This window comes from Pyrus communis, chromosome 6 (genome assembly GCF_041283825.1).
Source record: "Pyrus communis isolate YQ-2024b chromosome 6, ASM4128382v1, whole genome shotgun sequence".
NCBI lineage: Eukaryota > Viridiplantae > Streptophyta > Magnoliopsida > Rosales > Rosaceae > Pyrus > Pyrus communis.
Genome location: NC_142570.1, coordinates 23,764,714 through 23,900,177, shown reverse-complemented (window position 1 = coordinate 23,900,177; position 135,464 = coordinate 23,764,714). Strand labels below are relative to the sequence as shown.

At 37.0% G+C, this 135,464-nt stretch overlaps 11 protein-coding genes, 1 long non-coding RNA gene and 1 pseudogene across 18 annotated transcripts; 6 read left to right on the top strand and 7 right to left on the bottom strand.

The window, feature by feature from the left end:
• Nucleotides 1-28,886: 28,886 nt before the first annotated feature.
• Nucleotides 28,887-29,903, top strand: LOC148696479 (two-component response regulator ARR5 pseudogene; annotated as a pseudogene). Its single transcript, XR_015963752.1, has one exon. The product of XR_015963752.1 is annotated as a two-component response regulator ARR5 pseudogene (transcript).
• Nucleotides 29,904-35,758: 5,855 nt separating this feature from the next.
• Nucleotides 35,759-37,169, top strand: LOC148696478 (uncharacterized). The gene is made up of 2 exons (XM_088695153.1): nt 35,759-36,358; nt 36,441-37,169. Exons 1-2 carry the CDS (start codon nt 36,068-36,070, stop codon nt 37,038-37,040), a joined length of 891 nt encoding a protein of 296 aa, XP_088551279.1. The 5' UTR covers nt 35,759-36,067; the 3' UTR covers nt 37,041-37,169.
• A 5,314-nt stretch (nt 37,170-42,483) lies between these two features.
• Nucleotides 42,484-46,872, bottom strand: LOC137711304 (uncharacterized). The gene is made up of 5 exons (XM_068450532.2): nt 46,443-46,872; nt 46,271-46,348; nt 45,001-45,082; nt 43,937-44,079; nt 42,484-42,794 (listed from the first exon to the last, which is right to left on the bottom strand). The coding sequence occupies exons 1-5, from the start codon at nt 46,746-46,748 to the stop codon at nt 42,591-42,593; spliced, it is 813 nt and encodes a 270-aa protein (XP_068306633.2). The 5' UTR covers nt 46,749-46,872; the 3' UTR covers nt 42,484-42,590.
• A 2,883-nt stretch (nt 46,873-49,755) lies between these two features.
• Nucleotides 49,756-51,415, top strand: LOC137711349 (uncharacterized). The gene has a single exon (XM_068450576.2). It carries the CDS (start codon nt 49,838-49,840, stop codon nt 51,284-51,286), a length of 1,449 nt encoding a protein of 482 aa, XP_068306677.2. The 5' UTR covers nt 49,756-49,837; the 3' UTR covers nt 51,287-51,415.
• A 4,943-nt stretch (nt 51,416-56,358) lies between these two features.
• Nucleotides 56,359-66,970, top strand: EDA7 (embryo sac development arrest 7). The gene is made up of 18 exons (XM_068450293.2): nt 56,359-56,596; nt 56,928-57,309; nt 57,547-57,700; nt 58,504-58,602; nt 58,749-58,840; nt 59,419-59,519; nt 60,209-60,299; nt 60,378-60,436; nt 60,582-60,702; nt 61,989-62,057; nt 63,250-63,302; nt 63,425-63,533; nt 63,661-63,831; nt 63,924-64,082; nt 64,500-64,595; nt 64,952-65,131; nt 65,807-66,012; nt 66,431-66,970. The coding sequence occupies exons 3-18, from the start codon at nt 57,568-57,570 to the stop codon at nt 66,801-66,803; spliced, it is 2,112 nt and encodes a 703-aa protein (XP_068306394.2). The 5' UTR covers nt 56,359-56,596; nt 56,928-57,309; nt 57,547-57,567; the 3' UTR covers nt 66,804-66,970.
• Nucleotides 66,971-74,704: 7,734 nt separating this feature from the next.
• On the bottom strand, nt 74,705-75,856 carry LOC148696477 (uncharacterized). The gene is made up of 2 exons (XR_015963750.1): nt 75,363-75,856; nt 74,705-74,931 (listed from the first exon to the last, which is right to left on the bottom strand). It is a non-coding gene; the product is annotated as an uncharacterized LOC148696477 (long non-coding RNA).
• Nucleotides 75,857-83,100: 7,244 nt separating this feature from the next.
• On the bottom strand, nt 83,101-87,564 carry LOC137711619 (coiled-coil protein). 3 transcript variants are annotated; one of them, XM_068450875.2, is made up of 4 exons: nt 87,165-87,564; nt 85,955-86,287; nt 84,684-84,863; nt 83,101-83,889 (listed from the first exon to the last, which is right to left on the bottom strand). In XM_068450875.2, exons 2-4 carry the CDS (start codon nt 86,195-86,197, stop codon nt 83,239-83,241), a joined length of 1,074 nt encoding a protein of 357 aa, XP_068306976.2. In that variant the 5' UTR covers nt 86,198-86,287; nt 87,165-87,564; the 3' UTR covers nt 83,101-83,238. The 3 variants fall into 3 exon arrangements, with proteins under 3 accessions (XP_068306976.2, XP_088552215.1, XP_088552214.1); XM_088696089.1 differs by having other exon boundaries at nt 85,955-86,128; nt 87,165-87,411; XM_088696088.1 differs by having other exon boundaries at nt 86,898-87,167.
• A 1,306-nt stretch (nt 87,565-88,870) lies between these two features.
• LOC148696476 (extracellular ribonuclease LE-like) lies at nt 88,871-91,423 on the top strand. The gene is made up of 3 exons (XM_088695227.1): nt 88,871-89,180; nt 89,285-89,443; nt 91,151-91,423. Exons 1-3 carry the CDS (start codon nt 89,067-89,069, stop codon nt 91,421-91,423), a joined length of 546 nt encoding a protein of 181 aa, XP_088551353.1. The 5' UTR covers nt 88,871-89,066.
• A 3,961-nt stretch (nt 91,424-95,384) lies between these two features.
• LOC137711743 (late embryogenesis abundant protein) lies at nt 95,385-96,385 on the bottom strand. Its single transcript, XM_068450998.2, has one exon. The coding sequence runs from the start codon at nt 96,155-96,157 to the stop codon at nt 95,543-95,545; it is 615 nt and encodes a 204-aa protein (XP_068307099.1). The 5' UTR covers nt 96,158-96,385; the 3' UTR covers nt 95,385-95,542.
• Nucleotides 96,386-97,143: 758 nt separating this feature from the next.
• On the bottom strand, nt 97,144-101,881 carry TRM9 (RNA-binding (RRM/RBD/RNP motifs) family protein). 3 transcript variants are annotated; one of them, XM_068450566.2, is made up of 8 exons: nt 101,412-101,881; nt 100,732-100,833; nt 100,541-100,627; nt 99,724-99,849; nt 99,216-99,506; nt 98,895-98,960; nt 97,636-97,712; nt 97,144-97,525 (listed from the first exon to the last, which is right to left on the bottom strand). In XM_068450566.2, exons 1-7 carry the CDS (start codon nt 101,712-101,714, stop codon nt 97,638-97,640), a joined length of 1,050 nt encoding a protein of 349 aa, XP_068306667.2. In that variant the 5' UTR covers nt 101,715-101,881; the 3' UTR covers nt 97,144-97,525; nt 97,636-97,637. The 3 variants fall into 3 exon arrangements, with proteins under 3 accessions (XP_068306667.2, XP_068306668.2, XP_088552213.1); XM_068450567.2 differs by having other exon boundaries at nt 97,651-97,712; XM_088696087.1 differs by lacking the exon at nt 97,144-97,525 and adding an exon at nt 98,762-98,796 and having other exon boundaries at nt 97,655-97,712.
• A 5,822-nt stretch (nt 101,882-107,703) lies between these two features.
• On the top strand, nt 107,704-110,304 carry LOC137710770 (glutathione S-transferase F13). The gene is made up of 3 exons (XM_068449894.2): nt 107,704-107,900; nt 108,047-108,095; nt 109,602-110,304. The coding sequence occupies exons 1-3, from the start codon at nt 107,754-107,756 to the stop codon at nt 110,057-110,059; spliced, it is 654 nt and encodes a 217-aa protein (XP_068305995.2). The 5' UTR covers nt 107,704-107,753; the 3' UTR covers nt 110,060-110,304.
• A 111-nt stretch (nt 110,305-110,415) lies between these two features.
• Nucleotides 110,416-117,414, bottom strand: ROPGEF14 (RHO guanyl-nucleotide exchange factor 14). 2 transcript variants are annotated; one of them, XM_068449893.2, is made up of 8 exons: nt 116,789-117,414; nt 115,486-115,617; nt 112,500-112,889; nt 112,139-112,293; nt 111,979-112,053; nt 111,598-111,867; nt 111,090-111,437; nt 110,416-110,857 (listed from the first exon to the last, which is right to left on the bottom strand). In XM_068449893.2, exons 2-8 carry the CDS (start codon nt 115,550-115,552, stop codon nt 110,501-110,503), a joined length of 1,662 nt encoding a protein of 553 aa, XP_068305994.2. In that variant the 5' UTR covers nt 115,553-115,617; nt 116,789-117,414; the 3' UTR covers nt 110,416-110,500. The 2 variants fall into 2 exon arrangements, with proteins under 2 accessions (XP_068305994.2, XP_088552212.1); XM_088696086.1 differs by having other exon boundaries at nt 111,081-111,437; nt 116,789-117,073.
• Nucleotides 117,415-120,866: 3,452 nt separating this feature from the next.
• Nucleotides 120,867-129,961, bottom strand: LOC137710844 (lysine-specific demethylase JMJ29). The gene is made up of 13 exons (XM_068449986.2): nt 128,707-129,961; nt 128,506-128,621; nt 127,932-128,034; nt 127,688-127,826; nt 127,148-127,211; nt 126,326-127,049; nt 125,008-125,337; nt 124,365-124,799; nt 123,986-124,058; nt 123,629-123,714; nt 122,891-123,010; nt 122,185-122,237; nt 120,867-121,336 (listed from the first exon to the last, which is right to left on the bottom strand). The coding sequence occupies exons 1-13, from the start codon at nt 129,478-129,480 to the stop codon at nt 121,222-121,224; spliced, it is 3,132 nt and encodes a 1,043-aa protein (XP_068306087.2). The 5' UTR covers nt 129,481-129,961; the 3' UTR covers nt 120,867-121,221.
• Between the last annotated feature and the right edge of the window lie 5,503 nt (nt 129,962-135,464).

The window sequence follows — 135,464 nt, the reverse complement described above, 5'->3', positions numbered from 1 at the left end:
TGAATAAACTGTGAAGCTCATATGAGTGACCATAATACAACATATGTGATAATCAATAAAAACAGAACATCGATCACGCTTTATAAACCTCAAATATAAAATCATATTTTATGAAATCATAGTCAAGTCATTGAAAACTCCAAAGGAGTCACCCAGATATCCAACGACCCTTCTAATTCAAACCACAAAGATTCTCAAAAACTATTGTTCATAAATACACTAAAAACTAGCGCTAGAGTGACGCAGTTCGGCCGAAGCCTAGCGCTAGAGTGACACAGTTCGGCCGAAGCCTACACTAAGATATAAGGATCACCCATTGCGGATTAACCGAGCATGATCCATAAATAGTATGGTCCCCTATTGCGGATTAACCAAGCAGGACCATCCATGTACCACTGCTACATGGTGCAGATTCAGTGTCACCTAACCTCGTGACACTAGGTTAACGGTCCTCTATTAGCCTTCACGTTTCTCAAACATTTCAAATATATATTCTAAAACACAATTCATAAACATTTCAAATAGGCAAGTCACATAACATTTCATAAAGTAGATCGATGGAAAACTTTATAAAAATAATTTTTTAGCATAAAACATAATTTAGAAATATATGTTGTATCCACAAAGTATACTAGCACGGGAGGTTTTCATGGTAATAACTATATCACATATATTAAAGTCACTCGCTTGGAGTTCACGATAACGCACCCTAGAACGATAATCAAGATGTCATGTACTATTGTCGCCTAAGACAAAGTACAAGTCCACATTTAGAATTCTTTCGACAAATCATATAATCAAAAATTCTCATACATTCCCCCTACAACAAACGAAGAGAAATCGAGAAATGTTGACAAAAAGTCAACGGTCAATGGAAAGGTCCACAACCCTACGTAACTTAATCCGCAAGATCCAGCCATTGGATTTCCAATTCATAAGTTCTCAAAATCCTCAAATATTACATACAATGACATATTAAAGTTTGGTGGCTATCCAACGGTCGGATTGTCGATTGCTATATGTTCAAGTGGCGGACCTCAACGAATATATGCTTAAACGATGGAATTTCGTCAATCGGATGTCAAATATGAAATCGGGGCATCCAATTGAGCCTAGGGAGGTCAAGTGGTGTCTCGGCCCACGCGCCGCTACACGCAACAGCCGGCCACCCCGATTCACTGGAAAAATCACCTAATTCCAAAAATTATCAAATTACACCAAAATGAACATCATGAGGAAAGGAGTAATTTTTATACTTGGGCCAAGGTCCAATTCGGCCGGGAAGTGGTCTGAAAATTCTTCGAACTGTCAGAAACCCTAAAAATGGGTGAACTTTAATTCGTCCACTTCGATGATCCACTGCCCCCAAACTTGTTTGGGGTTTGTTCCTGGGCTCAAGAGGTGTCTAATGGTGGTGGTAATTGAAGGAGAACATTTCAGAAATGGTGGATTGCCAGCAAGGGTTTCACGGCACCGATATAGGTGTTCTTCGTGGAATCATGACGAAATCTTGTCGATTTTGGCTATAATTGGATGATGGGATGTCGTGGTGATGTTGGTCATGATGGGAGGTTGAAGAAGGCCAGAAAAATCGACGGAAAACCTTTGGAACAGTTGCATGAAATAGGTCAGGAGATCGGGTCACCAGGTCTGAAATGGGTCGAAGGTTTAGGACCCGGTTGGCTGCTCTTCTCCTTTCTCTTTTCTCTCCCTTCTCTTCTTTCTGATTGGGCAATCTCCCCCTCCTTTCTCTTCTTTTCTTTCCATCACAGCCACACACGTGGCTTCATCACAGCCACACACGTGGCTTCATCACAGCCACACATGTGTCTTTATGACAGCCTTTCCTGCTCCAACAAAGCTGGAGCCTTCTGGAATTGAAGGTCAAAATGACAAAAATGTCCTTGACTTTATTCGTTTATACCTCATTCGTTAAAACTCCGGTTTCTGAACGGTTTTCGCCTACACACTAGTGAGATCAAGCTCTATTCAAAAGCAATAATTGTGAACTCGATAGGTCTACGAATTTTAAAAGATTAATTACTAAAATTCATACCTTGTAATAATACGATTCAAATTCGTAAATTATCAGAGTTAAAATAAGAATAATGTAAACATGAAACACGAAATTTAATAACGAAATACGTAATTAATAGTGAAATTCTAGGGACGAGATTTCACACCACGTGTGAAGCCTAAAGGTTACATATGCTCTTCGTCACTGCATGCTTGTGTCTTCCAACGATGATGTTGTCCAAATCTTCGGATTGAAAAACGAAGGAATCAATTTGCCGAATACTGACAAATCAACCAAATTTGGTGACGATGACCGCCTCATCAAAAGTGGATGCACCGTTCTTGTTTTGGTAAGTAACCAAAAATAGTTAATAAAAATAACATGAATTGTTTCTTTCAAAATTTTGCACAAACTAACATCACTTCCTTAATTCATATAGTACTGGATAATGGATATGTCTTCACACAAATCTAGTTGAGACAATAGACGGATGAGAAAACATGATTTCAGGTATCATATATTCACAAGATGAGACACAAGCATGATCCACAAAGCAATCAAGGAAATCCTAGTGGAAAAAAATCAAAGTAATCATCAATAATCAACACATTTTGCTTTGAAAAGGTGTTTTCCAACACAAAAATAATGACTTATCATATAGAATGACACCTATCTAATGTGACTGTTTGCAGATTAAGGATGTCATTCCTTCTGAATAACCACATGAAGAACCTACAAAGAAACAACGACAAAAATACGACAAAAATAAAGAAGGCGAATAAAAGAAAGCAACCTGATACTCAAGGGGATGAATCAAACAATGAAGATGAGTTAAACGGAGAAGACGTACCACATGAGGTACAGAATAATCTCCAAACAAAAAACTATCATATATGACCAATAACATCTATAAACAATTAACTGAATCTACAAAAATATGGTTCATTAAATGTGTGTTTTGTACTCTTCCATAAAAAACTATGGCTTATATTGTCTTTGCATAAATAGTTTGAGTAATTATGTTGAAGTTCCATAAATAGAGTGTCCATTTCATAAACAGTATCGGTTAATTTCATACAGAGAGTGTCTATAGGTCGGGGCAAGACTTTATGTCTGATATAATAGTGTCAGACATTTGTCATACTTAAGCAGTGGGATAGACTCCTTTAAATGGAAAGATAGGAGATGTTAGTGTTAGTTAATTTCATAAATATTGTGTATATTTCTTAAACAGTGTTGGTTAATTTCAGAAATAGTGTGTATATTTCATAAATAATGTGCTCAATTTCCAGAAAAAATGTTGGACATTTTGTGAAAATTAACAAAATATATAATGTTATTGTGTGCATGCTGATTCTGAAGTTCATTCTACTCAACTAGAAGAACAATCTTCAAAGGAAAAAAGGCATAAAAAGATAGCAAAGAAATGCAAGACAACTGATGCCGAAATTGCTTAGGCATATTCTAAAAATGAAGAAGGACAAAACATGGAAAACATAATTGGGCTTGATCGTAATGTGATCAACAACGATGAAGGAAATGATCAGAATGTGAACAAAAACACAGGGCAAACTGATGAACCAGAGAATATCCGCATCAATGAAGCCCAAACAAAATTTGACAAACTGTTTGGTGAGGAAATGATCAAGCTTGATGCCACAGTCCAAAAACACATCATTGGCATGGATACAGTTATGAGTGAAAAGTTATTCAATGAGTTCAAGAAAGCTAGAAGCATTGCTGAGAAAAGGTATATAACCTTTAGGGAAATGATGGCATATGCAGTGGATGCATCAAATAGAGAATGCTTGGTACTCAGCCATACGAACAAAATGCTAAACGGTGAAGTTGAAAAGGTTCTCCATAAAGTAGAGATTCATCAAAAGATTACAAATGCACATAACGCCGAAATGTTAAAGATTCAAACAAAGACCAGTGCAAATACTTTGAAGATCAATGACTATCTGAAACATATTGGGAGCTTGAAAAAGAAGTTAAAAGAAGCTCAATCAAATGCAGTTGAAATGGAACCCTCACAAAATTCCAGATTTGAATGCTACTGCACAAGGACTTCCAGACACCTTGAAAGATAAGAAAGAACCACCACCAATACCACATGCGGCTAAAATACAAGTTTAGAAGAAGACACCAATAATGGAACCAATGTCAATATGACTGAAATGGAAGTTGAAAAACACTGACAGCGGAACCAATTATACCAATAGCGGAAGATGTTCAAAAGAATGTCAATGAAGGAAAACAATATGCCACTGAGGGGAAGGAACAGACAAGAACATTGGTCCAGAATGTACGTGTCAGGGATGATAGCAAAAAGAATCTTGATCTAGGAATAGACTATGGTCACACCAAAAAAAAAAACAAATGAAGATTAAATACAAGTTTGCAATGAGTGACAGTGAGAGTCCATCGGTCATGCAATCACAAGAAGAAACTTTGGAACCCGTTAATGAAAAAGAGAATGAGAAGGAGAACCCTAAGGGTGAATGACCTTTGAAGACAAAAGTTGAAGCAACACAAATGCAAGTCACAAAAGTTGAAGAAACAAAAGGTGAATTACCTCCCAAGACTTATGTGAAATTCAATTTGAAGGCTATCATTTAAGAACTAGAGAAGAAACCTAAAAAAAGGCAGTTAAGAAGATAACAAAAGGAGAGAAAAAGTAAACACCCTTCGAGTACAAGGGTTTACAAGCTGCTGAATCAAAAGACAAAAGAAAAAATCAAGTAATACTACATACAATATCAATTATAAGTTTACATTATTGACAAATTCTTTTGTATACAACATTTAAAATTATGTACTACAAAAATATGTGTGTGTGTGTGTGTGTGTGTGTGTGTGTAATGTTTTTTGTTTTATTTTTTTACACAGGGACTATTTTTAGTTGATGTCGAAGACATGAAGGATGACCACTGAGCTTGTTGTGTTGAGAAGTGATTTGACGTCATTGTTTGTTGATGGATCAATTGACGCAAAATTAATTGATGTTTTTTTCTACATCATGTCAGAAAATGAAACTAAAGTTCTCTATATACAGTTGTATGAACATATAAAGTATGTGATTATGATGTTTTATGAATATCAAACTAGACATTAGTTTCATGAATCATTCTTTACTAAAATTGATTTCATTAAACCAGCACAACATCAATGAACAAAGCATTGAAGCACTATGCAAAACAAGGAAAGGTTCTACAGACAATTGATTGACCAATATGGAAAAGTATCATAGATTTTGTTCCCATTATTTCATTACAACCACTTCTCCTTGGTAGTTTTGGACACCAATACTATAGAAACAACACATTACAATTATCTTTGACAAATTTCAAAAGATGAGGATCTCAAATTTGATTGCTACTAGGAAAATGCAGCAATAGTGGTAAGCAAAACAACAAACAATCCCTAAAAAACTCTATCATATTTACTTAAAAACAAGTATATTATTGATCTCTACAATTTTATGCAGGGAAACTTTGTCCACTACTAGCTTGACAAGGTAAGAGAATCAACTAGTGATTCAAATTTATGAATTCAGCTAAAAAGACAATGAAGAAAATCAATTCCATCAAAAGTGAATTTGAATTCCAAGTCAATGAAGACAGAACATGTGCACAACAGAAATCAACTCGTAAGTAAAAATGTTTTTTACAACAATTCTACTTATACATACACTTTGTGCCCTTTACAATTTAAGAAACAATGTAAAATTTTCATACAATTCCAAAAAAAGTGTGTTCTGATTTTTTATTTTTTTATTTTATTTTTTGCAGCAACTATCTATAACAAACTTCATTTTTCTTCAATCCTCATATTCATTCACAACTTGAATATATTTGTAAATTTAGGTCAGATTGCGGGTTATACATGATGAGCTTTATTGATCAACTCTCAAACAACCAGAAAGTTCGAGGACATATCAAAGATTACCAAGTTAAAAAGGCACACAAAGATATCACCAATTTGATGAACCATGAATTCAGCTAGACAAAGGAACAAGAAGCATTTATCGAAATCTCATAGAGACTCACAAGTATTGGACATTAGAATCAAATTTCATAATATGGATTATATGTAATCCTTATGTGCATTTACTTCTTAAAAGTACAACTTAGCTTTAATGTGGTTTCACATATATTACAAATTCTACAAGTTTAGTTTTAATGTGGTTTTACATATGGGAATTGTTATTAGCACTCCAAAAATCTCATTCTAGACTCCAAACTTTCTATATTAGGAAAGAAAACTACACTTGTGAGGAGTGTAGAATGAGATTTTTGGAATGCCAATAACACTTCCCTTTACATATACTACATATTGTTCAAGTTTAGTTTTAATGTGGTTTCACATATACTACGTATTGTTCAAGTTTAGAGTTAATGTGGTTTAACATACATTTCATAATCTAAAGTTTCATGCAGTTCGCTATGTATAAATGTATGTTGAACAACAAAATGGCCAAAATTATATAGCAAATTAACATTAATAAGATGTTGAAACATAAGAAGCCATAAACAGGGCTTTTTCTAAAAATAAGTATCATTATTTCTGCATTCATAAACAATTATTTCTAAAACTGTCGACACTATTTCTTTAAAAATAACAATTGTTTATCAGTAATTAAGTTTGTCCTCCAAAAGCAATAAACATGTCACATAATTTACAGTTAACATGATGGTAATTCGATAAGATGCCAATATTAATATTAATCTCTTCTTTTTTTTAGTAAGGTCTTCATTTTATTAGTAATTAAGTTTGTCGTATGGTCTTGTACATACAATATTACACTCCATAATAATATATCTTGAATTTTCCATTAAAAATGACAATCAAACTAAAAATTTGAATGACTAAGTCTTAAAATCATATTTCTTATAGATGTACTATTTGGAAATAAATGAGTAATAATCATTAGTTAGTATCAATTATGCCTTTTTTTCTTTCAATTTTCTCTCAACTAGATCAACATTGAGAACCAAACATAGTTGCCTACTACAAAGGCCTTGTATTCACTTTAAAACTTTAAATGTAACTCACATTAACTTAAACAAACTAGAAAACAGATGTTGAAACCAACAAATCATAAACTTAGCTATTTATGGATGGATCTATATATTAACTGTTTATTAAACAGAAAACACTGTTTCATAAAACTGAAAATACTAAAACATTGCATTCATATATAATAGTCGAAAAAAACTCTAAATCTAGAATTACATAATCCAAAACATTATTTGGAAACAAAATAAACATCTCCAAACTGAAAATCTATTACATATCACCAATAACTCCTGTCTCTAAAAATAAAAAAATAAAAAAATCAATCGTCTTGTATAACAACTTTACATGAAACCTTGTTATGTCCCGGACATCCACACCTGCTACAAGTGATAGTCTTCTTAGTCCCGGTGATTTCACCCGCATATTTAATCCTACTTTTCCTTGGTCTTCCAGAAGGAATCTTCGTAATTGGAAGCCTCACACCATTTATGATAGTATCAACATTCGACTTATATCCAAATCTGAAAATAGATGCATGACAAACTGATATGTTTCCTGGTAAAAGCTTGCTTTCCGGTAATCATTAACATACTCAAATACATCACGATTATCATGTTGCAACACCTGCAATGCATGAGAATATTGGAAACTTGTACATAATTAAAAAAACTATTTATAGTAATACTTGCAAGACAAAACTTGTTTTTATGTTTTGAAGTAATATTTATGTGACAATGTGGTATTTTGATACTAATTTAGTATTATGTTTTTCAATTAATTATTTATTGATTTAAAATATATTTTCTTTAACGGGTAACGGGTCAGGTGACCCGTTAATATTAACGGGTAGATTTCTGGTTGGGTCATACTACCTGTTTATTTTAATAGATGTTACACGGCACGACTTGTTAAGATATTGGGTATGTAAAAAAAATGACACGAACACCGGAAACACGACAGAAATGCCAGGCCTATACGTATAAATAGGATTTTTTTTTTTTTTTTTTTTTTTTTTTTTTTTTTTTACTTTTGGGAAAACCTCGACGGTATGAGGAAAATTTTATTGATAATGAAAAAAGAAGTTACACCTAGTCAGGAAATATATAAATCTTATCCTCATAAAATAGAGACATTAAAAAATAATACACGAAAAAGAAGGGGACGTAAGCCTTACCATTCTAGAAATAAAAACAAGAATGATACAAAGAAAAAGGTTTTGTTCTTAGGTATAATCATTTCAATACTATGTTTTTCATACAAAATTTATAGCTCCACCTTTCTTGTTTGATTAAAATTTTCCATGCCAATACAAAAAACAAAACCTTTAATTTCTCTCCCATTAAATATATTGCAATTATTTTGTCTATTTTTTTGTATGGTTTAAAGGCCCCTCTTAGTTTGGTTTTCTGGCTCTGCCATTGTGTTTTTTAGTTATTATGTCAGAAGCATTTTGAGTCACCAATTAGAAACATAACAACAACTTTATTAAAAATCAAAATGCTTCCTAGAAATGCACTTGGAAACACTTTCTAAGCAAACACGTGATAAGTACTATACTTCAAAGTATATCTAAAAATTCTTACATAACTCATAAGCACTTCCAAGCTCTTTCTGTCACACTTCCCTCAACTACAAAGTGATTAAAATAATTTTCTCAAAGCAAGAACCCCAATGCATGATAAACAAACTCAATACACGTATAGCTGGGTAACATAATACCATATATATGGCATGCACGTCACTACCTTCACATGAAAAACCCTAACTCATAGATTCCACAAGACTGGAGAGAACCGATACATGGAGTCACCGCATTAGCATACATAAGTTGAAGGATAAAACTGTTTTGATTTGTAGTCTATGTTTTATATATTATCCTTCAACCAACATGCAGATCAGAGTAGTGTACTAGGTGCCTGATGATTGCCAACGCCAGGACTATGACCGGGAGAAGTTGGCCGGAAGGCATCACCGCCTCCCGATGACTCAGTCCTCTTGTAACGCTTTATAGTAAACGTCGCAGTGGAAGGAGGTTTTGGCTTGCTCAAGGATTCCTTGTGGAAGACGACCGGGGGTTGTATTTGTAGTGGCCTTGACGCTGCTATCAAATCAAAGTTTTGGCCTAGAAGGAGGGCAACCATAAGAATGGTTATCACGAAGATACTGGTCGCCATTTCTATGAAGGGAAAGGGGATTGAGAACAAGCAAAATATAGCTTGGAGCAATCACAAGCTATGCTAATTAGAAGTGTTAATTAGGTAGTGATGCTTAATTTGTGACTAGAAACTGCGGCTATTTAACAAGTTTTGTAACGGTGGCAGGTACTGCTGAATATAAAATAAGGGCTAGTTCCACATGGTGATGTTTGTTAGATATTATTGTAATAATGAAGATAAAGAAGGAGTGAGCATAGGAATAATTTCATACCAAAAACGGAAAAAGAATAGGTTCCGAAATTGGCTAGTTTAGAACTTCTTGATCGATCATCTCTGTTCAAATTAAAGAAGTCTATCATGGCCATTCATTGCAAATTTGCAATGTGTATAAAATATTATCAAGGAGAGAGCATGGATTTTGATTAGACAACACCACCACAACTTTGCTTTAACATTGACGAGTCTGTTTTTAATTTGTTAGTTTAATTAGTGTGTGTTATATAAGCTTGCAAGTTAATGCTTCTTCCACTAAGTTGTTTAGGCATCAGTGTTTTTCTACAAGAGAGAAGACCTCCATATTTGTAGCTTATTGATGTTCTTGGTTATTCATCTATCCTTGTGCATCACCCTTATGCTTTTCTTTACACTCGGAGCAAGCTAATTAGGCACGAAAGACGGCTTGATCACATAACTATACTTTTTAAGAAAATGTTCTCGCACTAAGAGAATATGAACTCGAATAAGTGATAATCATGTTATCATTTTATTTGATCGAGTGTTTTTTATATACAATTTAACAATAGGACACACTTATATTATAATGCAACTTTGACAAGAAAATAATACTTATAGGAAAAACAAATTCCTTGTCATTAAACGTATGCATTTGCATGATAAGCGAGATACCCATAAGACAAATATTACATATTACATATTACATTACATATGTCGACTGTGAATATATATATATATATATATATATATAGACAGATACATACATACATACATACATACATACATATATATATATATATATCTCTCTATTAATTAATGAAACATTATTTGTCAACCAAAAGAAGGTAAAAAGACAATTTAGTCTTCTATCACACAAAAAAGGGCAATAATATAATTTCATAGGTCTAAATTTTTTTTTTTTATTAAAACCTCACCTATAGGTGATGTTAAAATATCTCTAATATTTAAAATTATAAATAATAAAAACAAAAAAAACAAAAACAAAAGCCTTCCGCTTCCCCCACGTTCTCCCTCTCTCTCTCTCCCCCTCTCCTTCTCATTTTCTAAAAAAATGTATTCATACACATAAAATGTATAAGCAAATGCTAGTATATATATAATTAAGGAGTGATGTGTTGATTAGTTATTAAATTCGTAACTATCGAATCGAAGTGATTAAGTACATAATTAGTAATTAAACCAACTCAAAATTCAATTGAAACTAAAAGTATATTAATATATGTAAAGAAGCATGCTCAACATGATTCACGTGATCATAGTAATTTAGTAAAGGCACCATAGGTAGCTAGCTAAGCTAAGCTAGGCGGTTGTACGTACGTGGTCATTACGGATCTACATGTTGACTGCTATGCATATCCCTGGACTTGAACGAACACAAAGGCTAAGTTAGGATTTTCTGAATCTAAAAGATCTGAGGCATAGGATGTTGAGGGCAATGATGGAAAGGAATAACATTATATATTTTGAAGCAGGTTCAATTCTTGTCGATTTCCTTTTCTCTTAACTTTCAATTATATAACTCATTATCGCTATCGTTTGGAAAAAAAAAATATTTTAAAAATATTGAGACTAAGTTATTAAGAGATAGACTATGCAATGTAGATAGTAAGGACTAAAGACTAAAATGTTCTTTAGGAGCATACGAAAACATGTAAGATGAATTTGTAAAATCATTCCAAATAAGAATTTACAAGTCCTTCTCATAATTTGCTTTTGTAATGCTTGTGTAAAAAATTCCTAGTGCTCTCGATCTAGCATTTTTTTAAAAACTCTCGACTTTATGGGACTTGGAAAACTACCCAAACATAACTTAGTAAACCAATAGTGCATGTCTAGCTCGCTCCACTACTCGACATGTTATAAGAAATCATTAGCATCTAAGATTTTGTCGGCCTTAAATATAATTAAACACTAATAAAGAATTGGCAATAGTCAAGTTGTAGAGTTGAGGTGAAAAAAAAAAAAACCGAAAAATGCTAAATGTTAAGGAGGCTCTCAAAAATAGGATTCTTCATCTTCATAGATTCTCTGTCACTTTATTTTTTTGCTAATGTTTTATATTATTGACATGAGAATTAACATTAAACTATAAAATGCCAGAGAATCTATGAAAAATTAGATAGTTTCATTGGCATCTGTGTGTTCTTCTGATATGATGGTCTTACTACCCGCTCACAGAAACTTGTAACCATTGATGGTTTGGGGTTGGCAGGTGGGAGAGGAGGTGGGGTGGGGGTTCGGGGTTCACAATGCTGCTACTAGGGCTCACGTGTGCAATAAAAAAAATATTTGGGCGTAGTCATTTCTCATTCCTGACAAATTGCATTTTAACATGTGTGCTCAGTGGTTGATAATGGCATATTACCCCTTTAGCCTCTCAAGACTTTTCTCTATTCACTCTCTGCATTTATACCTAATATTAGGCCTTGCAAACTAAGAAGAGTGTTTGATGCTCATATATAAAGTGAAAATTAGAATCTCTCACAGTTTTTTTATATCATTTAGATTAAATATTTATGTTTTTTTTAAATTTGATTAAAGTACTTTGATCAATAGTCACCTTTATTTTTAAAATTAAAATAATTTTTGAATTTATTATTTTATCTGCATGATGCACTTTTTCTTATTTAATAGAGATATTGTTAATTAAACTATATTTTCTTTTTTTTCAAATATGTTTTTTTTATCACTTTTTTTTTTTTGTTATGCAAACATTTGATATTATTTCTTTTTTCCACATGGTTTTTTTCTTTTTCAAATAGTTGGTGATCAATATAAAAGCTTCGTGTAATTTTTTCAATTTTTTTGTGAAATTACTTTCTTTATTTTTTTTTTTTTTTTTGCTGTTTTGTTTTTATGTATGGTTATTTACGAATTATTATTAGGTACAATACATTACGTATATAATATCTGCGGGTACGTTTGAATTTACAAAAATCATTAATTTGTACGTTTATTTGCAATTTTGGTACGTTTGATTTGATACATATTGTTAATATTGGTACATTATTTTTATTTTGGTATGTTTTATTTTGTACACATTGTGTATTGGTACGTTTATATTATTCTCGATCCTATTTTCTTTTAACGTACTAAAAGAAAAACTTATTTTGGTACGTTTGATTTTGGGGGATTTAAAAATATTTTAAACTATTTTGGAAAGAAAATATCTTAAATCGTAGATAATTATTGCTAAATTGTAGCATTATTGTGAAAATAATTTTGAATATGTTGCAGTCTTATTGGAATAGGAATGTAATTGTGTAAATCCTAGTAGATATGGGAATGTATCTTATATTCCTATTAGGAGTAGATTACCTATTAAATGTTGTAATCCTAAAGGGTAAAGAATTAACCTTCCCTACTACTATAAATAAAGGCACAATGGGGTAAGGAATTATTTTTTTAAAATGAATTAAAAAAAAATAATGGAGTGTAATATTAATATATTGATTCATGAGTCTAATGTAAGTGTAATATTAATATATTGAACTCACAATAGTGTAACAATAGCGTTATAAGTATCAAACTCTAATTTTTTTTTTATATAGGCGCCTCAGTTTTGAATTTTCTAGATCAAATATCCATGCCTCTTAGTGATTTGATTAAACTTTTTTTTTGTCATAATTTTGGTGCTATATGCACCAAAATGCGGATTAATCCAACCAAAATGCAGACCATATAAATACTTATGATTTTGGTTGATGAATCGACAAACTGGTCACATTTTTGTCCACACACATTACTGCTAAACCTCATGGCCGATTAAGGGTTCACCACCCTACTTATCCCTTAAGGTCCGGGAGACTAGATAATGCCGAAGAGTTTATATTGACGGTTTTCGATAAAGTATTGCATGTTCACCCCAAATAGGATCGCCTAGCAATCATAAAGCGCAAATTTAAATGATCGCCCCAATTTTGGTAAAAGTACCAAGTTTTCAATTTCTGCCTAGGGCTATGCAATCCTTTTATGCAGTTATGTTGGTCCGCCTTGAGGCCCATTGTCACCCAACCTATATGACGTTATAGTTGGTTACTGGGTACGAACCTGACAATTTTCATATTTATGCATTTAGGTATGCATTCCATGTGCCAAGTTACGACGCCGCAACGTACCAACATAGGTCCTCAAAGAAGGATGTGTATCTTTTGTCGATCATGATTCTCCTTCACATTAGCTCTCTTAGAGCCCTTGCACCCGATCTCTTTATCGCTCATTTACGGGTTGTCACTTTAATGAGACAGTCTTCCCGCCGTTACGGAGAGATAAGAACGTCAACGTTCCTGGAGAACAGCGCGAATTTGCATGGACGTTGCCCACTATGTCTCATCTCAATCCCCATACCGCACAAGTGTGATAAGCAAGTGTGATGAATTCTAGTTTTCAGAATGTTGCTCTAGACGCATTTCTCTAATCTAGCTAAAGTGACGAGATCATATACCAGCTGCAAACATGTCTGCAAAGATAGGCGTACTTAACGGACGCTGAGTCAACATCCCTGGAGGATATGCCGCTTCTATTGGATGGTTTAGATGCCCATGTTGGATGGTTTGGTACACCGGCGGATAGCCAATCAATTTGTCTTGGCCTGGAGCATAATAGATCATTCGGTTCATAGGATTCACTTCCCTAGAAGAGGAAGACACAGCACAACAATGAATCTAAACTCGATCGCTATCTCAAATCATTTCCATCTCATGAGATTAATCCGGATTACTCCCGAGACTTGAAGTTCTTAGTCCAGTATACTAGTTTGGATGAGCTAAATGGAATTGAAATGAGATTATTATCGATGATATTTTCACTTATATGGTAGCTATCGACATAAATGAAAAGCGACGATATCGAACCGTGTTCCATTAATTAAGTGGCAACGTATAATTGATTAGACAACTGAAATTACAATCCAGGTTAAATTCCTTACCAAAGTGTGTTTGGACTTGTCGTTCCTACACTGCCCAAGGTAACCCTATTATGTTACAAGTGGGAAAGGGCACGTTATAAGATGAATGAAATAGTGCGATATGATGCACGCCTTACGGCGCAAGGTTTCTCTCAAAACGTCATGTGATTGATAATAGCATTATGAAATGTGATTAGTGTTATATGGAGATTTACATGTAAGTTCCCGAAGAATTACATGGACTGGTTCAAATAGTTTCAAAACCACGGAACACCTTGTTAACTCGTTTTGAGGCATTCACTTACAATCTGATGGATGTGGTATACCCGTTTAAGTGATTATTTAATCAGTCAGGGGTATGAATTATTTGCATGTTAAATTATGAAGTCTTATTCCAAATTGCTAGAGTTACAGTTTATGTTGTTGACATGAATCTCACTAAGACTCCGAAAGAGCTTGAGAAAACTGTCTCGCACCTGAAGATGGAATTTGAGATGAAAGATCTTAGGAAAACTCGTTTATGCCTTAACCTGAAGTTAAAGCATTGTTCTGACGGTATTTGGGTCTACCATTCGAACGACACCCTGAATATGTCACTTTTGAGTATACCTTTGATTATCCATACATTATGTTAGATCCCACATCGCCCAGGGGAGTGATCCTTATATGTATATTCACATCCCTACCTAGCACGAGGCCTTTTAGGAGCTCACTGGCTTCAAGTTCCATTGGAACTCTAAAGTTAAGCGAGTAGCGCACGAGAGCAATCCCATGATGGGTGACCCACTGGGAAGTTCTCGTGTGAGTTCCCAGAAAAAAAAATCGTGAGAGCGTGGTTGGGGCCCAAAGTGGAAAATATCGTGTTACGGTGGAGTCGAGCCCGGGATGTGGTGGGGGCCCGGGCCGGGATGTGACAATTTGGTATCAGAGCCTAACCCTGGTCGTGTGTGTCCCGACGAAGGTTGGGGCCCAAAGTGGACAATATCGTGCTACGGTGGAGTCGAGCCCGGGATGTGGTGGGGGCCCGGGCCGGGATGTGGGCCGGGATGTGACAATTTGGTATCAGAGCCTAACCCTGGTCGCTTGTGTCCCGACGAAGACATCGGGCCCCTAAGGGGGGTGTATTGTTAGATCCCACATCGCATATGGGAGTGATCTTTATATGTATATTCTCATCCCTACTTAGCACGAGGCTTTTTGGGAGCTCACTGGCTTCGGGTTCCATCGGAACTCTGAAATTAAGCGAGTAGCGCACGAGAGTAATATCATGATGGGTGACCCACTAGGAAGTTCTCGTGTGAGTTCCCAAAAACAAAAACCGCGAAGGCGTGGTGGGGACCCAAAGCAGACAATATCGTGTTACGGTGGAGTCAAGCTCGGGATGTGGTGGGGGCCGGGCCGGGATATGACAATTTGGTATCAGAGCCTAACCCTGGTCGCATGTGTGCCGACGAAGACGTCGGGCCCCTAAGGGGGTGGATTGTTAGATCCCACATCGCCCAGAGGAGTGATCCTTATATGTATATTCTTATCCCTACCTAGCACGAGACCTTTTGGGAGCTCATTGGCTTCGGGTTCTATTGGACCTCCGAAGTTAAGCAAGTAGCGCATGAGAGCAATCCCATGATGGGTGACCCACTGGGAAGTTCTCATGTGAGTTCCCAGAAGAAAAAAAACTATGAGGGCGTGGTCGAGGCCCAAAGCGGACAATATCGTGCTACGGTGGAGTCAAGCCTGGTATGTTGTGGGAGCCCAGGCCGAGATGTGACACGTTATATGCAAATGAGATACTTGAAGAGGTTATGGAATCCAATATTCTATATCTAAAGTTCAACTTTGCGCTTCATTGTACTTAGCTCATTGTATTTAGACAGGACATCTCATTCATTGTTGATCTTGGTAAAGATGTAGCACCGTGCCTACATGCAACCATTGAATTGGTATTAAAGACGTACCCTGAAGGTACTACAAGGGCAAATCCCAACGCATCTCGAGCAGATCCAACCCCCTGATCCTCGAAATGATGCTTGCCTTGTTGTCATGCTGACGTAAGTTACTTATCGAACCCGCACAAGGCAAAATCCCAAAATGGTTATGTCTTTACCGTTAGGGATATCGCAATATCTTGGAGGTCCATGATATGACCTTAGTTATGAAATCTTCGAATCGTTCCAAGACTCACCTCACTTCACTACACCACAAGTGAGACATGGTTAAGAGTTCTTGTTGAGCATATTCTAAGTACTTGATGTGTTTTCATCTATCGTTGAGTCCCGACAACGATCCATGAAGACTATGCCGCATGTATCCACCCGACCAAGACATGACACATCAACAAAGTCAATGCCAAGACATATTGCGTCTACATCTACATCAGCAGAGCATCAGAAGATTGAAGTCATGCAAGCTCATCCTCCGAGGAATTGGTATGCCTAACTATCATATGCAATGCTTGTAGTTCTCATTTGGAAGTTATGTCAAACTCAGTAGAAGTATCCAGAAGTATACTCACTTGATCTTAATGTACTCTTTTTCCCTACGATTAGGAGCATTTTTCCCACTGGGTTTTTGCTACCTAACTAGGTTTTAATGAGGCACCCATCCTGGGTTGATCATATCCTTGAGCGCTTTTCTACTTGCGTCCAAAAGACGTATAGTTTTGACTTAATGCAACTTCTCACTTTTGTCCTTAGTCTATGGGTTTTTCTCCCACCTTGGGTTTTACCATAGCAAGGGTTTTGTGAGTTTTACCTTTTATGCATTCTTCCGTTGATTTAAGACTCGCATTCGCTCATTGTGCTGACAACTTCATCAACTGTACTTGCTTCATCATTGAAGACCTGATGCGCCATTTACTTGAGCATTTACACACTCAAGGGGAAGCGGTGCAGTCCTATTGGAATAGGAATGTGATTGTGTAAATCCTAGTAGATATGGGAATGTATCTTATATTCCTATTAGGAGTAGATTACCTATTAAATGTTGTAATCCTAAAGGGTAAGGAATTAACCTTCCCTACTACTATAAATAAAGGCACAATAAGGTGAAATAACATACACCCACAATTACATATCTCTCTCTTTCTCTCTACAAATGTCGCACCTCTCTCTCTCTCTCTATGGCCTCCATAATTGTTCAGTAAATTATGCCTACAATAGAACCTAACCAATTTTTTTTTTTTTTTGACAAATATCTGTAACGGATGAGACTGTAATCAAAAGGCTAGATTATAGGGAATTTCTTACAACACAATGTGCATATAGCACCAAAATTATGACAAAAAAAAGTTTAATCAAATCACTAAGAGGCATGGATATTTGATCTAGAAAATTCAAAACTGAGACGCCTATGTCAAAAAAATCGGAGTTTGATACTTATAACGCTATTGTTATACTATTGTGAGTTCAATATATTAATATTACACTTGTATTAGACTCATGAATCAATATATTAATATTACACTCCATTATTTTTTTTTAAATAATTCTTTTATGAGTTCAATATGTTAGTAACTTATCTTGTACAATCAAAATCAAGGAATGCTAAATTAAACTCATATGTGAGAGAGAGAGAGAGAGATCCATGCGTGCCACTGCAAAGGGTCGTGTCCCACCCTTATTTTGATACGCTTTTGTATTTTATGAGCTGCGTTGGTGGTTTGGTCATTTGAAAACTGCAGTTGAAGGAAAAAGAGGTATTAAGAATTTGAGACGCACTTAGAAAACACTTGGGTCGCCATCAACCGGATCCTCCTTTTGTTAAAGGAAACATAGTATTAACCCTAATATCTGTGTACGCTGATACCCTAGGGCCTAGGCCAGCCCTCACGGGAGGAGAAATATCTCTTTTTATTTTATGGCCTATTTTTGGTATGCCTTTAAAACTTTACTTCAATCTTACTTTGTTTTTTGAAAATTAAGAATTCGTTTGGAGATATTTTTAAAATTAACTTAAAAACTTTTGATAAAAACATTTTCAAAACCAATCATCAATAAAATTGCAAGTGCTTTAGAATCCAAAATATTTTTAATTATTTTGAAAACACTTCCAATCAAGGCTAATTTGCGCCACTGAAACACAATTTTTACATCACTTTGTTATATACCATTAATTCTATTAAAAAATTGGTCAAGTTCTCTTGTGTTACATGATTGAGTCTCACTGATGCCATGTCATTGCTATTGTTACAAAATAATATTAAAAAAATAGCTCCACCACTCAACATTTTACAAGACAGATGATTAGCACCTGATATTTTGTCGGCCTTAAGTATAACTACACACTAATAAAGAATTGGCAATAGTCAAGTTGTAGAGTCGAGGCAAAAGAGAGACTTCTTGCCCTTTTCTCTGTGTGCTCTTCTAGCATCGTGGTCTTACCACCCGCACAAGGAAAACTTGATACCATGATCGTTTGGGGGGTGGGGAGGGAGGTGTTTTCCACAAAGCTGCTACTAGGGCTCACATTTGTTTTCCACAAAGCTGATACCATGATCATTTCTTATTCGTGACAAATTGCATTTTAATATGTGTGCTCAGTGGTTTATAATGGCACGTTACCCCTTTATCTTGTCAAGACTTTCCTCTATTCACTCTGCATATATACCTAATGTTATGTTAGGCCTTTTACAGTAAATTGAATGAGTGTGGTACATTTTTTTATATATAGAAGAATGTGTGATGCTTATATATAAATCAGATAATTTGAGTTTGATACTTCTAACACTACTGCTACACTAGTGTGAGTTCAATATATTAGTACAACACTCATATTAAATTCATGAATTCAATACATTGATATCATACTCAAATTATCTAATTCATTAGTGATCTATCATTTAGTACAATCAAAATCAAGAAATGCTAAATTAAGCTCATTTGAGAGAGAAGGAGACATTTCATGCGTGCTATTGCAAAGGGTCGTGTCCTACCCTTACTTTAATATGCTTTTGTTTGAGGACATTGTATGAATGGCCCCTCAATTTTTACTCAATTGGAGTAATGATTCCTCAACTAAAAATATGTGACCATTAGTCCCTTAATTAATTCATTAAAACGTGCAACTATAGTCTTTTTTGTCAACTCCGTTAGAACTTATGTCAAAATGAGTTACGTGCCACACACGTAAGGCTAAATCAAGGGGCAAATATGGAAAATCAAATGAGAAAAATTGTAGCAATGGTCTCTCAACTTTAACTCAATTAGAATAATGGTCTCTCAATTAAAAATATATAATCATTGATCACTTAAGTCATCAAAATGTACAGTTATGAAATTTTTTTTTTTACTCTATTGAAATTCTATCAAAATGAGGAACTACCTTAACGTCGAAAAGAGTATGCATCTCATAAAAAACAAAAGCATATATCAAAGGGTAGGACTCGACCCCTTGTAGTAGCACGCATGGAATCTCTCTCTCATATTGAATTCATAAAAAAAATTCATTTCTATAATGGATTAGTAATTTAGGTGTGATATCAATATATTGAACTCTGAGTTTAATATGGATGTAATACTAATATGTGGAACTCACACTAGTGTAGTAATAGTATTATGAGTTTAATATGAGTGTAATACCAATATATTGAACTCCTTCCAACATAATTCAACTTTAAACCAATTATGTAACAATCGAAATAATACAAATAGCTAAATAATACAATTAATTCCAATAATACAATATTTTGAACTCCTTCCAACATAATTCAACTTTAATCCAATTATGTAACAATCGAAATAATACAAATAGCTAAAAACATGGAACAACTAATTCCATGATCAACAGTATCCAAAATAAACAAGATACTCCTAATTTGTAGGCAATCCAAACTGGTTCCTAAGAGCAAGTCCACCCCTATAAAAATGAGCCAGCATCCAGCCTATTTAATCCACTTAGTGAACAGTGATAGACCCCAATGAACAGTAATAGACCAAATATCACATCCCGGCCCAGGCCCCCACCACATCCTTGACTCGACTCCACCGTAGCACGATATTGTCCGTTTTGGGCCCCAACCACGCCCTTACGGTTTTGTTTCTAGGAACTCACACGAGAACTTTCTAATGGGTCACCCATCCTGGGAATGCTCTCACCCAAACTCGCTTAACTTCGAAGTTCCGATGGAACCCCAAGCCAGTGAGTTCCCAAAATGCCTCGTGCTAGGTAGAGATGGGAATATACATATAAGGTTTACAGGATCCTCACCCCTGGGCAATGTGGGATCTTACACCAAATGCATCTCCACCCCTAAAACTAAATAGCCTAGTCAATTTTATTAAAATTATTATTAATTTTTATTATAAAATAATAAAAATTAATCCCTATCTACCTCACAATCTTCAACCTTACCTCAATCCTTCTCCGACTCACCCGATTCCCACAATCCAATCCACACCCACATCTTTCTGCATCTCATTTCACAGCTATACTCTGCAACCGCAGTCGTAGTGGGACGAAATATCGACGTCTCTGCATCTCCACATCTTCCTCGCTTTGCCCCTCCCATTTGCTTCATCTTCCTCGCTTCACCCATCCCACTAAGCTCGTCTTGAGTTTTTCGCCGTTCAGAGAAAACCCAAATACCACAGCCCAATTGAAAATCAGCTGGCGAGATCAATAGAAAAGCAAAGAGGGTCGATCGTCCTCAACGTTGAAGATCAACGGTAGCAACGGAAGCAGCAGCGACTTAGTGGACTTTGACGTCAAGCTGACACAAGCCTGACGTCAGATGGATCGGCTCTTGGGTTTGTCAATTCTGGGCCGGCCTGTGGCCTGGCTTGGGCTGGGGTGGGGCAAATTGAAGGGAAGCCAGTCCATTTTTTGGCTTGGGTGCCAGCCAAAGAGCTGTGGTGGAATTGCTCTAAAGAATAAGACTACCACTATTTATTTGCAGATAATTAAACATCAATTATTAAAAAATTAAAAATTAATACAATTAATTCCACTCATACAACTACTTTTCAGAATAGTGCTCTATGCAGTTTAGCAGTAGATTGGTGAAGAGGGGAGAAAAACTGTGTGGCTCGTTTTGTCATTAGATTTACTGAGTGACACTTCAATTCACTCAAAAATCATAAGTTTTAAATATAATATTTTATCATTCTTCTATTTTGAATTTTTTATAATTATCTTTTCTACTAATTTCATATCTATCTAACAGTTTATATTTTTTCTTCTCATTCCTCTCAGTTTTCTTCCCTCTCTTCCATTGCAGTTTTCTTCCCCACTTTTTATTTCTTTTCTTCATAAGATAAGATATTATATTTAAAACGTATAACATAGCAAGTTTTGAACAGATTGTAGTACTACTCAACAAAATCTAGTGCCAACCTAAGTTCCACACAATATTAAATAGTTCTTAATATTAAATATTAAATAGTTTTTAATATTATCTTGTACGCATGGCAATTATAACAAGAATTAAAAAATACAATCATGAGTGAATTTAACTATTTTAACTGAACTAACGGAATTTAGTAAAATGATGTAAAAATTGAGTTTCAAAGTGCAAAATAAGATTGAATTATAGTTGGAAGAACATACCATAAGATAAGCCTTTTTCTCCTTTCGTTTTCTTTGCTTGACCAACCCTAGTTCAAAACCATCGCACCATCAACTGCTGGCCTAGACATCAAGGATAATATATTACATATTGCAATTTATAACAGATCAACTAGACATGAAGAATATTGCAACAGAAGTCCCGGTAGGCCGTAGTGGACCAGTAGCCACCCAAATCTGTGATACTTGAGCTCTCTTGAACTGCACTTTACACCAACGCAAAGGCATAAGATTCTTTGGAGGCCACAAAAGCGATTTTAATGATCATCCTCGTATATAGTACAAATTTGGTATAGTCCGAACGACTGGTTTGTTAAGTGCCGATTATTGTACAAATTTAGCATATACTATAATTCTGAGTTATATTATATATTCAAGTGCCGAATAACACTTTTTGTGGGTTCAATTCAAATAGTATTTTAATATGTCAAGCTGTTCAAGTAGTAATTAAAAATGAGTGAATTGTCAATTTAGTTTCTAAATTATCACCTGAATGAAAATTAGGTCTTTAAATTATTTTTTTCAGAAAAATCAGTCCCTCATTATAAAAATCTGCCAATTACATCCCCAATATTAGATTCGAAGCCACCATATTCAATTTTTCGTCAATTTAAGTCATGTTACTTGTATGTGAGACACATTGGAGGGTAGATTTGTAATTTTTCATAAATAAATAGTGTATGGAGTTAACTTTGGAGGGTAAATTAGACGTTAGATTCGCAACCTATATGAAATGCAAAGGACTTAAAGTGACTTAAGTTGACAAAAAATATGATAAAATAGCTTTGAATACAATAGTAAGGATGAAATTAACAATTTTAAATAAGTTTAGGGACTTATTTTACCGAAAAAATAATTCAATGACCTAATTTTTATTGAAATGATAATTAAGGGACTAAATCAGCACTTATCCATTAAAAATAGACAAACACGATCTTTTAACAAAACACAAAAGTGACAATCATATAGTTGAGTGGTTAAATAAATTCATTTACAATAGTGTCTTAATCTCCAGATATATTCTTCTAAACTTTTTTATTCCAAAGCATATGAATTTTAGGCTAAATCGCCAAAATGGTCCATGAGATTTGCATAACACATCACTTTGGTTCCTCAAATTTCAAATCAATGGAAGTGGTCCCTAAGATTGTCCACCATCCATCATTTTGGTCATTCCATTAAAAACTCTGTTAAGTGTCCCGAAACTCTTGGCCGAAAGTTTGGGCAATTTTCAAAGCTTCATAACTCAATCGTTTCTTAATCAAATTTGACCCATAATATATGAAAATGAAGATAGGAAAGTGTAGAATAAGATTATACCTATTTGGAAGCCCAATGGTTGCCAAAGATGGTCGGAAAATAGCCTCAAAGTTGACTGGTCCGAGGAAAAACTGGAAAACTCGCCGGAAACTGGGTAAATTTTAAACGTTCATAACTTCTTCAATACTCAACGAAATCAAGTGATTCAAAAATGAAAATCATACTTATTGATGAGATGAAGAGAACGGTACCTTTTTTTTTTTTTTACTGCTAACTCGTTTTGGCTGAAAACAGCTCAAAAGTGGCTAACTCGAGACCAAGATAGCCACTTTCGATCCATTTTCTGGCCAAACCACAGCGAGTTAGCCGTCTAAAATGATACCATTCTCTTTGTCTCATCGAGAAGTATGATATTTGTTTTTGAATCACTTGATTTCGTTAAGTATTGAAGAAGTTATGAACATTTAAAGTTTACCTAGCTTCCGACGAGTTTTCCAGTTTTCCCTCGGACCAATCAACTTTGAGGCTATTTTCCGGCCATCTCCGGCAAGCATTGGGTTTCCAAATTGGTATAATATTATTCTAAACTTTCCTATCTTCATTTTGATATATTATGGGTCGAATTTGGTTAAGAAATGATTGAGTTATGAAGTTTTGAAAATTACCCAAACTTCCGGCAAAGAGCTCTGGGACACTTAACGGAGTTTTTAACGGAATGACCAAAATGATGGATGGTGGACAATCTTAGGGACCACTTCTATTGATTTGAAATCTCAGGGATTAAAGTGATGTGTTATGCAAATCTCAAGGATCATTTTGGCGATTTAGCCTGAATTTTATTAGGTTCTAACTATCACTTTTATCTCCAAACCGAAAGAAATATTAAAGAGCCAAATTGACTCAAAATTGTCTCATCTAAGATTTATTTTTATGCATTTTATTCAAAATGGTCGATGATGTCCATGAAATATGACATCAATATAAATGATTCATGAGATTTGACATCAATAGAAATGGTGTTCGAGTTTGTCTATCATCAATCATGTTAGTCCTTCCATGGAAAGCTCTGTTAAATAATGACTAAAATAACAAAAATACTCTTAATTTAATAAATAATGGGCCAAAATGATTTGACAAAATTAAGAGAGTTGTGTCATTTTTTTCCTCATTTAATAGAGATTTTTCACTGAATGACCAAAATAATTGATGATGAACAAACTCAGAGACCAATTTTATTGATTTTAAATCTCAAGGACAAAAGTGAGGAGTTACGCCAATCTCAGAGACCATTTTGACTAAAAAAAAAACCTTATTTTTATAATATTTATTTACTTACACTAAGGGACCATTTGATAACAATTCCTTTCAATTTGCACTCCAAATTTTCTAGAACTAGTAAGAAAATTACACTTGTGAGCGATGTACAATAAGATTTTTGGAATGCTAATAACAATTTTCTTCAATCTTAATAAATTTTTTTTTTTTACTGTAGACATCAAAATTTCGGTGAAATGAATGTTGACCAATAATTAAAATTTCAACGCTCACGTGTCACATAAATTTTACATGTAGCGTGTGACTCAACGAAAAATCGAAATAAATTGGAAAAGTCATCAAATAGGACACGTGTCAATACCTGGCAGAAATGATTTAGTTCATCTGATTATTTAAATCCAAAAATCAAGTTTTGGAATTCTATAAATAGGAAGCCAAGGCATTCATTTTGGGGAGGGAAAGGAAGAAGAAAAAAAGAAGGAAATTTACATTACACCAAAACTTTGAAGCTTTGAAACTCTAAAGCTCTCAAGCAAATCTCGAAGGACCAAGAAAGCTATCTTCGTTCTTCGTCAAATCTGAAGAGAAGTGTTCATCATTCATCATCCGTTCATCTTAAGATCAAGCCCCAACGGCCCTTTGGATCAACAACCTCAACAAATCCACACATCCAATCATTCTTCAAGATTAAGCCCAAAAGCCCTTGAAGATCCGCTCATCCATCAACCTTCAAGATCAAGCCCAAAAGCCCTTGAAGAAATCCATACACCCAGTCTTCAAGATCAAGCTCAAAAGCCCTCGAAGATCCGTTCATCAACTGTTCATCCCTAGATCAACCCCCGACGACCCTTTGGATCAACAGCTCATCCACAAACCCATACACCCATTCTTCAAGATCAAGCCCAACGCCCCTTGAAGATTCGTTCATCAACTGTTCATCCCTAGATCAAGCCCCGACGACCCTTTGGATCAACAGCTCATCCACAAACCTACACCCTACGAAGATAGAATCAGAGGATCAAATTACAAAGAGATTGTAACCCCAAAATCATTAAACACAAAAAATATATTTTGTACACGGTTTCTTGTTTCTTGTTTCAGGAACTTTTCGTGTTTACAAATTTGGCACGCCCAGTGGGACCATCTCTACCTCTCATCTCTGTCTCCGTTCAAGATATTCAAGCACAGTCCATGGCTTCAAATAAAGAACAAGTCATGACTATCGGCACTACCTCCATTGAAAAACAGCTGGTTCAGATGAAGGAAACAATTGCAAGGCTGATAAAGACTGCAGAGGAGAAAAACTTGCAAACCGCCGGACTCATCAACCGTCTGGAGGCGCAACATGGTGTCATAGTGAAACCAAGCTCTCTTCCAACTAAGAGGACCGAAGAAGGCTTCAACCCAAATGCCTACGAACTCATGTCAAAGGCTAGGCATGACTTTGCTTCCTCTTCAAATCTTGGAAAGAAGGTTTCAAACACCGTCAACGACAAAGATCGCGACCTCACCGAGACTCAAAAGAAGTTGAAGGAGCATGATTATGGAGTTGACAACAACAAGGCTGGACTTGGCTTCACACCAAATGCACCCGTGAAGATTTCAAGCAAAGTGAAGAAAGCTAGCGCTCAACACACCAGCGTGAGCATTGAACAAGACCAAGAAGAGCCTAAACCCTCCCCTCGGACGTCGGTCTTCGATAGGATGAGCCATTCAAGCTCCAGAACTTCAGTGCTTAATCGCATTGGTGGTCAAGACCGAACCTCTGTCTTCAAGAGGCTTAACGCGCCGACATCCCAAAGCTCTGTTTTTGAAAGGTTGTTAAAGCCTAAGAAACAAAGCAACACAGCTATCTCTCCTCTACGACGATCAGCTTCAGAAAGATTTGAAGATAATGGTAAGCCTTTTGGAAAGAGGAAGACAACACCAAAGGAAGAAAAGCTCGATGGGTTAGGAGAAAAAGACGACGCTCGAAGCTTGATTCCTTCAAGGATGGAGCGCCAAGCAATCCTAGAGGTCGACACAAAAGGACCACTGAAGGTAAGGAGGCGCATCATCGTCTACACTGGCAAATCTTCATGCCAACAAACCCAAGAGAACGGCACTGAAGAGGAGATCCAAGATGTTTTCTACATCACGGTTCAAGAAGGTAAAGAAGACGAAAGCCCGAGGAAATACTCAGAGTCCCTACTCTCCGACCCTGATCCAAGCGGCAGTACAACCATGCAAGTCATGACCACTGGAGCAACTTCAATCGAGGAGCAGCTAGCTCAGATGAATGAAGCAATCGCAAAGCTCACACGGACTGTGGAAGAGAAGGACTTGCAGATTGCCGCACTTGTCAACCAAGTAGATGCGCTGCCCGACGTGAAAGTCGACCCAAATATTGGCCTATTAAAGAAAGAAGATGACGAAGAAGAGGAGCCATCAGCGGAGAAAGTTGAAGAGAAGCCGAAGCTAGACCAAGCAACGGCATCCATGAGATCTCTCTCTATCCAGCAGCTACAGGAGATGATCGCAAGCACTATCAAGACACAGTACGAAGGAAGCTCGCATGACTCCGTACTGTACTCAAAGCCTTACTCCAAGAAGATTGATGCTTTGAAGATGCCAAGGGGTTATCAGCCCCCAAAATTCATGCAGTTCGATGGAAAAGGCAACCCGAAGCAACATGTCGCCCATTTCATTGAAACTTGCAACAATGCTGGGACAAAGGAAGACTACCTCGTCAAACAGTTCGTGCGTTCGCTGAAAAGTAACGCTTTTGACTGGTACACTGACCTCGAACCTGAGTCTATCAACAGTTGGGACCAGCTAGAAAGGGAATTCCTCAACCGTTTCTACAGCACTCGTCGTACTATAAGCATGCTAGAGCTGACCAGTACGAAACAGTGGAGAGATGAACCTGTCGTCGACTACATAAATAGATGGCGTTCTTTAAGTCTGGATTGCAAAGATCGGCTTTCTGAAACCTCCGCCATTGAGATGTGCGTTCAAGGCATGCAGTGAGGACTACACTACATCCTTCAAGGCATCAAACCACGAACATTTGAGAAGTTAGCCACTCGCGCCCATGATATGGAGTTAAGCATCACCCGTCATGGGAAGAAAGAACAGATCGCCGACTACAAGAATGACAAAGTTTTGGGGCCAAAGGTGGATAAGGCTGCGTGGAAACCCACCAAGGAAGCAATGACGGTCAACACAACTCCAGTCAAAATCCACACACGAGGCAAGGCGATTCAAACCGAAGCTTTTCGTGATCAAGAGATACGTAGACGCACTTTGAAGGAGCTTGAGGAGAAGACTTATCCATTCCCCGACTCTGACGTGGTTGCCATGTTGAAAGACTTGCTTGACAAAAAAGTGATCGACCTACCTGAGTGCAAACGACCGGAAGATATGAACCGTACTGACAGTCCAAGGTACTGTAAATTCCACCGCTTCATTGGTCATCCGACGGAAAAGTGCTTTGTGCTAAAAGATCTCATCATGAAGTTGGCTCAGAAAGGGATCATCGAGCTAGATCTTAATGATGTGGTGAAATCAAACTATACCTCCGTCACTTCTGCCTCTTTGAACTCAAAATCTTCACCTCAACCGCTGGGGGCATGCTCCAAAACCATGTCAGTCAAGTCAAGTGAAGTTGAAGGATGGACTTATGTCACTCCAAAGAAAATGCACAAGAAACATAGGTCTCCTCCACAAGTTCACCAATCGGAAAGGGGGCAAAGCAGCTACCGTCAACCTTCAAAGCTACATGAAAATGTTGAGGATGATGAAATTATGACACAAAGATCGCCCGTTGCCATCACGATGCGCGATTTCTTCCCCAAAAACTTCTTCAATCACTCAGTCAAGACTCCTTGCTATGTAGATTGCAAGGAATGCCTCTCTAAGATCGTTTGACAAAATCATAAAAAAAAAAAACGCTCCTCGTTCGCACGAGCCTAAAAGGCGACAACCAAAGCTCCTTGTCCGCACGAGCATAAAAGGCGACAACAAACGCTCCTTGCTTGCATGAGCTGAAAATGCAAACGGCACCAAGATGCTCCTTGCTTGCATGAGCTGAAACTGCAAATGGCACCAAAAGCTCACTGTCCGCACGAGCGTAAAAGGTGACAACAAAATGCTCCTAGCCCGCAAGAGCATAAACTGTGTACGGCACCAACAAAAAAAAATATATGTATTTGAACTACATTATGACTTGATCTTTTCTTTGGAGGGGTACGTAGGCAACTCAAACATTCAATTTTCGAGTCCAGTCATATCAAAATAAAAATTAAAGGTTTCATTAAATGCTTGACTAATAAAAGTCAATTTTATTACAGGGGAAGATATTACTTTTTATAAAATTGTTACAGTTTTTTTTAAAAAAAAATAAAATAAAATAAAATAAAATGTTAAAGTGGGTTTGCCTACACTTAAGACCCATACCAAAAGCCCTTCAAAAAATCCCCAAAATTCTCAGGTTTTCGATCGTCTCGATCCACCCAATTCCATGGCCACCACCAATGGCGCCTTTCTGAGAGCTGCGGACGCAGACAGACAACTTTCACCTCGCCATTTCTCTCCACCATTTGTCCACTGTATAAAACTTCAGCCACAGAAAGCAGAGCAACCCTTGTTTTTAACTTCTCCGATTCCAATCCGGAAGATGGCGAGGAACGGTGTCGCTTCGTGGCGGAGGAAGTCGGAGAAGCTGGATCTCTCGCCGCCGTTGGTTTCGGAGGAAGCTCACGTTCTCGCCGTCGACGACAGCCTCGTTGATCGCAAGGTCATCGAGCGATTGCTCAAAATTTCCTCCTACAAAGTGACGACTGTTGACAGCGGAAGAAGAGCTCTGCAGTTCCTCGGCCTGGACGAGGAAAAGAGCTCCACCGCCGGATTCGACGGCTTGAAGGTGGACCTGATCATCACGGATTACTGTATGCCTGGGATGACCGGCTACGAATTGCTCAAGAAAATCAAAGAATCTTCCACATTCAAAGCAACTCCCGTCGTGATTATGTCATCCGAGAACGTTTTGGCGCGCATAGACCGGTGTTTGGAAGAAGGTGCGGAGGACTTCATAGTTAAACCGGTGAAGTTAGCTGACGTCAAGAGGCTGAAGGATTACATGACGACGGCGAGGGATATCGGAGTGGAAGAGAGCGGTGGAGGAATGAACAAGAGAAAGCTACGCGAGCCGTGTGATACGACGATGCCTTCATCACCGCCGTCCATTTTTCCGTCGTCGCCGTCGTCGTCCTCATCGTCTCCGTCTAAATCCCCGTCACCTTTCGCTTCTCAAGTCACCTTCTCCTCTCGCACTCCAGCTCGTCTTCCCCCTCCTCCTCTTCTCCGCCGTCGTACCCGTTTATATCCCTCCGATTCCGATCGCTGCAGCTGCTGCTCTTCCCGGATGGCGATATGACCACGTCGTCGTTTCTCCCCGCGTCGTGAAGGCCGCTGAAGCTGGTGTTTTGCTGGCGGAAAGCTGCGTTGTTGAGCCACGTCAGAGCTCCGAAGAGCGGCGGCTGGTCCTCCGCGAAGGAGTGGAACGCCATTTCGTGAGGGGTCTGCTGCTGGTGGGAGAGGAACCGGATCAGGTGCTCCATGCTCTGCAATCCTTGCGATGCGGCTTCCTGGATGGCCTTCTGATCCTCCATCTTCGGGAAGTTCATCAGCTCCACCGACGAAGTTGCTCAGTCAGCGACGTGAGCTTGGAGGACCCCAACTCAGGGTTTGGGTGGAAACCCTGCTTGTATTTCGCCAGAGGCTACTGCAAGAACGGAGCCAGCTGCAGATTCTTGCACAGTGGCGGGCTCGGAGACGCCGTCGTCGACGGCGGTGGACAGGTGGTTGTTAGGTCGCCCAGCAAGCTTGAGATGACGGGACACGACAAGGCACTTCTTCCTCTCCATCCATGCAACTCCTCGCCTGCAAGTCCCTCAGCTTTGCTTTGGCCACCATGATCGAAGTCGGCAAAGAACTTCAGCACCGCACTTCAGCTGCAACTCCGTCTCTTACCTCCTACTACTCCAAGCTCCTCTGCATTTCCTCCCTGCACCATGTGGGGAATATATATATATATATATATATAAATATTATTAAAAAAAAAGGATCTATCTTGGTGGATCAGCACCACCGAAAGCAAAGAAAAGAAAAAAAAAAGGATCTTGGTGCACCGGCACCATGTGGAAAAAACAAAAAAAAAAAAATATATATATATATATATATATATATGCGCTCTATTTAGCACATTACGCTAAATAAAATAAAGTTTATTTATTGATATCTCTGATAAATTACATATATGTGCTTACATATGGAAAAAAAAAAAAAAAAAAAAAGAAATAGAAGATTGGAGCTTTCACAAAGGTTGTTCACGTAAAGCCCCACTACTTGGCAAAACTCCAGAAGCGAGAGGCATCGAAGATAGATCATTCGAGGCCTCAATACTTGGTGGAACGCTGGATGACCCAGGAAAAAGGTGCCTCTGGAGATAAGCCGCAAACCTTTGACGGTCACTTTGAATCCGACCTTCAGATTCTTGCAGCTCATCAAGCTTCCTCTTCATGCCCGTCGAATAGTTATTTGCAAGCACGTGCAAACTTCTATTCTCGTACTTAAGCTGTTTGATCTCTTGCTTGAGATTTTCCACCTCTGCCATCAACGATTCAACTTGACGGGAGCGAGCAAGTAGGCGTTGGCCCATGTTGGACACAGAGCCCGCACACTGAACGCTGAGAGCTAGGGACTCTTGAACGGCCAACTCATCGGACCGTCCTGAAAGCAGCCTACTATCTTTAGGAGTGAGGAGGTTCCTAGCTACTATTGTAGCTGTTGTTGCATCCGTCATCATGGAGTCTTCACCTGTAAGAGGACCATTAGAAGATAAGAAAGGCGGGCACCATACCTTAGCCTGACGCGGCGTAACCGGATCACTGCTGAGACTCAAATCTAAGCAAATGTTCGATGGGTTAGCCATTTTCAAAGGCGTTAAAAGAAAAGGATGGATGGAGTTAAATCTCAAAGGGCCGGAGACGATTTTCACAAATGGGCAATCTTCAGAGTGTGCATGTTGGAAGTGATCGATACCTCTATAAAAAGCCAAGGCGATACGACCACCGATTCAAAAAGCCGGAATTTCCTGCGTAAATTTCGGCGACGCTCTCTCAGCTTTTCAAAAAATGCGTTCAACTTTGTCAAAAGATATCTGACAAAGTTGAAAACACGTGGAGGCCGTCATCGCAACTACACATCTTTTGCCGACAAGCGCAAAGTTCGGCAACGCTTTCTCTGCTTCTCAGAAAACGCGTGCAACTTTGCCAAAAGTGGCGCTCGTTCAGAAATCGAAGAGGCGTCGTTCAGAAATCGAAGAGGCGTCGTTCAGAAATCAAAGAGGCGTCGTTCAGATATCGAAGAGACGTTTGTCGACAAGGGTAAAAGAACAGTACCACCACTTGCTATTGAGAAATCCCTATATATGTCGACCTTCATCTTTTATGGCAAGACAGACCTGAAGAAAATGCCCAACTCTTTCTCACCTCTGAGGGTGCACTCCCAGCAAAGCCTCTCGAAATACTCAATTTTTTCTTCTTCCCCAAAGAAGATACCAGATACCTGGAGTACAGATGAGCCAAGAGGAAACGGTAGATCGAAGCATGTGGAGACAAGCACAACAAATACATGTGCTGATTCATTCGCTGCTTCTTCCAAAGCAAAAGTATCTCATATCATCAAGGTCAAAAGCAAAGGTATCTCATATCATGCTTTTTCCCTGTCTTTTTCTTTGTCCTTGTTCTTACTCGCATGGCAAAGTGAAAGAAGCAATCAGCCGGCACTTGGAGTCAGTCTTCTGATCTGGAACCGACTGCCTGGAATCTATTCCCTGGTTGCTTACCTCGCGTTGCTCTCGAGTAGTCATCTTCAACGGTTAATACACTTCCAGAGAAGGGACCACTTCTGCAAAGGGGAGCAAGTAAGGCAAGTGAAAATGATACATTGAAGCATGTGGAGACAAGCAACAACTGCATATGCTGAGCTATCCTCTAACCCTCTTCAATACGAATTGGAGAGATTGAACAAAGAAACAGATAAAAGGAGTAAACTCAGACCTTCGGGGGAGACCAAAAGAATCATGCTGCCCAGTTCAAGAGTAGCACAAAGGAAAATCAACGATTGGAGGAAACCAGAAAATCTTCCCGTCGAACTCAAGATCAAGCCTCGATGGCCCTTGAAGAAATCTCCAGCCCAGTTCAAGATTAAGCCTGTGGAAAATCAACGATTGGAGGAAACCAGAAAATCTTCCAGTCGAACTCAAGATCAAGCCTCGATGGCCCTTGAAGAAATTTCCAGCCCAATTCAAGATCAAGCCTCGACGGCCCTTGGGTTGACATCTACATTAAGGGACTTCAAAACGCATCTTCTACACGTGACAAGCACATGTCTACGACGCGCCTTGAAGTGGGGGCATTTGTAGACATCAAAATTTCGGTGAAATGAATGTTGACCAATAATTAAAATTTCAACGCTCACGTGTCACATAAATTTTACATGTAGCGTGTGACTCAACGAAAAATCGAAATAAATTGGAAAAGTCATCAAATAGGACATGTGTCAATACCTGGCAGAAATGATTTATTTCATCTGATTATTTAAATCCAAAAAAACAAGTTTTGGAATTCTATAAATAGGAAGCTAAGGCATTCATTTTGGGGAGGGAAAGGAAGAAGAAAAAAAGAAGGAAATTTACATTACACCAAAACTTTGAAGCTTTGAAACTCTAAAGCTCTCAAGCAAATCTCGAAGGACCGAGAAAGCTATCTTCGTTCTTCGTCAAATCTGAAGAGAAGTGTTCATCATTCATCATCCGTTCATCCTAAGATCAAGCCCCAACGGCCCTTTGGATCAACAACCTCAACAAATCCACACATCCAATCATTCTTCAAGATTAAGCCCAAAAGCCCTTGAAGATCCGCTCATCCATCAACCTTCAAGATCAAGCCTAAAAGCCCTTGAAGAAATCCATACACCCAGTCTTCAAGATCAAGCCCAAAAGCCCTCGAAGATCCGTTCATCAACTGTTCATCCCTAGATCAAGCCCCGACGGCCCTTTGGATCAACAGCTCATCCACAAACCCATACACCCATTCTTCAAGATCAAGCCCAACGCCCCTTGAAGATCCGTTCATCAAATGTTCATCCCTAGATCAAGCCCCGACGGCCCTTTGGATCAACAGCTCATCCACAAACCTACACCCTACGAAGATAGAATCAGAGGATCAAATTACAAAGAGATTGTAACCCCAAAATCATTAAACACAAAAAATATATTTTGTACACGGTTTCTTGTTTCTTGTTTCAGGAACTTTTCGTGTTTACATTTACATTTTTGAAAATTGAAAACTAAAATCTTATTTGGTAACTACTTTCAATTTTCAGAAAAATGATAAATTAAAACTAGAAACAATTTTCTTGAGTTTTAAAATTTTGGCCTTGAGAAAATGAAAGCTGAAACTGAAAGTAGTTACCAAACAAGATTTTAGTTTTCATTTAAAAAAAAAAAGTGAAAACTTAAAAACCAATAACTAAAAACCAAAAACGAAATGATTATCCAACGACCCCCTTAAGTCGATCATAATCGTGAATATATATTCTTTCTAAAATATGGGTTTGACGGACCCATATATATTGTAATCATTGTACACTAAATAATACAATGAGTCATATTTATACATCGTTCAACGTTATATTGATTTCATGTTTTCCCCCTTCTTTTCTTTGTATCTCTCTTGTTTTCGTTTCTAGCAGAGTAATGTTTATATGCCCCTCCCCTTCTTTTCTGTGTATTGTTTGTGTAATCTATGATTTATGAGGGGAAAGTTTATGTCCCTCTTGATAAGATGTAACTTCTTTTTTTTGTTATCAATAAAATTTTTCTTGTACCATTGAGGTTTTCCAAAAAAAAAATAAATAAATGTTTATCAATCCTAGTGTTTTCAAGTTTGTTTTGGTCTTTAGGTTTCTAGGGTTCTTTCCTTGTGCCATGTCTTCCTTCTCTATACCTTCCATATTTCCAGTCCTAACATTACTTACTTTTTCAAATTCATTGGTTATAAGGAAAACTAATTAAAAGAACTTGAAAATTTTGAGTTTTAATAATAAAGACAAAATAAAATGTAAAGTGAATAGTACCAGAATTGACCTTTTAATGTAAAATTGTGATTTTTAATTAAAGTGAACAGTATTAGAAATTTTTCGTAAATTTATTACCTTGTCTGGTTTCGTCAAATCAAACCATTTCTTATAGGTCATGATCTTTGGAAGTTGTTGACGGTTCACATCCTATTCGATCTCCTGCCATACCAGTTCCCAAGAACAAACATAAGGATGGAGATCCTCCCGCCAAAGATCCTAACCTATCTTATCCCCTTTAGATTCAACAAGATCAACTTGCTATCTACATCAGAAGTGACACCGCATTGATGTTTGGAATTTTCGTCAACAACATTTTGCCCAAAGTTTCTTTACTAGTGAGGCCAACCTTCGATTCCAACTCCCCGAAATGTCCAAAGGCTCTCAGAGTGTAGATGCAAGTATCCAACATGCCAAATCTATCAAATAATATAAGCTGTCATTTCTACTATTTCGTTTTTGAGTATTTTTTGCATAGATTATCTTTGAACGGGGAAGATCTAAAATTTTGACGATTAAAAATATTAATACAAAAGTGTGTAAAAAGTAAAAATAAGTATAAATATCACACTTTTTAACACAATGCAAAGTAGCTTTACACCCACATTCTCTTTCTTACCGTATATTGAAAAATGACTTGTATGAACTAGAGACACGGCTACCTTGGGGTTGAAGCCTATCTGAACGCCAGGCAATTAATGTTGAAGTACATAAATTAAAATGAAAAGTTTTGGATGCCAAAATGGCGGTGTACAAGCATGAGCGGTTCTATAAAAGGACCAATGTGATCCTTAGACCATCTCTAACAATGGCTTATAACCTAAAATTTCTCTTTTTTTTCTCCTCAAAACCCACTCCAACCCATGTGCTAAATAAAACCTAAAACCCAAAACTTAAAAGAAGGCCAAATACCAGCCCGTTTTTAGGCCAAAAGTCATTGTGGGCCCTACCTGTTGTGAGTGAAACACGGGCTATGAAGCCCACTTTCCTTTCAGCCACTCTCCCACGTGCCGCACGTGCCAGATTTGATCCCCACCCGACAGCCCCACGTGGGTTGTTCCCTGAGCAATCATTCTAATAAGTAGTCGTTGGGCTGCTTTATAGATCTAACGGTGACATTTAACTGGGCCGTTGGTTAATCCAACGGTCTAGGTTCAATTTTTTATTTTTTTTTAGTTTTATATTTATGTATTTATTGAATCCAACGGCTTAGATCAAATATAATTAAATATAACGGTAAAAAAAAAGATCTAACGGTCCAAATTTAAATCCAACGGCTAGAATAATTTTAAAAAATTATTTAACTTAAAATTCAACCAAAAACTCTATAAATACCTATGTATTTGTTCAAACATCCACACAAAACTCACTTTTCTCCTACAATTCTTCCAATTTTTCTTTATACCATTTATTCTCATTTCTAGAATTTTCAAGATGGCAAAAGAGCATATTAGAGGTCGTAATTGGACCTTTGACGAAGATATTGCTTTATGTTTGGCATGGATTTCGATTAGCAAAGATGGTGCCGTCGGCACCAATCAAAATAGAAAGGTTTTATGGGGTAAAATCGTTGATAAGTTCTATGAAAACTCCAACGCCGGTCGAAGGGAAGTTGGTGGTGTTTATGATCGGTGGAAGATTATCAATAAAGCGTGCACTTTATGGAAAAGAATCTTGGAGAGAGCCATGGTTAACATGCCTAGTGGAAGGGGCGCCTCAGAAATTGTGAGTTTATTTGTTGATATTTTAGTTGTCATGTACATAATAGTATTTTGCAACTAATTGTTTTTATGTATTTGTTGCATAGGGTGACAAAGCAATGACAATTTACAAGACAAGAACTACACCAAAAAATCAAGCTTTTAAGTTGCATCATGCTTGGAACATCCTCAAGGATTGTCCGAGGTGGGGAACCGATGCGAACCAACAATGTGGAAAATTATTTCATAATGAAGCCCCACCCCCAAATGATGTCAATGAAGGTGTGAATTTTGCTGACAATGAAGGTGTCGAACAAATGACCTCAACTTCTTCTTTTGCAAGGCCCCCGGGTAGAGGTAAGCAAAAGGAAGCAAAGAGAAAAGGGAAGTCCCAAGATCCGACACGTGCACAATTTGCTAGCGAAATGGCAATAATGAACGAAATCCAGTGCCGTCGGCAAGAAGAATCGGCCCAAATGCTTTTGGCCATGAAGGAACAAGGGGATAGGGAGCAAGAAAGGTACGAAACAAATTTGATAATGGAGGACCTCGACAAATACACTCCAGAGAGGAAGAGATACTTACGTGGTAAGCAAAAGGAAATTTTACGAAGGAATGCCACAAGGAGTATATTTCAAGATGATGATTCATCTCAAGACTATCACCCAAGTCCATCACCAAGTCAAGATGGTGAATATCATTATTAAGTTTATGTAGTCTATGAGTTTTCGATTGTATTAAGTTTATGTAGTTTATTAATTGTTTTTTTTATTTTTTAAGTTTATGTGGTTTATTAATTGTCTTTTTTATTTTTTAAGTTTATGTGGTTTATTAAATGTCGTTGGTATTAAGTTTATGTGGTTTATCTTGATTTTCATGTATTGATTTAGTGATTTTTCAAAATTTATCGGAATTTAAATATTTTTAGGTTAAAATGTTCATAAAATTAATTTAGGATAGTCTACATAATTTTTTTTTTATTTTTAAAAAAGTTAATTTAAAAAAAAAATAGCCTTAATTCATTCTTTGATAATCTGAGGCTCAAATTTTAAGCCAGAAGGGTTGGAGTAGAAAAGCTGTTTCTGGGCTAAAACCTAAATTTTATGGGCTAAATATTTTTAGGTTTTAGGTCACCATTGGAGATGGTCTTAGGACTCGTTTACTTATCAGCAATAAGGAAATAAAGAATCAGTTAACTTTAGAATGAGAAATGGTAAGGAACTAGGATGAGAAGAACTCATTCCTATTAAGCTTTTTACCATCCACATCAGAATAAAAATGAAATTGATGCTCATGGTTATTGTTTACTAATCCTAATGAATTGGAATGAGAACAACTTGATTACTAATATACCCTTGCATAAAATTATTCAAATCACTTTAACAATAAGTAGACAAGCTAATCGAAATTTGAAAGCATCTAATGAGAGTACAGCAAAATCGTTCGACATTCTAGGAGTGATGAGTCCATCTTCAATTGTTCAGATACCTTTTGTTTTTGCTTGAACTGCTATGAACAACAAAATCTTTTATACTTTTTGTTTGTATTTCACGAATGAGGATCAGGATCCTCTTCGTGAGGATTTCGGAAATCCTCCAATCACATCCGTTCATCGTATATTGGTCAGAAATCTTTGTAAATCTTTTTATTTAAAATTAAATATAAACAATCCCTGACGAAAACTGACCGCACAAAATATAATGAACGAATATGATTAGAAAATTTCTGGAGTCCTCACAAAGAGGATCCTCATTCGCAGTTCACCTCACCTCATGGCATGCTTTACTTGCATGTTTCTCATATCGTACATTTTGAAACTAGCAGTAAAAAGCTTCATAATCCAAGAGGGTATTTTCTTAGGTTTTGCTAGGGTATTTTGGATTATTATAGAATAATTAATGAGGATATAATCGGAAGACAACATGATAGAAAAGGAATGAGAATCAGATTAACTACTCCCTCCGAGTCATTCCTGAAAAGGAATGAGAATCACATTACAAATTTTAATTTCTTACATGCAAGTAAACACGGAAGAAGTCATAAAGAAAACTCATTCCCTTTCTTTTAATTCCCATTACTGATGTTTTTCAAGAATCCCAGATAAGAATCTATGATGGAAACCCACCCCCCCCCCCCGGTCCTCTTTTTTCCTCCACCCTTCACCCCTACCGGTACTGGCAAGTGGTGCTGGAGAGGTAGGTCACTTTACGACCTAAAACTTAAAATTCGCTTCACATTGACTTGTTTCCATCTCTTTCACAAAAAAATTGTCAAATATGTTGACGTGGATTAAAAAAATATTAATACTTTTTTGTTGGATAAAAAGTAATGTTTAAATGAATTGGAAAAACGTAAAACATATAAGAAAATAAATAGAGTTCAAGAACCAAGGGGAATTATCCATATATAAGGGGTAAAGGCTTCTTATTAACCCTTCTCTTATTAAAAATGCAAAAAATAAATAAATACATAAACATTCACACCCAAAAATAAATAAATAAATAAAAGAAAAACCCTCACAAATGGGAATATAGGTTATTTGTAAGTTCATTATTTTTTATGATATATTTTAAAAAATAAATAAATAAAGAACTAATTGCCAGGCTAGTCTATGTTATTTATGATTACTTCATCTTCAATACGCTTTAATAAAGGATGTTCTATCCACACACCCTTTTTACTTTTCATACATTATTTTTACTTCTCACACACCCCTTATTAATTTATGTCATTTGATCTTATTCAATTCATCTGATCCGACAGTCGAAAATTAGAAGAATGTGTGAGAAGTAAAAAGGGGTGTGTGGATATCACACCCTTTAATAAACAGCAACACCCTCCACCCCATCTCCCCCCCCCCCTTCCCTCACACTCGTCTTCCTCATCTCTCTCTCTCTCCCTTTCTGTTTCTCTCTTCTTCTTTCTCTCTCTCCTCCTCTCTTACGTCGGAAAAAGACTTATGGGACAGTAAACCTCACCAACCCTTAGATAAGAGTGGAATTGGCATATACGAAAATTGGAGTTTCCACCTTGTGGCAAAGTCAAGAATTGTCAAGTAGAGGGCAAAATTTAAAAGGATAAATGATCCCAGAAAAATATAGATAACAATTCAATGTCTAAATCCATGGTCTGCCGGAAGATTAGACAATACTTCATTCAACTAAGTGACCTTACTTTATTGAGAATTATCCAAAATATTCGAATGAGGATTTAGACTACCCGAAATATTCGAAGAAGGATTTGGACTAACAGGAATATTTGAAGGAGGATTTTAAGCACCGTTTCTTATAGTATAGTTCCTTTATGTAATAGTGTAATGAACATGGTTCTAACAGATGTTGAAAGACCCAAACTACAATCTCCCTAGAGTGAAGATAATATACGCTCGCTCCCTAGGGCCGGACCCGGAGTGAGCAAAAGGCTAAGCCTTCCCTCCAAGAGAGATTGATCTGATTAGGTGGTTCCCGGTATGATCGAATATAACCGACTTAGCCTCCAGAGTGGGATGGTCCACTCCAAAGTACGGACTCGGCCAACTATCTCCACCCAAGTACTAGGCCGCTTAGACTAGATTGTTTAGTACCTTCCTGCCTATGTGAAGTGTCAGACTGCACAATCTGGCGCAGCCGCGCCTCTCTCCCACGATGGAGAATAGACAAATGGGCATTCTCCGACGTGGCATCTGTACATCAGAACGGTCTCCTCGCCAACCTCCATTATTCCTGGCAATTAAGAGGAATGTCGAGTGACATGCAACCCAAGAACACATCATATCCTTCTCTTTACAACTGCAAACTTAAACATTAGTGCCTCCACGCCAGGAACTACCCTTCCCAACGCTTGGGGCCACGGTGTTTGCCTGTTTTTGGCTTGCGCAGGTTTCACTCCTTGACGGTTGAAAATCGGCTCCAACAGATGTTATCCGCAAGTTAGGTGGTGTGACGTGCCCTAATGCCTAGCACCTAAACAGTGCCTAAACAAACTAGGTGGATTTAAATAATTTATTGTATATCATACAAATAAGTATTATGTATTATGATATATTTTCTTTAGTATTTTTGTCAATTATAATATGTAGGCTCTCTTCTGTTTTTGTCAATTATTTATTCTGATAATAAATAAGCATATTTATGTTTGTTTTTTCAATTGTTTTTTTAATATTCCTGGCGTGGAGGCTCTAATGCTTAAGTTTGCATATTTATGTTTGTTTTTTTTTTAATTGTTTTTAAAACACATTTAAGAAATGCCCTTCTAATGCTTAAGTTAGCATATTTATGTTTTTTTTTTTTTTTTTTTGTTCTCGGGTTTTAAAAACAGAAATCTAATTTTGATTTCGAATTATAAAATAATCGGATCAAAAAAATAAATATGGCACGCATAGCGCAGTAGCAAGGACAACATCCTTTATTCAAGCATTCCGTCAAACATATTTCGTGCAGGTTTAGAGGGGTAGATTCCTCACTTTTCTTCAGAATTTCGAACTACCAAAAGGGCGACCATCCCTCTATGCTCTAGTGTAACTCGACCCATGTTTCCACCGATCATCCCTCATGTTTCATGTCAAAGTAACAGTGAGAGAAAGAGAGAGAAAATGAGGTAGAATAGTGAGATTGAGAACACAAGAAGAAGGTGGGTGGTCGATGCATAATTGGTGTCTGACTTCACTTACATAAAGGAATGTTGGTTGGGGTTTTTTTTTTGTTTTAATTTTAAAAATGAATTAGACAGGTGTCAAGCTTATGGTCACTTTTTTATGGTGACATATACATATGCATTTGTATTTTTTAATACATGTCAGCAAATTCGACTGTTGAAACAAATACAAATCAACATAGAGCGAATTTTGAATTTTAAGTAATAAAATAATAACTCTTGAGTTTCAAGCAACAAAATAAGATCGAAATCAATTTCTAATATCACAGCTAAATAGAAGCCTAAACTTTACATTCATGCTAGAGAAACGGAGCAAAAGCAGTGCATACCACCCATGCACACTTGTTTAGCGGATCCTCTCTAATGGATTTGAGACCACCAATGCACCCTGCATCAAACCACTTTATACAAAAAGAGAACGAATCCTCTCCAAAGCTAAGCAGTCGAAGCCTCCTCATCAAACAATATGGGCCGCTGATTGATGTGCAAGTCAAATCAGGATCGTCGGTTGTGTGTAGTGGTCTAAGAAAATGAATTAATAAAAACCGTTGGATTTAATTTATGTGGCCCAGATTGTTTGATGAGAAAGCTCCGGCTGCTTAGCTCCAAAGAGGATCCATTCTCATACAAAAATAGGGTATGCCGATCTTATAAAAATCATCGATATCCAATGATCGAGATGTTTTAGGATAATCAGATAGGAAGTGGATCTCACTAACTTCGTCTTCTTATGTTAATTCCTTATCATGCATGGATTAGTGGTAAATCTAATTAGCGTTTGGACCCACTAGATTGGGATTCGTGTTAATCGTGTGCCTAAGCTACATGTTGGGCACTCTTTCAAAAAAAAAAAAAAAAAAGGTACATGTTGGGCTTGAACTGGCCCACCAATTGCCTTGATAAAACAAGCATGGTTGGACTTGCTCTAATTAGATCCTAGGCCGAATTAGATTCTAGCCTCAAAAGGACATTTTTGGGCTTCTAATGCAAGCATTCAAGCCCAGGCAGCGTGGAGATGAAGAGCTTCTCCAAGAGCTTCTTTAAATTTTTGTTTTACTAGTGAACGTGGTTAAAAAACTATTTTAGCTACCCGGCTTAACATCCTCTCTTTTCTAACAAACTCTTAATATGTAGCTCTTCTTCCTCCTATTCTCCTCCTCCGTGTCCGTGCAAGCTCCAAACACAAAAAACACATATCCACCCGCTCTAATTTGTCATGCTAACCTTACCTCGCTTTGGTCCCAACCTCCCTCTCTCACCCTCCAATCCGATTTCCCTACCAAAGAACCCCCTAGACTTAAAAGTGCCACTGTTCATTTTTCATTTTCTTAAGTTAAAACACCCTTTAAAGAGTCGTGGAGATCAAATTTCTTAGTAATGCTACACTTACCACATATTTGTACCTTTTTTCTAATAGAGGTGAGACCCGTCAACACATACGGATTACATCTCTTCCTTGTAGTTTATATGCCTGGATTTATGATACACGATTCGAAACAGCTCAAAAAAGGACGATTCTCGCAAGTGATCTTTATCCGTACACATTTCATTACAAGCTGTATGAAAGATACATGTAGCTGTGTCTATATTGTGGCTTTTCAAGTCTAGTCGCTGAGCTTAGACAATAAAAAGAGGCAAACAGAAGCAAGGAGGACAGACGCGGAAAAACAAAGCAAGTCCAGAGGAGATTGTATAACAGCTTTCTTACTCTTCTCGAACAACCCAATTAGAAGTAGCATCACTATTACATGGCCAAGCTTCGTTTTCAACTCATTCACGCTTGTGATATCCAACCATTTCGGCCGCTCCTGTAAAAACGAAATGAAACGAAATGTTCAATATAGGGAAAAGTTTAAGGAAACCAAATCAATCAAATTTCCTTCTAGTTTCGATATGTGACTTCCACGCGACCCCCTATTGAGGATATTTCAGTTCCTATCTTTATTCTCCTGTTTTATTCTCTCCCTTCCCCTTTCTTTTCCACTCTCTTCTGTGAGCTTTCAGAACAAGGGTAAAGGACTTGGTCATTTGGAATGGCTATGGTGGCTGTGAAATGGGCATGCCGAGGCAGCGAGACCAATCTGGTTGAACCACTGGCCAAGCCAACCACGGAAGTCTGATGAATACTGATTTTGCAATTTTTATAACCACTTACGAAAGCAAAGACCGAAATCAGTACTACCCTTCCCAATGGATGTCATAAGAAAGCTGCTCCAGTTGAGAACCACAGATCTTTATTTTAGTCTGAAACTAGGGTATGAAAACTTCAGGAGCCAGAATAAGAACTTCAACAAGAACAGAGAGTGCACCTCGAAGAATTTAAGAAGCTTGAAGAATAAAATTTGTTCCCACCTGAATTGTAGTGTTTTTCTTTGTTTAGAAACTAATTCTTCTCAAGTCTCAACTCTTACGTGAAGTTACTGTTTCTCAAGTTTGCGATCAATCCTACAGCCACAATAGCAACTTTACCCCAGTTCTGAGAATTTGCACAGAGAGAGAGAGAATAAATAAACTAAGGACTTAACCTAAGGCTAGGGGTGTGCATCGACTGTTTCAAATCAGGTTGAACCCCAACCTGCTGACCGGTGCAGTGAGCTCGGATTGACAATATTAAGGGCAAGTTGCATAAGATTTTATTTTTCGGTTGACTGCAGAATAGCTTTGAAGTGTTGGTAAGATAGGCTGTTTACAGCATATTACATTTCCTTAATTCAGGGCTACCTTGTTCACTTATTCTCGCCTGTTCTTATGATGCAAGGCTGATTTCTTAGAGCATCTTACTGGATAATGAACTACTAGCATTCTATGTAAATACCTGTTAGTTGGACACGCGTAGAATTTCATTCTTTTATCTGCTAGCATTGTCCACTAATTCTAGAAAGGAATAATATTATAAAAATAAATGTAGCTAAGAAAAGGGCTTGCATCCCGAGAAAATTCAGAGACTGACCTTTAGAGTGAACATGCCAAAAAGATTTGATTTGTGAGAAGCTTTATCATCTGCCGAAGATTCCGAAGGACCGAGATTACTGACAAAGAGCTCATAAAGACCCATTCCAAACACCAACATCACTGTTCCCAAAAGATAAACATCTAAACATGCCATAAGAAAATAGTTAGTGAGTCATTTGCAGAAACATATGCTGTATTACAAGAAAAATTAACAGATGTTGGTCCTCTACCATCTCAAGTTCGTAGGGAAGTTCAATATCTAATATTGATGGTGTCAAGTATAGTCCTCCCTAATATGCTCCTCCTTAAAGTGCTTTTACGCCTAGTCAAGAACTCTACATATGACCTCCTTATATCAATTTGGAACTCTTTAAGTTGAAACAACAGTGGACATGTTAGTCCTATTTTTTAAATTAGAATTGTTTTATAACCATTTTTGCATGCGAAACTTTTAAAGACATGAAATTCTAGAAACACAAATGACCACCCAGTGCATGCGGGGATTATGGCAAAAGTTTACAATCTAAACTGAATAATGGGTCAGATAACCCGGAAAAAAGAAAAGAAAAACAAAGAAATTAAATTCACCGACTAAAATGCAGACTGTCGTGATTGAACAGAAACTACAAAAGAGTTGTGCAACTACTATAACGATTGTCTGACAAGAGAGGAAATCATCAACTGTCTTGGTCATAACTCAACTAATCTTAGTTAAAGCCCAATGAATGCAAATTTATTTCTTAATTTCCAAATCTCTAACATCTGATTGGTGAAAATCCATTACTTTTGGGGATGTGGTAAAGTTTTATTAAGTTTTAAATAATATAATAGGGACTTTTAGAGCTTCAAAAAAATCAATTCCTCTAGAAGTTTAAATTTCTTGGCCGTATAATGAAAAAAATTTCTCTCTAGGTTTTCTTCTTGTTTGCTCTGTCTTTACGTTGAAAAATATCTCTAGTAAAACAAATGTTCGTTTCATGGTTCTTAAATCAAAGACAATAAAAAAAAAATAAAAAATAAAACCATAAATCATGGAAAAAGTTATAATATTTAAATACTCACCAATAGCCTCAACCAGCGACCAGATTACTTTACTGCGATTTACAGAGTACTCCATGAAAGACTGTACCACATAAGTGCAGCCCTGCATATTTGGGTAAGATTTTAAATCAGTGCATAGAAGAGAAAGCCCATGTGTCAAGAGATCAACATAAAAGCATCATGTTATCCTGTAATCATTTCACTTCCTGAATCGAACAACGGGATGGCTATACATCGACAGCCACATACACCACCATGCATAATCATATCAAGTGATACCCAAATTGTTGGGTATAAAAATGCAGATTGGCAGGTTGCTAATTTCATTACAAAATTACAAACCACAACTGGCTACGCACATTCCTTGAAGGAAACTTGGTTATTTGAAAGAGCTAAAAATATAATGTTGTTTCACGCTCAAGTACTGAAGCAGAATATAGGCAACGGCATATAAAGCTAGCGAGCTAATTACCACATGTTCGCTAACAACTTTGGATTCATCTAATCATGGCTTATGCATATGCTCTGTTACAATCAAGCTAACCTACATATTGCTTGTAATCCTGTGTTTACTGAAACAAAAAGAAAAAGAAACATGCACTATTTAAAGCCTTTACGTTCCTAGTGAAGAACAACTAAGGTATAACACCAGCTCAAATTCAAGAGGTACTGTCCTAGCTTGGCTCAATTGACATTTTTGAGGGGGGATGTAAATGAGTTCTTTTCAAGGCCTTATTTTTGCATTCATTGGTCTTTTATTAAGTGGCAGAGGAGCTTACCTCATTTCGTCCTTACGCTATATTTTCTACCATTACCAAAATCTTCTTTTCTTGCATAATGCATTCTAGCCTTATCAACCATGCAAATCTGGCAATCGTCCCAATTGTGAGACATCTCTCAACAACAGAGGAAATTGGGTTGCCTTATATATTTTGATAGAAAGAGGAACGAAACTCGGGGATGTCAAGTAAAAATAACAATCATAATTTAGCGAATAAAACAAAAACGAAAAGCATAGCTAAAACATGGTTCAGCTAATGAGCTACTTAGTACTGCAATATAAAGTTGGAGGTTTTAGGTTCGACTCTCCTTGATTGAACGTTCGATACCAAATGCCCCAGCCTTAATGTAAATATATTCGTTGTATTTTTTTTATTTTTTTTAACAAGCGAAATTATCTACACTAAGGGAGGAGTAGGCTAAATATCATAATGGGTTAGCAATTAGGTGGTTCAAATTTGCTTTTGTCGAGAATCAAACATAAGACCTCTTACTTATTTAACAATCATACCTTGATGAAACAAAGAAATGACCCAATCAAAGACCCCAAAACTCCCATAAACGCTAAGAACCGAAATCTGTATACCACCTACAAATCCACCCAAAAAATCAGTGAAGTTAAAATCAAAGTATGCCAAAACCGGTAGAAGTTACATGATTAAAAAATGTAAACTTTTTCGTACCTTGTCTAAGTATTCCTCGACGGCTTCTACTTTATTTGGTGAATTTGCTGAATTCTGACCGACTCCGGCATCGGAAACGATATCGGAACTGATGGGCAGGGAGGATGAGTGTTGTGGGGCAGAAGAAACGCCAGGCCTCGAGCTGGCGGCCATGAAGACGATGGGTCGGAGAGCATGGAGACGGTACCCAGATGCCCTATTCCAATTTGGGCTCAGTTTTGAGGCTTTGTTGAAGGATGATGGCAACGGCGGAGGAGGTGTCGCTGGTCGGATGGGTTTTGAGAGCAGAGGCCGAGGCGGTGTCATGAAGGACTATTTGTTTGGTTTGCTGAGTTCGAGTTCTGAGACTCGGGCGAGTCGGTTTCGGTTTAGGAACTGAAAAGCGGTTGGGAATTTGGAAGGAACGGCCTAAAATTGGAAGGTAAAAGTAGTCGTGTATGTTTGGGAAAACAACAAAACTCATTTGGAAATTTTGCCCCATTGGGGCCCAAAAGAACTTTGTATTTTTCTTAACATTCTCATAATTTTTCACTTTTATACACGTGGAGATACTTAATGATCATATTCTCTTCGTTTATAAATAAAAAGTTTAGATTTAAATATCAAGAATGATGAGTTCGTAACTAATTTATTCTTTCATTTCATTAGTGTAAATATATGATACATAAAAATCACGCGAAGAGAATTAACTGAAGATAAAGCTCATTCCAACATAGCTCGAGCTTTGGAAATCAGCCGATTCTTAGAACTCGCAAAGAAGGCGAGTACACTTTGTACTTGCACACGTGAGTGCTCGTGGAAGTTGCAATGCCTGCGTGTGGGGTACATGCACCTTCCACTTGAGGTGTGTCGGTGACAACCACGGCAAAGTCTAGGGAACTTTTTGGCGACATAACTCTGGTGCGTTTCGGCGCGAGTTGCCCCCATGTTGGAGAGCGTGAGGGCATGTGCAGTGGCGTGTTGAGGAATCTGAGGTCGCTTTTTAGGTTTCTCGACGTGCCAAATCCTAATACACTCTTTGTTTCTACAAATTCGACAGTTTTAATGTAGTTCCTTCAATGACCGTATTTCATACAAATACACGATTTTACTTTTGATCTTTGTATTTACCGTAGTAGTTACGTTTATAGGTGAAACGCAACTCAAGGACCTCCAAAACCTGCAAAGCAATTTCGAGTCGACGACTCGACTGTAAGCGGGTCTTTGCTAGAGACCTTTACGAGAACAACTAAGTTAAACCAAGAAAGGATCAATAAAAGGCCTCGTCACTCTAATGTGGTGTAAATTAAAGGCTCTTGAATATCTAAGTTAGACTTGATAAACGACATTAACCTCCCATTGTGAAATGTGATGCCCTTTTATACTAGTAAAGATGAACACGATGATAAAATGTAGAGGTGCATGTGGCATTAGTTCATTGGTTATTGTATGTGATAAACTTAATATTCAAGATGTATCTCCACGTCAGCAATCCATGGCAAAGGACTCCCCAAGTCAGCATCAACTCCAGCAGTTTGAATTAATCAACTTCTGCTCATCAACCCAACAGCACAAGTTGGATAGCATTCCAACTCTTCATCAGATAGAGAGGCATCACAATCCTCCCTCATCTGAAACTTCTTCTCAAACTTCGTTTTTGACGAAAATTGAACCTAAGACCTTTCACTTACAAGTTAAGAGGAATATCACTAGATCGTAATACTATATTATACAACAAAAGAATGCTAATAATCCATATCTAATGAAATAAACACATAAATTGGCATAAGTAGCGGATCACACATTAGAATCTTGAGTTCCCTAATGTTAAAGGTTCAAAATTTTTAGATAGATACAAAAAGGAAAGTGTGCAAGAAAATTTTCAATTTATTCATTAAGGTATTTCGTTGAACACTTAGTTAGCTTGTTTTCGCTGAACTATGTTGGGCACATGTCAACAGACATCGACATATAATGAAACAATCTGATAAGTGTTATCTAGAGCATTTGTTGAATGCAGTCAACGCAGTCTACCAAATGTTGTCAAGATATGCCTAGCAGAAAACCTACACAAAATGTTGGGTGAATTACCAATTTAGTCTATGAATTATCACCTGAGTGAAAACTAGGTCTCTAAACTATTGTTTTAGAAGAATTAGTCATTGAATTATAAAAATCTATCAATTAAATCCCTAAATAATAGATTCAAAGCTACTATATTCAAATTTTCGTCAATTTAAGTCACTTTATTTGCATGTGATATACATTGGATGATAGATTGGTAATTTTTCATAAAGAAATATTGTATAGAGTTAACTTTGAAGGGTAAATTAGATGTTAGATTCCCAACCTATATGAAATGTTAAGGGCTTATAGGCGAGAAAATAACGGTATTACACTCTAAAGTGTGTCAAGTGACTTAAGTTGACGAAAAATTGGATAAAATAGCTTTGAATATGATAGTAGGGATGAAATCAGTAATTTTTAATGAATTTAGGGACTTATTTTACCGAAAAATAATTCAGGAACCTAATTTTTACTAAGGTGATAGTTTAGGGACTAAATCGACACTTCACCCTGAATGTTTGGAGAGTGTGCAGAGGACCTTCACAATATTTTTCGCCCTTCCAGTGACTCCGAGACCACATGATCCTATGTACATCCCCTTTTGGCATGACATATGACACCTTAGAGCACTTCCATTGTGCCCTAATTTCCTTGGGGATTGGCTGTTTAATGACCTAATGCCCCAACAATTGGCTCCAACGCATTCTAATAGCTGGGGCTCCAGGCGAGCTCGGGCTCTCCACCAGGCATAAATCCACACCCCAACACCTAAGGGATATGACACAAGGTTGACGTCAGCCACTAATAAAAATAAAATAAAAATTAATTAAAAATACAATAAACTATAAAAAATAATTAAAAATACAATCAATTACAAAAAAATTAATTAAAAATACAATAAATTGTTTTATAATGAAAATAAAATTATTTTTTATTATTTTATAAAATAAAAAAAACGAATATTTTATTACGAATTATCTTGACTATTCAGTTAAGGTAAGGATGGAGATGCATTTAGACATTTACTATTCACTAAAGACAATTACTGTTCATTTTAGGGGATTGGTTGCCTTAGCCCAGGGGAACCTAGTAACAGTGTAAGTGCTCCTAGAAGTTATACCAATATGGTAAAAATGTAATTGTAAATAGAAGTTTTTAAAATATTAAGAATTGTTATTAACACTCTAAAAGTTTCATTTTACATTCTTTCTTTCTAATTATTATAAAAAGTTTGACAATTCCCAAAATATTTAGGGTTAATGTTTCCGCTAAGTTAACGAATTAGAATAAGTTATCAACATGGAAAAAGTGAAAAGAGGTCCTCGTCCAACTTCATCTCCAAGGTTAAAATGGAGGAGGGCATGGCGGAGAACGAAATATCACCACCGCACCCAATTCGCCCTCCCCCTTCTTCGCAAATCCCCATCTCACCGGAATCCATCTCATCAGCCGTCAAGGTCTTCCTCGACATCCTAATCCGGACCTCACCCCAGCAAATCGGCGCCGCCCTCGCCTCCACCGGAATCATCCCCAGTGCCGAAGTCGTCATCCAAGTCCTCAAACTCTCCTACGACCACCCCTTCTCCGCCGTAAAGTTCTTCCAATGGGCCGGGTTGGCCCACAAGCACTCGGCTCAGGCCTGGAACCTGATGGTCGACGTCCTCGGCCGCAACCGGCTTTTTGAGTCCATGTGGGACGCCATCCGCTCAATGCGACAAGAAAAAACCCTCTCCTTGCCCGCCTTCGCCGCCGCCTTCTCCAATTACTGCGCTGCCGGGAAGTTCAACGACGCCGTCATGACCTTTCAAGTCATGGACAAATACGACATCCCACAAGACGTTGTCGCCGCCAATACTCTCCTCAGCGCAATGTGCCGCGCAGACGGAGGCGTTGAGAGGGCTCTGGACTTCCTCGAGACCATGAAATCGAAGCCCGAATTCGGTCCGGATGGCGATTCGTTTGCCATTTTGCTTGAAGGACTGGAGAAGAAAGGGGAGGTGGCGAGGGCGAAGACTACGTTTGGGGAGATGGTGGTGAAGGTTGGGTGGGGACCGGAGAACGTGGCGGCTTACGACGCGTTTTTGGCGACGCTGGTGAATGGGGGACAAGCGGAGGAGGCTGTCAAATTCTTGACAGTGATGAAGAAGAATGGCTGCTTGCCAGGTTTGAGATTCTTTTCCAACGCTCTTGATACTCTAGTTAAGCGGAAGGATTCAACGAATGCGATTTCGATTTGGGATGTTATGGTTGGTAATGGATTAATGCCTAATTTGTCAATGTACAATGCATTGATTGGATTGTTGTGTGATTGCAATGAGATCGATGACGCGTTTAGGCTCCTTGATCAGATGGTTTTTCATGGTGCTTTTCCGGATTCTTTCACTTACAATGCGATCTTTAAGTGTTTGATTAAGAACAACAAGGTTCGTGAGGCCAGTAAGTTTTTTGTGGAGATGGTGAAGAATGAGTGGCTTCCGACGCATGCTAATTTTGCTGCGGCCATCACCATGTTTTTTGATGGGGACGACCCAGAAATGGGGGTTGAGCTTTGGAACTCTATGCTTGAAAGCAACGTCGAGCCTCTTGACGCCGCTGCCAATGCTTTGCTTTTGGGCCTTTGTAAATTAGATAGGTTGTCGGAGTTGAAGAGGAACGCTGATGATATGCTTGATAGAAGGATCAACATATATGAATCGACTATGGCGAGCTTGAAGAGTGCCTACTATAAGGATGGGAGAGGTGCAAGGGAGAAATATGATGGCTTGGCGAGGAGGTGGAAGACCTCACTGGTTCGGTAGAAATATTATTTTGATGTATATAGAAGTTATGTTCTTTTCGTTTTAGGCTTTCCTTGCATTGTATAATCACTGGTGAATAGTGCATATTTCGTTTTCCATAACAAGCTGATTTTGCTTTTGGTTGTCTAACCTCGTTTTTACTCTATCTTCTGGTTCCTTCCTTTTGTCTTTGTTTTCGATTTTGCTTTTCTTTTTCGACATATTCAGTTCAGTTTGATTTCGATTTCTTAGCGTTCAATCTTCAATGTGACTATTTCTACTTGTCATATTCTTTCTTATATTGAGTTCCTGATACGAAAGCTTTCTTGTTACGTGTTGTGGAGCTTTTATTTTGACAAAAGAATCACCAGGCTGGACATACATACTGAGGGTATTAGTTGCTCTCTTTACTGCATATTGGTGCTTCGTTCTTTTATGATTGTTGTTGGTCCTTTAAGCACCTTGTTGACAGTATCTATGCTTGACTTTTTCTAGATGGATTCTTATCCTTGTAGACTTGTAGGTTCCTGTCCTTAAACCGTAGATTGAGAGTAATTGCATGATGCATCTCTCCTTTTTCTTCTCTTTGATTTTTTTTTTTTTTAATGAGAAACGAGATTTTGTTAAAGATCTCAAACCTCAGTTCATGACTTAGTGAACCAGTGGTCCGCCAACCAAACGAAGCACTGCCAAAAAACAAGGGAAGTTTTGTTATGTTCCCTTTCCCTCCCACTTCCAACTTACCAGATGCTGCCGCTGATGCTATGCCTCACCAATGCATCACATCACCCCCTTCCCGTGCACGGTTGAGAGACACTTGTGCATACGCCTCTGCTGCCTGTGTGTTATATGGGTTGTGCAACTCAGAATCCTACTTCATGAGGCATAATGAGTAGATTAAACACTCTGTTCTTCTGCCTTTTTATTCATAACCCGTCATCAACAAGAATCTATTTCCTTTCGCACGTTGTTTGCGCATTTGCTTGTTTAGAATATGATTTGTTTTTCATCTTAAATCGTCATGCTGCGCATGATATTGTCCCAGTGCATTAGTTGATGTTATTCATATTTAAAGTCTGGTTTGAAACTTACATTCGTATATTGGCTGCCCCTGTGTATTCACTGCAGAAAGTCTCAGCAATGTACCTGACCATATACATCGTTTTCTTTTATTTTTCAGCAATCTGCTTGATATTTCATGTGTCAATTACAACCTACTACTTATCAACACACAATAAAGATGTCGTTGCTAAGTCATCGATATATAATCTAGATAACGTTGATATTTCATGTGCTCAGATATGACCTAATTGTTATCAACATACAATATGCTACCCAGAAGTCTTTGGTATGCTACGGTAATCAACACCGAGCACCCACAGAGTAGACATCCACATGCTTGCTTAATCCATCTCAATTCCTTATAACTTGACGTTGCATCGACACATATCTATCAGTAGTTGACTCAGGTGCCTTGCGAAGTACAGAGATATGCAACGAGAGATAGCTACGAATCTCGACGACTCACTCATCCTCATACAAATATAGCTATTGGTAATGGTTTGTGACCGTAGTCTCTTGGTAAATGCATTCCGACTCTAATCAGGGCATGATCCTGATTTCCTAGAAGAGGAATTTGGTGGACTCTATTTTGGAAATTCTCCCAAATCGTGTCCTTCTGTTTAATTCTTTTTAGGTCTCTTTTAGTCTCTACGTTGTTCTGTTTAATTCACATTATAAATTGTAATCGAAATCATTCAATTTTGTAATCTTCGTTAAAAAAAAAATTATCCTTACAAAAAATCATTGGAAACAAATATCATTTAATCATTCAAGTGTATGAAACAAATATACTTTATTAACGTTACAAGATGGGAGGCTAACAAAGACCAATACGGTCAGTCCTTAGTGGGCTCGTAATTAAAACTATAATAACTTGACAACAAGGATTAAGCAGTTCACCCCTTACAACTGGCTGTGTTCATTGTAGTGCTCGTATACATATTGAAGATTGGTTACAAGAAATGCTCGGTAAGAGTCTAATCTTTTTTTTCTTTTCTCGTGTTCGACTGTTTATAAGAGGTGCTCATTCCCCTTATATTGTCACATCCCGGCCAGGGCCCCCACAACAACCCAGGCTCGACTCCACTGTAGCACCCATATTGTCCGCTTTGGGCCCCTACCACCCCCTCGCAGTTTTGTTTTTGGGAACTCACACGAGAACTTCCCAGTGGGTCATCCATCATGGAATTACTCTTGTGCGCTACTCGCTTAACTTCGAAGTTCCTACAAAACCCGAAGCCAGTGAGCTCCCAAAAGGCCTCATGCGAGGTAGAGATGAGAATATACATATGAGGCTTACAGGATCCATTCCCATGGGCGATGTAAAGCTTTTCAAAACCATTTCAATTATTGAAGGTAATAACCCCTTGCCGTATAACTTGTATAATTTCCCATAAATTAGAATACATATCTATAACACAACCATGCTCAGAATAGCAAAATCCACTGGTATACCATGCCAAAAATCTCAGTATAACGAATTAGGTAAACTAGGTGAAGTAAGTCAATGACAAGTAACATATCAGCCGGAGTCACCTAACATGACCTATATGGCTCAACCAATAGCTCAACAAGTATGCCTGCACACGAGTCGGAACCACCTAAAGTGGTCTGTACGACAGGACTGGGTGTAAATAAATACGCTTAAGTGCTACGATCACGTGAAGACTGTGTGAATGATCGCGGGTCACCTATGAGTCGGAACCACCTATAGTGTTTTGTACGACAAGACTGTGCACCTAACTTGGATCTAAGGTGAGCGTATGGTGCGGGAGGTGAACATCACGTGAAGAACTGTGCCCTGACCACGGGCGGGAGTACTAACACCGGGGGTGCAGGTTATGAGCTATAGATACATCTTAGCATAATCATGCGACATCCACAATCTATAAACTCACCTGGAACTTACCTGAGCGTCCGCAACATCAAACATAAATAAGTGCAACTACTAAATGCATATTCTAAATATAAAACATTTGGCATGACATTTTAAAACACAAGTCCATTCAAACACGTTTTCTGGGAAAATACCAAGCAAATATATATATTGAAAACCAAAAGCCCACTCACATTTTCTGTTTTGTGCCCTTCCAGGTTTTAGGTAGGAGTGCTTGTTGGTGACTTACGACGAATTGACGGCGGTTCTGACAGATTATCACTAATGTAGGACCACCTCTGGTATTGTATAATTAGTACTTGTCATGCTGGACCTCACTTAGGCTACCTATACTCTGATTATGGTGTATCACACTTGAATATCGGGATTTACACTTATATTTGCTTAGTGTAAATTAGTTAGCTTGGTTCTTAGTTACTCGCATTTCTTTTTATCAATATCATTTTCGCACTGAGCACATGGTTACATCACTCTCACGTGACGCCCAACACGCCTTGATTTTGGTCGGGGTGTGTCATATATAGGCCTTCAATGATCCTTAAAAGCCCTGTGCTCAAGTATTCCACCACTTTTGCATATAATGAACCGAACATGTTGACATAGCTTGTTGGGTACTCCTTTGTTCTTCAGTTGACATGCAGTGGTGAAATGACATTCTTTCAGGCCTAATTGCATGGTTTCATGGACCAATGTGTACTGAGCGCCTTGTTTGGCCCTATTGAATCAAAGGTACGCATCTCGAGTAGCAGGTGTGACAACCTTTTACGTCATTTCATAGGCTGGATGGTGCCCACATGGCTTAGGGTTAGTGTCTAAGTAGGTCGGCTCTTGGGACTTCGTGCTATAATGTTGTCAATTTGCCAACTTGCCTAATGCGGTCGGAAAATACTTTATAAGAAGGTGCTTGACTTACTTGTTGAGAGTCAAACCATACCATTAAGCGGTCGTTTATAGTGCTCAAAGCTACTTCCTCCAATTCTTTTGGCCTGGTCGTGACATCCCACATCGCTCAGGGGAGTGATCCTTAAATGTATATTCCCATCCCTACCTAGCACGAGGCCTTTTGGGAGCTCAATGGCTTCGGGTTCCGTAGGAACTCCGAAGTTGAGCGAGAAGGAGGCTAGAGCAATCCCATGATGGGTGACCCACTGGGAAGTTGCTCGTGAGTTCCCAAAAACAAAACCGTGAGGGAATGGTAAGCCCAAAGCGGACAATATCGTGCTACGGTGGTGGAGCGGGCCCGGGAAGTGATCCGCCCAGGGCCGGGATGTGACAAATTGGTATCAGAGCCAATCCCTGGCCGGAAGTGTGCCGACGAGGACATCGGGCCCCTAAGGGGGGTGGATTGTGACATCCCACATCGCCCAGGGGAGTGATCCTTAAATGTATATTCCCATCCCTACCTAGCACGAGGCCTTTTGGGAGCTCACTGGCTTCGGGTTCCGTAGGAACTCCGAAGTTAAGCGAGAAGGAGGCTAGAGCAATCCCATGATGGGTGACCCACTGGAAAGTTGCTCGTGAGTTCCTAAAAACAAAACCGTGAGGGAATGGTAAGCCCAAAGCGGACAATATCGTGCTACGGTGGTGGAGCGGGCCCAGGAAGTGATCCGCCCAGGGGCGGAATGTGACAAATTGGTATCAGAGCCAATCCCTGGCCGGAAGTGTGCCGACGAGGACGTCGGGCCCCTAAGGGGGGTGGATTGTGACATCCCACATCGCCCAGGGGAGTGATCCTTAAATGTATATTCCCATCCCTACCTAGCACGAGGCCTTTTGAGAGCTCAATGGCTTCGGGTTCCGTAGGAACTCCGAAGTTAAGCGAGAAGGAGGCTAGAGCAATCCCATGATGGGTGACCCACTGGGAAGTTGCTCGTGAGTTCCCAAAAACAAAACCGTGAGAGAATGGTAAGCCCAAAGCGGACAATATCGTGCTATAGTGGTGGAGCGGGCCCGGGAAGTGATCCACCCCGGGCTGGGATGTGACATGGTCAGTGGTCCCCTTGTCTTGGTCTTCTTCCTTCCTTGGGCCTTATTTGGACCTTTCTCAAACTTGTATTATTTCATGAGTCCAAAAAGACCTAGTAGTAACACACTTACATGGTTACATCTCAAGATCCTATTTGATCTTCTACTTGAGCCTAACATTTTAACTCAAAAACCCTTGTAAGAGTATTTTCAAAAATTGATCTTAAGACGAATTTTAAATAGCTTTCTTGAAAACACTAACAAACCCACTCAGACTCAAAAACCAAAATAAAAAGAACACAAACCCACCCCTACAGAAATCGCCCCGGGGGGGGGGGGGCCGAAATCGCGCATGCGCCTGAAGGCCAAGTGAAAGAGAGGGGGTGGACGAACACTCGGAGTACGACGTCAGCCTGGTTTGGTACTGAGGTGAATCTGAAAAAAGCTAGGAGTTGTTTTTGTGTTTGGTAAACATTCAGCTTCAGCTTTTTTTCACAGTTTTGGATGAAAAAAAGCCAAAAGCAAGAAGCTGCAAAACCCAGCTTTGAAAAACCGGCTTTTTTTTCACATCTGTTTTACATAAAAGTTTACCAAATACTATAATACTGTTTTTTTTTTTTCCAAAAACACTTTTACAAAAAAGTTTACCAAACACTTTGCTGCTTTATTTCACAGCTGCTTATTCTCACAGCACATCAGAAGTAGTTTTTTTTTCAAAACACAACAATACCAAACCAGCCCGTCGTTCGGAAACCAGCCCAAAAAATGGAAAAATCAAATTGTGACCGCAAGATCTGAGGGGACGGTTTGGATTACATGAGCCGGACAAGTCCATGTTAAACAGGTACGGATAGGAGAATGGGTTATTTCCAGTTGGTTCCGGGTCAAATAGAAATGGGTCGGTTTGTGTTATAAACCCTAAACCCTCAACCAAAAAAACGTAGTGTTGTAATCGTCTGCTGCTCCGCACCACATCCCCACTCCGTAATAGAGACGAGCCGCTGTCCGTCTCTCCCTACTCTCTCTCTTTCTCCGCCGCGGCCACCGCCAGCCGTACCTCCTGTCACGAGTTCCTCCCATCTAACTATCCTCTCCAAACCACCACCGATTTAATCCCGAGGTATACACTTTTTGGTTTTTCATTTTTTTGTTTAAATTTTTATTTGTTTGATCGGTACAGGGTTTTGTATTTATAGTATTAATAGGAGAAATAACCTCAAAGAGTTGATATTTTGTATTTGATTTCTGAGTATTTTTGGTTTTTTTTTTTTTTAAGAATCACTATTTGGATTAATTATTGATGTTTTTTTTCTTGTATTTATTTATTTTTTGTTTGTTTATGCTTTCACTTTCTCAGAATCTCATTCCTTCCGGTTCCATGGCGTACGACGGAGGCAAACTCAAGTCGACCTCCATCAATGGTGTCAAGATGTACAGCGTTGCTTCCCAGCAACGCTCTCTCGCCACCTGGCTTAACCCTAAGAAACGTCGAGCTCTTCGCAAAGACCAAAGTACGTTTTTTATTTTTTTACTTAGATCTCGACTTCAGCTGCTAAATTTTGGATTTGTAAAATGATTTGAACATTATGGTGGAATCTGTGATCAGTAATTGGATGCTATAGAGCACTATATGTTTGTTTTCTCTTGTTTTTTGAAATTTTATATGTGCTTTACAAATTGAACATTTAAAATTTTTCAGTTTGGGTCTTTGGATTATACTGAACGTTGTCTAATTTGCGTGTGAAGATTGAATCCCTGTTAAAAGGAAAAATAACAATTCTTATAGAAAGATCCTCTGTTAATGAAATGTTTAATATTTATTATGTAAAATAAAACCTGTTTATAGTGATACTCTATGTGAGGATAACCTCTATTTAGTTATACACAATTTTGGTCCCAACTCGGGCCAATTATATATTGGAATAAACTCCACATTGTAATAAGTTATAATTTTCATAGGTCCCGTCTTAAGAAACTTGCTTCTACGTAGTGATAATTGTCAGTAAGACCTTCAACATGACCCTTCTACTTATCTTTCTAACCATACATACATACACGCACTAGCTAATTGAGATAAGGTGTTTCTTTTTTCCTAATGTCTATATCTTTAAAAGTTGACATACTTTACTATTATGTAGTACTTTGTATCCATAGAACTTTCTTTTTTGTTTTTGTGGACATCTTGGCCGCCCTTGTATTTTTAGTGTTTTGTGCAATTAAAATTTGTCTCAATTTCCAAAAAAAAATTAAAATAGAGATGCTTTTAGCACCAATTTTACGTAATGAGAGACTTTTATTCACTGTTTATTTTCAGACTATATGCAAAGAGTGGACTTGATCCAGGATCTGAGGTTTGAAACTGCAACGACCAAAATCAAGGCAACTCCTGATGGAGAGTTTCTAATTGCAGCAGGTGCTTTTAAAGTTACTTTCTGTCGTGTTTGGTATGTAGTTTTATTTTCACAATCTAAAGGGAATTCTGCACAGAATGTGTGTTTGTGTGTATGTTCGCAAAATACTAACTTTTCTTAATTACGTTTTTTTACTATTGAAATCCAGGTATTTACCCACCACAAGTCAAAGTTTATGAGCTGAGGGAACTTTCACTCAAGTTTGAAAGGCACTTGGACTCAGAGATAATTGATTTTCAGGTAGTTTAGTTTCACCAATTGGATTCATATCTGATGTAACAATGGTATTTGAAATACTTTTTCATGGTCTATTGCCACTCTGTCTTCGGCTTGCGCCGGTTTTATCAGTATTTTATCATTCAAGTTCTCCTATCCTGTAAATATTTCTCAAATTTTTTATTATATAATATTGTGCCATTGGTTGTTACTTTAACCTGCCTTACTGCTTGCAATGTCAGTCAGTCGTTCTTGTTCATTTCTATGGAATCCGATGAACTTGAAAAAAAGAAATCAATTAATTGTTCTTACAAGAGTTTTGAGTTTTATTAACTAGTAATGAAAATTGTAAGTTTTATTGGGTATTCTTTCTTAAGCAACTTAAGAACACCATGTGGGCTCAAACTATTTGATCTTTCAAGTGCAGCCCCTTTTCCCCCTTGGTTAAATACAGTTTCCTTTTAAATTGTTTTCTCCTGATGAAATCCACAGTTATTCAAGTTTGTATAGTTTCTATGTAACAATGACAGTATTGTGCTGTTCTTGAGATGTTCACTTGATGTTTGAAATAATACTGGCCTAACCTTTACTTGCTCATTTAGGTTTTGGCCGATGATTATTCAAAGCTTGCGTTTTTGTGTGCTGACCGTTCTGTTTATCTACATGCGAAATATGGAAAGCATTACAGTTTGCGGATTCCAAGGTTTCCCTTTGTGCTTTGTGCTTTGCTTATGTTTGTGGGCCATGCATGAAATGTTGTGTAAACCATGTATTTTCTTTGCCTTGCTTATGGTTTGTACTCTTGCAGATTCTGACAAAGTTTTTGTATTTAGATTAGTGTGTAGGTGCTTGTGTGCGTCTGCAAATGTCTTGGTGAAATTTTTAACATAGAACACACCACAAAATAGAGTGCCCTTTATTGTGTCACTCAAAATTTGAAATTTTGTAGTTTTCACTCCTTTATTATTCACATTGGAAAGTAAAGAAGATTAGCATGGGCTTATAAGGAGTTGGGCTACTCCCCCATTTCCTGGATGTGGGATTTACTCTCTACAGTCATCATGTTAGCACCATTTCTATCATCTAATGAGTTGGAAAACCACCAACTCATGAAAGAAAGTCTACCCATATATTAAAAATATGAAAAATAAATGTAAAATAAATACATAAAAATTTTTGCATCTATTTTTTTTTTTTGTTTTAAAACATAGTTTTGCATGTCTAGCATTTTTCCAAATATGTACTTTGTTTGTGCCCACTGCCCTCTTTATACGTAGATGAAAATTTTACCTCGACATTTCAAAAAAATTTCCTTGCAGAATAAGATAATCATACCAGTTATAAAGGTTTGGTATTCATTGTATAATGATTTTATTTAACTTGGGTGTACAGAATGGGACGGGATCTTGCATATGATTGCTGGTCTTGTGACTTGCTTTGTGCTGCCTCTTCTCCAGAATTATACAGGATTAATTTGGAACAGGTTTCTTGCTTTAATAGACTCCTTTGAATTCCCTTTAATTTATAAAGTCTGTCGATAACAGTTTTGAATTGTTTGCAGGGGCGATTCCTCTCTTCCCTTAGCACACAATCGCCTGCACTAAATATAGTTTCTCGGAGGTGGCTTGTTGATCTTTGTTTTCTTTCTATTATAGGTTCATTATATTCTGTAGTTATCAGACACATGCTGGATACCCTTATATAGCTATATTGGTTATTTTTCCTTAGCTGTCTAGGTTAAGGATATTTTGTTTTGAAATTTCAGCAAGCTTCATGGTCTTGTTGCTTGTGGTGGTGAGGATGGTGCCGTGGAATGTTTTGACTTGAGAATGAAATCTTCAGCTGGCAGGATTAATGCTGTCGCACCCGCTGGTGACTTTGACCAGGTAAGAGGCTTTTTATATATTTGTTAGAGTAAGTACTCTTTTCTACAGACAGAAGTGTACTTGGTTTCTGCAATGGAGTCAATGTCCTGGATAAGTGTGGGATAGTTATGGAGTGCAACAGTGGTTTGAGCTAGTGTGGTTTTGACTCATGGTTATCAGTATAATTATGACATGGGAAAAGTCTAGTCAGATTGGCATGAGTAATTCCCTTTATCCAGAAACCATTTTCTTGAGTCATCCTAGATGAATGGGTCAGGACACTGTCCAGCAAGCACAAAACAGACAAAAATGGACACTGTCCACTAAGCACAAAACAGAAGAATCCTCATACACCTCACTGTCATTCAAATTTCTCCTGAACCTTAAATTCCAATTCTTCCTCGAATTATATAATTAGATAAAGTAATTTGTTTCAATTCTAAGAATAGACATAGAAATGCATCTTTAATCACTTATTCACAAACTCTTGTGGGGCTAATATTCACAACTCTTGTGCAGGAAGCACCACGGCATTCTTTGCTATTTCCTCCTTTGTTTTATTTATATCATTCTTAACTTATTATTGTAAAAACCTGTTGAACCTTTGGCTTTTCAAAATGATATACCTTGTTTATATTTCATCTCTGCGGTGATTAATTTTTCACTCCAACCATTGGACAAGTCCACAAAGCAAGAAGTGTCCGTGTTCCGACAACCAAACGAATTGTAGGGGGATGGAAACTGAGATTGAGAGGCGAATCCCCCAACCATGTATCTTCCCAAAACATGATTCTTTCACCATTTCCGACAACAAAATGACAGTTCATAATAAATGAGTTGTAGCCATGGGTAAGGTCCTTCCATGGGCTACGACAAGTTCCGGTCAAAACAAAGTTGGAGTCCCACCCATTGGATGAAATCCCATATTTAATATTTATTACAGAATGCCGTAGTGCTTCCCGCACATAATGCAAACCTCCATAACCACTTAGCTAGAAGAGCTTTATTTCTAACCATCAAGTTTCCAACTGCCAAATCACCTCCAAATTTACTCTTGGAGGCCGTCTCCTAGTTTAAACCAAACCAAACCAAAATTCCCATTTGTAATTGGATTAAATGATTTGGTCGGTTAATGAGTCCAACGAACAGATGCGTGGCCGGGGAATAAAGTTTTCTGTTGCTCTCTATTCCACTTGCTAAGACATAGGCATTGGTGGTATTTTTATGTTTCTGCTGTTACTACATTTTCTCTTCAACTTTGAATCAGACATGGCTGTCCTTAATCTGACTTCCTCCTGGATTTGCAGGAAGTCACTGCATTAGAGTTTGATGAAAAAACGGGTTTCCAATTGGCTGTTGGAAGCAGTGGTGGAAAGGTATTATGTCAATTTTCTTTTTACTAAAAAGTTATCCTATAATTTCACATTTTTGTGATGATATAGCTTCAATTTAATTTAATTATGCATGTTATCAGAAGTTGAGAACTGTGCCATATTTTTCATTGCTAACAATGCAATATCTACTGCAGTTTTCTTCAGTTGTGATTCAAAAAATGTAATTTGAACAATTGTTTGGTTCTGTATATCTGTATTTGCATGGGTAGGCTTGACAATCATATAATTGTTTAAGACAGCCACTTGTTTCCGTGACACGTAAGGACAGGGAAACTTGAGATAAACTAGTGGCTCTTGAAAGGGTGACCAGTACTCTTTCAAGTGAAAAACAAAAGCACTAACCAACTTAGAAGCTAATCGGCACTGTTTGTCAAATTATCAACAATGTTTCATAAACCTTTCTCTTATTGAGAAGTGAATTGTCTTCTTTTTGTCTGCACAAGGTGAACATATTTTTTTGTTTCTTAATATTGTAATCCTTGAGAGAGTGCATAATTATTTGTCCAAATCGATATGGTCTTGACGTGATGGGATGGTGATTTTTCATTGGCAAAAACATTAGCATTGAAGAGAAAACGAGGTAATCATCTCTGATTAAAAAAGGTAATCAATATTCAAGATAAGAGATAACTTGCCAAGCATAAGGTAGGTATTGATTTTACATGGTAAAGTCTTTAGGTGTCAAATTACATCTTTAGAGTTCCTAAATATATTAATGTGGAACTTCAGTTTTCTGGATCCATGTACCAATCACTCTATAAAGGGGCTACTTTGTGATCTTTAAAAATAGTGTTAAAGTGATTAATGGTGGTGTATGTGAGGCATATGTTTGGAGTAATGCTGGATTTTTTCTGATTTCTATGCTGGAAAAACTTTGGTGTGATGCCAAAGGCTGGAGTGAGTCAGGATCTCTTCTTATTGTCCTACCTTGTAATCTGTGTCTGTATCCTAGTTTTGGCATCACCATTTCTTATTTTATTGCATATCTGGTTTCCATATTCGAGAAACATTGTTTGCTTTCCCATTAAGTTGTAAAGACCTGTCTGAGGCATGCCCAATGTTCAAAAAAGAATTCAACTTTCATTTTACATTTTGGTTGCTATAGATTGAATCCAAATCCTTTCTCTCATATGTCCACAGAAATCTAATTTCGATCGTGTGGTTGAATTTGCAGGTGTTCATCTATGACTTGCGCTCATCACATCCTATACAGGTTAAGGATCACATGTGAGTATTACCTCCTTCTGTTTTTTTTTTTTTTTTTTAATTTTTTATTATTAGAACACCGAGGGAGTCTGAATTGTTTCTTTTTATAACTTGCTGTTGAAAACCCTGTCGTTGGTGTATAGGTATGGTAGCCCGATATTAGACATTAAATGGCATCAAACTCTAAACTCTGAGGGGCCAAAGTTGATTACCACTGATAATCATATTGTTAGAATATGGGATCCTGACACGGTAAGAAATTATATTTTAACACACATTATTTATTTATTTTTATTTTACGGCGTAGATGTTTTTATATTATGTTTGGGGTTGATGTTGGATTTTATAGTTTTGCTAAGTAGATTCCCATTGTCTGCAGGGTGAAGGCATGACCAGCATTGAGCCAACGGCTGGCACAATTAATGATATTTGTACATTCCCTGGCAGTGGGTTGATGTTGCTTGCTCTGGACTGCAGTCAGATTCCATCTTATTTTATACCTGAACTTGGACCTGCTCCGAATTGGTGTTCTTACCTGCAAAACCTTACTGTGGGTTTATTTTACATCTTTCCTACATTGATTTAGTTTCATCTCGTTTGAGGTCTTCAGTTATATTCTAATGTTCGAGTTCTTTTTTACAGGAGGAGCTAGAGGAGGGTGAACAGACTACCATTTATGATGATTTCAAATTTTTGACAAAAGAAGACCTCGAGAGGTTGAAGTTGACTGGTCTCATTGGGACCAGTCTACTTCGAGCTTACATGCATGGGTTTTTTATTGATTATCGGTTATATAAAAAGGTTAGCCTTCCTTTTGTAAGTATGTATTTTTTTAGCAATTGGTGCCATGATTGCTACAAGAAACAAAACAATTCGTATCATTCATTGTGTATAGCCTCCTCTGTCTTTCATTTACAGTTAGGTTGAAACATTTTTTAGGGAGAAGCGAATCCAGGGACATATATGGAAAACATGAAAAGAGATCACACGGGCAAATTGTTGGTTATAGATATTATTTTGAAATGCATGTTTCCGGCAGTTAAAGGATTTAGTGAGCTAATGTGTTTAAGTTAGGGTTAGTGTTTAAATCTTGTGTCAGTAATAAATGCATATCTTCATAGTCATTGACGTTCTCCATGCTCGATTAGGGTATTTCTTTGATTACTTTTAGTTATTGTACAAAGTTTGCATTATTTTATAGTATATACATTCTGGCAGGCAAAAGCTTTGGCAGAGCCTTTTGATTATACTGAATACAGAGAACAGCGGAAACGAGAGATGCTAGAGAAAGAACTTGCAGGAGAGCGAATTACGGTTAGCTATTCTCATCTATGATTATTTATTTTTGTATATATATGGTCTATTTAGACACGTGCCTGGCATTAATTTCTATGTATTCCAAGAAATTCTCTCTCGTGACCAAGGAAATCACAATATATAAGGATTTCTGATTCTGCATGTTAAAATTCTTCAAAGCTCTATATTATTTGCATATACTATGTCTACATCCATTATTCCTTGAGGATGGTTTTTAATGAGAAGTTTGAAACTGGTATCCTCTACGGTTTGTGCTATTTTCTAGCTGCGATAAAACTTTTGCAACTTAACCTTTTTTGTGAGTCTTTCTTCAAAGTATTTCAACTAGGCATGACTTCCATTTTTTACTGCAGATTAAGAGGAAATTGCCCAAGGTCAATCGAACTCTTGCAAAGAGTATTCTTGATAATGAAGATGCAGAGAACGAAATTAATGTTGATGACAATGAGACTAAGAAGCCAGCCAAGAAAAAGAAGGCACTTGCTAGTGATATTCTCAAAGACGAGCGGTTTGGAAAAATGTTTGAAAATGAGGTAATATAATCTCAACCTGTCTCATGTAGAAAAAGAGCAAGTATTTAAAACAGAAGTTTGTTATCACAGTTCACCATCCTTCCTCTATAATTTTTCTATACTAATTTCACCAAACTTTTCCCTAATTGGTTTCTGCGTTTATATGATTGTAGCATAGAATGTGCTAGATTTTGTGGATCTATACATTTTACGTGTCAATGACGACTTATAATGTGGGTTTGATGCTTGATAGTATGTTAGAATTTGTGTTGTTCAATCGGTCACCTTGTTTTCGCCATTGATGCACTATGTGCAGAGGCACAAGCAAAGTTTGATAGCCTTTTCTTTTTCCCCTCTTTTTTTTTTTTTCCGCCATTGATGCACCATGTGCAGATGCACAAGCAAAGTTTGATTGCCTTTTCTTCTCTTTTTTTCCTTTCAATTTGTATGGGAACTAGACCTCTTATACGGCTATACCTATGGGTTTGGCTTTGCTGCATCCTGACTTGCACTGTTTTGTTCTGTTTAGTTTAGTGGACTGCTGGATATATTCTGTATAGCTCCATTTCTGTTTATGATGTCCTTTCATTTAAAAGAAAGAAAAAATTGATGAGAAGCTAGGGCCTACTCTTGCACCACGTTCATTAATTTTCTTGATCCCTAACAGTTATAATGCTTTCTATGAGATGTGTCCAGGATTTTGAAATTGATGAGTTCTCGCAAGAGTATAGGGCTCTACACCCTATGCCTTCTACGAAGCAGCCATCTTTGGTAGAGGAACATTTCAGACCTTCCATGGAGGATAATGATCCGGACTTGAGTGATTCTGATGCCTCAGCGACATCTTTGGATGAGCCTGGCCATGAAAACAGTAAACTGAGAATGAAGGGACGAACTCCAAGGTGAGGGTTTCTTGTTCTTTTGTTGACGTTTGCCATAACATTTATTTACTGATTACAGTACATCCAAGCTCCCTTGGTTTTGTGAAATCTAACCTCTTCTGTTTAGAACTCATTCTTTCCTGCCTTCTACAAGGGATTACACAATACCTTAGTGTTGGACATGGAGATTTTGCTTATAAAGTGGGTTTGAATCATACGAGTATTGGCTATGGTGTTAAAAATATCATAATGATCAGACACGGAGGAATTTAGCTAGTTTTGGTGGCTTAAACCCATGTCAAAAGTCATTAATCTGATTTATTTATTTTTTCTTAAGCTAACACTATCAATTTCTGTGTATTTTTGTGTGAGTTTGTGATTTGGAGTTTTCAATCTTGAACTTGAGTTATTAACTATCTGTTTGTTGAAAATTCTATAGATTGTATGAAGTTAAGGATGAGCGGCATGCAGAAGCATTCTTGAATCGCGAGTCTTTTGCAAACGAGGAATCACTTCCACTGGGGGAGAGGGTGGCAGCCCTCAGAGATGATCGGCGAGTTTCTGCCATCCCGAATGATGTTAAGCTTGGACCTGGAGGTTCGCGTGAGATTTCTTTTAGGGCTAGAAGCAACTCTAAGTACAAAGAGGATGAGGATGACGAACACCGTGGAAAGAGGAGGGGAGTCCAATCATTAGGACTAAAACCAAATGGGCCTGGATTTGGAGGCCGAGGAGGAAGAGGAGGAAGAGGAGGCCGAGGAAGAGGAGGGGGAGGAGGGCATCGCGGAAGAGGAAGAAGAGGTGGCCGGTAAACATTTCAAGCATTGTATGAATGATTTTGTTTCTTGTTCGACCAAGGATGCACTCAACATTGAGCCATAGAGTTGTGCATTTATACAACTTTGCCATTCCGGGGACTTTATGATGTGCTACGGAATCAGTCGTTCTTTAACCCCAATTTTTACTGATTGCTGTTTCATTTTTGTTGTTCAGGCCGTAGGGATCAGGGAGAATGCTGTTTACACAAATCAAAAATAAAAATACGAGGGCAAAGTTTTCGCTTTGCCACTCGAGCTTCTACAAGATTATAGTTAACTGTAGGTGGCACATTGATGGTTCTACCTAAGTCATAAAAGCAGAAAAATCATGGCCCGATGGCAGCCTTCATCCCCCTCCTCTTTATAAAAATTAATTTACTATTGTGACAAAATATGAAAACTACGCAAACGCTTGCGAGCGTGTTCCCTGTACTTTGACAAAAGGTACATTGTCGTTTGAGTTTTTAAAACCCAACACACTCTCGTGAATAATATTTTTAGGAGAGTTCAAAATAAATAATAATTAAGTACAAGTGTGAAAAATGTGAAAAAATATATATAAACGATGTAATTGCATCCTCTATGCTTGGAAGATGGTCACAAGCAGTGGTAAATTTTGATGAAAAGAGCGGAGCGTAAATTTAAAAGACAATCAATGGTTAAAATTTAAATCTTTGATTTATGGAATTATAGCTGCAAATTTCGGTGTTGACTTCATCACAAAAATTCTGAAACTTGCCAGTACGAGCATTTGTACAAACACACACACACACACACACACACACATTACGTTTTTTCACACTTCTACATTAATTAAAAAAGGCTTTTTAGTAAAAATAATCCCTGAGATTTGCATATCTCATCACTTTGGTCCTTGAGATTTGAAATCAATAGAAATGGTTCTTGAGTTTGTCCACCATCAATCATTTTGGTCTTTTCCTGAAAAATCTCAAATAAATAAAGATAAAATGACAAAAATATCTTCAATTTTTGTTAAATCACTTTGGTCCATTGTTTATTAAATTGAGAGTATTTTTGTCATTTTGGTCCTTATTTAACAAAATTTTATAGGAAATGACCAAAATAATTGATGGTGGACAAACTTAGGGACTACTTCTATTGATTTCAAATCTCAAGGACCAAAGTGAGGAGTTATGCAAATCTCAGGGACTATTTTGGTTAAAAAATCATTAAAAAACAATTAAAATACCTTACAACAACATAGTCCTTACCATTGGATTCTATCTCAATTGTATGATTATAATTTATATCTTTTATCTCGTTCTCTTATGTTTTCAAGTAATATTTATGCAACAATGTGATATGTAGATACTAATTTGGTATTATGTTTTCCATTTGATTATTTATTGATTTTAAAAACGGTAACGAGTCGGGTCATATTACCCGTTTATTTTAACGTGTGTTACGCGACATGACCCGTTAAGATATTGGATATATCACGAAAACGACATGAACATGGGAAACACGACACGAATGCCAGGTCCAACTTATATCTCTATCTAATTCTCCATTCTTTTACCTTCATTCAAAAAAAAAAAAAAAAAAAAAAAAAAATCTCCATTCTTTTATGAGATAGATCCAAGATAATTAAAGTGCTCATTCTTTGGCACTTATGATCTCTAATCTTCACCTCTATCTCATTTGGACCTCATTCCCACTGAACTTATACGCTGGTTTTGACCAACTTAGGTAAAGACTTTTAAATTCCCTAGATAGCCTCCATAGTCGAGCACTCTGACATGAACCCTAATTGATTCTCTAAGTCCCGTGTCACTTGCCTCAGTCTATGCTTCCCAAAGCTTGAATGTATGACTCATTAACTTAATAATCATATAGTTCATGCAATTTTGTATGTCGCCTTTATTCTTATAGATAGGAACTAGAGGATTTTTTGGCTACTCATTTGGCATCTTCTTCGTTTTCAAAATCTTATTGAAAATGTTTGTGAGCCATGCTATACCTTTCTCTCCCAAGACCTTCCACTCTTCAATGGGCATATTACCGAGATCCACTGCTTTTCTATGCTTCATTTTTTTCAAAACCACAACCACTTCCTCTTTCCTGATTCAGCAGTAGAATGAGTAATTTCTACTCTCTTCCGAGTTCCTCAACTAACCCAAAGAAGTACTCCCGTCGTGTCCTTAATTGAAAAGAGTATGAAAATAAGCTCTCCATTTGTCTTTAGTCGTTTATCTAAAAATAGAACATTTCCTTTCTCATCCTTCATGCACCTTGCTTGGTTCAAGTCTCTTGTCTTCCTTTCTCTTGCTCTAGCTAGTTTATATATATCAAACTCTCCTTTGGTATCGAATCGCTTATACATATCATCAAAAGTTACTAGCTTTGCTTCTCTCACGGCTTTTCTTTTTTCACTAGCTATCTTATACCTCTTGCAACTTTCTCGGTATTATCCTTGTATAAGGCTTTACAACATTCCTTCTTAGCCTTAAAATTTTCCTATACCTCCTCCTTCCACCACCAAGATTGATTTTGACGTGGAGCAAAACCCTTAGACTCTCCTAATACTCCTTTTGCAACTTTTCGAATACAACTAGCCATGGAATCTCACATTTAGCTAGCGTTCCTCTCGATATCCCGAACACATTGGTGAGTACTTTCTCTTTGAAAGTGACTTGCTTTTTCCTTTTAGATTCCACCATCTAGTTCTGGGACAAGGTCTGGTTCTTCCTTTTATCTTTTTTTCAAATCTATTACCAACAATCGATGTTGGTTAGCCAAGTTCTCCGCCAGTATCTTTTCTATCTCATAAGTTATACGATCCTTCTTCCTCATTCAAAAGAAATCTATTTTGTGTTTTTAATGACCTACTCTTGTAAGTGATCCATTTAAATCTCTTCCTATAAGTAACTTATCCATCTGAGAGATTCCTTGAACCAATTCTCCAAGGTCTTTCCAAAATTTCTCCTTTAGACTCATATCCAACTCCATTTTAAGTGCATACACACTAATCATATTGATGAGTTCTTGTCCTATCACAATCTTGATTGCTATAATCCCATGCCGAGCCTCTTAACATTTATAACATCTTTTATTAGAGTATTATCCATGATGATGCCAACACCATTTCTCGATCTATTTGTGTCCAAATACCAAAGCTTAAAACCTAATTTTTTGAGATCATTTACCTTAAGACCAACCTACTTAGTTTTGTGGAGACACATAATACTTATCTTTCTCCTCACTATAACTTCTACTACTTCCATAGTTTTTTCGGTAAGGTTCCTATTCCACGTTCCTTCACGCGTTTTACTCTCTTGAACCCTACCCTCATGTTCTAGCTTCTTTGGCCTCACCTCTCCAATAAGGTCAAAATACTTCTTTTGACTGTCCTGGGTAAAGTTGATGTTAGCAAATGCTTCCAAACAACTTTGAGTAGAGTCGTTCAAAAAGAAGTTTTTATTGTGCATGGGCCACATAGCGCATCACCTCCAGGTGACGGTCTAGTTTTAGCGCAATTTTGTTTAAGATTTATTATCATAGGGATTCGACATGAGAAATGGAGTGTCGCCCATCACTATTTAACGTATTCCCTCACCTCATTTATCCATGATGCGGACCGGTAAACAAATAGGTATGGGATCAGTGAGATTTAAATGCATTTTTCATTTTACGAATGACTCGTACCTTTACCGCATCCCATATAAGTCTAAAGCCCATCGCTTTAAAGTTCAATTGCATCCAAGGGATCATTCTTTGAGAAAATCAAAAGTTATTCGTTCTTTCTAGCATTATTCCCGGACTACACATGTTTTTAATTGTGATATTCCTTCTAACTGTAATATGTGTCTTTTTTGTTGTTTTTGGATCTAAGTTGGGAAAGATAAAACATTTGCCTCTTGTATCGTCAAAAATTCCTACATAATGATGGCAAAATAGGTTTAGGAAAGATTCCAGATCAACTCCTCTTGGACTTTTGACTCAAGATGTTATGCATGTACTACACTTCGTCAATTGTGTTTATTTTGCAATTCTCCATATTTTAATATTTTATCATATTTCTTTAGTTTGAATAAACAAAACTGAAACATTTTTTTAATGATTTAACAGTCATTATTGACTCAACTGTAGCACCTAAACGTTACATTCCTTGTGTAGAACATGATTATTGTACCAAATACCCTAGAGTGTGATCTAATATTTGTGGAAAGATGTATTTACCAGAATATAGGTTCTCATTTACTTAATTTATTATGCTTCAACAATTCTTCACTTCTTAACACATCTCATTTTCTCTCTTCTCCTTCTCCACCCATTTGCTTTCTTTTTTTTCCTTCTCCTATCTAAACCCTAGCTCTATAAACTCTTAGATGTCGACCCCTTACTCTAGCTTATAGTCGACATCAGCCCTTTTTTAGTCCTCTTCCCCTCTGCCTTGTTTTTTCGTGTCTTGCCTTAGCTTTTCCCTACCTCTGCACCGCCTCCTACCTTTTTCCCCCACCCTCAATCTTTCACTTCGTTGCTTTTCTTGATCTCTGATGGAAGATCGATTATGGCTGACTACGTGTTGTAGTATGCAGCTCCAGTCTCTTGTATATGTTTAGGTTAGTCAATTGGGTTTCGTCCGATTCCAAATCGTGTTCGTAGGTTTCCTAGGCTTTCTGTAGTGAGTCAGGATTCGGGGGGAAGGGGATTTTCTTCTCATTTTCCCTCCCACTTGCCTCTCCTCAATGCCTTTATTTTTATCACATATTCTTCACCCTGTTTCATGGAAGAATTAGTTTCCTCGATTGATTTTTGGTGGCTCCGTCTTGCCTAGTCAATTCTATAGTGGATCCACCTTACTTGGCCCGTGGTAAATGCTGGTCTCAATTAAGGCGATTTTGGGTGAGGGTGGTCTTGCTCGGGTACTATATTTGTTGGGTCTTTGTCAAATGTCGAGATCTTGGTTTATGGTGATTCGTTTGCGGGTTGCATTGGGTTGCTATTTGAGGTTGCGTTTGAGTCGCTCTCTTGCTTTGTCGAAGATGTTGAAAGTATGCCCACAAAGCCACTCATTTGATGTAATAGCTTTTGGAATACTTATTGTGTTAAACTATTATACGTTTAATGAAGGGCAAAGCTTATTGTTAATCACTATTTATTGTATTATGTGTTTAAGCAATAAGAGAATCCAAGGAATGTATTTAATCTAAGAGAGAAGTGATCTAAGTAAGTTAGATTAACGAGACCTTTCTCTTATGTTCATTCCTAAAACGTTCCTAGCCATAGGATTGCCAATTGGGCATTGACAATCAGCTAAGGTTAGTATGTGTTATGTTAACTCAAGCGTGAGCATGACTAGTCTCAAGTCATTTAGTGTTGGACACTGAGACAAACACATATGTGCTCAAAATGGTAATCGAGTACGCTAAACTACGATCAAAAGAGAGTTCAAACATACATGACATGTAAGAACTCGTAAGTTGCAATATGCAAAGTAATCATTTGACCTGAGGCATCATAGATGTCTAATGGTTCGATCCTTGATCTTTGATCATGTCAAAGGCATTCCATCGAGAGTGTCCACGACATTGTTGGGGTCAAGCTATCTAGTCATGTAGGCATATGAATGCACAACAAGGGATCTTTAACCTTCCATGGTGGAGGTATAATACTCTGAGATATGATTTGGGAGTCTTTGGCCAAAGCATACGAATATGACTTAGGAAGTTTGTTCAAAATCATATTCAATTGAATTATATAGAGAAGTATCACATTGGATAGTAGACATAAAACAAACTATCACTCAAACAATGTGATTAAGAGTATTGTATTAGAGAAGGATTGTATTGCATTGTAATTGTAACTAGATAGGTTCTCTAACCATTTCTACTTAGCTTGGGTAGCCATGACATACTGCAATGTGTCATTCATGGTTTGTGGAAGCCCTGAAGATTAGCAAATACTAATCTTCATCAAAAGGAGAATTGAAATGTAGTTTCAATTCACAATCGATCGTTAAGAGTAAAAATCGCCCACTGCCTCGCTAATTGGAACCTAATGGATCGTACACCGAGTAAGGATGAAAGTGAAGAAATATAAATGAGATGGATAAGCAATTAGATGGTTTAATTGAGAATGGTCAAGATTAATTAATTATACGAAAGGTTCGTATTAGGCTTTCAAGTTAGTTTCGGGTCTCGGGGCCCCAAAAGGGTTTTGGTCCACAAGGCCCATTATGTTTAAGTTGTATGACAACTAAAACAAAATAGGCAATTAGCCCGATAACTAAAGGATGGCCGGCCATAGGGTGAGTGGTAGTGAACTTGGCATAATTGCAAGTTTGCCACTCAAAGTGAGGTGCTATAAAAGAAACTTTATAGTTTTACCACATCAAGGGTTTTCTTTGAGGCAAAAGAGCAAAACTCCTTCTCTCTTTGTCTTCCAAAGAGGCCGGCCACACTTAGAGAAAAATAGTTAGCAATCTTCCTTCCTCCAAGTCATCCATTTCATCTTCACACCTCATCCTTGGTGTGGAGACTTAGAGACACCAAACTTTTGGTGTTCTTGGAGTTTCTCTCCTCAAATCCTCAAGGAGCAGAGGAGAAGCAAAGAAGCAACCATCCAAGGAGCAAAGGAAGTGACTTGAAGGCCCTCCACTTGGGTGAATCCCTTGTGTAAATAAGGATGAGCTTCAAGGGTAATGAAATTCAAACCCTCTCTTCTCTTTAATTTGTTAAAGAGTCTTTTGGTTCACCATTCATTAGGCTTTGAAAGTCATGGGTTTTTAGAATTGTTTTTGAATGCATGCCTACTTTAAAGTGTTATTAGTTTGCTTATGTGTTCAAATTTTCTCACATGTTCTTAGCTAGAACAATTTATTTCCTTCAGAAAAGAGATTTTATGTTTGATTTGCCGTTTGGTTTTTGCTTTTTGTGTTTCTTTTGACTCTTGACATCTGGATCCGATTTATAAAGCTTAAGTTTATTTATCTTAGTTAGGTGTGGATCCCCTGTCGATGTTAGACTTGTAAGCTTGGAATTTGATGTTCCTCGATTTGTTTATTAATGAAATTCTCATTAAAAAAAAAAAAAAGTTTTCATACCTCATTTCATTTTTTTCAAGGAAAATTAATGCTCAAAAAATACATTGTGTTATTTATTGCCAAAAGTTTACGGCCAGTCACTTTTATTCATGTTTGTCTTCTCTTTTTCACGCAATGATATGTTCATGGTAATCACGATCACGACGTCACAGTGATATACAGACATTTATGATAATCATGATCACAAATTGACGATATATGAATGGTGTTGTGGTTTCTGTATTGTGCCGCATCAACAAACTAATAGAAAATATAACAAAATTGGACATGAAGGATTAAAGTGATTTGTTAAGTCAATTTTAGAGACAAAACTTATCCATTTCAAATGTAGGGATGAAAGTGATGATATGTCTATTTCAAAAGCCCTTTGTGATAAAAACCTAACATTTCGTTAATTTGAAAGGATGAATGTATCACCTTTCTCAACTTCAAGATAAAAGATAAGGAGCAAAGGTAAATAAAGCCTTGAGAAAGAAGTGGAAGAATTGTACATGAAACTACGAAAGATTATAATCGATTAAACCCATTAAACGTATTTAAGTTTTTGTTTCACACATTTTTTTAAATTTCTTCTTCCACTTTTTTCGTTCGTCGTTACTTTATGTGCACTTGTGAAAATAAAAAAACAAAATTAATTATCAAGCGAGCACTTAATGCATCGGTTTTTTTTTTTTTTTCTTAATCGAAAATAAGAATGTCATTAATATTTCAAAGAACCCCTAAAGATTCTCACATGTTAATCGTTCATCGTATATTGTGCGGTCAGTTTTCGTCAGATATTATTTGTATTTGAAAAAAATCATATAATTTCTGACTAATACAAGATAAATGGCTAAAATGTGATGATCTTTCCAAAATGAATCCGGATGGGATCCTGGGATCCAATTCCCCTAACACAAGGGGATGCTAGTGGCCTCGTCGAAACCCTACAACAATTTTTTATTTAGTAAAAACTAAAGACTCCGAGTGAGTGTCTGAACACGCCATGCTTTGCTCATTCTTTTTGAAAGATTCTATGCTTTTCTCAAATTCCCCCAAAACAGTAACTCTGTTTCTCTATGTAAATGCAAAAAGGTGAAGGAGGTGACAAGAAATATCAATCATTTACATAAATAATTAATCTCGATAATCTGCTTATTAACACAAAAACAGGACTGGAAATTAAAACAGAAAATTATACCCTGTTAAGATATTAATTATATTTCCAAATGAACACCAAATGCAATTTGTCTAACCTAATGGGAATAATTTGATCTAAAATATTTAATATTGGTGCTATACCCATAGAATTAAATGAGCAAGATCTATCAATATTCCATCCATAAATTTATTTATTTTTTACTAACAAAAAAAAACCGATATTATTTTATAAAAACAATAAGATAAAATACTCTAAATTCATCTGAACACCGATATTAATTCATTGCCATTAGCAGTAAGTGGTTGAATCAAATAAAAATAATAACTATTCTCTGGAGGTGGCCAACCTGAGACGAGATCTGACGAACGAGCAAAGCAGGAACGCAAGATCCATGAAACCGCCTTCACCGCGGTCTCCGATTCAGTTGATGCAAGGCGGGATCCGTTTCGTCCCGCAGCCTCGAGCCAGCAGATTCATAGGCTCAAACGGGACGAGACGGTTCCCGACCTGCACCAAGCGAATTAGAGACAGCCAGGAAATGAATCATCATGCCCTATGCCTCCTACGCCTCTCACGGCAAAAACACTTATGTTTGTTTTGATAGATGGAAGAGGCTTTTAATCTAACCCTATGAAATCTGTGACAGCAGCTCGGACGTGAGCGATATATACTCGTTGCAGACCAAGGCGATTGCGCCACGTGGTCTACCACCAGCTCCGATGGCCTCACGCTACAGGTGATTTTTATTTCAAAATAGTGGGCCCTCCCTCACGAGGAAATTGAGTTAAAGTTGCGCGTCTGGCGTGAGCGGTATCGGAATGGACCACAGAGTTGGGTTTATTTACGCGTATGCCATCATGTTTGAGCTCAGTGTACCCGTGCATGCACGTGCGTGCGTGTGGTGCTACAGGACGTTTTGTGGTAGGTGCTGTCAGTCTCGCCGATTTGGGATCCAGCGGCTGATCTTTCTCCACTTTGGTTTCTGGTCGTGGAACTTTTCAGAGGTCCAAATCCGGTATTGCCACATCAATCGAATTGTGGTAAATTCAGATTTGTGTTTTTAAGTAGGAATCCAGACATCAATTCCGTCAGATCACGTGATATATAAATTATAGTATAAAAAATGAGAATATTTTGGCTCACCGTTTTTCAGTGATGATGATGGTGATGCTCACTATCTTATTTATTATCTCGTTGAATTTAAATTTTAAGATCTATATTGTAGATCAAATCTCAAAATTTAAACTCACAATAAAACTAAGTAAGTTGGAAAGTATTATCATCATTTAAGAATGGTAAGCAAAATTGCACCAAAAAAATATGGTATCTCTAACACATCCCGGTTGTATTCCACTTTGTACTTCCTTTCTAATAGTTTTTAGGTTACTTTTGGATACTACTTTGTGCTTCCTTTCTAATAGTTTTTAGGTTACTTTTGGATACCACAGAAATAGAATGTGTAAGACTCTTTCAATTAAACTTCCAAAAAGGGAAGATACGAATATATATGAATAAATTGAAAATATCCAATTAACTTCTTAATCGTGAAGAATTGAAATGAAACTTCGAATTTATAAATTTTATCAGGATGGACAAAAAAAATCAATACACTGATGGTTATGATAGTTACATATCTATATTTCTTGTCATTTCTGTCATAATCAGTATGTGTGATGAGATTATGCATTATGCAATCCGCTTTTGGCTACTTTAGTTCATATCTCAACTAGTTGCATAATATGGTTTGTGAACCTCGTTCAACATCTGACACGTGAATAAGATTTTCAAAACGAAATGAATTACGAATTTATTTATGTACTGCAACTTTATCTATTAGGTTTAAAGGTTTGTTCATAACTTCCAAATGCCCATTGGCTAATCGAGCACCTTCCTTAATTGGTGGTGTAGTTTGACTTGTGCATATCGTTCATTATCGGACAAGTGGATAGTTGATATTATTGTCCAAATAGAAATGAATCTCAAGATCATTGATGGTTATGACGGTTAAGTATCTATATTTCTTCTCTTTTCTATCAGAACCATGATGTGTGACGAGAGATTATACATTATGCAATCTTTTTTGTCCGTGAGGTTTGGAGGTGTGCTTCTAATTGTCATGCTACTATTGGCTACTTTAGTTCATATCTCGATTGGTTGCATAATATAGTTTGTTAACCTCGTTCAACATCTAACACGTGAATAAGACATTCAAACGAGACGAGTCACGAGTTTATTTATCATTGCTACTTTATCTATTAAGTTTAGAGATGTGTTCGTAACTTCCCAACACCCATTGGCTACTCAGGCAGCTTTCTTAATTGGTGGTATAGTTTGGCTTGTGCACATCCTTCATCATCGAAAAAGTGGATAGTAACGTTTGTGAATAGTACTGTCCTAATGGAGATGAATCTCAAGATCGCTAATGATTATGACAGTTACGTATTTATGTTTCTTGTTCTTTCTGCCATAATCAGTTTGTGTGAGAGGATTATGCATTGTGCAATCCCCTCTTGTCTGTGAGGTTTGGAGGTGGCTTCTAATTGTCATGCTTCTATTGGGTACTTTAGTTCATATCTTCACTGGTTGCATAATATAGTTTGTGAATCTTGTTCAACATCTGATACATGAATAAGACTTTTAAAATCACAGGTTTATTTATGCATTGCAGCTTTATCTATTGGTTTAGAGGTGTGTTCATAACTTTCCAATGCCTATTGGCTCCTTGTGCACCTTCCTTAATTGGTGTTGTACTTTGGCTTGTGCACATCTTTCATCATCGGCCAAGTGGGTAGTAACGTTTGTGAATAAAACTGTCCAAATGCAGATGAATCTCAAGATCATTGATGGTTATGACAGTTACTTATCTATGTTTATTGTCCTTTTTGTTATAATCAAGATGTGTGAGCAGATTATACATTATGTAGTCCGCTTAGAGTTGTGCTTCTAATTGTCAGGCTTCTATTGGCTACTTTACTTCTTTCTTGACTAGTTGCATGATATGGTTTGTTAACCTAATTCAACATCTGACACGTGAATAGGACTTTCACAACATGATGAATCATGAGTTTATTTATGCTTTATTTATGCGTTATAGCTTTATTTGTTAGGTTTAGAGCCATGTGCTCATAAATTCCCAATGCACATTGGCTACTCAAACACCGTCCTTAATTGGTAGTATAGTTTGGCTTGTGCACATCTTTCATCGTTGGACAAGTGGATAGGAATATTTGTTAAATAGTATTGTCCAAATAGAAATTAATCTCAAGATCACTTATGGATATAATAGTTACATATCTATGTTTCTTGTCTATTCTGTCAGAATCATGATGTGTGATGGGATTACACATTATGCAATCCATTTGTATCCATGAGGTTTGGAGGTGTGCTTCTAATTGTCCTGCTTCTGTTAGCTACTTTGTTCATTTCTAGGGGTTCTATAGAGAAATCAGCAGCTTCCAATTTCTCTAAAGCTCGGGGAAAGGATAGGTTGCTGGTAACCATGGTCAAGATCATGGTGCGTGGTCTGGCTCGCCTAATCTTCTGTGACATTGACTAAGTTTTCTTCCATTTGGATATAGTCCTTATTCAATATTTATATTATTGATTTTCATTTTAAAAAAAAAACAACTAACCATAGTTTAGAACAAGATTCTAGAAGATAGCGCGAGTTAGGTTTTCAGATGCAAGAAACATTGGAATTTAAGAACTAGTAGGAAAATAAATAAATAAATAAAGATAAATCGAAGTGAAATTAACCTTAAGAAGAATGGGAGATGATGGTTTAGAAGTCAAAGAACACAACAGAAGACAATTTCATTCATCAATCTACCGTATCAATAACGAATTACAGAGCACATATTTATAATAACCTACTTGCTGCAAAGAAAAAAAATACAAATAAATAGGAAACTAAATTAATAAATTCCTAAAATATTATTCAGCCTCATTCTCCTTCGAAAATAAGAACTCGACTCCATTCGAGTTAAAGGAGGGGTCAAGGACATCATTGCCTAGCCATTGTCAAACGGATCCAAGACATGAACATCATGGGGAAAATATAGGATTCCAATCATTTCCTTACCATAATTGTCTGATGGTGTTGCTTGAAAATTTTACAATGCAAGTACGTAGGACGCAAGAAGCTAGAACAGGATGTGTAGCATGATAACGGTGATACTTTGTAGAACAAGAACAATTATATTTCAATTGAATACTAAGAGTGTCCTGGTTGACTACCGGACCATGAAATTAAGACTGAAACATCTTGTGTCTCGAGTACACATGATATTGTCTTTATCGTTGATTCATCATATTGAACTATCTGAGCTTGTTTAGCCACCAATTGAGGCAGCTAAAGTTGCACGAAATTATTGGCCTTCATGGTTCTTGTCACTTTTCTTTTTTAATGCAGTAGTAGCCGAAAACTAGAATTTAGGAGATGGATGATCGAAACAAATTAAGGTGCCGCCGATGGAGGTTTGGCTTTTATGCTAATTGATGTAAAACAACTCACCAGAATTTAGAATTTAGAAAGAGATTCCGGAAGAGAACAGTAAGTGGTTTCAATATACGAGAAATAGAGGAAGTTTAACTAGAAGTAGAAGACAAATCATGACGATCACTCCTCAACGAAAGGAATCACTCGATGATTCTTAATCCCAAGTGGTAATTCCAAAACATGCATAGATGTTGAGAAAAAGTAACTTTCCTGAAAGATCATTGAATATATTTGCAATTTATAATGTCTTAGTCACGTTAGTAGAAGTAATTTAAGATTAAACGAACACACATGTTATCTTGGTGAAGTAGTTTTTAAGAAATTAATGCATAGTCGTTCACTCTTGAATTTGATAGATGTAAACATGTCACTGTCAATTAGTAGAGGAATGAAATTGAATAAATTGTGCATTGTGAAATCAAGTTCTAAACATGAAATTATGGATTGGGTGGAAAAAATGACCCAATGCATGCTAATTTCTATACATTTGTTTCAAACAAGGACTTTTTAAGTCTCGCAATAGTCACTAACTATTGTTGTCAATATTCAATTTGCAATTTTATAATCAAGACCATTTCAGATGTGTGTATAAAAAGGTCTAAAGAATATAACTTCGTTACTTACTAAGTATTGTTTCAACCTGAGATTGATCTATAACATTACGATTTTAAAAGACGCTAGGCGCTCATCGGCAGCGAGCTGGGGCCTAGCGCCTAGGCGGGCACCTAGGCAGATTTAAGTAAATCTATTATATTTTGTGTAAATAAGTGTGTTTATACTTAAAATATATATAATTTCATTATAAACTACAAAATAGAATGACATATATATATTATGAAGTATTGGAACATAATTAAAACATGGGGAACATGCATATAATGTGCATTCATTTAAGCATTCCACAAGTTTCTTACAATTTATTGAAAAAAAATAAAATGCAAAATGAAAGTTATCTATTTTCTGTCTAATTGAGTTGCAACCTAGGCGGGTCTAAACGGGCTAGGCGGTCTAGGCGGGCGCCTCAACAGCTCTAGGCGTCATTTCTTAATTTTCAAACATTTAGGCATTAATTGAGGCGGTGACCAACCACCTAGCGCCTCGGCAGTGCTAGGTGGGGATTTTTAGAACAGTAGCAGACTGCTACACAAGTGTGAGTTCATATATTAGCATCATGAGTATAATATATCGAACTCATGAGTTCAACAAATTGATATCACACTCAAATTCTCCAATCCACTGTAAGAATATGATTCCTATATGAATTCAATGTAATGATATAACACTTACTTTTTTCAACTTACAGTAGAATTCCTAAAGGGAAATAAGTTGGCTCAACCGTTCCCGTTGCTAATTATATCGGTTGCCCCACAAACCATTTGCTGTGGAGAAATCTTACAACAAGAGTGCAGGCCACATTAAAACTCCTAATTTGCAAAACTTGCACAAACAATCCTGCTCTCTTAAGGTTTTTATTTTGAGGTCTTGTGAGAACTAAATACATACTAGTCACAAGATTATATTAGTTTAGATCAAAATGTTTAAAATATTTGACAATTTAATAAAGCAAAATAAGAAACTGAGTTTTCTATTAGTTCATGAGTTTTAAGTTGGTTTTGCTTTATTTTTAAGTGCAAGTACGATATTCATGTCCTCAAAATGAAGATCATAGGAGAGCTGCTTACAAAAAAATGTCAATTAACAATAAAATTTAGTAATTTCATTTTCTTTATAATTACGAGATCTTAAAGTCAAATAGCGTCAATACTAAATTCAAACTGAATTATTACGACTAACCATTTATATGTAATTTGAAAAGTTTGAAAAAACTTGTCCACCTTGTGCTTGCAAAGATGAAAAGGCACTTTGCCATTGCCAATTAAACCAAGGAATAACTAACTAGTGCCAATGTATATTTCGAGTGAAGGAAATTGGCATAAATTGACAAGTTGACAAGTCCACTTCCAGATTTAATTGCACAGATTAAGACGGGGAGTTGGAAAGTCAAATACCATCTCCTCCTTTTAGGACACCGATTTAGGTAATTAATAACTGAGAGTCGTAGCCAGACAGATGTCACTAGCTAGAGGGGAAAATAAACTCCATCACCAAACCAGAAACAAAGAATTGCGTCAGTTCTTTATCCAATCACTTATACGTGTGCATCACTCCTTCAATTACGTTACTCATCATGTCCCCGCTTTCTTATCCACAGATTCAGATTTAGCTAGCGTCAATCGCTCATGTGTTGATATCATTATGTTTTATGCGAGTATTTATAACTGTTATCAGTTTAAAATATCTTGTAACACTTTAAAGCAGGTATGAAACTCTTTTAAATGAGTGTTAAAATGTCTTGTAACACTTTAAGTAGGCATGAAACTCTTTTAAATGAGTGATTTGTTATATCAAGCGTGCCACTGTTGACAATACCAACAGAAAAGTTGAATTGTAATGTTCGTCGTGATCTTAGACTTTACTCATTCAATTTGTGTGCCCGGAGAAGGAAGTGCAATTGAATGTAAACTTGCACCACAAGTAAACTAAGTTTCTATTCAAAAGGTTATGCCATGAATGTCGTTAAAATCGATGTTATGTTCTTTTCTATGTCTTATTTATGATAGAACTTCAATTTTTTTTTATGTATGCCAAATGAAACTAAAAACCAATTACCACTTGGCTCAACTTAGTTTGCAATTCTCACGTAGATATAATCACAAAAATAGTCATTCAGTTTGGGACCAAGTGCCTAAGGGCCATGTGTGGCCTAGGTAGGGGGCTTAGGCGGACTAAGCGGATTTAAATAGATTTATTATATATTGTGCCTATTTATACTTAAAAAATACATAAATATATTTGGACACATAAATTGCAAAATGAAATGTCATATAAATTATAGAGTATACAACATATTGAAAATATGGAGAACAATAATGAGTGTTCATCCAAGTACTCAACAAGTCTAAGTCAGAGTCGTGACCTATATAAAATGCCAAATGAAAGTTGTCTATTTTCTGTATAAGTCAAAGTCGTGATCTAAGCGGGTGCCTAAGTGAGTTTAGGTGGGCTAGTCTAGTGCCTAAGCGGTCTGGTCACACTTCCTTAATTTTCAAACACCTGAGGTCTAATCGGGATATGACCGGTCATATTGTGTGGTTAGAAATAACTCTTCACATTTCTGTGTGGGCGGTAATGCACAACGAATAGACCATAGTCATTGGATTTCACCACATTGCTTCCCTATAGGGCAAAATCATCGTCACCATTGATTTTGGCAACTCGAATGTGGTTTGATCATCGTCACCACTGATTTTGGTGACTCGAATGTGCTTTGAAGCTCAAAAACACAATCGAGTTGCCAACATCACTAACAGAGTAGCCAACATCACTTTTTATCGAATTTGTGGACGTAGGGGTTCGGGAATCCTTTGTCGGAATAACCCCAAGTGGCGTTCGAGAGCGAAGGATGCTTGTGGGAAGGAGGACAATTCCAGCACTCAGTTGGATGTTGAGAGCTGAACGAACACGAGGAGTACGCCAAAATTGACCCATTTCTCCGGTGCTCTTCCGAGGGAACTTAACAAACCAATTCATGAGCAAGATAAAATCAAATACTGTAGAGCAACCTTTCAACATACAAGCTCTCAAAACGATTATATACAAAAGACCATCGTCGTATTCCAAGGGCTATATAGTACATGCAAGTGTATGAAAAGGAGAGACAGACTTAAGCTAGGGAAAAAGAGAAACCAAGCCAGCTCAACGCTCGGTCGACAAAATTTAATGCCAATGGAGCCACCATATGCGCAGCCTTCGGTAATGTCGGGTAGGTAAGTGTTCCAAGTATGAACCAGTTGAAGCTTAAGAGAGCAACGGCGTCGGTAGCAGGTCTATTCCTTATGGTCGAGAAAAACTGAACCACGCTCTTGAGTGACAGACCAACCACGGAGAAGAGAGCCACGACAAGGGGCATGCAAGGGTCTTCCGCTTGCCAAATGATAATCCCAACCAAAACTGATAACACTGCACTGAAAAGACTCTGTTTGATTGCAATACCCCTTCGCTGGTAAAAAACTTCACTCATATCTAAATTTCTGAGGCTGATTTCAGGCATAACAGGATGTATAGGTCCACTGGATACTGGTTCATTTCTTAAGGTTTTGAGCAACTCCATATTAGTTTTGCTTTCGTCCCCCCATGTATCTTTGTGCATCAGAAGGTCTTGACGGATGAATTCACTTCCACCATAACGGGATTTCCATGATGGGATCCCAATGGCTGTACTCTGTGCATTGCCTGTTTGATCTCGACCTTTGTCGTTCCATCCTTTGCCCTGAATTTCTTTTAGCCGCAGATTTTCAGTTTTCAGATCGTGTAACTGCCAAAGCACATAAAAGGGTCAGTATTCAGTGAAGTGTAAAACGGGACATAGTAATGCATATATATATAGAAAGAGAATCTAAATTTTCATTGCAAGCAACTTAGCGACCGTGTCTCTTGTTGTGTCTTGTTTAAGAACTGAGAGAAGGGTTTCTTGTTTTCATTTTCAGAAGTAAGAGCAAAGTCTGTAAGTGGTTGATCATTCAACTTAAATTAGTATCAGAAGAAAAGCGACCCAATTTTCCAAACCACTCGGAAACCACCTAGTCATCTAACATCACAAAAATAGTAGACAATGTTTATTGCAAAAACTGAGATACCCGTGATAATATCAAACGATCAAACAATTTTCAACTTTTGCTGATTTTGTCATTGATAACTGTTAAACGGGATCTAAGAACTAGATGGTGCAGGGTAACCACAAGAATAAGATCTCTTTTGGTTCTAATCAAAATGTACTCTCTTAAGAAGGGGATTCTTAGTTTCAATTGTTAAATTTAATCATTACAAGAAATATAGATTCAAATCCTTTCATTTCCTCATAAAAAGGTGCAGGCTCACACATACATATTGGCATGTCCTTATTTTGGATCGCTAAATATTGGCACACCAAACACCAGAGCCAGAGGACACGCGAAATTGTTGTTCCGCAAACTATACTAGAGAAGTTACAAATTAGAAGTGTTTAGTCATGTTTGGCATAGTAAGAAATACTTAAAGTGCAGCAAGAGTAGTCGAATGCGGTTTTTGCCACTAGCTCAAGGCATGCAAGGGGATGATATAAGTCATTACCTTGCTCACTAGCAGATCAATTTTGGCAATGGCCTTGTCATGTTCCTCTTCAAGTTCTGCTAATATCAACTCCATCATTCTTTGTTCTTTAATGGCTGTAATTAGATGCTCCTGAAGTTCTTTTCTATCCCATTCTAGATTCTCCAACTCAATTTGCATATCGTGTAAATGTTTTTCCAGCTGTTAACACAACAACATTCCTCGTAGCTTAAGACATACTGAGAGAAGATGAAATTTAGGAACCATAATACAATGAGGAAAATAACCATCTAGCAGATGAAGCATAAACAGATGCGAAGTAACTAAGAGCCAAACAACTGGAAATAAACATCATCAAAAGCAAGAGCAGACATAGTAAACGAACAAAAGCCATCACCCTAGTCTCCAGCTAGAGCACAAATCATAACCATCCATTATCTTTGACACACTTGATTTCAAAGAGGAGTACCTTACAGAGTCTCGTAATAAAAGAGTTAATCCCTTCGACCAAAAAAATAAAATAACAGACAGCTAATTCATGTAACTATGACTATAAAGTCAATCCAGAAAAAGGACTCAAGAGAAAACAACGGTAACATTTCTAGTCAGCTTTCTCAAACCTGAAAAGAGGCACAAGAATGACCCCACACTATACACATGCACACGTACACACAATCCTTTTGCAAACTTTCAGAGTTAAACAAACTGGTAGTAGTAGTATGCAGCAAGTGATGTATCAGAGGTACAGGAAGGTTAGCACTCTCAGAGTTTATCTCGTAGTCTCTATACATTGAGTCAGTCTCTATAATTTTTGTTCCTAGTTACTTTTCTTTAGAACCGTTCCCTAACCCTGTAGTCATCGTCCTCCCTCATTGGTTCGTGGCTCTTTCATTGGAAATTAAAAATGAAGTGAAATGAACTACAGGACTCCCTTTTTCTCCTAAACATTTGTGATCTGAAATGAATAAAAACTTACAAGCGTGAGATTTATTAGAAAGTTATGCTCAATCACACAAGCAACAAAACAACATACAAATAAACAAACAAAAATTTATAGTAAACTGCTCGTAAATGGAACCAAAACAAAAAACACAATGGGTGAGGATGGGATTTTTTTTAATATAGTTACATGCCAACATACCAAAGCGAACCCAAAGAAAAACACACATAGTGAGAATCTTCGTATAATTACATGTCAACATGCCAATCTACTTATCTTAGTAAATATCATGCTCAAAATATGTGTTTCCAAAATAGGAGAGTAAAATTGACAGAAAGCAGATAAAACCAACCTGCCTCTCCCTCTGTAAGGCAGTCAAAACACGCCCGGGCAGGGATATAAGTGCCAATGTCCATATCATGATTCTCCAGAATATGTTCACATGGAAGCAGACAGCTGCCCTCAACAAATCCAACCATGCATGAATGACAATAAAAGTAGTCTTTATGCCAAACAAGCATAAGAGCTTCAAAAGTGAGAAAGGCCGAGTCACCAAGATTATTGTGATAGTTATTAACTCGGAAAGCAATGCCATCACATCGACCGGTATTAGTGCCTTTTCTAATCAATTAGTTTGTCACAGTTTGCAAGACATGATGTAACTTATTTTTGAGTTCCTACCATCCTGCATAATCAATGAATGCTTATGAAAAACGAAACAAAAGAAAACTAAATAAATAATTGAAAAGGTTCTCAGAAACACAGATCCGAATTTCAGTTCTAATGATGATAGAGATCTCAAAAATATATCGACTACACGTCTCATAAAATTTGGTAACTTTAAATGATCACAGTGCTCAACAAAGTGTCAAATTCCATTGCAAGTCCTGAAAAATGAGACTTCTGGTCCACTAACTGCCCATTGCACTATGTAATAACAGTAATGGTGAAACAAAGAAGATCGATGAATAAAACATTCCCAATCCATTCAACAAATATTAACAATGCAAGTGGTGGATTGCCGCCTTTCTGTTCAACCCACTGCAATCCGAGTTCAAACCCTTCCAATCCCCTTAGTGTCTTAGTGTAATTTAGAGCAGTAATATCGCTTGTAACCAAAACAACTATTAACAACAGAACTAACGCGATTCAATAGAAAGCTGAACCAAGATAAAGAATGCTTCAACCTCAGATCGAATCGAATCAAACTACTTCGGACTATATTAACTAAAATGAAATGCAGAAAGAAAACCCAAAAAATTAAAAACAAAATAAAACAGAGAATTAAATCATACCCAAAACTGTTAACCGGAAAAGTAGCAACAGACCACAAAAAATTCCATCTGGGGAACAAATATGTGAAAAACCCAGTAACCCATCTTCCTTCAAACCCAAAATAACACAGAAGCATGCCGAGGAACCATTAAAAGCACATCCATTAGGAAATTCTTACGCGAAAAAAACAAAAAGAAAGTCTAACCGAGAATTTTCAGATAACCAATGAAACACAAAAAAAAGCGGAAGACGATGGCAATACTACAGAAGAGGAAAAGAACACTTACGCAGCAGGGCGCAGAGGGTGCGAGTTGAGCTTAGAGAGAGAGAGAGAGAAAGAGAGAGAGAAGAGAGAGGAGTGAGAGTGGATACGTGCAGGGCTTGTTCCTATCAAAAGCAGTTGTGGGAATGCAGAGGTGGCAGCAGGAGCATGGCCAATGAGTGACACGTTTTCGGTGAAACATATATTGGGACTTTAAATAGATCGAACTTCCCTCATCCTCTCATCCAACATTAATCTTCTTTCTAAGTGAAAAATTACAGAGTTTGGATCACTTGGTGACATCATTCGTTGCAGATTTCTATATCTGGAAAGTTAGCATCAAAATTTAAAATTTTGGGACGTTGGAAATGGAAGTACGCTTTGGGAATGGAACCTTGGAGTGCCTTCTACTTCCGGGCACACATGCTATGTTATATGCGAGTTTCGTTCTATATATAGGCTTCATGCTAATTGTCAATCACCCAGAGTTTTATTTTTAATTTAAGAACGAAGGAAAAAATACAACAAAAAAATTAATAACTACCTATTATTGTGTTAAGAATGAATGGTGAGTAACCACAATTTGTTTAGACCACAGAGGCTAAGATAGTGGGGACACATTTTTCTGAAACACTTTCTTAGCTCACTCTATTTCTTTAAGGATTTTAGCCGCTTATATTTCAATTCAGCAGTTATAAATTATTCTTTAAAAATAATTAGACGAATCTAAAACTATTAAGATATTTATTTGCAATGAAAAAAATTGACGAATATGGTTCCACAAAAACAAAAAAATAATAAAATGCAACTAGCACTTTACCAAAATAGCTGAAAGTAATTATAACTACGCATTCTGATGCAGAATCGATTCCCACTGATTCGCCTTCCTCCTACCAACTAAATATTAACCCACTAACGATTCCCACTGAATTAAAAATAAGAACTTTTTGAGTCTTCTGAGCGTGTAGAGTGTTTGAGAATTTAAGTGTGGCGATGATTGTGAGTGTGAGAGAGAGCCTTCTTTGTCTTGGAGCGTTATAGGTTCTCCAAGTCTTAATCGAGAATCGAACTTAAGATCATCTCGCTTACAAGTGAAGAATAATATCATTATACCGTAGTATTAAGCTTCATAAATTTGCATTTCAATGACATCGTGTTCGCCCCTCCAAACAATATTACCTGTTCCACCACTAGACTATAGTACTAAGTAACCGCTCTGTCGAATGTTAAATGACAAAAACAGCAGTTTGCTAGAACATCATACTAATTAAGACAGTATGTCGGTGATATAATTCGTTGCAGGTCAATTCTATAAAGGGAAGGTTCACGTCAAATTTGGATTTTGGGGTCTATGAAATGGAACAAAGGGAGTGTCGAGTCTATTTGTTTCTGGCAACATCAAATGGATTTATTAATCTCAAAGCATACATTTCATGTGATAAAGTAAAAATATGGGAAGGATGCTTTGGGTTTGGAATGCCTTCTTCTGGCACAAATGCTCTTGAAACTCTCGAGAAAAATCAGATATGGATATTTTATGGCAATGGTTTTTTGGTTGGTAGATAATAAGTGTACAATAATAATTACAACTGAAAAACGTAAAAATAAGTAGCTGAGATTTAATAGAGTAAACGTATTCATTATCAGATACTGTTCTGTTGATTCACAATGTAATGTCATATGAACAAAAGTTAACATTGTATTATTTAATAATATCACACTGACGATAAATTCGTTCCATGCAAGCTCTTATCAGGATATTTATAATTGGCTCTGCAGCTCTGCGCCCAAATTACCTCATACAGATATGAGTGATAAATGATGCAGAAATTCATGAGTCCACACCCATGACCCTCGTGTTGTGATTCATCAGAACAACTATATATGGATAGAGTCCCGTATAACAACAGAAACTAAGTCATAAACCATGACAAGATTCACTTCTCTCTTGGGGCGTTTGATAGTCTTTGCAGTAATCCTATCAACAACTACTCTCTCCATAGCTTTTGAAAATGTTGTTTCCTACTACATGGTTTTCCAGGTATCTCTCTCTCTCTCTCTCTCTCTCTCTCTGCAACTCCATGTAACTCAGCTCAATGTATCTTCAATCCAGTAGCATATATGAATATCCCTTTCTGTAATTAGTGGCCAGGATCTTACTGTGGAGCAGCAAAGCAGGGTTGTTGCTACCCAAAGACAGGAAAGCCGACCAAAGATTTCAAGATTGGTGGGATATGGTCCCTTTCGTTTACCGGAGAAATGCCTACCAACTGCGAGTCCAACACCCATTTCCGTTTATCTGAGGTAGGTACCCTAAACCCTCTTCCATTATCACTCTACTAATAACTAATTTTACTTAATTTTGAGACTGTACCATGGTTCATTAGACAGAATGTACACATATGAAATATTTTTCTTTAATAGTCCGAACTACTCAATATGATAAAAAATAGACGATCAGAACTGAATTGAGAAAATATTATTTTTCCTCAAGTTGCCAATCTAATTGATAAAGAGTCAAACAACTGAATACTCTGGACTACTAAAAACAAACCCATATATATGATCTTGCTTTTACTTCCACAATATGGGCATTCTTTGATTTGTTAGAAGCATCTATAAAATAAAAAAAATTAAAACTATTTAAAACGGCTCAGCGTGCATGTGTTGTGATCAAATGTCCCACACCGAAAATCGGACAAACTTTATAAAAACGTATAAGGAGTTGTGTCATTATTCTCATTGCCAATTGGTTTTGTAGCTAGAAGCTTTAGCTTCTTTTTTCTCTTCTGTAGTTGTTTGGGCCCAATATAATATTATTGGGTCAAGCGTAGGTTTATATTCGGCCCAAAACTTTTCCAAATGTATTATGGGTTGTCTAGTGGTCATAAGCCACTCAGTTAAGGCGATCGAGTCCTATTACAAGAATGAGTGATTTGGATAAGAGCGGATGGGTCGAAGTCCTAGTATGATAAGGAGTCTCAGTGGAGTGAGGACGCTAAGATTTGAGAAGTGAAGGTGGCCGGATAAAGAGTTTAGTTCAAAGTCCGAGTAGGAGTAGGATTGGCCGAGCCCTGGTAGGACTAGGACGAAGAATCCTAATCCAAGTATAGTTCTAATTCGGCCAAGATGAGATTGGATGCTATAAATAAGAGGGGGATGCATCATTTGAACCCTCCCCAATTCAACACACAAATTGCCCTGCACAAACCTCTCAAACATCTTGAGATTTCTTATTTTCTTTTTCCACCAACACATCTTCAGTTTGGATAAATAGCATTGTGAAGGCAACCGTTGAACATCTTCAGTTTGGATAAACAGCACTGTTGCCGTAGAATCAGTCGACTGAGGAGCACCTTCAGTTTGGATAAACAGCACTGCGTCGAGACCGACTGGTTACCTATCCAAGTCTCGGTCGAGAAGGATTTCCGAATCCTTATTGGCAGAAGTCATCTTATTAGCCTTCTCGGCAAAGTAAGGTGTTACAAGTTACTACATTCGGCACATTGAACGCCGAGTGATTTTATGATTGGATACTCATAAGTGAGTTTCAGAGTTCGGCCTTCTGACGGCCGAACCACATTTACCATCAAGACATACATCTCTTTTGAGTACCTGTGTCCGTATAATTTGGAGCCGGTTCGATGTGCTTATACTCTTACGAATATAATCACCATGACTGAACCTGGTGCCGACGATTCATGAACTTCGCAGAACCAGCAGCCTTGTCTTCAGGCTCGAGAACCTGAAGGTCAAGACGTGTTCCTTCTTCGGTCGTAGTTGCAAGATCAAGAAGTCAGCAACGCGCTCAACGCAACATCAACAAATTTTACTCCTCGGCCGAGCTCGGCCGACGAGTTGGCACGGCCCGCATCAACCGAAGAACGTAGTTAACCCATTAGTTATTCAGCCTGCGCGCCATGTAGGCTTGGTAGTTTTTAAGGTCAACAGTAGTATATAAACAAACTTTACACGGACTTATACTTGACCATTACCCTTCTGATTGAATAGATCTCAAACCTGACAAAGAGCTTGGAAAATGAGTGGCCATCCCTTTCCTGCCCAATAAGTGGCAGTAGCAAACTATGGGAGCAGGAATGGACGAAGTACGGAACTTGTTCAGAACCACTCTTCGGTGGTCAATATCATTACTTTCATGCAGCTCTAAACCTCAGGAACAAAGTAAACATCTTGGAGATGCTCAGCAGTGCAGGTCATTTGAAATACTTCAATTTCACTTTTATATATATTATATTTCTCTTATATCTAATGTTACATGTATAATTAATTAGATTCTTTTTTAATCGATGGAGTTTGGTTAGTTTGGAACTTTAATTTGAACCTAGTTTGGAACTAAAATTGTTGACTGTCTTGGCCTGCCGCCGTCAAATTGCTCTGAAAAAATCAAGTTCCCTTCCTTCTAGGAAGGAAAATGAAAAAAAAAAAGTTGTTTCTTGCAGAATTTTATGGTGAGCGGTTAGATCTTCATTCTTGTGTACCTTTCCAAGCTGCTTGCGTTTCAGTCTCTTCACACTATGTATGTGAGTTCAGTTCATTTATATTTTGGGGAATCCAAATATATTTCATTATTTATGAATTATAAGTATTTTTACATGGTTATTTTACCGATGTGCGACAACAAGCCTATGTACAACTTGACTAGTATATACATCTATACAACACTTCCCTTTAAATTGGAGCAAATATATCATGTATGTCCAACTTGTCAAGCGAGTTGGAAAACACACTACTAGACACAACCTTAGTAAGCACGTCAACGAGTTGATCTTCAAACCCCACAAACAAAAAGCAATAACTCTAGCATCCAATTTTCCCCCTGACAAAGTGTCGATCAATTTCCATATGTTTTATATAATCATGTTGCATCAAATTATGAGCAATCTCAATAACAGCCTTGTTATCACAATAGAGATTTATAGCATCCTTGGGTTTAAACTCAAGATCCCTCAACAATTTCTTCAATCACAACAATTCACATACACCATGGGACATAACATGAAGTTCAGCTTCTCGATTGACCTAGCAACCAGTTTCTGTTTCTTGCTTCTCCAAGTAACTAGATTACCACCTAGAAAAGTAAAGTATCCAAATGTAGATCGTCAGTCAATAATAGAACCCGCCCAATATGCATCTGTGTACCCTTCTATATTCAAATGACCATTCTTGAAAGAAAAAAAACATAGTCTCTACCAGGAGCCATCTTCAAGTACCTCAAAATACGAATTACCGCATCCATATGAACTTCACTAGATGAGTGCATAAATTGACTTACCACACTAACTACACAAGCAATGTCATGGTGAGTGTGAGACAAATAAATTAATTGCCCCCACAAGCCTCTGATATTGTTCCTTATGAGTAGGAAATTGATTTGGAAAAAGCCCAGAGATGATTCTACTCAATCGGTATCAATAGGTTTGCAATATAACATACCTGTGTCAACCAACAATTCAAGAACATAGTTCTGTTGAGATAAAAAAAATACCATGCTTGGATCTTGCGACCTCAATTCCAAGAAAATACTTCATTATCACTTTGTTATCATCATGCTCGCACCCGTCATATTGAACTTGATTATCACTTTGTTCGTGAAAAGGCGGCACTTGGCAGTCATCAGGTTTGTTATATTTCCTCTACTGATCAGTCGGCTGACCTTACCGAAGCTCTTCATCAACACCTGCCATGGTGTTCCTTATTCCAAACCTGTCTGATCCAACTTGTCTAGTTTGCGGGAGGGGGTGTTAGAAGAGTGTTAATTAAACAGCAATCATCTTCGTAATTTTAAGAATGTAATTTGATAATTGTATTTATTTTAGGATTCTTCCACATATGGCTTTTGTCAAACCCTATATATATTGTAACCATTGTAATCAATTAAGGAGTCAAATTTCTACAATACCCAAGAAGCACACATCCCATCAAGTTTATTCCATTGATAAGAGTATATATGCACATACACCACACCTTAGGAGGAAGTTTGGATATAGAGACATAAGAGACATGTTTTTGTAGCACATCAATCGAAAATCCAGAACCCAACTTGGAACACTGTTGATCAAATACAAGCAGCCACAACAGCATGCAATATACAGACTTATTCAACATCAAGGAGCGAGCAACCTCCACTTTTTGAAGATTCTTCCGTTCGGACACACCATTTTGTTGGGTGTAAGCGGAGTAGTCGTGTAGTGAATAATACCCTAGTCACAAAAGATGCATGCCAAGGTGTTATTCACATATTCTCCTTCGTTATTAGACTTGAAGACCTTAACTTTAGTTTGAAACTGAGTAGACACCATTGCACAAAATTCTTGAAGAAAAGAAGGGACATCACTCTTATTTTTCATCAAGAACACCCAAGTTATTCAAGTATTATCATCAATAAAAGTAAAAAAGTATAGCAAAATTCATTTGATGGACCCCACACATCAGAACGTATCAAATCAAATGGCGAAGAAAATTTAGAATCACCTAATGGAAATGGAGCATGATGACTCTTAGCCATGACACATGTTTCATACTTGAACATTGAATAACTACAATTGTGAAACAAAGAAGGAAACTGATGCTTCAAATAACGGAATGATGGATGTCTCAAATGTCTATGCCACAACCCAGTTTGATGTTTGTCATCCACTTTGACACTTTAGAACTCGATGATTACTTGAACTTAAAACAGTTGTATCCTCCAAGTTGAATTATATTTTGGAATTTTTTTTATATATTTCATTAATTTCCAATATGGAGTATACATAGGAATTAGAAGTATTGTTACATGGTTATTTCGCTGATGTGAGACATTAAGCCTATTTATAACGTAATTAATATATACATACAACTCGCAACAATGTGCATAATGTACCTTTCTCAAAACCCAAAAGTAATGACAAGTAAGTTCTATAAGTGTGAATAAATGGTTGTTTCGCCGATGTGAGACATTAAGTCCATTTACAACTTAATAAATATATACATACAACTCGCAACAATGTGCATAATGCACCTTTCTCAAAACCCAAATTAATGACAATTAAGTTCTATAAGTGCGTATAATTTGCCAAGTAAGATCTTGCCATGTTGCTAGCTAATGAGTTGTTCAGTTTCCACGTGTTATCAATTTGGTCTAGGTCATAGTCAAATTGGTTAAAGGCACACCATTGGCCTCATTCATTAGTACCACCTCGAAGCAACTCCAAAAGACCTCCAAACAAAAAGCCAAGAAAAGGCAATCACAAAAGCAAAATAAAGAAAATAAAGGTGCTTTCTTTAGGCCCCATTTACACAGATTTTTGGGTATCTTTAGTTGCTTCTAGGTAGCTTTACCTTCTTTTGCTTAATATGCACGATTGTCGTGGGTCACAACTTGCTATTTGATTACTGAATGCGCAAAGCTTCATGTATTTTGCTTCTTTTCTTATTGCCTAAGGTCATCCTCAAAGTTATATCCTAGCCAGGAAGGACTATATCTTAATCAGCAAACATGTTACTTACAAGTAGCTCTCGGGTTGGCCACTTGTACCCTCGAGCATGCTGCTTTTAGTACTATGACAAAGCCTTTGTGGAGCCCTTGTGGGCTTCTTACCTTTTACTTTTTTTTCTCTCCAAGTAAAATAAACTATTACAGTATAGTCCTGCATTAGTGGAGATGAAAATAATGTAACCGAGACTACACCCAAAAATAAAACTATAGGGAGCTAAAACATAGCCTTCTCCTTGGCCCTTCATTGTTGCTGGTTGAGGACTAAATGAGCTTCTCAATAAACATTCCGAAATTAAATACAGGTGTAAACATTTTTAAGAGCTACATTAGCAAATCCATCATTTGATTGCTGAAATCTTCGTAAAAAAGTTTTTTGGAAAATTAGCTATAGTAAACATATTTTTCATTTGATTTTCAGAAATGATTATTTTTAGTAATGCCGACATATTGATTATATATCAACGACACAAATGTGACATACCGATAACACAACAATGATATAATAACGACATAATAACCACTAAACATTTTTTTTTTTTGCAACTAAATGTTAAAATTTGTTTATTATAGCTAATTACCCAAGTTTTTTCTTGATTGCCTAAGGAGCTTCTTATAAAAGTTGTGTTTGTGCTCTTCCAATAGGTTTATGAAATGACAATTAACCCTTTCTTCTTTTTTCCAGAAAGTATAAAAGTTTGTAGGATCAATTATATGTAGTCGTTACTAAAAATTTATTACTTCTGCAACTAAATCTCAAAAAGTGTTCATTATTGCCAATTGCCTGAGCAGAGAGAGATAGATGAACAAGAAGAAAGAAGAACTCAATTTGTGTACATAAAAACTGAAAGACAGTAATTATAATATTATAAAGAAAAAGAAGGAAGAATTAATCTATTGATTGAATACTATTTTGCCCTTGAGCTGCAGGGAGAGCGTATGTAGGTTCCATTTGAGGGATGAAACTTGAGCTGACAATTCAAGTGACCCCAGAACTTCACTGAACCAAGCGGCCCTACTCTCCACCTTGCTCTCAAGTTCCCCTTCAAGTTAAAAATAATTTTGTCCCGTTTCAACGAAATGTCGACTTGATCCATCAGCTCCGGACTCAGAGGAATCGGCGATGATTGCACCAAGTAATGAAAATCAACTGAACTATTTTTCTTGACTTCAAACGGATACGCCACCAGCCTCGCAATGTTCAGCCCTTGGAAGCTTAGAATGAAGCTCGTGTCCGAAAACATTGCGTGCGCTTTGGTGTTGTCGTTCTCCGCCCTTACCACAATGGTGATCTCCGTATCAAGAAGACCGGCCACGGTGTATTGGAAGGTTTCGAGGTGAGCGGAGGTGACGGTGACGAAAGGCACCCTCGGATGGATGATCATGTAGCCGACAAACACCGCGATGCCCGCGATGATCACGGCTACGGCTATAACGGTGCAGATGATGGCTGCAAACCAAACCAAAGGGTGTGTGGTTCTTTGGTGATGCGGACCATGGATTAATCTTCCTGCTTTTTTCATTGAGGGCCAACCCGAAGAGCGACAACATATAGGGCAAGAGCGTTTCGGGGTTTTATGGGCAGTTTTATGTTGGATCAGGTGGCGGCGGTGGTGGTGAAGATTTTAGGGTTGAGCGGCTTCCCCCAAGACGTGGAATTCAGTTGAGGTTGTTCCTAGTTCTTAATGGTAGGGAAGGTTTTGGTATCTTCCTTTCCTTGCTTGAAAGCATTTGTGTTGTCTGTATTTATCATATTATATAAATATCATATATATATATATATATATATATATATATATCTGTCCATCTAGGTATCTTGCTCACTACTTTGCTCTTATAAAGCAAAATATTCCAAACTTGCATTGCTACGTACACTTGTTGCCTTTCAACTGTTTGCAGATGTGCCAAACATTAAACTTCTACCATGTAATGTAATATGACTAAGAATCATACAAAAAATGTATTCCATACATTCATCTTTTGCGCTTTAGAATAATAATCACCGTTGGATTTGTGATGTATAGTACACTATTTGTAGAAAGACTCATACGGAAACCCAATATTTTTCATTTTTTTCTTTTTAAAATATGAAATAGAATAGATGCACATACAGAAGTTGTCTTCACTTTTATGTGCCTCCTTGAGAAAAGAAACACAAATCTCCAACTAGAATTTTGTAGGAATTGGCCTTTCTTCTGTACGAAATTTTTTTTCAATGTGACTAGTACACGGAATGGTACATCACGTGTAACTATACAAATGGTGTGATATATGTGTTAAAAAGTTAATAACTTAAAAAATAAAATTTCCCACCACTTAAATAAAAACACGTTGTGTACCCTCCGTGTTCCGATCACAATGAAAAAAAATTCTCCTTTCGTACGGGCTTGTAATTGGTCGGTTCTTTGTCTCATAAGTTCATTTACTTACCCACAAAGAAATGGGAATGGTACGTGTACGATGTGATATGCACACCCATATGTCAAAGCCTGTTATACCCTTTGCAAAATGACTCAAATCACTTCATTCCATTTTGAAATTCAACAATTATGCTCTAGCAATTGCTTTAAGTGACAGCATTTTCCAATTTTCAGAAAGAAAAAAATGGCCAAAAGATTTCACTTGATGTTTTCTCCTCAGGTAAATTTCGACAAGTCTAAAGTATAAGAAATTGTTACACCGATCTGTAAATGCTTCGGATAACGAAATCTAAGTTTCTCTTCCTCTTTTCGTGATTTCTACTCCTTGTAAGACCAGCAGCGATTTTTGCTACATGGATTGCCATTTACTGATCCTGGAATTTCATCCTACAAAGTCATACGCGGGATCATCGATTGCTAAACTCTTTCCTTGAAGATCTAAGAGACCAACTGTTAGCAACACAGGGTTACCTGTTCAGAGATCAAAGAATCAAGTCCGCTTAATCACCTTAGACCATGCTAACCATCTCTTATGAAATTAAGCTATTGAATGAAGCAGAATTCAAAGCAACATCTTCTACCTTCAAGAAACGTACCCATTTAATCTCTGAGAGTCGCAATATTCAGGGAATTCACATTGGCATGGACTTGTTCTAATCTGAAAAGCACGAAAGAACTTAGCTTAACATCATAAATCTAATTATTAGAACATAGCGCAAAACTGGATAGCATGGAAACAATTTAAGGTATTGAACCACATGCACATGCAATGTACCCTGAAGGAGATTAGTTTGGTATTTAAATACAACTATGAACACAGGGGAAGAAAGGGAAAGCAAGGAACGCAGTTGAAGCACTAGAATTCACACCCGCACAGCCATTCAAGTATGGTAGCAAATATAAGAAGTAACAAATAAAACTGATGATATTTCATTAGTGCACATACTTGCTCGGTTCTTGCAGCATCTTCAGTCATAATTTTAACGTATAACTAAACAGGTTTATGTATCCTGATACGTGTTATATCATCGCAGATATAGCATGTATAATATGTGCCGACATATGCTACATATCTATTATGACGACAACAGTGATTTAACAATAACAAAATCGAGTATGAGTAGGAATGTTTTTTCTATACAACTATGTGCCCACGTACATTAAGGCTCCTTATTTCTAATCAGTGAGAAAGGTAACCACACTGCTGTCCATAATGGGAGCCATTTTGCTAGAGCCTGTGAGACAATCATATGATTCAATACAACAGCTTGTAATTTTATAGATTATTAGGATTCCAAGCCATTGGATTGAATGACATCTGATCCCACATTGAAAACCAAAAACCTGAAAGCCATATATAAAAAGAATAAAATAGAAAAATATAATTAATTTTGAATGGACGTGGGATCTTGCAAAGCAGAATCCCTTTTAACAAAATTCATTTTAAGTTTCCACTTTCTTGCACTCTATATCACAAGTTCACGACCTACATCAGTCACTCTAAGCTATTACACAAAACAGCCAAATTATCATAACTGACCTCCAGAATTTCCAGAAAAGGCAGGGTTTTTTAATCATAAGTTTCCGAATCCAAACATACTATAAGTACAAATGTGATGGTTTTCAAAAACAGTCATACAACACTATTGACGGATTTTTCATACATAAAAGAGGGTCATATATCAAAGTGGTAATTGAGATGCTTACTCTGTATCGTCTAAGCCATAGCAATTTATTTCCTTCTGTAACTCATATTCAAGGATTCCGAGTATGAATTTGAGTTTCCACAGTAGCAGCCAAAAAAAAAAAACAAAAGCCAAGGACTTTGAATGTTATGTACCTTACGAAGTGTGAACGACACCCTCCTCGAGCCTCGTCTTATCACATTGTCATTCACCATGTCAATCTGTGAAAGAAGCAATTAATGAACCTTTTCCATCAATGAGAATGACAATCCACCAATGTGAGAGAGAGAGAGAGAGTGTGTGTGCATGTGGTGGTGAATGGTGTGATGATGAGATGATTGTGTTTGATGCCATATATGTTCAATGGTAAGTAACAATGCTAACACAATCTTACAGTAGTGTAAAATGGTTTAGGTGACTAGCAGGCAAGACCCCAGCAGACAACAAGTTGATAATTCAGAAACTATATAAAATACCTTATGGTGTGGAATGTAATGATTCCACGCATAGCGCGCCTCCCCAGATAACAGTAGCATAGACCGTGGAGGAAGATAGATTGCCCTTCTTAAAAAATTTGAATTCTTTTCAGAACATTCCACTTCAAAATCAGAACTTGAGGAAGGTCTAGGAGGCAACCCGCCTTCCAGATATCTTCTAAACTCCATAATGCAAGGTCCTGCTAATGAAAGGCTGAAAATTAATCCCTCAAAAGCAGAATGGGTGTCTATATGTGGGGACAAACCCACCCCAGATGGGTACTCATTAACCTGTAATATAATAGTCTAGCTTCAGTATGCATATGATGATGCAATAACTCGTATTCTTAAGACATACTAGTTCATGATATTCCATATCTAACAAAAGATAACAGCTATCTTCTTCCAATAATTTCAATTCAACACAAAATAAAAGTAAGAAAACAAGATCTATTTTGTCAAATGAAAGAACTATCACAAATAAAGTGCAGAATATATAGTCTCATACCGTTAATTGGTCCAAAACAATAGCTTCAGCATCCTTGCAGTTTGGAAGCATAGATATCCCTTCAAGTATAGGGGATACAAATCTTGGAAGTTCACCTAAGTTCTTTCTAGAATCAACGTTCCTTGTCTGTAGCAACAAAAAAAACAGAATTATACAGAAACTCAGAAACGCTTGGAAAGTCCCTCACATTCCTTACTTAATTAGCAATCCAATATTGCTTTAACCCTCTCTTTAAAAATAAGAAGAAACAAAGAGTAAAAAAAACAACATAATATCTAGAAACTATTCCAACACAACTACAAATCATTTTATATTAGAATGGATGATAGAACCCCAACATCTTAAACTAAATTGTAAATAGGACAAGAAACCACTATCAATATAACGGGTTTCAAGAAAAAAAGGAGATTCAGTTGTTAACATTCCAATAGCATATCTTTATCATTGCTCTGTTTTAAACCAACTTCCAAATTCTTCCTCTGGTTTAACCAATTTCCCATTTCTAGCTCTGTTTCAACCAATTTCCAAGTTGTTACTCTGTTTCAAACTGATATGGAAAAAAATATAATGGAATTTACAGAATTTTGACAAATTCACGAGAAGAAACATTCCCACTCCCATGTTTTAACATGTTGGCCAAACACCGGACGAAAATGTCAATATTTTCATCCATGGACTGATACGTCAAATGTAATGATTAGATTTCAAACGAGATATTGCTGTCCAACAAAATAATTGGATACTTTCACAATGGTGTAGTTTACGAACAAATAATCAAGTTTAGGAGGAGGCAAGCTGTGAAATATCTAAGGCTTACTTCATAACAAAATTCATAGCCATAATGCTGAACCCTTCTTTTCGAAAGATTATTCCAATGCCTTTCATCAACTGCTGCAAGTAACTCCTAAAGAAACAGAAATAAGATACATATATAAGGTGTAATGCAGAAAACTATGTTGACACCTCACAAGTTTAAAAAGAAAGTGTATGTGGACAAGGAATGAACACCTCCTCTTCTTTAGCAGTGACAAAGTCATGAAACAAGTAAAGGCCAGGAATGTTTAAATCTGAAGCCAACAAAGATACGGGAACTGCATCATTCGCTCGGCCCTATAAAGACATCAAATACATTAATGTGAGAAGAAACTGAGGAATGATAGACATATTCTGGGAAATCAATTTATGCATCAAAACTAAAAACAACAATTTGAGCAACCACGCAATGTAACGTTTTGTTCCTAAGTGGGAACCATGATATACAACATCACGGAAAAAACATTGAGGCTCTGTTTGGGTAAGAGATTTCTAAGTCCCAAGAGATTGATGCCAAGGTAGTAAGGAAATGACTACAAATTGTTAGATAGAGGGAGCATTGCAATAGCCGATAGGCATGTAAGAGCGATTTGTCAACGACTTATTCCAAATAGTGATTTGCAAATCCCTCTCGCATGCCCTTGTAATGTTCATGAACGTCATTTCTAATTTCCGCTATCTAACACTTCCTAGTTCATTCCTTACAAACTCGGCGGGGTCATTCCTTGCTAAAAGTAGCTAATTTATTCAATACAATAAATAAAAATACACACTATTCCTGCTACCCTAAAGATTCACCAGAACAATGACGAGCATCCAGTTTTACCAAATCAATTAAAACAACCCAACAAACAAAAACGAGTTGAATTCCAAACCTGCGAAGTGGGTTGAATCACAGAGTACCGAATGTGCAAGGAGCGCCCTCCAAGCTCAGGGCAAGGCCGACCGCCCAATGCATTCAAGGCGTTTTGGGCACAACCCTCTTCTGCAAAAGACACAACAACCCGAGCGCCGCCGTCGTCAGCCGCGTAGACTCCTTTGATTTCACCGAAGGCCGCAAACACCGCCGCTATGGTGTCGTAGGAGAGTCCCACTGCTGGCCCACAGTTGGCCACGTATAGGTTGGGGCTCAATTGCCCTTTTCCTCCCTTTGGACGCCCAAATCGTGTTAAACCCATGAATGGTGTTCGCTCCACGGCAACTGCAAAGTTATCTCCGGATGTTTATATGTCGTAGCCTTTTCCTGTTGAAAATTCTCTACTTAGGGCTAATTGTTGAAAATAATAGTGGGTAATGAATGCCCGCAGTATTGAAGACCTTGCCATAGCATTGAAAATATTGTCACATTATTGAAAACCTTGGCAGAATATTGATATATGGAGATCATTTGTCAAAGGTGTGGTGTAATTATTCAAAATGTAATAATACGGAGTTGCTCTATAAATAGAGCACTCCGACTACTATCAATGGACCATAGCATTGAAAACATTGCCACATTAAACCTTGGCAGAATATTGATATATGGAGATCATTTGTCAAAGGTGTGGTGTAATTATTCAAAATGTAATAATACGGAGTTGCTCTATAAATAGAGCACTCCGACTACTATCAATGGACCATAGCATTGAAAACATTGCCACATTATTGAAAACCTTGGCAGAATATTGATATGTGGAGATCATTTGTCAAAGGTGTGGTGTAATTATTCAAAATGTAATAATACGGAGTTGCTCTATAAATAGAGCACTCCGACTACTATCAATGGATACAGAGCACAGAGAAAAAGAGATGAGGGAAGAGAAAGAGAGGAAGAAGAGAGGAGAGAATAAATAGAGTTATCTTTGTACTCTTATTATTCAAATTATAATGAAAGCACTACTGCTGTCCGATGACGTACTCCAGTCACACTGACTGTAGAGGAACCTCATAAATTTTGTGTCTTATTTTATTTATTCCACTGTACACACATCGTCGATTTTACAACACTAATTAACTTTTAAGTTTGAGATGATTTTCAAAACGTATCATTGAATTTTCTCATCCAAACTACCTATTAATAAAAAAAAAATTTACTCAATTAAAAAAGGATGAAAATATATTTTTATCCTTTATCACAATAAAAAAGTTAAGAACAGTAACGTAATTTATAAAACAAAATTTTACTTTTTTTTGTTTAAGGCTTACCCAGAGGTGATTTTATTATCTCCAATTTAAGAAAAAATAAAAAACAAACATCTCTCCCACTCTCCTCATCCCCACGTTCTCTTTCACTTCCTTCCTCTCTCCTTAAAAACAAAAGTCAAAAATTTCGCACATTTTATGTGTAGGCAAATACTAATTTTAAATTATAAGGTTCTAAAATTAAAGTTACTGCATCTTCAATAGAAGATGTAATATGCTTGAAATTGCTACCTTACATATTTAGAGGGCTGAAAAACAATTCAATGACAGGGTGTAAAATATTTATTCACCGGAAGAGATATACAAAAATGAATATTTACATAATTTCGAAAGGAAAAAAAAAAAAACAAGACTGTAAATATAAAATCAAAAAAGAAAAGTAAAGTTTGGTACCTCATTTTACGATTCCAAAACGACCATTTGACTCATACATGTACTTGGTTAAAGTATATGGGGCAAAGTATGAAGTTGGGAGAAAAAGATGAAACAGTTGAAAGTTTTTGTTCAAAACAAAAGGATTCGGGTTGTGTGGAGTGTAAGTAGAAGTATACTTTTAAGTTTTAAGCAATACTAGCATTCATGTTCGTGCTTACGCAAGTGTAAAAGATATTTTTTAAATCACAATGTGTTATATGCAATTTACATATTTTTAATGTATTTATATGTGTGAATTGCTTTATTTATTTATTTTTTAAATGAAATCATTGTACTGATTTTTTATTCTTTCAATTTTTTTTTATGCTAGTGGGTTAACAGGGGAGGAAAGGGATCCTTGCCGGATTCTTTTTCTGAGGATACGAAAGATCTCGTAATCATGTCCGTTCATCGTACATCGTACGATCTGTTTTCGTTAGGTACTATTTATATTTAATTTTAAATTTTAAATTTCAAATGATTTCTGACCGCATGATGTACGATAAATGGACATGATTACAGGATCTCCCGAATCCCCATTTAAATAAATAAAATAATAAAAAAAAAAAGATCCTCTTCCAACAGGGGAAACCTAATAATCTAATGACTTTGGCCCTTGCCATTCATGAGCTGCCAAGTAGCAAGGAATCATGGTATATATGATTGAATCTTTTTCCCCCAAATCATATTATCTGCTCTAAAAGGCTTTTTAGTTAAAATGGTTCCTGAGATTTTCATCACATAACTTTGGTTTTTGAGATTTAAAAACAATCGAAGTGGTTCCTAAGATTGTTCATCATCTATTATTTTGGTCATTTCATTAAAAAATTCTGTTAAGTGGTCCCTAAGCTTTTTAATGGAAGAACCAAAATGATCGATGGTGGACAATCTCAGGAACCAAAGTTACATGTTATACCCTTAACTTAATGGAGTTTTTTAACGGAATGACCAAATTAATGGATAGTGGACAATCTCAAAGACCACTTCTATTGATTTTAAATCTCAGGGACCAAAGTTATGTGTTATGCAAATTTCATGGACCATTTTGACTAAAAAAACCAATATAAAATAAGGGTTTGATTTGAGTGGGGTTGGCTTTTTGGCCTTTGTGTGGATGATGGTAGTGAGCTTCCACTGCAGTAGCAAAATGGAAGACTAAGTCCATCTCCAACCGAATGAGGGTTAAAGGGCTCCCTTTAGCCTTATAGCCCTCTAAGAAATTAATATTTTAATGAACAATGTTAAGCCATATTTCTTACCATCTCCAACCGAGGGGGTCAAATGGTCATAGGCCAAACATAGCCATGTGATAAAAAAAATCATCTCCAACCAAGAAGGCCAAAGGGCCATGGGCCAAACATAATTTATTATTTTAATTGAATTAATATGGTTACTTAAATTAAACTACTTTATTAAAATAAGGTTTTCGGACATATTAAAAATTACAACAACTTCAATTTAAATATTCAATTACTTCATTTTAAAAACTACAACTTAAATTTAAAGATTACTACAACTTAAATTTAAAAATTACAACTTCAATTTAAAGACTATAATCATCATCTTCATCCGCCATTGTAGGAGTATAGTCGGATGTAAACAACTCTTGGGCCATAATTTCCCTCTTTTTCCTATCAAATTATGTCTTACTCATTAGAGTGTAATCTAAAGTGTTCCTTTGCATGTTCCTATCATCCATCTCTTCTTGTATTAGTTTTACCCGTTCTTCGTGCATACGGTTCCTTTCTTCCACAGAAAAGACATTTTACTCCGCCATTAATCGCAATGAGGATGCAATTCCCTGTTGAAAGGCGTAATCATCCTTTGCATTGCCCTCTTCCTTCAATTTTCTAGCCTTGTTTCGTCTCGTAGCCCTAGGTATGGAACCTTCACCCGGAGACGGATTTTCTACCCTTATTTCTTGAATAGTAGGAGATTCATGTTCATCCCCATCTACATTTGAGGAAACATTTCCGAACACCGGCGTAGGATCAACTATTTGTTGAGGTGGATCTTCAAATAACAACCACCCTTTACAAATTTCCCAACAACCGTGATAACTACAGGGTTTCGAGTTGTCCTCCATATACAATTCCTTCACTTGGCATACCTAGAAAATATGGTTACAAAAATTAAAGGAAATTAATTTATGAAATTGAATGTGATATAATTAAATATTTAAAATAATTTGTGAAAACACTTACTTCGTCGTAGTAATTGGCTCCACTTTCATGTCTACTTCCGGCCTTTAACACTGCTTGATGCCATTTATTCAAACTTGGATGAAGATGTTTTTTTTTTCCATAAGAACAACTCTCTTGGTTTCGGGAATTCGATGGAGTGGTGCCTTAGTAGAACTCATAGTACTTTTTTGGCGTACGAGTCCAAACACCTTCACTTGTTTGAGAACTCCCCCTCACACTATCTTTTGAGGCCCATCTATAAGCCCTGCAAAGAGCTTTATCTTCTTTTCAGGTCCAAGCCCTACCTTTCATTGCAGATATAGCCATTTGAAAATTATTGAAAAAAATTGAAGGAAAGATTATTGGAAGAGGTAAGAGAACAGAATGTGACGAATTGAAATAAAATGAAGTAAGATAGTATGGAATTGTGAAAATTATGTGAGAAATGGTGTAGGAATGGCTTAGGTATTTATAGGAAAAAAATTAGAATTTTTTATTAATTTTTTTTAAAAAAATTGTCTTGAGAAAAAAAAAAAATCAAATCCAACGGTAACCTGGCGTCATGTTGACGCCAGGTAGCCGTTGCTAAATAGTTCAAAATTTAGGCCGACCCCGGGTTTGTTGGCTGGCTCCTTTGGGCCAGCCGATTGGCTTGATTTGGTGGTTTTAGCCTGGTGGGGCCCACGAGCCCATTGGCCTAGCCCTCGGTTGGAGACAATTTTTGTGTCATTTCGAGTTATTTTTAGCCCTGTAGCCATTTGGCCAGATCAGTTGGAGATGGCCTAACATACGAAAAACTAGTCATTCAGTATTACAGTTTTGTGGTATTTCTCTTCACTTGTAAGTGAGAGGTCTTAGGTTCAAATCTCATGGATGGCAAATTCGATATCAAATTAGGTTGCCCATTGTGTGGTTTAGCTGAACTTTCCCTTCCCTAGTGTAAAGTACATCATTGTACTAAAAACAAAAAAAAAAACATACGAAAAACTAACAATGAAAGAATTAAAAATTGTCAAGGGTAAAACTGGAAACTCATTAGGTTATTTTGGTTGGGCCATGTTAATTGGACTGATTTAGGTTAAGCTTTGTCCTAACCATTAAGTAAAGTTATTGCATGATTTTTTGTTAAAACTCAAAATTTTGAAGCGTTTATCATTAGTTTTTCGTATATATAAGGGTAAATTACACAAAACTACATCAATTATAAGTCGAACCACAATCTCATACCTCTTGTTTTAAACATTACAATTTCATATATCAATTTATGAATTCATTGCAATGTCAGACCTCCATTAAATTTTCTATCAATTTAACTGTTAAATGATGACGTAGTAGAAGCTAGGCCCACTCTTATGCCAACTAGAATAAAAAATAATTAATTATTAATAAATTAAGAATTTTGTATTTAACAATTAAAATTAATTAAAAAATATATTTTAATTAGTTATTTAAAAAACATTTTATTAATTAAAAAGGCTTGGTTAAAAGTAATTTTAAAAAGAAGTAAAAACCAAAATCGCAGGTTTGCTTCTATACCATTGTTCTTGCTTCGGCAAGAACCTAGATTCACCCCCGCCGTCAAAGTACCTTCCTTCATGTTCCTCCTCCTTCTTCTTCCCTCAATCTCCTCTTCTTCTCTCTCAAACCTTCCAAATTTGTTTCTCCGGCGGCTCCTGGTCAAAGCCAGAAGCCTCTTTCTTCTTCGTCCTCCGTGGAATCTCCTGCTACCTCCACATGTTCCAAGCAGTCACAAGGCCATTTCTGAAGGGAAATCTGAGGCCGCAACGGAGATTCTCGCCCGGATGACGACGACCCAACTTTAGAAACCTAATTTTTTTTTTTTTTTTTTTTTCCAAAAACTTATCAACCGTTTTGAATTTGAAGATTTTCGATTTCGAATGAGGAGAAATTCATCTTTACCGTAGACCGACCGAATTTTCCATTTTTCGAGGGGTTTTCCGATCTCGAAGTCCCGCTGGTTTTCATGCGTTTTCTGGGGTTTTGATTCCACTTCCCTCTGGTTTTTAAGGAATGGATTGTTTTTGGGAAAAAACCGTACAGAGAGAGAACCGAAGAAGAACAATTTTTTTCTTTTTTAATTAATTTTAATTGTTAAATAAAAAATTCTTAATTTATTAAGAATTAATTATTTTTTTATTCCAGTTGACGAAAGAGTGGGTCTAGCTTCTGACACGTTATCATTCAATAGCTAAATTAACAAAAAATTTAATGGAGATCTGACATTGCAATGAATTCATAAGTTGATATATAAAATGAGGTATAAAATTATGATATTTAAAATATGAGGTATGAGATTATAATTCGACCTATAGTTGAGTTAATTTTGTATAATTTATCCTATATATAACTAGGGCCTCCCTCTTACTTCTCATCTTCATATCTCCATTTTCTATTACACACAAGAAAGAGAAAGAGAAAATGGGCGTGAAAGTGCATGGTCTTGCTCTCTCGACATGCACATCTCGTGTCTTAACCATTCTCCATGAAAAAGGCATTGATTTTGAGCTCCTCCCTGTTAACCTTCTTGCAGGAGAACACAAGCAGCCCCATTTCCTCGCCAAAAATGTAACTAATCAATTATATGTTTAATTATCAAATTCTTTATATTCTTCGTCAATTGATCGATCCGTTGGATCGATCGAATCAATCTTTTAATCGTAACATATGTACATATTTATATTTCTGATCACGTTTTCGTTACAATTCTGCAGCCCTTTGGACAGATTCCAGTGCTCGAAGATGGTGATCTCACTCTTTTTGGTAAATATTCTTCGTTGTTTTCTCTAACGTATGTATCAATGGTTACCCCATAATTTTCTCTCCCCTAATTTCTCCTTCAGATCCGGTTTTCCATAATTTTCTCTCCCTTAATTTCTCCTTTCAGATCCGGTTTTACAAATATATATGCACCTCTCTTTTACAATTTTTTAATGTAATTATTTTCAAACCTCACATTTCTCTGGCAATTGCATCATATTTATGAATTTGATTAGCATCACGATTCCTCCTCCAATATCGAATGTTTGATTTTCTATATTTATTTATTTTTTGGTTTTTCAATATACGTCACTCATCGGGCAACGTCCATGGTGATTTTCTACCAGTTTTTGAAATATTTTGATAAACAAAACGTTTCACAAATTAAGATCATCAAGTCTCCTGAAACCCATCCCTTGCTGATGTTTAATTATTTTTATAATTATCAAATTTTAACTTTTTGAAGAAAATTTGAACTTACCTCTATATCATAATTTTTTAAATCTCACTATATATAAAAAAAAATAAAAAAAGGCATCTTAAATTATGTATGTGTTGAATAAGAAGAGTATCTAAGATAACTCTAATGATCCTAAGAAGAAGAAAATAGAGCAAACTCTTAAAGAAAACTCACAAAACAAACTAATTAGCAAAACTTTTCTTATTTAGCTCTAGGCTTTGTTTTTCCTTCGATGATATACAATGCTTGGGGACTTGGGTATTTATAGCAAACCAAATGAAAGCTACACCACACACTTAATTAAACTAAGATTATTTACAACCACACAAAACCCATTAATTGCACCTAATTTTTTCCACTCAACCATACCTAACATTGCAATTGTAAGCAATTACATCATCAAACTAGATATGAACTTGGACTTTAGATTGGGTTGTGGATTACTTATGGTTTTGGGCTTGACATTGATTCTCAACACTTCTTGTATCAATTTGGAACTCTTTAAGTTGAAACAACAGTGGAAATGTTAGTCCTATTTTTTAAATTAGAATTATTTTATAACCATTTTTGCATGCGAAACTTTTTAATTATTTTTAAGTCTCCTGAAACCCATCCCTTGCTGATGTTTAATTATTTTTATAATTATCAAATTTTAACTTTTTGAAGAAAATTTGAACTTACCTCTATATCATAATTTTTTAAATCTCACTATATATAAAAATAAATAAAAAAAGGCATCTTAAATTATGTAACAATGTTTGTTAAGCCCAAAATTAAAAGTTTCGTCAATTCTCCGTTAATTCTTAACACATGAGCCTCAATTACAAGGCTAAACATATAAAGTTAGCCTCATCACATGTGTATTTGTTTTCAAATTTTGATACTTTTCATTGTTTTTAATTCACATAAATATTTACTAAAATGCTACTCCGTAAGTAATAATATTTAATGTTTTGGATTTAATCCGGAATTATTTGGTGCGTGTTTCGAACCATTTGTTACCTTTTTATGATACTCATTTGGAACATTTGTTTATAATTATATGGCAGAGTCAAGAGCTATCACTGCATATGTGGCTGAGAAATTCAAGGAAAATGGTGTTGATCTGATCAGGCACAACAACCTCAATGAGGCAGCTCTGGTCAAGGTCTGGACAGAAGTGGAGTCCCAGAGTTTCCACCCTGCAATCTCTCCCATTGTCTTCCAACATATCATCGTCCCCATGCGCGGACAAACACCGGATCAGGCCGTCATCGACGCCAACTTGGAGAAGCTCGCGAAAGTTCTGGACGTGTACGAGGCCAGGCTGAGTAGCACCAAGTACCTGGCTGGTGATTTCTACAGCCTTGCTGATCTCCACCACCTTCCCTACACTTACTACTTCATGAAGACTCCGTGGGCGTCGTTGGTGAATGAACGTCCTCACGTTAAGGCTTGGTGGGAGGACATTTCATCTAGGCCTGCTTTCAAGAAGGTGGCCGAGGCTATGACCTTGGGACAAAAGTAGTGTCCAGAGACGAAAATTGGGCATAAACAGAATTTTCCGTCATTATAAGGTGGACTTGAATCTCTCCGCTAGAATAAGTGCTTTCCGTCATTAGAAGGTAGACTTGAATCTCTCTGCCAGAATAAGTGCTTTCCGTCATTAGAAGGCACACTTGATTCTCTCTGCTACAAAAAGTGCATTAATAACTGTGATGGATCCATTGTTCTAGATTTTATGCCAAATTTCTAAAAGTTCGATTTTTTTTTTACGTGATCTGCAATTTTAGTTAGTGTGTGTGTGGCCGGGCTAATTTTGTGCCAAATTTTTTCTACCGACTGGATGCACATAAGCAATGGTGTGTTATACTACTCAGAGAGTGGCTAAATTGAGATTTGTAGTACTGCATTAAATATAATGATAACCATTTACAATAAGAGTTTCTGCTGCTCCCATACATTTTCATCAAGGGGAGTTTGTAGGGGAAACACTTACACAAGCCTCTCTACCAATGCACCATACACGTGATCGGCTTGGTGTTGCAGTCACAGGGCTACCTTTTGCTACATTATATGAAAATTCTAAAACGATGCTACCCAAAGTAGAATCAGAATGCTGGGGAACCCCACTGTTGCCATCAATGAATGAGTAACTGTTTGAGTTACAGCTGAGACTAGTCCCCGGAAAGTAACATGATTCTGTACATGAGTCGGGATTGTGTAAAGCATCTTCTTGCAAAACATCTCCTACTCTGGACAGTATGCTGAATGCCAAGTTTCCAAGTACTCGTGAATATGCTTCCAGAATTGAATGACCAATATCCTGTAAAGTAAAGGAAGGTGATCACCAAAATCTACATCCCACTTTTCCAAGTATCTGAACAAGTTTATCAACGTTCATATGGTAAATGTCGGTTTTCAAATGGAAGCTGTTTGTGTATTGAAACTCCACAAAATAAATATCAAGAAGCTTATATATAGTTTGAACTTTGAAGCAATAGGCAGATAAACTCAAGCTTTTCTTGGAATTGAACGGATATACTTACGAAGCTTACCTTGCCGTATTGGATTTTTGTAACATCTAGAAAAGTTTGGGGAAGGTTGGGGTATTTGGTCTTCAGCTGCTGTATTAGTACTTCGGCTTGATCCAATAGTGACTCCATCTTATCAATCTCAGATAAAGGGTCCTTAATGAAGGACCAAGATGTTCGAGCAGGAGATTTACTGCTCGCTTGTTCTGCGATTCTTTCTTTCCAAGAGAATACAGCAGCTTCCAGCCTGTTAATGACCTCAAGGGCATTGTGCTCGGATTTTAGATTGAGTGAATTGAGCATTTCCTCAGCTGAGTTTGTTTCAGCAGTCAAGACCTTGTTCAGTTCCTCGCTAAGGCTTGCTTTTCCAGACTAAATACATCAAAAGAAATATAATTAATTATCAATGATGTATTGAACATTTAGACGTATAATCATCAAGCACGTGATGAAGTTACAAGGATTTGATTTTAAATTGTCTATGTAATCAATGATTAAGAATGCTATGAAACAAAAAAAAAGGCTGTATTACCTTCGGAAGTGCATCCCTGATAATGGTTGGCACAGGCATTTCAAGCAGCACACTTTCGTTGATAGATCTGGCAGCCTTGAATACTTGATGCACTATCCTTCCATGACTAAGCAATTTCCTTTTAGCTGTATCAGAGAGCCCAGTAGCTGGTACTTGGGGTGTTGGTAGCCACCATCTCTTGCTCTGACATGTCATTTTGTTCCTCCCTTCTGCCCGGCTACCTCCTTCTGCATACCAAAACTCAGTATCGACCATTGCCTCAAGTGTGTCCTGATAAATTGAAGATTAATAAGGCGAACAAAAGTTATTAGTTAAAGTGAAAAGCAAAAAGAACCAAGTAAATTTTCCATGGTTATCGTTGGCAATGAAGAGACCACCCACAATAAGCATGGAGTCCAACTTCTTAAGTGCTGGAAGATTCATGTGTATGTCTGCACGGGCTTTTGGGGTCATAATCTGCAGCATTAAGAATCACACACCAATCTCATTACCCTGAATTACATTTGTATAGTCAATACAAACCAACTTAATTGAAACGTACCTCTAGTGTTCTACCATTTGCACCATTTTGCTTGGCAGGAACCAGCTCAACCATATAGTTTGTAGGTGTAAGAAACCAGTCCATTTCTCGTCGCCATTTGTTTTTCCTCTCTTCAGGTAGTGGTTCGAGTTTCCACAGTTCTCCAAAAATCGTTGCTGCAAGTGCATTTTTATATTGATATCAGTGTAATGAATGCAATGTCTAACGGTTACAAAAATAGTTTATGCTACTAGTTCCAAATCTTCTTATATGATCATACGAGTAGTTGGCTGTTCATGAATAATGCCAATCTTACCGGCTACATGGTGCAGGCAATATGGTAACGTAATGTGCCATGGTGAGAAGCAAATTTAAAGCAAACCTGCTAGGTTTGTAATGGCATTTGACAGTGCAAGTGCAGTGCTGAGGCCCTTGTTCCCTCCGGTGACATCTTCACCCAATAACAGCTTTGCAAATTTTTCTTTCATTGCCTCGACATCTGAGTTCTGAAGCGGATAATCAGGTTTTTGGTTAACATAGAAATGCTGGGGTCTGTCCAAGTGATCCCATTCATCAAGACTTTGTTCATCCTTGTTCACCGTCATCCATTTTGACGAGAAAGATCCAGAAGCATCCTTTCCTGAAGAACAGGTTGATGCATCATCGTCCAGTGAGTCAGTTATAAAGCCATCTCCTCTACTTGTTCTGCTTTCATTTTCAAAAGATTGACTGCTGAGAATGCAATTTTCAAGTCCATTGTATGTCATTATCCCTGAAACGCGCAAGTTTAATCTCGTCATTTCTACTTTTAGACAGATATCAGATGAATCATCCCATATAAACTTTAATCCTTGCAGCAAGGCAGCAATGTAATTGGACTGTTACCAAACTGTCACAGAGAACTTCAAGTAAAAACACACAAGATAATTTATACGCCGTGTCGAGGAAAAGACATAATCAGTCAAATCTGTCCTCCTATTATTGGCTCTGAACACTATAGTGACGGTGAACCCGTTCTGCCTAAGTCCCTCTTTAGCAGGAGAGAGAGTGAGATGTGAGCACTAAAAACAAGCAGTGGCATAGTGTTATTGTTTGATCCCATGATCATTGTTCATTTTTTTCCTACTAAAAATACAGATTTGAATTGAAAGCAGAAGCTTCCTCGCTCAGTTCAAATTGGATCAAGCAAAAGGATCTTTTCCAGGGGAAAAAGCGTTTTTCGTTCAATTTAACAATCAAATTATTATTGGCACGCCAAAAAACTCATCAAACGTTAACGATTACATTGTGTGGTGGTTAAGATTTGAATCTGATATGAAACACATGACTAAAGCATACATGCAAAAATTAGAAGGAAATCATTGAACTTTTTTAATTGAAAAGTCTTGCAGACAAAGACAATGGCTTTATTGCGCTCCACCACCCACTCACTTCATTGTCTCATATAAGGAGTGTTTCCAATTAAAATGACGCTTCCATACGGTGCGGGTCCACTAATCTATATTCTAAATCAAATAATGAGATGTTGGACGCAAGGCTGAATATTTTAAATTTTTAATCAACTGAGTTACAAGTTACTTACTTTTTTTACAAGTACATTGAAATTCTTAATAAAAATGCAAGTGTTATCTAGAAGAGCACTTGAGGTGCTTTTTGAAAGAAGCGCACCACAACAGGAGCTTCTTCAAGTGCACTTCAAGTGCTATTTTGAACTCATAAACACTTCTAACATTTTATACCAAACATGACCGGAAACATTTTGAACAAGTTAAAAACAATTTTAATTATTTTATAAGCACTTTCAAACAGAATGTTTGATAAATCAGTCACTCTATTTGGTACATCTCCCTTTTTGCAAATTCAAGAAATAAATTTTTTTAAAACAAAAAACAAAGAAGGAAGATTCTTACTTTCCACGCTAAAACAAAGCCGAACGGTTCAAATTATGAGATAGAGCCCCATGTGGTCTGGACGTATAAAGGTGCGTGGACCCACAAGTCCGGCCCACTTACAATACCTATTGCCCTACAAATTCGGGCAATTTAGTACCTAACTTTTATCTTTTATACCTACCAAACATCCTACAATTCGATTTGGTTGATCTAGTGAAATTGCATTTGGTCTTCTCCGGCAAAAATGACGGACATGAAGCAAGTTCATCATTACTGTAGCATCTTAATCTAATAAACCAATTTTAATTTTAAGTTTTTATATACGTAATATTGCATTATTAATTAAGATTCTAAGACGCTGAATGACAGTAACTTACTCTCCCTTTCTGGAACAAAATATTAAATCTTCCAATAGTACCATAAATTTTCTAGTCAGAACATATAAATGCAGACAGCAGAGGATGCATGGCAAGCAAAATGCACATTGGGACCCCTCCCCTCCCCTGGATTCAAACCTAGCCTTGCAATATGGTGAAAAAGAAAGAGAGATTATATCCACACACCCAATTTACTTCTCCCTCATCTTTTTAATTTTTTAATATTTTTTACAAACTACTAACGCTTGATAAAAAATATTAAAAAATTAAAAATGTGTGAGAGAAGTAATTTGGGATGTGTGAATATAATCTTCCAAAAGAAAAACAAGTCCAAGTTTGCATTTCCCATCCCATAAAAGTACAATAAAATAAGGGTGGCGCTGTTCACATACTATCTTAAACTCCTCTAAATTTTCAGTAGTCGGATTGAATGAATTGAAAAAAATAAATGGACAAAAATTGGCAAAGTGTGTATGAGATAAAAATAAGTGTGTAAATAGCACTACTTTAAAATGGGTGAGGATCCTCTCCAGATGCTCTTTATGAGGATCCTAATATCCTATCCGTTCATCATACATCGTACGGCCGACTTTCATTAGGTATTGTTTGTATTTAAATTTTAAATAATATTTTACTGCACGATATACGATGAACAAATAAAAAATTGAATATCCGGATAGGATTCAAATTCCCTCTAAAATAAAAGCTCTGGAGTGACCCTGCAGTCTGCACCAATGTGGTAGGTAGGGGGTGCATTTGATATGAAACCTGAAAACCCTAAAGTGGCCAAAATTGCGCTACTTTTTTATCATATTCCACCTACTAAAGGTGACCATTCAACTTAAATCACCGAAAATTTTAAATAATTTGTAACCGAAATAGATTAGAATATCGCTTCATCACTTTTTTTCACTAATCAATTATGTTACGACTATTTAGCAAATTTGATTGTCCAAGATAATTTATGCGCCGCTAATGTAGCGACTTGACAAGCATTTGACAAACTTGCACCGTCCATTTCAAGTGAGGTTTGTATCGTGGAAACACAAGTGATCCAACTTGTAGGAGAGAAGAAAAAAAAGGTTTGAAAAGCACTTACTCTCTTGGTCGTCAAAGTCGATGCTAATCTCCCGGTCGCGGGTGCAACAAGCAAGTCTTCGCCTCATCCTTGTTTATTTTTGCCCCTTTTGATCTTTTTGCGGTTGGGGGTATTGTACTCAAGCAATAAAACCTAAGGAACAATTAAGATTACGAATACGTATTAGTGTACATTATATTGTAAAAATCGAAATAAATAATGCATTTCTTAAAGGGAAAATGTTAATGATTGCCTTAGGGTCTTAATCTCACTTCACTAACATGCGCATGTATGACCAAGTGTATATTTTAATCACTTATCTAAGCTCGCTTAAGCAGTAGCTGCTTAGAGAAGATATTAAATATACAGATAAATACAAAAATAAAATAAAATAAAAACCCACTGTGCCTGCAAGCCATGTGCAAAAACACCATAAGTCCACACTCCACATCTACCAAGCTAATTAGCTAATGACAAGTTGTAAAAGTCAAGGCAGTGTGAAATTTTCGCCCTTTCCTGTTCACACTCATTTTCTTCTCTTTCATATTTTTACCATACACATCTATTTTTTTTTTTTCATATGATATTTTAAGCAGCGTTGTTATTGGCATTCTAACAAAAATATTACATACATTTCGTAAGTGTAATTTTTTTTGTAATATAGAAATTTGGATTGCACAGTGAATTTTTAACGTGCCGATAACGGCACACACTCTAAATTACTATATAATTTACAAAAAAAAAAAAAAAGGAAGTTATCCATAGTTGTACTTGTACGCACAAATTGCTCCTCTGAACCAACTTGATTCACGAACAAACTATAAATATTTTTATATTTTTTTTTTTTTCAAAATTGTTTAGAAGCAAGGAAAGACGTGTGAGTGAGTATCCATGTCTTTGACTGTTAGCTCCACAAGTGCAATTATTCTCTGGCGATTCAAATGAAGCTTCGTTTTTGTGGGCAAACACTCAACTCAACAGCCCTTTTCAGGAACTTCAAAAGCAATTTAGGACCCAAAAAAAGACCTTTACAAAGGAAGTGATTATTGCGATGACTGCCAAATCTTAAAAAGATGCAGAAAGTGCTTTTGGAAAACGTCACTTTTCCACAAAACCTATGTAATATTTTATCGAACTGATTGAAAAGCTTAAGTTAGAATATACAGGGTTAGTCTGTTAGATCCCTGCATTTACACAGAAATTACCAAATAATTAAATAAATAATCCGAAAACTATTGGACAAGGCTTCAACCTTTATCAACAGTTCTTGATTATAATTGTTAAGACAGCACTTAAAAGCTTAAACAAATCATATGTTGCTTACCTTTTAATTTGCAAGTGCGAATCAATCTTCAAAAATATATCAGTTCCTCTTCCTGCTCAGCACCTGCCATTGCTGCAATCAACTGGAGCTATTATTCTAGAGAGAGAGAGAGAGAGAGAGAGAGAGAGAGAGAGAGAGAGAGAGGAGAGAAAGAAATGGGGATGGGAGGAGGAGGAGAGAATGTATGTAGGGGGTGTGTGTGTGTGGTGCGGCATTTAGTGGAGGGGAAGGGATGTTTTATGTTTAGAGAGAGAGGGAGAGGCAGAGGCAGAAGAACACAGCAGAAGGAGGACATGGATATCAAGGAGCTGCTTTGAGAGGCTCCTCTTCCTCCTCTTCATCTGAACCGTTCACGACATAACCAGTGGGACCCGCAATCATGTTTTGACGGTAGATATTTGTATGGGGTAATTCGGTGAAGGTCCCACTTGACTTGATGCGAGTGGGTCCTACTCCTACGTGAAATTAGTGATGAGATCTTAGTGAGCAGCGCCGGTTTGTAATTTCAAAATCATTCATCGGATCCATAAATTATGATTATTTTTTCTCTCTTTCTAAATCGAAGAGAAGCTTATTTGAAATTGGCATCACTTTTATGTCAAACGGAATAAGAATATAGTTTGCGCAATTTACCAACCTTAATACGAGTTGATTTAATGAAAAGAATTTGTCGTTCGAGTAATTATAAAGTTATCGCTTTTTTTTACATCAAGATTATAAAGTTATCGGTTTTTTGGTTGATTATTTGAATCGAACCGAAAGGTGTAAGAATTGGACGGAGATGCTATTCGTGTTAAATATTTCTAAAGGATTTGAAATGTTTGTTTTCCTAATTTGTAGGTGGAGGAAATTGCAGAGTGCATTAAATAAAACACATTCTTGTTAATGCCATCCACCCACCACTCTCTAGTCTCTCTTATCCTGCCCACATGCATAAACAGTATTTCTCACAATAAATATCTCATGTCCAATACTTTATCTGCCTGACAAGTACTACAGTTCAGTAATATTTTTTTTTCTTTTATAAAATAAAAGGTTTTATGTTCGAATCAAATAGATGATGAGAACTTATTACATTTGTGATAAGTTTGATACTTAGTTAGTGACTGACTCATTGTGTGACCTAACATCACTTGTACAATTCCCAAAAATGAAAATTAAACCAAAGCATGAATGTAAAATTTATTAAGTGGTTGAAAATGTTTATAAATGTTATCGAGGTATCTCCTCTTACAAAATCCTAAATCTACAAACTCCATAGTAGTCGGTTCCTTGAACCGACTTGGGGCCGGTGGCAATCCCTCTCCCCATTTTTCTAGCCTCCCTTATTTATCTTCTTATGGATTGTTGTTTATCTATTCTTCGTCTTAGTGTTTTTGTCAATAAGTACCTCCTCGGTGAGGGTTTTTGTGAGTCTTTCTTTGTGAATATTTTAATTTTGTGTTGGTGCGTTATCGGCTCCTTTTGGGTCGTGGTATCTTCATGATAGTGTTGGGCACAAAATTCATGTTAGTATCAACACCAATTGGTTTCATTTTCAGTTCTCTTCATGGTCGGTGTTGCTCGTTATCAAAGAGTGTCATCATGTTCCTCATATGCAAGGCTTTGCGTGTAGAAGTTCTCAAATGCTAATTTACAAAGTGTTTGACCTTTTTATTAGGAATGGAGTTTCTCGGGCTTTAGAGTGTCATCTCAATCCTCTAAATTTGGATGTGGATGATTTTAAGACTTAGATGTGTTCTTTTACTTATTCTCGGGCATAATTTCAAGACTTTAGATTGATGATTTCTTTAATGTTATCTCGAATAACCTATTTAATATTTGTATCACTTCTTAATATTATAATAAAACCACTATCGTTGCGTTTCAAAATAAGTTACAGAGTACGATGTTGCATTCCCTTCAACATAACAAATAAAAATAATAAAAATAAGTGTGAAAAAATAATCAAGTATGAAAATTGAGTGGAACTCTCTCTCCGGCATGTTCTTTTGTTTTGTTGTGTTTTTGGGTTACAACTATGGGATGCTCAAAACCAAACTGCAAACGTTTGTGTGTGGCCCCCGCTTTACCGAAGTAGAAAAATAGTGGCCACGAAAGGCGCCGGTGGGAAGGGGCTTTGTCTAATTCTCTCTCGTCACTTATGGAGCTGTCGATGCTCTTTCAAGTTTCATACCCATCATTGTTCCTTGACTTTGTTTTTTTCTCAAAAAATACTTGGCTTGTAAGGAATCATTACAAATCTTTACTCAAAATTCTTTGTTATCGATTTAGAGAACGTCATGCTTATGATCGAAACTAGTCATGTTATAAATGACTCCATAAAGATCAAGATTTGTATAAAATCAATAAAAATTAGGATCATTTAGTTAATCAATTGTGATAAATAATGTGAAATACTACAGCTAATTAACTAAACAATAACATAACGAACTCTAATAATAAACACAAAATTCTATAATCAACCACAAAAAATTTTAAATGAGAATTCTTACTTATCCTATAGTACCAGAATACTATTCCTTTTTCTTTTGTTGCATATCTTTATATATAAAGTCATGGGCTCAATGAACACTGTTTTTTTGTGTCACAAGCTTCACCAAAAATAATGGGACAAAAATGCCCCTCAAACAAAAAACTTCAAAAGCAACCCAAAACAATGCATCAAATGTGGCAGGGGTATTTTCATCATTTTAACAGTGTTTTTTAATAATTAAATTTTTTTGTACAATTTTTTTTTAATAATTAGTACCTCACAATAGGTTAGCAATAATATGATTCAATCAGTTGTTCATTAAATATTATTTTCTCTATTTTTAAACACATTCAAAACTTCTTAAGAAGTGTGTAATGCCGGTTATAAAAAAGGTCACTCCCACGCGGATAATAATGTGATTAAATTAGTTTTCAAATGATTGTTTTTTTTTTTTTTTTAACAAACGATATTATCTACACTAAAGTGGATGGATGAGCTTAGTCTCATAATGTGCTAGCAATAATGTGATTCAATTAGTTGTTTATTGAATATTATTTTCTTTATTCTTAATATAAATTCAATAAATATCGATTTTATTATGTGGATTCAGCCGTTTTAATTGGTTTATAAGGGATTTCTTCTAGTATGATCTAAGATTATTCATTTACTTAAAATATTTGACTTTCCTTTTGTCATTTTACGCATATAAATACATTTAAAATGTGTAAATCACGCGTAGCATGTCGTGATTCAAAAAATGTCTTCTACACACGCGTAAGCGCTTGCATGAAGGCTAGTTGGGTGTAAATAGAGGTGTATGCTTCCAATTTGTCTCACTTTCCAATTTTGAAACCCGCGCCTTGTCCTTGTGCTTGTCTTTGCCTTCTGCTTTTTGCATCGCGGCTCCAACAACACTCACATTCCTATTCTAATCTACCGCACAAATATAACAAGTGCTTGGAAAAATCCAATGCCTCCCACATGGAATTGGATCCACTCCTGATTTTAGTGTTCAGAGCTTAAAGATCATCATATCTGTAACGTACAAATTAAATCTGATGATCTCTATTAACTCATTTCATTGGCCTATTACACACAGACCAATAACCCTGATTTCTTTTACACACCAATTAACGATCCAGATGTGTTGATCTTAAGCTCCAAACACTAAGGTCCAGAGCAAATCCAATTCCCCTCCCTCCCTCGGTCCACCCCAATACCCTCTTTGTATTTCTTATCTTATTAATCTCATATTTCTCTTCATATATAATTAGTCCTTAACAGAATGTGCGGCACACACAACTTCCTTGTTTTTGGTGCGTCTATGCTGGGATACGATGGTTTAACTTATCCTTGTCCCGGCAATCACTCTCCGGCCGCGGAGTTATATTTTTCACCGACCTCAAATCCTAAGCGTGATACGGTCTGTCTTGAATTACCCTTTTCCAAAGATGTATGTTTCTTCCCTTCTTATTCTTTATACAAATGCAAGAGGTTGGTTAGGTACATTCTCTCCGGCATCTCTAATGCCCCCGATTCGACCCTCCCCATTAACGTTTGTTAAAAGAAACTAAAAATAAATAAATAAAGAAGATTGATAAATGGGCAATGAACTTTCGAATGCAACCAAAAACCTCGTAGTTTCTGCACTTTACAAGGCCCACTCAAAATAGTGGCAACACAGATTCAAATACTAATGACATAACTCTGTTGCACGAGTTGAAAAACGTAGCGAATTGAGCATGGAACTGTGGATTTTAAGCAAAACAAAATAAACTCCAAACTCACTCCCGAGCAACAAACGAGTCGAATGTGAGAATGGAGTACAAAATACCACATTCCATCAGTCGATATGTAGCATAAAGTAGGATAATACTTCTTATGGTACAGACCTAGCAGCATACACAGCTCAACAGAACCATTCTACCAGTTAAGGAAGCTGTTTCAATGCTTGATTTCATCCCTCGATGACAGCTGAGGAACCTCCCTTACCTTTCACGGTCTTGGCTTTCTTTCGCCCTCGCTTTTGACCTTTCTTACCTTTCGGTGATGGACCAGTAGTTTTCTTGGACCTGGATATCAAACCATAAAGAACGGGTTGTCTCAACAGAATTCAAAGGTACTTGAATAGACAAAAATGAAATTTAAAACTCAATGTTCCAGCTGCTAGTATTACCAGTGAATAAACTAATTACAATCTAATGTTTGTAGATAAGCTTTTACCAATTTCTTTGTGACAATGTCCTCCAAATGAAATATTAAAGTTCATAGGATATGAAGAACAGAGAAACAACTTTCATATAACTTTATTGCTCATAGGATCTGCAGAGTAAGGAAATATTAGTGTGTTACTAAAACTTTCTTAAATTTCCGGTAACAGAACTTTATCATGTGCTTAACTTGTCCATCCACTGCTTTCGGTCTACATTTTGCAAGCAGTGCAATATAATACACACACAAGGACTACCGTAACAAGGAAACCTTGCTCACTAGTCATTAGATTTTGAACTGATATCCAACTCTTAGAAAAATAATTTTTCACTTTTAAACGATGGATATCAGGATTCCATCTTAGTATCTTACAGCATTCAACATGTTTAAAGGTGTGCTTGCATGCATGTGCATTCATGCTCATTGATGAGTACGGTGTGTGTGTGTGTTGAAGGCAGTTAAATTAAGAAACAACGTTTTTCGTTCAGAATAGTTGATCCTAAGATCAAGAAACCAAACTGTATTTTGTCAAATGTAAGTAATATATGAAACCAATCTAATGGAAGTATGATCTGCAAGTTCATTGATCCAGATATTAAGGAATAGAAAGGAACAGCACAGTTCCAATCATGCATTGGCCCCTTAGACAAGTAGAGCCTGACCAGCATTCTGATCTAAAGGCATTGCATATGTATGCTAATCAACTAACCTCGCATTTGGATCCAAAGCATCCTCAACAGCATGAACAATCATTTTCTTGACCTGTTTTAGGAGTAGCAGAATAGTAAGTCCTCCGTAACAAAATGTATCACATATATGATACTCGTGCATATCACAATATCCTAGTAGCACTCTATACCGTTCAAGACGAAATGAATGCCTAATTAGGTCTCTAGATAATGTTCAAAACAAAAACAAACAAAAAAATTCAACAGAGTATCCAAACAAAATCTTAAATTAACACCAAAATTGCCCAACTAAATGAATAGAAAATTTCACGTTTAGGCATAGTTTTGTACATTCATAAACACCCACCACCAAATTAGGCTTCTAAATAATATTCAAAACGAAAACATCAATATAGCATCCAAACAAAATCTTATATTACCACCAAAATCTTATCTTAGATTAACACCAAAATCACCCAGGTAAATGAATAGATAAGTGCATAGTGTCAAGGACACTAATTGTAGTCGTAAATCTGAGCATATGAATAGAAAACTACGTAGTGTAAAGGAAGAAGTTTCATCGTAATTCTAAGCATTCGAATCAACCCACCAAATCACCAAAGAAACACAAGCAACTCAAGAAATTGGAATGAAATTTCAGTTGGTCTGGTTAACAAAATCTACACTAAGAACATGTCAATGTAGCAAAAACGAAAGCCAATTTTTAAGACAAACAAGACTACATACCTCCAACTTGTCCTCTTTGGCCCTATGATTTGGTGGAAGTTTTCGGAATTCTTCTGTCATCTGGAAGCACTCACCAACATTTTCAGGTGAAACGAAATCCAATGCAACTTTGATGCATGACTGAAGAAATAAAAGGATGACTTGTAAGATTTATATACAATAGATGTATGTAAACTAGTCCATCATACAAACCAATTACATATTTCACAAACAGAGAAAGAAGTTTAATATTGATGATAAAATATTTCCCATCACAATGTGTGTTAGTGAAAATGATTAAAAAGACTCTTGTAAGAAAGCCTAAGTCAATTGGGAAGTGAAACAAAAACAATCAATGGCCCTTAATTTAAGATCTAAGTCAATTAATCATGATAGAGCCAAAGTTAGCACCTTTCTTGACATTCCACATAGTCCATATATGCATGAAATACAATGTGAAATTTCACATAAGCGTCACATATCATTGCCGGTATTTAATCCACAATCACATAGCCATAGAATGGCTGTGTACTATTCATTGCAACAAAGAATGATATATTGATGGCATAAACAAAGGCCTTCCAAAGAGAAGTAACATGTCTAAAATCCCAAACGTAAAAAAATCTAAACAATCTAATATTTCATAGCATCAACAGAAAAAATCAAAACAGTATAACAAACAAAACAAACAGATAGAGCATCAACTACCCAAGAAAAAGTAAACCTGAATATACGATTTATGCTTGTAATATAAGTTACCTTCAAGTTTCTGACTTGATGCGGACAGCCTGCAGGAATAAAGACAGCGTCCCCAAGATTTTGGACAAACGTCCATGGTTCAATTCCTAGTAGAGAGCATTTAAACATATCATACAAAACTTGAATACACAAACACAATAGATTTATAATAATATCACTTGCAGAAAGAAAAATTTAAGTGTGGGAGGGAAAAAAAGGCAAGTGCATGCCTGCATGGAGGGTAATATTACTTGATTGGCCTTAACATTCGATTCTATTATTCAACTTATTAAAGTTGAAAGTGTACAAGAGTAAGTTTATCCTCTCTGGTTCACAAAGAGGGTTACCTTAGCATAGATAAGTATATTGTGAACTAACCGTATTCTTCCTTGAGCTTCTTTTTATGCTCCACGGTCAGATAAAAGGTTTGATCATGTATGGGATGAATAACCTACACCACCAAAAAAGACAATAAATGCTGTAGAACCCGAAGACAAAAGCTTTGAAAGGCTAAAGATTCTAAAAAACATAAAAAAATAAACTAAACGCGATTTGTCTGCAATTCACCTAAAACCGTTTTAACTTAAAGACAACGTCCTGTGAATTGTGGGCATACAAAAGACTGCAACATAATGTCATAATTGATAATTTGAAACAAAAATATTGATCATGTAAAAGCCCAAACCATGATTATCCCAGCTTCACCTTCAAGAGATAGAAGAATTTCTTGATTAATAACTGTTGCTAAGCAATTTACCTGAGGCAACGGACAACAGTGTGTATGCCTGAATTCCTTAAAGTGCTTCCTGAGATATTCTTGCAGCTTAGGAACATCCTGTCTCCGGAAAATGTCCCACAAAGCACCTCCCTCAGCTTCAATTGACCCTTCCAACTTATTCACACTGTTTCGCGAATCCTCACAATTTTCACCACCTTCATCATGATCCATTTTTTCCTCCACACTCTGAGACCCCTTTGAAATATCTCCATCATGCCGAACAGTTGGTTCATCCGACTCCTGAACTGATGTACCACTATCTGGATTGTCACTCTCCACACAGTCAACCCGAGTCTGACAATTCCCAAAAAGTTCCCTTTGGTCTTGCTCAAAATGTTTTTTCTTCAACTCTTCTATAGTGGCAAGCTGCTTAGGATTAAGAGTCACTTCAGTGGTATGTGTCAAGACATTGACCTGAAACAGATTATTAGTGGGAAAAATATGATTAAAACTATAAGGTGAACAAAAGTTAAAGACATGAGTCTGCTAAAAGTTGGATCCAAAAAAACTCAACAATGACTCAAACTAGAAAAAGAAAAGCAATAAAGTATCAAAGATCCAAAAATTGAACTATGACAAACAAATGAAGCACAGTAGTAGAATCCAAGATAAGGAAACATACTGCATCCGACATATCACAATGAAGCTTCGTAACAGAATCTCCACGTCCAAGCTCCTGTGCAACACCATAAGCTATATATGTCTTAGGCCCCATGTCTGGCTTTACACATTTATCAGGCAATTTGGTAGCAATGTTCAAATAACCATTTCTAAGATGAGTATATTCCTTGAATGGCAAACAATTTATAAACTCGGCACCATGGCGAGGAAGGCGCTTCTCAAATAAAGTAGATGGCGGCCAATCTTTCAGTTTCAGAATCTGGGGCCACTTTTTCCAGTCAAACCGACCTTGCGAATACCCAGTAAAAAATTGGTGTATATTGATATCCGCCTGCATTCCATCACAAGTTCACACTTATCAAACTCAAATCAATAACCATAAAACATTTCAGTTTTTTGAACAAAGTAATGGCAATAATTGGTGGACAAAAGTGGAGAAAACTAATGAGCAACAAACAATGTGCAAATCCTTTTGGCTCTTAAAAAGAAACAGTTTGAGAAGGCTCAACAAACCAGTGGCATATCCCCTTTAACATCGATCTAAGGAAGGTTTGTGATTCTAACAACTTGCAAAAACAGGGTTTTTACCTTTAAAATATATATTATATTTCTCCACAGCTAAATTAACAAATTCCTCTGTTTAAAATGCAATGGAGGAAGAAAACTCATTCAACTCCTATGTTTGACGACACTTGAAACTCAATAAAGAATATAGATCCAGATTCGAGGTCAACTTTACGAGATGGTAATTAGTTGAATCAATACATATAAAAAGTAACACCACATCAGGCACCGCTTTAAAAACTGATTAAGAAGATCTGAATGGAAGTTTTTCTGAAGAATTATAACTAAAGGAACACATTTAGATCCCCTACCTAATCATTTAGTTAATTAGCATTTTCATTTAGGGAAGACACCATTTTTAATCTCCATTTCTCACAATTTCAGATGATAATTATTTCATACATGGTTTGTTTTCTTGGGTAGATAAGTTTATAAATGAGTTGTTTAACATCAAACGGAGAACATTAAATTCATTTGAGAAGAGAACAAGATTTTCTGAGACCATGCTAGAATGGTGTTCATAATTTTCAAACCATCTGACCAACACTATTTCCTGTTCAGAATGTATAAGTAACAAAAAATACTTGAAGGTTGAAACTCATGAACCATAGGCAACGCAAAACGTATTCTAAGAAATTGTGGTAGACTTTAGACCCTTGACCAGTAAGATGTCTATCCTTGCTCGTTCAGGCAGGAAATAAGTAATGAAAAAATCCCCATAAAATTTATACTTTTAAAGTCAAAGAACAACTAACCTCACACCAATCCAAGCAGTCGATAGTCTTGACATCCAAATGTTGACCATGCTTTATATGTTGCATTTGACGACAAGCCCGCCACATGACGAATGGCTCCCAGCTTAAGCCTAAAGTAGTTTCGAGCACATTGCTCACAATTACAGGCTCACCCTTAACCCAATGGCACTGGAAATGCTTCAGATCCTCATGCTGGATATCTACAGCCCTTGGACAGTACAAGTAGTTATCATCCGAAGCATCTCTAGAAGCCGCTATCCTTATTTTAGTGCTTGAGTTAACATCATCAACAGATTTGAGACATGAACACATCCCTGCAGCAGTTTCACTTGCATTCATAAGTTTGTAAGTTTCATCTATCTCTTCTGCTTTCTTTACCAACTCCATAAGGTGATTTTCGGGAAACACACATCTCAATTCTAATATACCATCACCACAACCACCCATGTCCTTCGGAGGACAAGGAATACTTCCATTGTCATTTGGTTTCCACTCAAATGTTGATCCAACAGAAGACTTTGGGCAAGCTTCCAAAGGCAGTTTCACTTTTCCCTCCCCCCCATGCAAATAGTCTAGGCCTCGACTCACATATTCCATAATCACTTCTTCCCCACCTCCCTTCAAGCGTCCATCTCGAATCTCCCCACAACAGATAAGGCAGAGGTCATATGAACATCCAGGACAGCTTCTGTGAAAGTCAAAGATAGAAGTTTTGCAGTTGTTGCTGACAAAGGAAAAATAAACAACAAAGTTACTATCAAATGAGTGAAAAAACTACAGAATATATGCAACACAGTAATATGTTCCTGGTAAAGATTCTACCAAAACACACGCTCATCAGGATCTACATCTGATTTTTCTGTCTTTAGCTCCAAAGGGGATATCCCTGTCCCAAAGAACATCCAAGATCAAATTAAAACAATAATAGAAGTTCCATTAATATTGTGTGGTAGGTCTCAGATGGGATGAGTGAGACAGTGATTACTTCTAATCGCAGGCATCAATGAGAAACAATCCCAGCCAAGGACAGCAATAACATCCAATATCCCTGATTTCATAAATGATTGCAAACTATTGAGAGTAATAAGTCTCTCTTTTGAATGTGTGGCAACATTATCTGCAGACTACCTATCTTGGCCCAATAAAAGATATAACTTTTGTATCCGTGTGAGCTCATCTTCTAACCAGCCCCCCACCCCACAAAAAAAAACACACACACACGCGCGCACAACAGATTGTATTCATGTATGCACACATATTTTAACGACTACAATGTAAGTTTAAACTATTCGCCTTAAAATCATAACAAAAGATGATTAGAAACAAGAGTTATTCCTCTAATAAGCACCAGAAAGAAAATACCTTGTCTTGTAGCCTCCATCTCCATCTCCGTCACTTGTTCAGCATTAAGTCTTTTCAAAAATGGAAGCAAAGTATGGATCAAATACTTAGAGTGCTCAACTTTCTCCTCCTTGGTAACTTCAAATTCAGGGTAAACATCCTGCATTAAAAACCAAAACATTTTATAAAAACTTCACTTGTGTATGAAACTGAACAACTGAAAAAGCCAAAACTCAGGAGCTTTGCACAAGGAGAGGTAGCTGACCTTCTCAGACTGATAATCTAAGCGCAAGCATGCTTTGCAATTGCAATTTTTTCGGCATACTGGACAAGATTCAGCAATGGCATCCTCTGATGTACAAGGGTACCTATACAACACAAAAAAACACAATAAATAGTAAGAAAAAACTAATGCAAAGAGAAAGCTAGCATTTCAGTTCAAAATAATTAGAGATTTACAACCAGACATACCCGTAAACCCCTAATTCCAGATCCAATCCAAATGCACCCCAGGTTTCATCCATTAAAATACAATTTTAAAACCCATGTTAACAGATCTTCATGTTTATTACAGAAAAATAAATATATTAACAGAAAAGTTTATTCTGAAACTCGCCTTATATAACTATTTTTGCAATGAAAACATTATTCCATCACCAATCAATTAAGATGTAAACTATAACCCCTTTGTCCTTTAGAAATCAAATCAAACATCATTGACTGCATTCTACTCATACAAACTCCAAAAGACGGTGACTAGTTCGACAAAACGAACTCAGACAACCCAGCATCTTTAGTAGATCAGAAATAATACAAATATAGAGCAGATAAATGCATACCAGTTCTGTATGCAAGGAATACAAAATCGCTTCCTCTTACACACTTTGCAGCGAACTACCCGGCCTTTGTCATTCCTCTGACATTGATGGCACATCAACGACACCTCCTCAACAAACTGATAAAATCCAAAACAACAATTACATTATAAACCACAACAGTGACAACAAATGACATAAACATAGAATGCACAAATTTCTTACTTTCTTGGACTGCTTATTTACTTTTCCTTCTCCCTGGTTCATAGGATACTTGACGCCCCTAATTGAATAATCTGCTCTCTTGCTTTTTCGCAAACCTTCTTTCCCCGTATCGGTGTCATCAGAATGCCCCACTTGTTCATCTTCTGCATCCTCCCTATCCCCATTATCACGTTTTTTAGGGGCCCTATTTCCATTGTCTCCTCTGCGCTCCGATTTCGACTCATCAACTACACCATTCTCTTCCAAACCAACAGTTCTTCCCCTTCCCTCTACAAATCTCAACTTTTTCCGACCTCTCCCGCCGCGCTTCTTCACAGAAGCACCGCCATTGTGTCTGCATTCGTCCCCGCTTTCTTGCTCATCTTTCTCCAAATACTCCACCCCCATATTTCTGCTTCTCTTGCTTCGACGTTGTGCTCCATTCTGATTCAATTCGACTCCCTTAGCTTCTTCCCCTCGTGTTCCATTATGATTTCCCAAAACCCCCTCCTCCTCCGCCTCCCCTTCCTCCTTGGCGACAGAAGCACCTCCGTCGCCGCCTTCCGCGGCCTTCTCAGCCTCCAAATCAGTCTTCCTTTTCCTACCGCGCTTCTTCTTCTCAGTTACAGCAGCAACCTCTGCCACTTCCCTTTTCAACCCTTCACTCTGATTCTCCAAACCCACCTCCTCCGCCTCTAAAGCACCATCCTTTTCGACACTGGTGGTGGACCCATGATTTTCCGGCACCCTTCTTGGTCTTCCTCTCCCTCTGCCTCTCCCTCTTCCCCTCGCCATCACAGACCCAAATCCTCAACTCTCTCTCTACTCTGGCTCTGGAAAGGAAAGCAAAAAGTGTGTTGTTTGCTTGTGGGAGAACTCAAAGAAACCTATTTATGGGAACCTTAAATGTCTCCCGGTTATTAAGGTGTTATGGGGGTGAGAGAGAGAGAGAGAGAGAGAGAGAGAGAGAGAGAGAGAGAGAGAGTGGAAAGTACCGATACGATGGGTCGGTCAGTGCCTCAGTTTAAACTTCAAAACAAAACAGTGGGTGGGAGAGGAGAGAGAGAGGGGGAGGGAGGGCGGGGGAATTTTGAAAAAATGGCGCCACAGCTAAAATCCCATGAGGGATATTTTAACCTGTGATTTGAGTGCGGTAATTATTTTGGGAGGGAAGATGATATGGCCATGGAAACGCAGTCCAATGCCCTAACACTGTCGTCAAACCTAGTCACCGCCCTAAGGAAACTGTAGTGCAGACCTAGAAAAGTACACTCTTGGCAAATACAGAGAGACGTGAGTTTTAAATTTGCTTATTATTTTTTTTATTTTGCTTCTTATATTCAGTTTGCTCCAGTGCCCTGATTATATACAAATTATGTCATATTTCCTTTCAAAAGAATTTGTTATTTTATTTCTAAGGCCACATGATGGTATTTACTAAATCATAAGTTAATTGGCAAGTGATTTGTAATTTAGATTGTTAAAAGTATTCGTTCATGCATTCAAAATTTTGTATTCAAATCTCACTTTTCATTATTTAAATAATTTTATCATAATAAATTTAAATACAAAAGAATCTTCTTCATAATATTAAGAATATGTTGTGGGACTAAACTATAAAAGTGAGAGAGAGAGTACGAGAATAAATGATAAAAATAAATGAATAAAAATTCAAAAGAGTAGTGAATATAAGCATTCATCACATAATTTTAGGATTTGTGACGCCTAGGTCATCGTAAACTAACTTAGAATTAGCATTTGAGCTTGAGAATACGTGAGGAATCACGTCATGCATCCAAAAGTACAGGTGGCGAATTACAATTTCATCACACTTTGGGTGACGGGCCTTGTGACAAAGAAATTCGACACAAATAATCATTATGTGATGAATTTTTAGTATTTATGACGCTTTATCATCCTTTGTTTTTTTTTTTTGTAGTCATTGTATGTGTATCACATTCATGAGTTATACTTAACTCAAAAATATGAATCATTATGATAACACTCATCTCATATTTTTTGGCTCACTATAAAAATTTAATACCTCTATAATTAGTATCATACTCAATTTTGTAGTCTATCGAGAAAGGCCTTATAAACCACAAGATAAACATATTTGGCCAATAGGCATACAAAACTAAATAATAGCAAATGGAAAGAGATGATGTAAATATTCAATACACAATTTTTCTCTTGCTATTCTCGATTAATTGAACCAAATTAAACATTTTTTTTTTATTTACAAACGATAGATTTTGTTAGATTAGATGTTTGATTAGCCACCGATAGGATTCAAACTCACACTGTCATGCAAAAGCTCAACTCATTTCCATCACTATGGTAAATGGTCACTTGCTACCAAATTAAACACTTTAAATTCTTTAGATTTCACTTATTAGGAATTATGATTTGGAACTCAATTCTCAAAACTTGTAAATTCTTAACACTCACAATCTTTAACTAATCAATCAATCAATAAAGAGTAATGATAGGGAGACTAAATTTGAAGACTAAAATTGCAAACTAAATGATGTATCACCAATAGAAATAAGCACCTTTATCAATGCTTAAGTAATAAATCAATCATCAACTTCCATCTCCTTTAGTCTCCAAAATTTAGTCTCTAAATTGAGTGTTCCTAGCATTATTCATCAATAAAAGGTCCACTAAAGGACTCTCTAATGATCAAGTCAATATAAATGTCTAGAATTCAAATAGTAGACTTGAGAGCGTATGTATCTCGTACCTTTGGTGATAACCCTAAAAGGTGTATTTATACTTATACTAATAAGAGAATAGTCCTTGTAAGGATAGTAATCTATGAATAATTGAAGGAATGCTAGAGGGAACATAGGGAGAGATTTATTTTTGACACGCCGGACCTTGATATTCACCAAACATCAAGGTAGGCACGTGCTAGGCGACACCCGAAAGTGACGAAGCCATATTAGGATGCATGAGAACTAGAAACAATTAACCGACATAAATAAAACTTGTAAATTTAATTATAATGAATACGTAATTGAGGGACGTATTCAGAGCATATAACTAATCTGAGACACTAAAAATGAATAATATAAATTTGAATGAACAAAGAGATGGGTTCTACACCGAAAGGACTTGAAGATGGCGATGCGGGAGTGCCTTGACGCCGAGATTGTACACCTCGAATCTAAGTCCTGAGGGGGTGCAAAACAAATCATGAGTGGACCAAGTTGATATATAAGTAATACTAAAATAATTAATCTTTAACGTACTAACCCCCAGGTTTATAAAACTTGTATAGCATTATAAGTAAAAGGTTTTTCCGAAAACCTTAGCATGCCATAAAACCTTTCATAAAACATATATCATATATAATGTGCTTAGTAGTAGTAGTACAGGGTATATATATAAACAAATATCTTCATTCGCCCGAAGGCACTACATCTCCCAGCCGAAGCCAATATAAATGTATCATTCGCCCGTAGGTAGTATCAATCGCCCGTAGGCAGGACCATTAACCCGTAGGCAGTAACATACACCCATAGGCATGATATTCGTCTGTAGGCAAATCATATAAAAAACCACTAAGTAAGTACATAATATTTCTAATATATATATCTATCTTAATTGGAGTTCAGTAGCTAAAACGTCATATCATAAAGCTATGTGAACAAGTATGTATATAGTCATCAATCATATATACCACAATGAACATAAAGTCGATAAAGCATGATAATTCATAAAAGCGTGAAACCAATTTACTCATAAAACGTAGACATAAAATCATGTTTTTCATGTATGCATTTCTAATAGTAAAATATGCAATTTAGAAGGGATCTACTCATAGATACTCCGTCGTCGAAGAGCCGTGCGAAATGGGAAGAACGGAAACACCACTAACAAACGCACATATGTACGTAAATGGTACCAATTAATAAAACTCTATTCAAACGATTGAATTTGGGAAAACGAAGCATGAATTTGGAATCAAGATGCTGAAATTAGTCTAGGAGGGTTTTCGATCGAAACACGAAAAAGTCAACCTAAAGTCAACGTTGACAGGTCAACGATCAAAGTCATAGGCTTAATGGGTTTACACTTGGGCTGGGTAATTGGGTCATAATTATAGGTTTGGGCTTAGTAGCTTGGCCCAAAGGGTCTAGGTTAGGCCGGCTGCAAGATTGGATCTTGGATCTGGGCTTCAGGCCAAGGTTTGGCCGGTTTATGGGCACAACTTCAATGCTCATAACTTCATCGATACTCAACCAAATCGAGTGATTCAAAAATCAAAGTTGTAGTACTCAATGAGATGAAGAAAATGGTACCTTGCACTATGGCTAACTCGTTGTGGATTGGCCGAAAAACGCCTCAAAAGTGGCGGTGCTCACCGGAAAATGGGTAAATTTTAAGCGTTCATAACTTCTTCAATACTCAACGAAATCAAGTGATCCCAAAGGAAGTTCAAGGTTAGTTTGGGTGTTCTAGGCTCACGAGGATGAGATGAAGCTTGTGGTGCTTTTGGTTTGGGCGATGGTGGGAGTGTTGTCATTGTTGTTGCTTGTAGTGAGGGCCGGTTTTTATAGAGAGAATGAGAGGGGCGAGAAGTGAGGGAGTTGTGAGAGAAAGTGTTATAAAATCAGAAAAAAGGGGAGGGGGTCATGGGTAGGAAAGGATAAGCGAATCAAAATTGTCACATCCCAGACCGGCTCTGTAGTAGCACGATATTGTGTGTTTTAGGCTTACCATTCCCTCACGGTTTTGTTTATGGGAACTCACGAGCAACTTCCCAGTGGGTCACCCATCCTAGGATTACTTTCGCCCGAACTCGCTTAAGACCAACAAAGAGGGGGTGATGTGCCTTATATATACATGTTCCCCTCCCTATAGCACGAGGCCTTTTGGGGACTCAATGGCTTCGGGTTCCATCATAACTCCGAAGTTAAGTGAGTTCGAGCAAGAGTATTCTTAGGATGGATGACCTACTAGGAAATTCTTGTGTGAGTTTCCCAAAACAAAACCATAAGGGTGTGACTGGGGCCCAAAGCGGACGATATCGTGCTACGGTGGAGTCGAGCCTGGGATATGACAAAATGGTATCAAAGCCACTCTGTCGTTCAACAGATGTGCCGGTGAGGACACCAGGTTCCCCTTAAGTGAGGTGGATTATGAGATCCCACATTAACCAACAGAGAGGGCGTGATGTGCCTTATATGTACATGCTCCCCTCCCTATAGCACGAGGCTTTTTTGGGAGCTCACTGGCTTCGGAGTTCATCAAAACTCCTTAGTTAAGCGAGTTTGGATTAGAGCAATCCCATGATGGGTGGTGACCCACTGGGAAGTTGCTCGTGAGTTCCCATAAACAAAACCGTGAGGGAATGGTAAGCTCAAAGCAGACAATATCATGCTACAACAGAGTTAGTTTGGGATGTGACAAAAATCCCCAAGTGGGTCCCACAAGGCACACAAAATAAGGCCCATAAAGCAACCATTTTAAAAATATCTTCCAACTTAGCTGAAATTACCAAATTGCCCTCTATTCCAAAGTCTGTAAAATTATTTTAGGACGGGTTGTTACAATTTTCCTCCTAGAATAATGATTGCATGAGACACATGCTAATCTTATCATAACAAGGATTCCCAAGATATTTGAGGATGCATACCTAATCAAGGTTTGATTAGGTTTCCCTTTCTTGGATGACAAGCAAGTCTTCCTTGAAGAGACAAATCTCCCTTACCAATTTGGAGCCTATCAAAATGCCTTGCTCCGACAACCCAATCCAGAAGACCTAATTCATATCACATAAGTCACTCTGGAATACAATGGCCCTTTGGGTTGTCTTGTGCACCACGTGTTAGGAAACTAAAAAATCATGGTCTCAAAGACATCAATTTGCATCCACATAAACGTTACTAAGACCTCAATTTGCATCCACATAAAACGATACTTGGACGTGTAATATTGTGACAATCTTGTTTACCTAGACTTGATCCCACTTCGGTGACCCAAAACCTTTAGCAACACATCCCATAAAACTCAAATTCACTCCATATATCGGGGTTAGGTACAATTTGGTTGTGTTGTCTTTAGTTGAAATTAGGGTGTTGGACGTTTTGACATTTCAAAATGAAGAAAAAGAATAGTGAAGGCAGATTAGGTTTAGGTTAGAGAAGGGTGAAGCGTGAAGGACATTGAATTTTTCGACCATCATTTTTTTCCTTGTTCAGTTGAAATGGTTATGTTGGGAAAAGAATAAGGGAGATGGGTGAAGACAATACAAAAAAGGAGATGAGGGACAATCAAGTTTATATATGTTAACCTATAAGTGCGAAATTTTATGTTCGAATTATGAGAAAATGACGTTCGAAAAGCATTAGGTTCTCACCTTAAAAATATAGCATCCCTCTGTGTGAGAGATGCGCATGCCTTTTCATTTGCGAATAAGGTATCTTGACTGAATAAAATCAAAGATCGGAACCGTTCAATTTATCAATTTTCATCGAGGATAGCCCTTACAAAAAATTAGTAAAACTAGAGATCATTTAATCATCCAAAAACATCAGATAAATGGACGGTTTATCATGAATGTGTTACTTGGTATCTACACCGTCAATTTGTTGTATACATTTGTATGACTAATGATCTCCAAGAGGAATGCAAGTATGTTATTCTCAATGTGGAATGATCTCCGATTACAAATGATTTTCTGTATGAGTGATCTTCAAATGAGATTAAAAAATTGAATGATTTTGATTACCAAATATTTACGATTAAGGTGTGTTATTCTCAATGTG

Coding starts and splice junctions, on each gene's coding strand:
- LOC137711743 (XM_068450998.2), bottom strand. CDS start 96,157: ATGAAAAAAGCAGGAAGATTAATCCATGGTCCGCATCACCAAAGAACC.
- ROPGEF14 (XM_088696086.1), bottom strand. CDS start 115,552: ATGAGGCGAAGACTTGCTTGTTGCACCCGCGACCGGGAGATTAGCATC. Junction 112,890..115,485: donor CGACTTTGACGACCAAGAGA/GTAAGTGCTTTT, acceptor TGCGCGTTTCAG/GGATAATGACATACAATGGA. Junction 111,868..111,978: donor AGTTGGACTCCATGCTTATT/GTGGGTGGTCTC, acceptor TCAATTTATCAG/GACACACTTGAGGCAATGGT.
- LOC137710770 (XM_068449894.2), top strand. CDS start 107,754: ATGGGCGTGAAAGTGCATGGTCTTGCTCTCTCGACATGCACATCTCGT. Junction 107,901..108,046: donor CCCATTTCCTCGCCAAAAAT/GTAACTAATCAA, acceptor ACAATTCTGCAG/CCCTTTGGACAGATTCCAGT. Junction 108,096..109,601: donor TGGTGATCTCACTCTTTTTG/GTAAATATTCTT, acceptor ATTATATGGCAG/AGTCAAGAGCTATCACTGCA.
- LOC148696476 (XM_088695227.1), top strand. CDS start 89,067: ATGACAAGATTCACTTCTCTCTTGGGGCGTTTGATAGTCTTTGCAGTA. Junction 89,181..89,284: donor CCTACTACATGGTTTTCCAG/GTATCTCTCTCT, acceptor TTCTGTAATTAG/TGGCCAGGATCTTACTGTGG. Junction 89,444..91,150: donor CCCATTTCCGTTTATCTGAG/GTAGGTACCCTA, acceptor CTGATTGAATAG/ATCTCAAACCTGACAAAGAG.
- LOC137710844 (XM_068449986.2), bottom strand. CDS start 129,480: ATGGCGAGGGGAAGAGGGAGAGGCAGAGGGAGAGGAAGACCAAGAAGG. Junction 127,050..127,147: donor CCTGATGAGCGTGTGTTTTG/GTAGAATCTTTA, acceptor TTCCTTTGTCAG/CAACAACTGCAAAACTTCTA. Junction 122,238..122,890: donor CCAAAGAGGACAAGTTGGAG/GTATGTAGTCTT, acceptor CTCCTAAAACAG/GTCAAGAAAATGATTGTTCA.
- LOC148696478 (XM_088695153.1), top strand. CDS start 36,068: ATGGCAAAAGAGCATATTAGAGGTCGTAATTGGACCTTTGACGAAGAT. Junction 36,359..36,440: donor GAAGGGGCGCCTCAGAAATT/GTGAGTTTATTT, acceptor TTTGTTGCATAG/GGTGACAAAGCAATGACAAT.
- LOC137711619 (XM_068450875.2), bottom strand. CDS start 86,197: ATGGCATTGCTTTCCGAGTTAATAACTATCACAATAATCTTGGTGACT. Junction 84,864..85,954: donor CCTTACAGAGGGAGAGGCAG/GTTGGTTTTATC, acceptor TTGTGTTAACAG/CTGGAAAAACATTTACACGA. Junction 83,890..84,683: donor TTGATCTGCTAGTGAGCAAG/GTAATGACTTAT, acceptor GTGCTTTGGCAG/TTACACGATCTGAAAACTGA.
- LOC137711304 (XM_068450532.2), bottom strand. CDS start 46,748: ATGACACCGCCTCGGCCTCTGCTCTCAAAACCCATCCGACCAGCGACA. Junction 44,080..45,000: donor GTCGCTGGTTGAGGCTATTG/GTGAGTATTTAA, acceptor TGGCATGTTTAG/ATGTTTATCTTTTGGGAACA. Junction 42,795..43,936: donor TTGGCATGTTCACTCTAAAG/GTCAGTCTCTGA, acceptor TCGTTTTTACAG/GAGCGGCCGAAATGGTTGGA.
- TRM9 (XM_088696087.1), bottom strand. CDS start 101,714: ATGGGTTTAACACGATTTGGGCGTCCAAAGGGAGGAAAAGGGCAATTG. Junction 99,850..100,540: donor GCTATGAATTTTGTTATGAA/GTAAGCCTTAGA, acceptor TTGTTGCTACAG/ACAAGGAACGTTGATTCTAG. Junction 97,713..98,761: donor TATGGCTTAGACGATACAGA/GTAAGCATCTCA, acceptor CGTGCTTTTCAG/ATTAGAACAAGTCCATGCCA.
- LOC137711349 (XM_068450576.2), top strand. CDS start 49,838: ATGGAGGAGGGCATGGCGGAGAACGAAATATCACCACCGCACCCAATT.
- EDA7 (XM_068450293.2), top strand. CDS start 57,568: ATGGCGTACGACGGAGGCAAACTCAAGTCGACCTCCATCAATGGTGTC. Junction 60,300..60,377: donor ACAGGATTAATTTGGAACAG/GTTTCTTGCTTT, acceptor AATTGTTTGCAG/GGGCGATTCCTCTCTTCCCT. Junction 65,132..65,806: donor GAAAAATGTTTGAAAATGAG/GTAATATAATCT, acceptor AGATGTGTCCAG/GATTTTGAAATTGATGAGTT.